The sequence below is a fragment of the Amblyraja radiata genome, chromosome 24 (genome assembly GCF_010909765.2).
Source record: "Amblyraja radiata isolate CabotCenter1 chromosome 24, sAmbRad1.1.pri, whole genome shotgun sequence".
Classification (NCBI taxonomy): domain Eukaryota; kingdom Metazoa; phylum Chordata; class Chondrichthyes; order Rajiformes; family Rajidae; genus Amblyraja; species Amblyraja radiata.
The window spans coordinates 37,202,673-37,324,568 of NC_045979.1; the positions used below are offsets into that span (position 1 = coordinate 37,202,673).

General features: G+C 44.9%; 3 protein-coding genes across 7 annotated transcripts; 1 reads left to right on the plus strand and 2 right to left on the minus strand.

Moving 5' to 3' along the window:
- Positions 1-52,202: 52,202 nt before the first annotated feature.
- LOC116987050 (acidic mammalian chitinase-like) lies at positions 52,203-68,228 on the minus strand. 2 transcript variants are annotated; one of them, XM_033042945.1, is made up of 14 exons: positions 67,929-68,228; positions 66,630-66,753; positions 62,360-62,509; positions 61,436-61,465; positions 61,140-61,341; positions 60,223-60,279; positions 59,097-59,262; positions 58,631-58,755; positions 57,610-57,736; positions 56,739-56,921; positions 55,908-56,024; positions 54,597-54,735; positions 53,767-54,038; positions 52,203-52,305 (listed from the first exon to the last, which is right to left on the minus strand). In XM_033042945.1, exons 3-13 carry the CDS (start codon positions 62,382-62,384, stop codon positions 53,776-53,778), a joined length of 1,434 nt encoding a protein of 477 aa, XP_032898836.1. In that variant the 5' UTR covers positions 62,385-62,509; positions 66,630-66,753; positions 67,929-68,228; the 3' UTR covers positions 52,203-52,305; positions 53,767-53,775. The 2 variants fall into 2 exon arrangements, with proteins under 2 accessions (XP_032898836.1, XP_032898835.1); XM_033042944.1 differs by lacking the exon at positions 66,630-66,753 and having other exon boundaries at positions 67,929-68,225.
- A 9,126-nt stretch (positions 68,229-77,354) lies between these two features.
- Positions 77,355-93,370, plus strand: LOC116987051 (acidic mammalian chitinase-like). Of its 2 annotated transcripts, none has more exons than XM_033042946.1 (11): positions 77,355-77,502; positions 78,038-78,070; positions 78,765-78,972; positions 80,700-80,756; positions 82,976-83,141; positions 85,152-85,276; positions 86,281-86,404; positions 87,773-87,955; positions 89,433-89,549; positions 91,541-91,700; positions 92,788-93,370. In XM_033042946.1, exons 1-11 carry the CDS (start codon positions 77,478-77,480, stop codon positions 93,333-93,335), a joined length of 1,746 nt encoding a protein of 581 aa, XP_032898837.1. In that variant the 5' UTR covers positions 77,355-77,477; the 3' UTR covers positions 93,336-93,370. The 2 variants fall into 2 exon arrangements, with proteins under 2 accessions (XP_032898837.1, XP_032898838.1); XM_033042947.1 differs by having other exon boundaries at positions 92,818-93,370.
- Positions 93,371-93,822: 452 nt separating this feature from the next.
- LOC116987052 (cleavage and polyadenylation specificity factor subunit 6-like) lies at positions 93,823-119,036 on the minus strand. Of its 3 annotated transcripts, none has more exons than XM_033042950.1 (10): positions 118,899-119,020; positions 115,749-115,988; positions 112,253-112,356; positions 111,839-111,984; positions 107,267-107,371; positions 106,175-106,490; positions 104,960-105,054; positions 102,220-102,373; positions 101,283-101,660; positions 93,823-95,033 (listed from the first exon to the last, which is right to left on the minus strand). In XM_033042950.1, the coding sequence occupies exons 1-9, from the start codon at positions 118,995-118,997 to the stop codon at positions 101,285-101,287; spliced, it is 1,635 nt and encodes a 544-aa protein (XP_032898841.1). In that variant the 5' UTR covers positions 118,998-119,020; the 3' UTR covers positions 93,823-95,033; positions 101,283-101,284. The 3 variants fall into 3 exon arrangements, with proteins under 3 accessions (XP_032898841.1, XP_032898840.1, XP_032898839.1); XM_033042949.1 differs by having other exon boundaries at positions 93,823-95,036; XM_033042948.1 differs by lacking the exon at positions 93,823-95,033 and having other exon boundaries at positions 99,194-101,660; positions 118,899-119,036.
- Positions 119,037-121,896: the final 2,860 nt, after the last annotated feature.

A 121,896-nucleotide genomic window follows, 5' to 3' on the forward strand; every position in this document is an offset into this window, starting at 1 on the left:
GAGAGCAGTGTTACGGGGTATGGATGAGACCCTGGTGTGAGCCCCATCTATGGTGGCGGAGGGGAATCCCCGTTCCCTGAAGAACGAGGACATTTCCGATGCCCTGGTATGAAATGTCTCGTCCTGGGAACAGATGCGGCGTAGGCGGAGGAATTGGGAGTAGGGGATGGAGTCTTTACAGGGGGCAGGGTGGGAAGACGTGTAGTCCAGATAGCCATGTGAGTCAGTGGGTTTGTAATGTATGTCGGTCAGGAGTCTGTCCCCTGCGATGGAGATGGTGAGGTCAAGGAATGGTAGGGAAGTGTCGGAAATCGTCCAGGTGTATTGGAGTGCCGGATGGAAGTTGGTGGTGAAGTAGATGAAGTCAGTCAGTTGTGTGTGGGTGCAGGAGGTGGCACCAAAGCAGTCGTCAATGTAGCGGAGGTAGAGGTCGGGGATGGGGCCCTGGTACGCCTCGAACAAGGATTGTTCAACGTACCCGACAAAGAGGCAGGCGTAGCTGGGGCCCATGCGTGTGCCCATAGCTACGCCTTGTGTTTGGAGGAAATGGGAGGAGTCAAATGTAAAGTTATTGAGGGTGAGGACCAACTCCGCTAAGCGGAGGAGAGTGTCAGTGGCTGGGTATAGGTTGCTCCTCTGGTCGAGGAAGAACCGGAGGGCTCTGAGGCCATCCTGGTGGGGGATGGAGGTGTAGAGTGACCGGACATCCATGGTGAAGATGAGGGGGTGAGGGCCCAGAGAGTGGAATGCGTGGAGGCGGCGGAGAGTGTCTGAGGTGTCTAGAACATAGGTGGGGAGGGATTTGACCAAGGGGGATAGGATGGAATCAAGGTATGTGGAGATGAGTTCGGTGGGGCACGAACACGCAGAGACAATGGGTCTGCCGGGAGAGCCGGGTTTGTGGATTTTTGGGAGAAGGTAAAAACGGGCCGTGCGGGGCTGGGGAACGATGAGTTTGGAGGCTTGGTCAGGTAGGGCGTGGGAATTGATGAAGTCGGTGATGGTGCTAGAAATGGTGGCCTGGTGCTCGTCAGTGGCGTCATGGTCCAAGGGTAAGTAGGAGGAGGTGTCCGAGAGTTGGCGCGTGGCCTCAGCTTTGTAGAGGTCGGCGCGCCAGACTACCACGGCACCTCCCTTGTCGGCTGGTTTGATGACCCAGTCTGGGTTTTTGCGGAGTGATTCGATGGCAGTGCGTTCAGAGGGGGAAAGATTTGAGTGAGACAGGGGAGTGGAGAAGTTGAGGCGGTTGACGTCGCGGCGGCAGTTCTGAATGAAGAGTTCCAGAGCCGGGACTTTATGAGGGGGGTTCCACGAGGAGGGGGTGCGTTGGAGACGGGAAAAGGGGTCATCATTAGGGGGCGAGGAATCCTTCCCATGGAAGTGCGCTGTGAGGCGGAGACGACGGTAGAAGCGCTCCAAGTCATGGTGGGCGCGGAACTCATTGAGATGGGGACGGAGGGGGACAAAGGTGAGACCTCTGCTGAGGACAGACCGTTGGGTGGGGGAGAGGGGGAGGTCGGGGGGGATGGTGAACACCCGGCAGGGGTGGGAGTTGGGGCCAGAGGAAGGCAGGTGGGTAGACTGGGGACGGGGCGATGTGTGGGGGGGGGGGTTGTGGGTGGTCAGGGGGTGGGGGGGAGAGAGGGCGGTAAGGTGGGTGGGGAAGAGCGGGTGTGACATGGTTGGGGGGGGAATGGGGGAGGGTCAGTGGAGCAGCCACTGAGGTTAGCACGGCTGGGCAGACGGGCGCTAGGACCCAGTGGAGTTAAGTCCAGGAGAGTGGGAGTGAGCAGCGTGGAGGCTGCAGGCCCAGTGCAGAGTCCAGGCTCCAGGTAAGGCGACGGCTGTGGGTTGCTGGAGGGGGGTGGAGTGGCGCGGGTCAACGGACCCGATGGTCGGAGTCCAGTGGTGGTTGAGTCGGGGTCCGCGGGCGATGCGTGGGTGGTCCCGGTGGGCGGATGGTCGGCGGGTCGGTGGCGAGATGAATCGGGTGCGTAGCGGCGGCCATGTTGAGAGTGCCCCGGTCCGGCGGCGTTTAGGGGGATATGGGGCAAGTGTAGTGCAATGGGACAGATCGTGCTTGCATCGGTAAATGTATCATTAATGGAAATAAACTCTCTTGAAGACAGCCTGTGTGAGTGAAACTTGCCCTTCGAGGGATTGAGTTTGAGCTGAATGTCTTTGGCATTGTCTAGTTCTTTCTTCAGATTGGCGTCATGTTCAGTCCAATCACGTCTGTGGGCGAGAATGTCATCAACACTGATGATGCATGGGTACTCAACAAACAATTGTTCCATCGTGCGCTGGACAACTTCGCTGGTAGTGTTGATGCCAAAGGGCATTCTCAGAAATTTGTATCAGCCAAAGGGGGTGCCGAATGAAATGAGATTGGACGAGTCTGGGTCCAGTGGAATCTTCCAAATCGAGCTCTTGGCATCCAGAATGGAGAATACTGATGTGTTGCCTACCTGAGCAGCAACTTCCTCTAATAATCGCTTTGGGTAGTGTGGCCGTTTGATGGCAGTTAAGGTCTCTGGGGTTTATGCAGATATGGATCTCCTCTTTGTTTTTCTTTGTTGCGACCACCATTGTGGAAACCCAATCAGATGGGTCTGTAACCTCGGCAATAACACCCATGGAGACCATCCGCTTAAGTTCATTGTGTACTCTGTCACGCATGGCACGCGGAACATGATGCAGTTCTCGGACCACAGGAGCAACGCAGAACTGCTGACACCTAGCATGAAAATAGTTGCAATTTTGACATGGAACAGACCTTGTATAGGTGTTACAAGAGGAGTAGTCTGCAAGATTAACACTATGCTGCGAACAGGAGCACAGACTCAGACAGAACCGGAGGGCACAGACTCAGTGTGGGAAGATGTTATCTCAGCAATCCAACAGGCATGCTCTGCTTGATTAAGGGTTAGGTCAGTATTACAAAGAAGTTCACCCCGTAACTTGCTATCAAGCATTCCTCCAACAAGTTTGTCACGGATGAGTTCATCGCACAGATCTCGAAATTAGCAGCGTGCAGCCATTTGTTTTAAGTCACTGATAAAACCTTTGGTTCACCAACCTGTTGCATACGAGCATAAAACTTGGTCCGTTCAATAATATAGTTTGAGGGCAGGTCACACAACCATCTGAACTTTGCTAGTAAGACAGCAGGGTCGTCAGTCGTCTCAGCAGGCACCAGGACCTGACCATTAGCATCCAGAACAGCAGGCTCAAATGTGAAATTGTCAGCACGATTCATAGCTTCAGGTCCCGCTAAGTTGAGCAACACAAAAGCACGCACATTGGGGGGGTTGTTGCGATGAACAATGCCAGCATAATGAGTGTAGTCATGCTCGAAAAGACGCCAGCGTTCAGCAATGTCAGAGTCAAAGATCAGAGGACTAGGAAGGCGACAAGAATTTGCCATGATGGATATAGTAGACACATAAACTAATTAAAAAAACATGACATGGTGGACATCATGTAATGAGCTGAGTCGGACACATATCAAGATACAACACATGTTTATTAAATCTACTTACAGCATAGATCTGCAGGACATTACATTTCCCAGCAGCTACTCGTACAAACTAGCGGAGGCAAGCTCTTGATAATATAAAGCGCATAATAGGTGTAGTCACTACTAACAAGCACTATAATTGGCTAGTAGGAAATAGCCATTTTACCTCGCCCATGCAGACCCATATACCCCATCTAAGCTAGTCCTATTTCATTACATTTGGCCTATATCCCCATAAAACCATTCTTATCCATGGACCCATCCAAGTGCCCATGTTGGTACACAAAATTGCTGGGGAAACTCAGCGGGTGCAGCAGCATCTATGGAGCGAAGGAAATAGGCGACGTTTCGGGCCGAAACCCTTCTTCAGACATGAACACAAGTGCCCATGTTGTTGTAGTACCTGCCTCAACTACCTCCTCTGGCAGCTCGTTTCATACACCCCCCCCCCCCCCCCCCCCTGAGTGAAAAAGTTGCCCCTCAGGTTCCTTTCAAAATTTGCCCCTCTCACGTTAAACTTGTGTCCCCTGGTTCTTGATTCTCGCACTCCGGGTAAAATACTCTGTGCATTCACCCTCTCTATTCCCCGGGTGCTGTCTGTATGGAGTTTGTACGTTCTCACTGTGACCGTGTGGGTTTCCGACGGGCGCTCCGGTTTCCTCCCACATCCCAGAGACGTGCGTGTTTGTAGGCTAATTGGTCTGTGTAAATTGTATCCAGTGTATGGGATAGAACTAGTGTATATGGGGTGATCACTGGTCCCCGTTGGCTCTGTGGGCCGAAGGGCCTGTTTCCCTGATCTAAACAAAACTAAACTAAGCTAGACTTTGCTACTGACCCTAGGTCGGGCCCTGCTAAATCACTGGGAGGATTGTCAGCTGGGCCAATTCTTCACATACCGCATGAGCATCAATGAACCAAACACAGGAATATATCCCTTCATCTTTCTCTTTTATGCCTGTCAGGAGCAACGAGCCGTCCCACTCCCAAAGGGCTTCTGGATCCACAAATTTCCAGCGGACATCAGATCCCGTATATTCATCATACGTTTTATCATTATAATTGGCAATTTCAACACCGTTTTTTCTCCACTGAACTAACGAGAGTTGTTTTTGATCTTTGGATATTTTACAGGGCAGCGTCAAAGAATCACCCAGAGATGCAAAGAGCATAATCTGGTTATTCGATGCACGGTGATCACTGTCAGAATCTGAGTCGTTCGTGCATCTTGGAAGCGGTTCATTGTTGACTTGTCGAGGGGCCCGTGCGTTCCGCCCGGCCAAGTTTGCTTCCTCTTCCCATTCTCTGGAGATCGGACCTGTTCCAGTTGCGGAGACTTGCCACACCATCTCCACAAGGACCATGAATCCTATCCATCTCTGCAGTCCCATGTTCCTGTGGGTGAAACAATGGGTCACCTTATTGCAACTCAGTAGGATTCATGATGACATTCCCTGAACCCGCCCAGAGTTGGAGAATCGAGAACCAGAGGACATCGATTTAAGGCGAGGGGGGGAAAGATTTAATGGGAAACTGAGGGGTGACTTTTTTACACAAAGGGTAGAGGGTGTTTGGAACGAGCTGCCAGAAGAGGTAGTTGAGGCAGGTACTATCACAATGATTAAGAAACAGTTAGACAGGTACATTGATAGGACAGGATTAGAGGGGTAAGGGTCAAACGCAGGCAGGTGGGTCTAGTTTTGATGGGACACGTTGGTGGGCGCGGGCAAGTTGTGAGTGATGGAGTGGGATTGGTCATTCACCCCGGTCATTCCTCCTTCTCCCTGGTCCTGTCTAGCAGAAGGTACAGAAGCTTGAAAGCGCGCACCACCAGACTCAGGAACAGCTTCTTCCCCTCTGCTATCAGGCTTCTGAACTGGGGGAACAGTGAACAGAGACAATCCCACCCCCATCACTCACAGACACTTGAAGGATCCACAGGGTTGGTTACCAGCTCCGGAGTCTCCACACAGGGTGACGGGGTCGGTCTTGTTCACATCTCCTGCCATCGCTCGCTCCTTTTATACCGACTCCCGGCTTCTCCTGACCCTCATTGTCTGCCCTCACGTACATTCAACCAATCACTGCCTCCCACGGAGCATTGGCCGGAGTCAGCCGCGACCTCTCCACCCTCTGCCAAACGTGTCGTTGCATCAGCCGTTAACGTTTAACAAGAACAACGTCATCCCAGCTGCCAGCGGCCAACCAGGCGCCCCACACATCCTGCTTGTGTCTCCACCACGTCTCGTTCTGGTCAACCCATCGCAGTTGAGGCAGAAACTATCCCGACGTTTAAGAAACAGTTAGACAGGAACATGGATAGGTCAGATTTAGAGTGATATGGACCAAACGTGGACAGGTGGGACTAGTGTAGCTGGGACATGTTGGCCAGTGTGGGCAAGTTGGGCCGCAGAGCCTGTTTCCATGCTGTATCACTCTATGACTGTAATCAATCAATCAATCAATCAATCAATCAATCAATCAACCTTTATTGTCATCTTGCAAGCAACAGTGCAAAATGAAAAGACGTTTCCCAGGGAATAGCGGAGCATCGAACATGAAATTTAAAACATTTCACACATAATAACACTAAAAACATCCAGTCCCTGATGGAACAGTATAAATAGTTAAATAGTAAAAACACAACGTTAAAATACAATAAAACCAATCATAAAAAATGTCCGGGGCAGCTGATTTGAGTGGCCAGTGCCAGTTATTAAAGTGGCCAGTGCCAGCCGCAGAATCAAGTGACTGTGAGTACAGAGTGACTGTTTAGCAGCCTCACAGCCTGTGGTAGGAAGCTGTTTAGCAGTCTTGTAGTCCAGGCTTTGATGCTTCGATATCTCTTGCCTGATGGCAGGAGATCCAGGTGTATGTGTCCATATTACACTATGACGTTAAATAAATAATGATTACAAAATGAAACTCCACATAAATCCCATCTTCTCCTCTGGCTGTCTACACAACACACTCATTGACTGCAGCAGATACAATGAATGTCACACTGGTGGTACCAGGGCACCTCTGGAAAATGTTCTTCTCAAGATGTGATTGAGAAGACTATGTAACATAGAACATGGAACAGTACAGCACAGGACCAGGCCCTTCGGCCCACAAGGTCCGTGCTGAACATGATGCCAAGTTAAACGAATCTCCTTTGCCTGCACCTGATCCATAATCTCAATTCCCTGCATGTCCATGAGATTTTTTAGATAAAGACTCTTAACTATTGTATCTGCCTCCGCTTGTATCTTTAAATGTTTCCTATCTCAATAGACAATAGACAATGGACAATAGACAATAGGTGCAGGAGTTGGCCATTCGGCCCTTCGAGCCAGCACCGCCATTCACTGTGATCACCGCCATCCACAATCGTTACCCCATTCTTGCCTTCTCCCCATATCCCTTGACTCTGCTATATTTAAGAGCTCTATCTAACCTTCTCTTGAAAGCCTCCTACCCTAAAACGATGCCCTCTAGTCTTTGGCATTTCCACCCTGCGCAAATTGGTTCTGACTGTCTACCCTATCTGGCTCTCATAGAAACATAGAAATTAGGTGCAGGAGTAGGCCATTCGGCCCTTCGAGCCTGCACCGCCATTCAATATGATCATGGCTGATCATCCAACTCAGTATCCTGTACCTGCCTTCTCTCCATACCCCCTGATCCCTTTAGCCACAAGGGCCACATCTAACTCCTTCTTAAATAAAGCCAATGAACAGGCCTCAAATATCTTCTGTGGCAGAGAATTCCACAGATTCACCACTCTCTGTGTGAAAAATGTTTTTCTCATCTCAGTCCTAAAAGATTTCCCCCTTATCCTTAAACTGTGACCCCTTGTTCTGGACTTCCCCAACATCGGGAACAACGTTCCTGCATCTAGCCTGTCCAAACCCTTAAGAATTTTATTACCTTCTGTCAGGTCTCCGCTCAACATCTGAAGTTCTAGAGAAACCAATCCAAGATTATCCAACCTGTCCATATAACTAACAGCCTCCGATCCAGACATCATTCTGGGGAACCGCTTCCGCACCCTCTCCAAAGCCTTTGGGAAATGGCTTCTGGTTATCTTTTATATCATTCTATCAGGTCTATTTGATGTCTCTGTAGTGGCAGCCTTCCACTGTCATTTTGAGGAAGGGCATTCTTGCTATTGAGGGATTGCAACGTAGGTTCACCAGGTTAATACCCGGGATGGCGGGACTGACATGTGAACTTCTTCTTTCGTATGGCGTGCACAGACTAAAGTTGTAGGACAACTTGTTCTATTTGATGTTGAAGAAGAAACTGCAGATGCTGGAAAATCAAAGGTACACAAAAATGCTGGAGAAACTCAGCAGGTGCAGCAGCATCTATGGAGCGAAGGAAATAAGCAACTCTTCGTCCCGAAGGTTCCCAACGGTTGCAGGTGGTTGCCGGAGGTTGCAGGTAGTGGAGGCAGGTAGGGAGACAGACAAAAACCTCCGGGAACCTCTGGGAACCGCACGGAAACCTTGGGTGGGGCGCAAAGTCTCCAGAGGTTTCCGTTCAGGTTTCCTAAGTGGGACAGGGGCATTAGTGCAAACTTGGACATTCCATAGACGTTCATCGTTGACCTCAGTGTCGTGTCGTGTTCAACAGCCTGATAGTTGTTGGGAAGGAAGATATGATCCAACGCCATCCCAGCTGCCGGCTCAGATTAAGTATAAACTGTGGAACCAGCGCAGGTGCCAAGGGCTGTGGTGGTGACGTGGCGTGGCTGGGACATCCGGACCAATGGGTGGCCAAAGCGAGACGTGGTGGAGACACAAGCAGGATGTGTGGGGCGCCTGGTTGGCCGCTGGCAGCTGGGATGGCGTTGTTCTTGTTAAACGTTAACGGCTGATGCAACGACACGTTTGGCAGAGGGTGGAGAGGTCGCGGCTGACTCCGGCCAATGCTCCGTGGGAGGCAGTGATTGGTTGAATGTACGTGAGGGCAGACAATGAGGGTCAGGAGAAGCCGGGAGTCGGTATAAAAGGAGCGAGCGATGGCAGGAGATGAGAATAAGACTGACCCCGTCACCCTGTGTGGAGACTCCGGAGCTGGTAACCAACCCTGTGGATCCTTCAAGTGTCTGTGAGTGATGGGGGTGGGATTGTCTCTGTTCACTGTTCCCCCAGTTCAGAAGCCTGATAGCAGAGGGGAAGAAACTGTTCCTGAGTCTGGTGGTGCGCGCTTTCAAGCTTCTGTACCTTCTGCTAGACAGGACCAGGGAGAAGGAGGAATGACCGGGGTGGGACAAGTCTTTGATTTTTTTGGTTGTAGGTGGAGTCACTGGTGGGGAGTGTGGTCTGTGTGATGGACTGGGCTCCATCCACAACTCTGCAATTTCTTGTGGTCTTGGGCTCAGAGCTGTTCCCAAACCAAACTGGGATGCAACCCCACAGTCTGCTCTCTGTGGTGCATCTGTAGAAGGTTCTAAGAGACATTGGAGACTTGTCGTATTTCCTCTGTCTCTGAGGAAGTAGATGCATTGGTGTGCCTCCTTGGCTGCCACTTCAATGTTGTTGGTCCACGACAGGTCAAAGCAACTTAAACTAAACCAGGCGGGAGCTGTAGAAGCTGCACACCCTCCACCCTTTGTGTAAAAATGTCACCCCTCAGTTTCCCATTAAATCTTTCCCCCCCTCACCTTAAACCGATGTCCTCTGGTTCTCGATTCCCCAACTCTGGGCGGGTTCAGGTAATGTCATCATGAATCCTACTGTGTTGCAATAAGGTGACCCATTGTTTCACCCACAGGAACATGGGACTGCAGAGATGGATAGGATTCATGGTCCTTGTGGAGATGGTGTGGCAAGTCTCCGGAACTGGAACAGGTCCGATCTCCAGAGAATGGGAAGAGGAAGCAAACTTGCCCGGGTGGAACGCACGGGAGCCTCGGCAAGTCAAAAAACAAAGTACTCCACAATGCGGTGCTATGCCAGCTGCGAACAAGATGAAATTCACGGATGTGATGGCAAGCAAGGGTGGTTCTGCTACGTTACCCTGTATAGTACCCACAGGGAAGGCTGGACCCAAGAAATTTGAGGTCACCTGGAGTCTAGGGAAGAAGCCATTGGCCTTGTTTAATGAAGGGATAGGTATCACCTATCCAGCGCTTCCCGGCCGCTGGAGGTTCAAGGAAAGAAACGTGGATGAGACACGGGATGCCACGTTGGTCATCACGCGTTTACAAGAGAAGGATATTGGGATGTATTCCTGCACTTGGCACACTGGCAAAAAGGAATGTAGACTAAATATCAAGCTGACAGTGAAGTGAAACCTCCCACTGTTTCAGCACAGGCCCCCCCAAGTGACAGGAGACACAGACAGTGGCAGGACAGCACAAACACACAATAACATCCATCATTATAAACTTCACACACTTAGGCCAACAACAGCATTCTATATTGTAGTCACATAATTCATCATGAGGGGAATAGAGGGGTGAACACAAAACATATTTTACCTGGGGTACGGGAATCAAGAACCAGGGGGACATAAGTTTAAGGTGAGAGGGGAAAAATTTAATAGGAACTTGAGGGGCAACATTTTCGCTCAGGGGGCGGTGGGTTTATAGAACTGTTCGGTGGGGTGGGAATTGTAACAATATTTAATACACACTTGGGACAGGGAAAGGTTTAGGGGGCTATGGGGCGAATGTAGTGCAATGGGACAGATCGTGCTTGCATCGGTAAATGTACCATTAATGGAAATAAACTCTCTTGAAGACAGCCGGTGTGAGTGATTCTTTGTACGCCAGCATTGAGCTGGGTGTGAACTTTGTGCAACTCTTGCTCACTACGGGCAACATCGCCGGCTTCTATGAGCTGTGTCCAACATTGTCCATGACCACACGGGGACGGAACAACATGTGGAAAATCAGGAGTCTGCAGATGTTGAGAACAGGAACAAAAATAACGGGGAATGTTGTCAGGAACAAAACAGGAACAAAAGTAAAGGCAGATGACTATATTTAAGAGGGAGTTAGATGTGGCCCTTGTGGCTAAAGGGATCAGGGGGTATGGAGAGAAGGCAGGTACAGGATACTGAGTTGGATGATCATCTATGATCATATTGAATGGCGGTGCAGGCTCGAAGGGCCGAATGGCCTACTCCTGCACCTATTTTCTATGTTTCTTTGTTTCTATGATTCAATGACACGAAAGTAGGCGGTTTTGCAGATAGTGGAGATTGTTGTGAAAAATTGCAGCAGGATCCTGAAATATTGGCCAGTTGGGCTGAGGAACGGTTGATGGAATTTACTGCAGTAATGTGAGGTGTTGTGTTTTGGGGAGTCTAACATGTGCAGGACCTACACAGTGAATAGTCCAGCTCTGGGGAATGTTGTAGAGCAGAGGGATCTATGGGTGAAGGTACATGGTTCCTTGAAGATGCAGTTGCAGGTAGATACGGTGGTCAAAAAGGCTTTTGGCACTTTGGTCTTCATCAGTCAGAGTATGGAGTATAGAGGTTGGGAGGTCATCTTGCGTTGGTGAGGCAACATTTAGATCCCAATGTTTAAGTCACAGTGAGTCAGGTACATGGAGAGGACAGGTTTGGAAGGATATGGACCAAACACAGGCAGGTGAGACTAGTGTAGCTAGGACATGTTGGCCAGTATGGGCAAGTTGGGCCGAAGGGCCTGTTTCCACGCTGTATCACTCTATGACTCTATTACACTATGACGTTAAATAAATAATGATTACAAAATGAAACTCCACATAAATCCCATCTTCTCCTCTGGCTGTCTACACAACACACTCATTGACTGCAGCAGATACAATGAATGTCACACTGGTGGTACCAGGGCACCTCTGGAAAATGTTCTTCTCAAGATGTGATTGAGAAGACTATGTAACATAGAACATGGAACAGTACAGCACAGGACCAGGCCCTTCGGCCCACAAGGTCCGTGCTGAACATGATGCCAAGTTCAGCTAATCTCCTCTGCCTGCACGTGATCCATAATCTCTATTCCCTGCATGTCCATGAGATTTTTTAGATAAAGACTCTGAACTATTGTATCTGCCTCCACCACCCACAGCATCGTGTTCCAGGCACCCACCACCCTCTGTGCCCCGCACATCTTTAAATGTTTCCTATCTCAATAGACAATAGACAATGGACAATAGACAATAGGGGCAGGAGTTGGCCATTCGGCCATTCGAGCCAGCACCGCCATTCACTGTGATCACCGCCATCCACAATCGGTACCCCATTCTTGCCTTCTCCCCATATCCCTTGACTCCGCTATCTTTAAGAGCTCTATCTAACTCTATCTTGAAAGCCTCCTACCCTAAAGCAATGCCCTCTAGTCTTTGGCATTTCCACCCTGCGCAAATTGGTTCTGACTGTCTACCCTATCTGGCTCTCATAGAAACATAGAAACATAGAAATTAGGTGCAGGAGTAGGCCATTCGGCCCTTCGAGCCTGCACTGCCATTCAATATGATCATGGCTGATCATCCAACTCAATATCCTGTACCTGCCTTCTCTCCATACCCCCTGATCCCTTTAGCCACAAGGGCCACATCTAACTCCCTCTTAAAAAAAGCCAATGAACTGGCCTCAAATATCTTTTTTTTATTTTATTTTTTTTATTTATTTATTAGAAGTAGACATATTATAAAATGTAGTTACATATTATAGTAAAAAAACTTTTCATATACATCAGTCATACATTATTAAAATTTTTCATTATCAATTACTTCTGCTTCTAGTGTTTTTATTTTTTATAGAAAGAGGGAAAAAGAGAGGGTAGAAAGTTACAAATAAAAAAGAAAGCAAAAAAAAAACAAAAAAAAACACAACAGAAAAACAAGGGAGGTGGAATGGGTTACCTGTAATACATCAATGGAGATAGGTTCGTAGGTTATAATGTACAGCTTTTCATCTATTCCTGAGTTCAAGTTTCAGTTGGGTCCTCGTGCTGTGCCAATCTATCCCTTCACATAGTTAATGAATGGAGCCCAAATTTTATGGAAAAGATCTTGTTTGTCCATTAAGACAAGTCTAATTCTTTCTAAGTATAGGGTCTCCGACATTTCCGTAATCCACATTTTAATTGTGGGGGTTGTAGGGCCTTTCCAAAATGTTAATATTAATTTTTTTCCGGTTATTATACTGTAGTTGAGGAAATTTCTTTGGTTTGTTGTGAGTGTTAAGCTTTGTTCTGATATTCCAAGTATTATTAATTTTGTGTCTGGGTCCAGTTTTGTATTAATAACTTCTGAAGTTATTTAAAAAATATCAGTCCAGAAATGTTTAAGTTTTATACAGTTTGCAAACGTATGTGTTAAATTAGCCTCTAAATGTAGACATTTATCACAAATAGGAGAGATTTGTGGGAAGATTCTATTTAGTTTTATTTTAGAGAAGTGTAGTCTATGTAAGACCTTGAATTGTATTAAAGTATGTCTGGAATTTAATGAACATTGATGTATTTGTTGTAAACTTTCGTCCCACATATCTTTCGTGATAGGATGACCTATTTCATTTTCCCATTTGTATCTATATGGTTCGGTCGGTGGTACCTCGTTGTTTAGTAGGGTGTTATAAATATAAGCTATTAGTTTTTCAGTATTAGGATGCTTGTTCAGACATTCATCAAGAATTTCTGATTCCCTATTCCTGTAGACTTGTGTATTAGATTTAACATAATCTCTAATTTGTAGATATCTGAAGAAATTATTTGAGTGCAGTCCATAATTCTGTTGTAACTCTTGAAATGAAAGAAAAGTACCTTTCCCATAAAGATGTCCTATATTTTTGATTCCATAATTTTTCCATTGTGTGAAACCTTTGTCCATAAAGGATGATTTGAATAAAGGATTATTTACAATGGGAAGGCAGAGTGGTATATTATTCAATTTTAAATCTTTTTTTATTTGTTTCCAAATTCGTATTCCACTATGTATTATGGGGTTTTCTTTATAGGTTTTTTTGTGCAGTTTTGTGGGGGCAAATATGATCGGTCCAATTTCAAAAGGTAGACAGTCTTCCTTTTCCATCATTAGCCAATCTGGTTGTTGATCCATTTCTTCCAGCCAGAAATTCATGTTTTTAATATGGACTGCCCAAAAATAAAATAAGAAATTTGGCAAAGCCAGACCTCCATTTATCTTTGAGTTACATAAATGTTTTTTACTTATTCTATGATTCTTATAATCCCAGACAAAACTTGTAACAATGGAATCGACTTTTTTGAAAAAAGTTTTTGGGATATATATCGGAATTAATTGAAGTAGGCACAGCAGTTGCGGTAAAAAAATCATTTTTATAGCATTAATTCTCCCAAGCATAGAAATGGGGAGTGTTTTCCAGTATTGAATATTCTTATGTAGTTTATTCAGTAAGGGTGGGAAATTTAGTTTAAATAAAGAGGTATATGTCTTAGTTACATAGATTCCTAAGTATTTAAATTTATCTTTAACTATTTTAAAAGGGGATTGTTGTATTGTATGTGAATTGAATTTTGTTATTGGCATGATTTCGCTTTTATTCCAATTAATTCTATATCCCGAAAACTGACCAAATTAAGTTATTAGATTTAATAGATTTGGAATACTAGTTTCTAATTTTGTAATATATATTAGTATATCATCTGCATATTAGGAGATTTTATTCCTTGTGTCTCTAGTATTGTATCCAAATATTCCTGGATGGTTTCTAACGCTTTCTGCTAGGGGTTCGATTGCAAGAGCAAATAATAGTGGGGATAGTGAGCATCCTTGTCTACAGCCTCTAGAGAGATTAAATTTAGTTGATAACATTTTGTTTGTTAATATTCTAGCTGTTGGGAAAAGTATTTGATGAATACACATAACTGTTCTATTAATACAAGACATAATTTAATTCAATTCAAATTATTACATAGACTATATTATTCAAAAACGAGGTTGAATACATTTTATCCAAACGTCTCTCCCAGATGCGATAAATGTTTGTTTCAAAACGCTAATTTAACACATTCATTTGTAGGATGTACAAAGTTGAATAAATTTTGGAGTGATATATTTGATATATTTACAAAGCTCTTCAAGTCAAGAATAGAACCCAAAACGGAATGGATTATATTTGGAATAATAGGAGAAGATACCAATTTAAATAAAGACCAAAATGTTTTTTTTAATTATGGGTTAATAATTGGAAAGAAATTGATACTTAAATTTTGGAAAAATACAACCATACCAACTGTTAAAATGTGGATTAGGAATATGATGGACATAGCACGCCTTGAAGAAATGAGACTCCGACTAATAGATAAATATGACCAATTCTTAAGGAGTTGGTCTCCTTTCATCGACTTTTTGGAATCATGTGATGCAGCGGTACCATAAGGATTGCTGATTTCAGTTCATGACGTGGATAGATCTACATCTCCGAATATAGATTTGAAAAATTCTCTTTTAAGGGGCCTTCTCTTCTATTTCTACTTTCCACCTTTTCTTTTTTATTTTATTTTTTTATTTTTATTTTTTATATCCACACTTCACATTTTTCTACTCTCTACCATCTATTTTCCACTCTTTCCCCTTTATATTGTTTTCTTTTTCTTGTCTTGCCTACTCATAACATAAAACTAGAGGTTGTACATAGAATGGATTACGGTATAACATAGTTGGCACCTAAAATTAGGTGCCACTGTATTGTTTTGTATTGTATTAACTTCTAATAAAATAAACAAAAAAAAAAAAAAACAAAAAAAAAAAATATTCTAGCTGTTGGATTAGAATATAACAATTTAACCCATGTACAGTACTTCTCTCCTAGTTGAAATTTTTCCATCACCGAAAATAAATATGGCCATTCTACCTGGTCAAATGCTTTTTCAGCATCTAACGAGATAATTGCTAGCTCTGCGTTAGGGATTCTATTGGAGTATATAATATTAAATAATCTTCTCAGATTATAAAATGAATACCGTTTGGGGATAAACCCTGTTTGGTCGGGATGTATTAATTTGCTGATCACTAAGCTCAATCTATTAGATAGAATCTTAGTTAATATTTTCTGATCAGTATTTAAGAGGGCTATAGCTCTGTATGAACCTGGGTCTTCAAGATCCTTGTCCGTTTTTGGTATAAGTATGATTGTAGATTCATTTAGAGTTTCTGCGAGTTTCTGTTGAGTATAAGCGTATTTGTACATTGTCTGTAGGCGTGGGGAAAGCAAATCATAAATTTGTTTATAAAATTTGGAATTTAGACCATCGGGTCCTGCTGACTTTCCGTTTTTTAAGGACTTTATTGATTCTTCAATGTCTTTTATCGTAATTTCAGCCCCTAACAATTCTCTCTCTTTCTGATCTAGACCCGCAAACTTACAATTCTGTAAAAATGTTTCCACTCCTGTTGATTGTTCTGTTATTTTAGATGAATACAATTTTTGGTAGTATTGTAGAAATCTATCATTAATATCTTTAGGCAGTGTTAATGTTTCTCCCTTGTCTGTTCTAATTTTGTATATTGTTTTTTCCCCATCCAATTTGCGAAGTTGACGCGCTAATAGTTTTTGTGGTTTGTCACCAAATTCAAAATTTAATTGTTTTGTATGTTGATAAAGTTTTATAACTTGGTCTGAATATATCTTGTTTAATTTATATTTCAATACTGCAATTTTATTGTGTTTTATCGTGGATGGTGCTGCTGCATTTTCTGTGTCTAATTGCTTTATTTCCATTTCCAGTTTCTGTTGTTTGGCCCTATTCTCTTTATTAAAAAATGATTGGGAAGAAATTAATGCTCCTCGTACAAATGCTTTAAATGTTTCCCAAAGAAGGGAGGCAGAGATTTCAGGGCTATCGTTAGCCTCAAAAAACATTTTAATCTGTTTTACTAGGTATTCATTACATGACTTATCTTTTAAGATTTGGGGATTAAATCTCCATTGTGACTGTGTCTCTGCCATTCCGTTTACTTTGATCATAAATGTTAATGGAGCGTGGTCTGAGATTATGATGTTATGATATTGTGAGTTATAGGTAAATGGGATAAGTTTTGAATCTACTAAAAAATAGTCTATCCTTGAGTAAGTTTTATGTACTGGTGAGTAAAATGAATATTCTCGGCCCGATGGATTTTCAATTCTCCAAACGTCCTTAATATTAGTAGTATTAATGTATGAATTTAAAAATTCACTTGATCGAGATTTTAGTTTTCTTTGAGTTGATGATCTATCCAAACAAGCATCCAAAGTGCAATTTAAATCTCCACCGATTATTAAGTTTTGTTGTGTACCTTCCGGGATATTGTTAAGAATTCTCTTAAAAAACAGAGGGCTATCAAAATTTGGTCCATACACATTGAGGAGAGTCACCTTTTTTAAGTATAACTCCCCTATTATTACAATATATCTGCCTTCAATGTCTTCTATCATTGATATATGTTTAAAGGGTATACCTTTACGAATTAATATTGCAACACCTCTTGATTTATGTGAGAATGAAGAGTGGTCCGCTTTATAGCAATCCATTTTGCTTTCAATCTGTGTTGTGCTTCCTTTTTAAGATGTGTCTCCTGGAGAAATATTATATCTGTTTTCAATGATTTTAAATGAGCTAACACTTTGCCTCTCTTGATAGGTTCATTAATTCCCTTAACATTCCAACTACAGAATTTAATTCCCTCACCCCCAATTTTTATATTCATGTCTTGCATCTTGTGATTAAGTGGTAGAGCAGATGATTCAGCACACTCAACCCTACCTTATACTTGAACATCAGGTAGATGAATTTTAGGTCACGTCTGTTTTCCATCCGAACATATCTCCTTAAATAAAATATGCAATGCCATTCCAAATACAAAATATAATATGATATAAGATAAAAAAAGGTGATAGCAAATGGGGTTAGTAAAGTGTGGAAAGTAAAAAAGAAAAGCAACTACAACTACAATTAGTGCAGTTAGTGATAGCCACCCTAATGTGGCTAAGCATCTATGGACTTCCGTAGCTTTTGGTTTATAAAAATACTAGCTCCGTACTTTCCTTGAAAGGAAAGTTTCCAATTCGATGCATACAATTTGTGGGGGGGAAAGAAATATTTATTATATTCCATTAATGGTATAATTAGTACTCAAATTGAAATGTTAATTTTGTATAATATAAACATTTATCAAAGAATAATCAAAAACGAAAACATCAGAGAGAGGGCCATCAAACATTTCTCATTATAAAATACCTGAATCACACTTTACTTATATTTCATACTTTTAGTTAATTCTTAAATAATCTAAATAATCTTATTATCATTAGTTAGTGTTAGTTAATATTCTTGATTATTAATAGTTGTTAGAGGTTAGTACTAGAATGTTAGTATTATATACCGTTGCAGGAAATATACCCAATTCTTATTGCGAATTTTAGGCAACTCTTAAATATAATAGTTTAAAGTTTAGAGTTCCATATCTTCTCTGCGAGATAGCAGTATCCGGGTAGGTGTTAAGAGTTGAATATTTTTCAATCTTCGATCTTGTCCTCGATGTTCTTGGCAAATTCAAATGCTTCCGTGTACTTGATGAAGAAGTATTCCTTCTTCTCGTAACTGACTCTTAGTGTTGCGGGGTATAACAGTCCATATCTCAGATTCTTTATGTTCTTCAGTATTCTTCTTGTTTCTGTGAACAACGCTCTTTTCTTAGCAACTTCCACGGGGTAATCTCTGAATACGCTAATCTTGTCTCCTTCATATACAAGATTTCTGCTTTTGCCAATTTTCCTCATCATGTCATCCAATACATGGTCATATTGGACCTTTACTATCATTATTCTTGGTCGGTCGCCCACCTTTGGGGGGCGTCTCGGCACTCTGTGCGCTCGGGCAAGTAATAGCGCCTGGTCCAGGTTCAAAATTGTTTTCAGTACTTCTGCAGCAAATTCACGGGGGTCACGAGTCCCCTCTCTGCCTTCCTGGATGCCCACGATTCTTAAGTTCTGACGCCTCTGTCGTCCCTCCAAGTCTGTACATTTTTCAGTTATTTGATGCAATAACTTTGATAGGCGTTGGTTCTCAGTGATGAGTTGTTTTGTAGTTGCGGTGCTTGTCTCAGCAAGTTCCTCAAGTTCTTTTACAATCTTGTAGTGTTGGTTTAATGTCAGGAGAATAGGTTCAAGTTTAGAATCAAATCTGGATTCCATCTTATTCAGTTTTTCATTTACTTCTTCAACATTTTGAGTCATATTTCTTTCCATATCTAATTTCCAGTCTTCAAGGACTTCGTGTACAATCTCTGTAACATCTTCTTTAATTTGTTCTTTAATTTCTTTTTAAAAAGATGCCAGCTCCTCTTTAACCTCTTGAAAGTTCTGTCTAAGATTTTTAAGTTCCTCCTTAAGGAACGTTTTTAATTCTTCCATCTCAGTCTTTTTCTTCTTCTTTGAGATGTCTTCTCGGGATGCTGTTAAACCTGAGGCCGAGGCTTCAGTTGGGACTACATCTTTAGTCTTGCCGGTTTTTGCCTTGCGGGGGGGGAGTATGTTGAGTCGACATACAGCCGGTGTCGCGCGCCTGATGACGTCACGGGCTTAGTGCAAAACAATCGGTGCCGTTTTCTGCAGGTAGGATCTGTCTTTCCCCCCCGTTTTTTCGTTTTTTTCACGGAGCTAGTTGGCGCGAGTCCCTCCTACTCCATAGCGCCACCGGAGTTCCAGAGATTCACCACTCTCTGTGTGAAAAATGTTTTTCTCTTCTCGGTCCTAAAAGATTTCCCCCTTATCCTTAAACTGTGACCCCTTGTTCTGGACTTCCCCAACATCGGGAACAACGTTCCTGCATCTAGCCTGTCCAACCCCTTAAGAATTTTATTACCTTCTGTCAGGTTTCCACTCAACATCTGAAGTTCAAGAGAAACCAATCCAAAATTATCCAACCTGTCCATATAACTAACAACCTCCAATCCAGGCATCATTCTGGGGAACCGCTTCTGCACCCTCTCCAAAGCCTTTGGGAAATTGCTTCTGGTTATCTCAGCTATCTACGTCTCTCATAATTGTATATCATTCTATCAGGTCTATTGGGTGTCTCTGTAGTGGCAGCCTTCCACTGTCATTTTGAGGAAGGGCATTCTTGCTATTGATGGAGTGCAACGTAGGTTCACCAGGTTAATACCTGGGATGGCGGGACTGACATGTGAACTTCTTCTTCTTTCGTGTGGCGTGCACAGCCTAAAGTTGTAGGACAACTTGTTCTATTTGATGTTGAAGAAGAAACTACAGATGCTGGAAAATCAAAGGTGCACAAAAATGCTGGAGAAACTCAGCGGGTGCAGCAGCATCTATAGAGCGAAGGAAATAGGCAACATTTCGGCCCAAAACCCTTCTGGAAATAGGCAACGTTTCGGGCCAAAACCTGGAAGGGTTTCGTCCTGAAACGTTGCCTATTTCCTTCGCTCCATAGATGCTGATGCACCCGCTGAGTTTCTCCAGCACTTTTGTCTACCTTCGATTTTCCAGCATCTGCAATTCCTTCTTAAACACAAATAAGGGCAGTTCAGTTTGACTTGGGATGCAAATAATAATGGTTCCGAACTGTTAATGTTGAGGAGAGATTTCAATGCATTGATCGAGGGATAAACACCTTCTTTACATCTTGTTCCACTGAAGTCATCAAAATTTAGAGACCACAACATGGCTCCTCCACAGTTGTTGGTCATCAGTCACTAAGCCTGGGGAAAATGAAGGAAAACCATGACGGGAAAGTGTCCTTTGTTGAGGAGCCTTTTAAACAATAAACCACACGGATATAATATGTAACGAGCAAGAAACATGGAAACATAGAAACTAAGTGCAGGAGTAGGCCCTTCAAGCCTGCACCGTCATTCAATATGATCATGGCTGATCATCCAACTCAATATCCTGTACCTGCCTTCTCTCCGTACCCCCTGATCCCTTTAGTCACAAGGGCCACATCTAACTCCCTCTTAAATATAGCCAATGAACTGGCCTCAACTACCTTCTGTGGCAGAGAGTTCCAGAGATCCACCACTCTCTGTGTGAAAAATGTTTTTCTCATCTCGGTCCTAAAGGATTTCCCCTTTATCCATAAACTGTGACCCCTTGTTCTGGACTTCCCCAACATCGGGAACAATCTTCCTGCATCAAGCCTGTCCAACCCCTTAAGAATTTTGTAAGTTTCTATAAGATCCCCCCTCAATCTTCAAAAAGAATTAAATAAATGAGAGAGCACAATACTAGTGTGAAAAGCCAACATCCGTAGTGCAACCAAAGACGTTCCATAGATGTTCATCATTGACCTCAGTGTCGTGTCGTGTTCAACAGCCTGATGGTTGTTGGGAAGGAAGAATTGATCCAATCACTGCCTCCCACGGGGCATTGGCTGGTGTCAGCTGTGACCAATCCCACCGCACAGCCGGCTCAGATTGAGTATAAAATGTGGAACCAGCGCAGGTGCCAAGGGCTGTGGTGGTGACGTGGCGTGGCTGGGACATCTGGTCCAATGGTTGGCCAGAACGAGACGTGGTGGAGACACAAGCAGGATGTGTGGGGCGCCTGGTTGGCCGCTGGCAGCTGAGATGGCGTTGTTCTTGTTAAACGTTAACGGCTGATGCAACGACACGTTTGGCAGAGGGTGGAGAGGTCGCGGCTGACTCCGGCCAATGCTCCGTGGGAGGCAGTGATTGGTTGAATGTACGTGAGGGCTGACAATGAGGGTCAGGAGAAGCCGGGAGTCGGTATAAAAGGAGCGAGCGATGGCAGGAGATGAGAACAAGACTGACCCCGTCACCCTGTGTGGAGACTCCGGAGCTGGTAACCAACACTGTGGATCCTTCAAGTGTCTGTGAGTGATGGGGGTGGGATTGTCTCTGTTCACTGTTCCCCCAGTTCAGAAGCCTGATAGCAGAGGGGAAGAAACTGTTCCTGAGTCTGGTGGTGCGCGCTTTCAAGCTTCTGTACCTTCTGCTAGACAGGACCAGGGAGAAGGAGGAATGACCGGGGTGGGACATGTCTTTGATTTATTTGGTTGTAGATGGAGTCACTGGTGGGGAGTGTGGTCTGTGTGATGGACTGGGCTCCATCCACAACTCTGCAATTTCTTGTGATCTTGGGCTCAGAGCTGTTCCCAAACCAAACTGTGATGCAACCCCACAGTCTGCTCTCTGTGGTGCATCTGTAGAAGTTTCTAAGAGACATTGGAGACGTGCATTATTTCCTCTGTCTCTGAGGAAGTAGATGCATTGGTGTGCCTCCTTGGCTGCCACTTCAATGTTGTTGGTCCACGACAGGTCAAAGCAACTTAAACTAAACCAGGCGGGAGCTGTAGAAGCTGCACACCCTCCACCCTTTGTGTAAAAAAGTCACCCCTCAGTTTCGCATTAAATCTTTCCCCCCCCTCACCTTAAACCGATGTCCTCTGGTTCTCGATTCCCCAACTCTGGGCGGGTTCAGGGAATGTCATCATGAATCCCACTGAGTTGCAATAAGGTGACCCATTGTTTCACCCACAGGAACATGGGACTGCAGAGATGGATAGGATTCATGGTCCTTGTGGAGATGGTGTGGCAAGTCTCCGGAACTGGAACAGGTCCGATCTCCAGAGAATGGGAAGAGGAAGCAAACTTGCCCGGGAGGAACGCACGGGAGCCTCGACAAGTCAACAAACAAGATACTCCAGAATGCGGTGCTAAGCCAGCTTCGACCAAGATGAAATTCACGGATATAACGACACGCAAGGGTGGTTCTGCTACGTTACCCTGTAAAGTACCCACAGGGAAGGATGACCCCAAGCATTTTACGGTCTCCTGGAGTAAAGGGAGTGGGACACTGGCCGCGTTTACTGAAGGGAAAGGTGCCAATTATCCAGGGGGGACCGGGCGCTGGACGTTCATGGAAACAAACGTGGATGAGACACGGGATGCCTCATTGGTCATCACAGGTTTCCGCGAGACTGATATTGGGATATATTCCTGCGCTTGGTTCACTGGCCAAGAGGAATGTAGACTAAATATCAAGCTGACATGAAGTGAAACCTCACACAGATTCAGCACAGGCCCCCCCCAAGTGACAGGAGCAACAGACAGTGGCAGGACAGCACAAACACACAATAACATCCATCATTATAAACTTCACACACTTAGGCCAACAACAGCATTCTATATTGTAGTCACTTAATTCATCATGTGGGGAATAGAGGGGTGAACACAAAACATATTTTACCTGGGGTACGGGAATCAAGAACCAGGGGGACATAAGTTTAAGGTGAGAGGGGCAAGATTTAATAGGAGCCTGAGGGGCAACATTTTCACTCAGGGGGCGGTGGGTTTATAGAACTGTTCGGTGGGGTGGGAATTGTAACAATATTTAATACACACTTGGGACAGGGAAAGGTTTAGGGGGCTATGGGGCAAATGTAGTGCAATGGGACAGATCGTGCTTGCATCGGTAAATGTATCATTAATGGAAATAAACTCTCTTGAAGACAGCCGGTGTGAGTGATTCTTTGTACGCCAGCATTGAGCTGGGTGTGAACTTTGTGCAACTCTTGCTCACTACAGGCAACATCGCCGGCTTCTATGAGCTGTGTCCAACATTGTCCATGACCACACGGGGACGGAACAACATGTGGAAAATCAGGAGTCTGCAGATGTTGAGAACAGGAACAGAAGTAAAAGTGAATGTTGTCAGGAACAAAACAGGAACAGAAGTAAAGGCAGATGACACAAAAGTAGGCGGTTTTGCAGATAGTGGAGATGGTTGTGAAAAATTGCAGCAGCATCCTGAAATAATGGCCAGGTGGGCTGAGGAACGGTTGATGGAAAGCTCTTTGGTGCTGTGGATACCAGGACCATGCAGAGTCCTTGTGTGTCAGTTCCCACAGGGGGGCAGATATGTCGCTAAGGTTGCGAATAAATTTTCCCAGGTAGTTGACCATTCCAAGGAACCTTTGTAGGCTCACAACGTCAGCAGGAACAGGCATTTTGTTGATAGGTGCAGTTTTTGATAGGTCTGGTCTGAGACCATCACTTGTGAAGACATGTCCGACGTCAGTAACTTCTGGAACTCGAAACTTGCCCTTCAAGGGATTGAGTTTGAGCTGAATGTCTTTGGCATTGTCTTGATCTTTCTTCAGATTGGCGTCATGTTCAGTCCAATCATGTCAGTAGACGAGAATGTCATCAACAATGATGATGCATGGGTACTCAACAAACAATTGTTCCATCGTGCGCTGGACAACTTCGCTGGCAGAGTTGATGCCAAAGGGCATTCTCAGAAATTTGTATCAGCCAAAGGGGGTGCCGAATGAAATGAGATTGGACGAGTCTGGGTCCAGTGGAATCTTCCAAATCGAGCTCTTGGCATCCAGAATGGAGAATACTGATGTGTTGCCTACCTGAGCAGCAACTTCCTCTAATAATCGCTTTGGGTAGTGTGGCCGTTTGATGGCAGTTAAGGTCCCTGGGGTTTATGCAGATATGGATCTCCTCTTTGTTTTTCTTTGTTGCGACCACCATTGTGGAAACCCAGTCAGATGGGTCTGTAACCTCGGCAATAACACCCATGGAGACCATCCGCTTAAGTTCATTGTGTACTCTGTCACGCATGGCACGCGGAACATGATGCAGTTCTTGGACCACAGGAGTTAAGTTGGGATCGACAACAATGTGGTATTTGATAGGCAACTTGCTAAGCTTGTCGTTAAACAGATCTTTGTATTGAGAGAGTACCTGTTGAGTGTGTCCATCAGCGAGAAAGAGTTGATGGACGGCGTAGCCAAAGTATACCAGGCCTAGATCGTGGATTGCGTTGATACTGAGCAAAGTCTCTGAATCTCCCTTAACAATATAAACCTTTAAGGTATGAGTCTGCTCGTCTATGGTGCACTTTAAATCATCTTGTCCAAGTAGAACATCTTCCCCGTAAGTCCAAAGCGTGGCCGAGGCATTTTCAATACATTCAGCATAACGAATTTTTTAAACTCTGTTAACAAGATGACATTGCATTTTGTGCCAGTATCAACCTTAGCGATCAAAGGCCTGTTAATAGTAAGATTAAACGAGAACTTACCAGTTTGAAGTTTGATCTGTATTTTATGAGGAGTTACGATGAGGGTATTACGTGAAGAACCCGCTCAGTGCGCAGGCGCGGCATACTTCCAAGCAGCGGTGTGGAATCACAGATAGACACAGTTATTTTGAAGTAAACATAGTAAAGATAAGGAGACATTAATTTATTAGTTTGATCCATATAATGAGGGTGGGAGCGGAGGGCACGTAATACCCTCATCGTAACTCCTCATAAAATACAGATCAAACTTCAAACTGGTAAGTTCTCGTTTAATCTTACTATTTTACTTCGGAGTCACGTGAGTGACTACGTGAAGATTTCAAAGCTCTGTGATTTCAAACCGTGTAACAGTTTCATTTCACTCACTGCCGAAGTTCTTGAGGGAGGAAGTGTTATCGTAATGAACCAATGAGTCTATTTGTAGAAAAACACAATGGTATTTTTTAAACAATAACAACAAAGAATTAAGTTGCTCCCCTGGGCTTAAATTAAATATTTGCAGTTCGTAAAGCTTTACTGCAAATAAACCAGGTTTTGCCAACGGCTTATTATAAAATTTCTGAACGGTCTTTTCCCTTCCCACCATCCTGCTGTAGCCAGGATGTGGTCTATAGGCATGTCCATTCTTTAGCCGTCGACATGGATGCTGCCCTGGTGGAATAAAATTTGTACATGTTAGTGTTTATCCCAGCAGTTTCTAGCACCTGCTTGAGCCATCTCGCAATGGTTTGGCTCGTACCCCACCATAAGGTTTTTGTGACTGACCCACAAGGCTTTTCATCTCCCTCGAATATTCTGGTTGTGTCTATGTAGGATGGTAGGTGGGTCATGGCACATAACCGTGGTTCTGGTGGGTAAGCCACGACTGGATTAGATGTTCCTGGTCTGCTCTGTTTGAGCAGTCGCTGGATAACGACAGATCTGGTCTGGAGCTGTGATCATGTTGTCCAGTCGCAATAGGTGTAGTGACTGGACCCTCTGAGCGGATACAAGTGCCATCAACATGAGCGTCCTTAGTGTAGCTTGCTCGAGGCCGGGGGATCTGGCTGGTGGCCATTCCCTGAGATATGTCAGGACCACACTGATATCCCAAATATGGGTATACCTGGGCTTAGGGCTTGATATTGTAAATGCCCTTCATCAGTTTTACCACCAGTGGATGGGATCCCATCGCCTGTTGTCCTGGCGCTGGTTTGAGATAAGCAGAAAGAGCACTGCGCTGTGTTGATGGCACTGTAGCTGATCCCTACATCGTGGTGTAGATGGCCAGGAACTCCAGTATGTTGGTGGCTGTAGCTGTTGCGTATGTTGTCCCTGTTTCCTGGCAGTACTTCTCCCTTTTTTGATGCTGGTTAAGTACTGCCTCTTGGTGGATGTTCGAAGGGATGCCGACATGGTGGTGATGGTTTGTTTGGACAATCCCAGTTCCAGGTAAGGTCTGTTCAAACTTGCAACCCAGGCGTTTAATTTTCTCATGGCATGGGTGTTTAGCTTACTTGGTAGGTAAGTAGCTGATAGCCAAATATGTCTTTTGACACACCATTGCCAAATCATGTTGACCAATTTGTCGCATGATAATGATTTTATGCCACCCATATGGTTAATATGCCATCACCGTAGTATTTATCAATTTGTAACCGAACATGCAAGTGCTGCATATTAGATACATATGCTTTTAAACCATAAAAGGCGCCCAACATCTCTAGATAGTTAATGCCCAGTGTAAGTAGTAATGATGACTCTAGGTTAGTCCATCTACCACTTGTGCTGGATATGGAGTTAGACGCTCCCCAGCCTTGAGCACTGGCATCTGTTTGAATAACTAAAGTAGGGTTAGTGATAAAGATAGGGCTGAAACTATGCCAAACGTTTTCTGCCCACCACTGTAGCTCTGATATTGCTTCAGTGGGTAAGTTCATGACACGATCATAGTGACCTGTATGTCGTTTTATTGCCCGTACCTTTGCTCTCTGTAAATTTTTTGATAGTGCAAAGGTCCGAATTGTGTAGCCGGAAATGCTGCTACCATTTCCCCAATTACTCTTGCTACTTGTCGAATAGTTGGCCGCTCGTTGACCATTAATTTGTTGCATGATTGTGCTAATTCAACCATTTCTGCCTTTGGCAAGGTAACAGTCATATGGACTGAGTTAATTGTGAAGCCCAGGTAGTCCATGATAGTGGATGGCTTCAACTTAGATTTATCTGGATGTAGGACGAACCCCAGAGTTTCGAGGAGCTGTTTTGTAGCTGATACTGCTGCCACAGCCAATTCCATAGTTTTCCCTACTATCAGAATATCCTCCAGATATGCCATGACAATATGTTTTTGTTTTCTTAGTATTGCCATGGCTGGGTTCAATATTTTGGTGAATAATCTTGGGCTGATGTTCGCCCATAGGGCAATGCTTTGTACCATCCAGATAAATTTTAGGTATCTGCGATGATCCTTGTATATGGGTACTAGATAGTAAGCATCTTTAAGATAAATGCTTGCCATGAAGTGTCCTTTGGAATTCAGTTGTTTGGCAGTAACATATGTCTCCATTTTGAAATGTATATACTTAACAAATTTGTTTAGTGATGTTAAGTCAATGATGATGCGACAGCCACCATCTTTTTTGGTTTTAGTGAATATATTCGATACAAATTTCAAAGGTTCATGTTTGGTCTTTTCGATGACCCCCTTTGTGATAAGTCTCACCAGTTCAGCTTGTCCCTCACGTTTCTCTTTGACGGAGGGAGAAATACCCTTTGAGGCCATTGTTGAACTGGCGGCGTTTTTTCTGACATGAATTGTATTTTATATCCTCTAATGCTGTTGAGTATATACTTGTCACTCGTGACCATACCCCATGCTTCTTTAAACAAGTGTAATCTCCCCCCTGTTAATAAAGCACCCTTATTCTCTATATGCTGGTAGGGACCAGACCCACCTACCTCCATGGTTATTGGCGATTCTGTTTCTTCATTTTCCTGAAGATTTTGTTCTGACGTGCTGGCGATGTTGGGGGGAGGCGCATTTTCCAGAGGGTCCGCTGCGGGCCCTGATCTAAAAAGATCTTTGGGGATAATGTGCGGACCCCAAGCGTTCACCAGTCCCATATTGCGGACGTCGACTGGTGGATGCCGTGGGGTGCTGCCGCTTGGGTATCGGAGGTCTTGGTTTGCTCGTCCTGGGGCCTGCCCTCATTAGGCCGAAGGTTTTTGATGCTTCCTGCATCTCCTTCAGTTTTTTATTGAAATCTTTCCCAAATAGCAGCGCTTCCGTCTCCGCAGCTGGGGCTTTACACAAGCCAGCAAATTTGGGATTGAGGGCAGGTCTTATGTTTCCCTCCAGAGATTGTTGATCTCAAATTGTGTGGTACACATTAATGCCAGCACATCCTGCTGGCAGGTATCCATCTCCGTGGTCTCCACGGAACGAGCAAAGGCTGTGATGGCCGACGTCAGGAGCCTTAGGATCCGCTGTAGCTTGAGTTCTTGGGTCTGGATGTGTGACCCACATGCCCCCAGATTTGGCTGTTGACACTTTTTACTTTGAGGGCCTCACCGTTTTCTGGTGCTGTGTTGTTTCAGCACCTCAGCGAGCACCTTTTCCAGTAATGGTTGATGCTGGCCGCCATTCTTGGTTCCAGCGGTGCTCCAGCCCGTGGGGTTGCTACAAGCGGTCCATCACACCCAACAGCTCTTCATGTTCCTGCACCCCTGGCATACTCCCGAATTCGTCCGCCTGCCCCTGTTCCAGACCAGCCCAGCCCTGGTCACCAATGCTAGCCTCCAGTAATGAGGGAGCAGAGGGCAGTGCATGAAACACTGTGGAGGGAGTGCCTGACCTCCCTCCACGAGAGCGCTCTTTCTGCGCATCTCGCTGGAGCTGCTCCAATTGCTATTGGATGCAGCTAAGGCGGCTGTCTCTCCTCCATTTAGGTGGAGACATGTCCCCGTCCGACGAATCGGACGCCACCGGCCGGATGCCTGTTCGGATGGCTAGACATCCAGCCCGCAGTTCAGGCACTAGCGGGACTGGGCTCGGCGCGGTGATGGGGATAGCGGAGCGCCCAGTAATTGTTCCTACCGCCTTCTTCTGGAGCTTTTGTGCCTTGTAGTAGCGAGAGCGCCCCTCAAGCAGCGCGTCTCGCAGGCACCTGCTCCGTGAGCCGCTCCAGCGGCTCAGGCGGCTCTCTCTCCCCCCGTGCGGGTGGAGAGACGTCCCGTCCGACATCGGGAACACCTGCCGGATGCCTCTCGAGTGGCTATGCATCCAGCCCGCTGCTCAGGTACTAGCGGGCTGGCCTCGGCACGGTGTCGGTGAATTACGGAACACCGGGTAACGCTCCTACCGCCTGTTGCTGCCCCCCTCCCCGACGGGAATACGTTCCTCCTTGAACGGGGGACAGTTTTGTTCCAGAGCCTTTTTCTCTGCCTGTAAAAAACACAAGCAGAAAAAGGCTCACCTGTAAAAGAAAACCCAACCTCAGGGTACTCACCTGACGGTCCGGTTCATTCTGTAGCGGGAGAGCCTAGCTCCCGTTGCAGCCGCTGTTGCACTGCTGGCGTAATGCCGCGCCTGCGCACTGAGCGGGTTCTTCACGTAGTCACTCACGTGACTCCGAAGTAAAATCACAAACATGGTTACCACAGGGTCAAGTTGCTCGTTAGACGAAGGGAGGGGAGAATCGATTGCAGAACTGGTATCTGTACTTTCTGAGAGTGGAGCAGGGGATGGCAAATCAAGCTCTTGGAAGTCATTATCAGCAAGCTCATGTTGCAGCAGGTGCAGGCTCATCATTGACGCTGCTTGAGTCACACGGGAACGGCAGCATTGAGAAAAGTGGTTTAACTTCTTGCAGAAATTACAGGCTTTACCATAAGCAACGCAGAACTGCCGACACCTAGCATGAAAATAGTTGCAATTTTGACATGGAATAGACCTTGTATAGGTGTTACAAGAGGAGTAGTCTGCAAGATTAACACTATGCTGCGAACAGTGACCGGAGGGCACAGACTCAGTGTGGGAAGATGTTATCTCAGCAATCCAACAGGCATGCTCTGCTTGATTAAGGGTTAGGTCAGTATTACAAAGAAGTTCACCCCGTAACTTGCTATCAAGCATTCCTCCGACAAGTTTGTCACGGATGAGTTCATCGCACAGATCTCGAAATTAGCAGCGTGCAGCCATTTGTTTTAAGTCACTGATAAAACCTTTGGTTCACCAACCTGTTGCATACGAGCATAAAACTTGGTCCGTTCAATAATATAGTTTGAGGGCAGGTCACACAACCATCTGAACTTTGCAAGTAAGACAGCAGGGTCGTCAGTCGTCTCAGCAGGCACCAGGACCTGACCATTAGCATCCAGAACAGCAGGCTCAAATGTGAAATTGTCAGCACGATTCATAGCTTCAGGTCCCGCTAAGTTAAGCAACACAAAAGCACGCACATTGGGGGGGTTGTTGCGATGAACAATGCCAGCATAATGAGTGTAGTCATGCTCGAAAAGACGCCAGCGTTCAGCAATGTCAGAGTCAAAGATCAGAGGACTAGGAAGGCGACAAGAATTTGCCATGATGGATATAGTAGACACATAAACTAATTAAAAAAACATGACATGGTGGACATCATGTAATGAGCTGAGTCGGACACATATCAAGATACAACACATGTTTATTAAATCTACTTACAGCATAGATCTGCAGGACATTACATTTCCCAGCAGCTACTCGTACAAACTAGCGGAGGCAAGCTCTTGATAATATAAAGCGCATAATAGGTGTAGTCACTACTAACAAGCACTATAATTGGCTAGCAGGAAATAGCCATTTTACCTCGCCCATGCAGACCCATATACCCCATCTAAGCTAGTCCTATTTCATTACATTTGGCCCATATCCCCATAAAACCATTCTTATCCATGGACCCATCCAAGTGCCCATGTTGGTACACAAAATTGCTGGGGAAACACAGCGGGTGCAGCAGCATCTATGGAGCGAAGGAAATAGGCGACGTTTCGGGCCGAAACCCTTCTTCAGACATGAACACAAGTGCCCATGTTGTTGTAGTACCTGCCTCAACTACCTCCTCTGGCAGCTCGTTCCATACACCCCCCCCCCCCCCCCTGAGTGAAAAAGTTGCCCCTCAGGTTCCTTTCAAAATTTGCCCCTCTCACGTTAAACTTGTGTCCCCTGGTTCTTGTTTCTCGCACTCTGGGTAAAATACTCTGTGCATTCACCCTCTCTATTCCCCGGGTGCTGTCTGTACGGAGTTTGTACGTTCTCACTGTGACCGTGTGGGTTTCCGACGGGCGCTCTGGTTTCCTCCCACATCCCAGAGACGTGCGTGTTTGTGGGCTAATTGGTCTGTGTAAATTGTATCCAGTGTGTGGGATAGAACTAGTGTATATGGGGTGATCACTGGTCCCCGTTGGCTCTGTGGGCCGAAGGGCCTGTTTCCCTGATCTAAACAAAACTAAACTAAGCTAGACTTTGCTACTGACCCTAGGTCGGGCCCTGCTGAATCACTGGGAGGATTGTCAGCTGGGCCAATTCTTCACATACCGCATGAGCATCAATGAACCAAACACAGGAATATATCCCTTCATCTTTCTCTTTTATGCCTGTCAGGAGCAGCGAGCCGTCCCACTCCCAGTTCCGGAGACTTGCCACACCATCTCCACAAGGACCATGAATCCTATCCATCTCTGCAGTCCCATGTTCCTGTGGGTGAAACAATGGGTCACCTTATTGCAACCCAGTAGGATTCATGATGACATTCCCTGAACCTGCCCAGAGTTGGAGAATCGAGAACCAGAGGACATCGATTTAAGGCGAGGGGGGGAAAGATTTAATAGGGAAACTGAGGGGTGACTTTTTTACACAAAGGGTAGAGGGTGTTTGGAACGAGCTGCCAGAAGAGGTAGTTGAGGCAGGTACTATCACAATGATTAAGAAACAGTTAGACAGGTACATTGATAGGACAGGATTAGAGGGGTAAGGGTCAAACGCAGGCAGGTGGGTCTAGTTTTGATGGGACACGTTGGTGGGCGCGGGCAAGTTGTGAGTGATGGGGTGGGATTGGTCATTCACCCCGGTCATTCCTCCTTCTCCCTGGTCCTGTCTAGCAGAAGGTACAGAAGCTTGAAAGCGCGCACCACCAGACTCAGGAACAGCTTCTTCCCCTCTGCTATCAGGCTTCTGAACTGGGGGAACAGTGAACAGAGACAATCCCACCCCCATCACTCACAGACACTTGAAGGATCCACAGTGTTGGTTACCAGCTCCGGAGTCTCCACACAGGGTGACGGGGTCAGTCTTGTTCACATCTCCTGCCATCGCTCGCTCCTTTTATACCGACTCCCGGCTTCTCCTGACCCTCATTGTCTGCCCTCACGTACATTCAACCAATCACTGCCTCCCACGGAGCATTGGCCGGAGTCAGCCGCGACCTCTCCACCCTCTGCCAAATGTGTCGTTGCATCAGCCGTTAACGTTTAACAAGAACAACGTCATCCCAGCTGCCAGCGGCCAACCAGGCGCCCCACACATCCTGCTTGTGTCTCCACCACGTCTCGTTCTGGTCAACCCATCGCAGTTGAGGCAGAAACTATCCCGACGTTTAAGAAACAGTTAGACAGGAACATGGATAGGTCAGATTTAGAGTGATATGGACCAAACGTGGACAGGTGGGACTAGTGTAGCTGGGACATGTTGGCCAGTGTGGGCAAGTTGGGCCGAAGGGCCTGTTTCCATGCTGTGTCACTCTATGACTGTATTCAATCAATCAATCAATCAATCAATTGTCATCTTGCAAGCAACAGTTATACAGTGCAAAATGAAAAGACGTTTCCCATGGAATAGCGGAGCATCGAACATGAAATTTAAAACATTTCACACATAATAACACTAAAAACATCCAGTCCCTGATGGAACAGTATAAATAGTTAAATAGTAAAAACACAACGTTAAAATACAATAAAACCAATCATAAAAAATGTCCAGGGCAGCTGATTTGAGTGGCCAGTGCCAGTTATTAAAGTGGCCAGTGCCAGCCGCAGAATCAAGTGACTGTGAGTACAGAGTGACTGTTTAGCAGCCTCACAGCCTGTGGTAGGAAGCTGTTTATCAGTCTTGTAGTCCAGGCTTTGATGCTTCGATATCTCTTGCCTGATGGCAGGAGATCCAGGTGTATGTGTCCATATTACACTATGACATTAAATAAATAATGATTACAAAATGAAACTCCACATAAATCCCATCTTCTCCTCTGGCTGTCTACACAACACACTCATTGACTGCAGCAGATACAATGAATGTCACACTGGTGGAACCAGGGCACCTCTGGAAAATGTTCTTCTCAAGATGTGATTGAGAAGACTATGTAACATAGAACATGGAACAGTACAGCACAGGACCAGGCCCTTCGGCCCACAAGGTCCGTGCTGAACATGATGCCAAGTTAAACGAATCTCCTCTGCCTGCACCTGATCCTTAATCTCAATTCCCTGCATGTCCATGAGATTTTTTAGATAAAGACTCTTAACTATTGTATCTGCCTCCACTTGTATCTTTAAATGTTTCCTATCTCAATACACAATAGACAATGGACAATAGACAATAGGGGCAGGAGTTGGCCAAAAGGCCCTTCGAGCCAGCACCGCCATTCACTGTGATCACCGCCATCCACAATCGGTACCCCATTCTTGCCTTCTCCCCATATCCCTTGACTCTGCTATATTTAAGAGCTCTATCTAACCTTCTCTTGAAAGCCTCCTACCCTAAAGCGATGCCCTCTAGTCTTTGGCATTTCCACCCTGCGCAAATTGGTTCTGACTGTCTACCCTATCTGGCTCTCATAGAAACATAGAAACATAGAAATTAGGTGCAGGAGTAGGCCATTCGGCCCTTCGAGCCTGCACTGCCATTCAATATGATCATGGCTGATCATCCAACTCAATATCCTGTACCTGCCTTCTCTCCATACCCCCTGATCTCTTTAGCCACAAGGGCCACATCTAAATCCTTCTTAAATAAAGCCAATGAACTGGCCTCAAATATCTTCTGTGGCAGAGAATTCCACAGATTCACCACTCTCTTTGTGAAAAATGTTTTTCTCATCTCAGTCCTAAAAGATTTCCCCCTTATCCTTAAACTGTGACCCCTTGTTCTGGACTTCCCCAACATCAGGAACAACGTTCCTGCATCTAGCCTGTCCAAACCGTTAAGAATTTTATTACCTTCTGTCAGGTCTCCACTCAACATCTGAAGTTCAAGAGAAACCAATCCAAGATTATCCAACCTGTCCATATAACTAACAACCTCCGATCCAGGCATCATTCTGGGGAACCACTTCTGCACCCTCTCCAAAGCCTTTGGGAAATGGCTTCTGGTTATCTCTGCTAACTACGCTTCTCATAATTTTATATTCTATCAGGTCTATTTGATGTCTCTGTAGTGGCAGCCTTCCACTGTCATTTTGAGGAAGGGCATTCTTGCTATTGAGGGATTGCAACGTAGGTTCACCAGGTTAATACCCGGGATGGCGGGACTGACATGTGAACTTCTTCTTCTTTCGTGTGGCGTGCACAGCCTAAAGTTGTAGGACAACTTGTTCTATTTGATGTTGAAGAAGAAACTACAGATGCTGGAAAATCAAAGGTACACAAAAATGCTGGAGAAACTCAGCGGGTGCAGCAGCATCTATGGAGCGAAGGAAATAAGCAACTCTTCATCCCGAAGGTTCCCAGAGGTTGCAGGTGGTTGCCGGAGGTTGCAGGTAGTGGAGGCAGGTAGGGAGACAGACAAAAACCTCCGGGAACCTCCGGTAACTGCACGGAAACCTTGGGTGGGGCGCAAAGTCTCCAGAGGTTTCCGTTCAGGTTTCCTAAGTGGGACAGGGGCATTAGTGCAACTTTGGACATTCCATAGACGTTCATCGTTGATCTCAGTGTCGTGTCATGTTCAACAGCTTGATGGTTGTTGGGAAGGAAGAATTGATCCAACGCCATCCCAGCTGCCGGCTCAGATTGAGTATAAACTGTAGAACCAGCGCAGGTGCCAAGGGCTGTGGTGGTGACGTGGCGTGGCTGGGACATCCGGACCAATGGGTGGCCAAAGCGAGACGTGGTGGAGACACAAGCAGGATGTGTGGGGCGCCTGGTTGGCCGCTGGCAGCTGGGATGGCGTTGTTCTTGTTAAACGTTAACGGCTGATGCAACGACACGTTTGGCAGAGGGTGGAGAGGTCGCGGCTGACTCCGGCCAATGCTCCGTGGGAGGCAGTGATTGGTTGAAAGTACGTGAGGGCTGACAATGAGGGTCAGGAGAAGCCGGGAGTCGGTATAAAAGGAGCGAGCGATGGCAGGAGATGAGAATAAGACTGACCCCGTCACCCTGTGTGGAGACTCCGGAGCTGGTAACCAACCCTGTGGATCCTTCAAGTGTCTGTGAGTGATGGGGGTGGGATTGTCTCTGTTCACTGTTCCCCCAGTTCAGAAGCCTGATAGCAGAGGGGAAGAAGCTGTTCCTGAGTCTGGTGGTGCGCGCTTTCAAGCTTCTGTACCTTCTGCTAGACAGGACCAGGGAGAAGGAGGAATGACCGGGGTGGGACAAGTCTTTGATTTTTTTGGTTGTAGGTGGAGTCACTGGTGGGGAGTGTGGTCTGTGTGATGGACTGGGCTCCATCCACAACTCTGCAATTTCTTGTGGTCTTGGGCTCAGAGCTGTTCCCAAACCAAACTGGGATGCAACCCCACAGTCTGCTCTCTGTGGTGCATCTGTAGAAGGTTCTAAGAGACATTGGAGACTTGTCGTATTTCCTCTGTCTTTGAGGAAGTAGATGCATAGGTGTGCCTCCTTGGCTGCCACTTCAATGTTGTTGGTCCACGACAGGTCAAAGCAACTTAAACTAAACCAGGCGGGAGCTGTAGAAGCTGCACACCCTCCACCCTTTGTGTAAAAAAGTCACCCCTCAGTTTCGCATTAAATCTTTCCCCCCCTCACCTTAAACCGATGTCCTCTGGTTCTCGATTCCCCAACTCTGGGCGGGTTCAGGGAATGTCATCATGAATCCTACTGTGTTGCAATAAGGTGACCCATTGTTTCACCCACAGGAACATGGGACTGCAGAGATGGATAGGATTCATGGTCCTTGTGGAGATGGTGTGCCAAGTCTCCGCAACTGGAACAGGTCCGATCTCCAGAGAATGGGAAGAGGAAGCAAACTTGGCCGGGTGGAACGCACGGGAGCCTCGGCAAGTCAAAAAACAAAGTACTCTAGAATGCGGTGTTAGGCCAGCTGCGACCAAGATGAAATTCACAGATGTGACGGCAAGCAAGGGTGATTCTGCTACGTTACCCTGTATAGTACCCACAGGGAAGGCTGAACCCATGATATTTGAGGTCACCTGGAGTAAAGGGAAGAGGACATTGGCCGTGTTTTCTGCAGGGATAGGTACGACCTATCCAGGGGTTCCCGGCCGCTGGAGGTTGAAGGAAAGAAACGTGCGTCGGACACGGGATGCCTCGTTGGTCATCACGGGTTTACAAGAGAGTGATATTGGGATGTATTCCTGCACTTGGCACACTGGCAAAAAGGAATGTAGACTAAATACCAAGCTGACAGTGAAGTGAAACCTCACACAGATTCAGCACAGGCCCCCCCCCAAGTGACAGAAGCAACAGGCAGTGGCAGGACAGCACAAACACACAATAACATCCATCATTATAAACTTCACACACTTAGGCCAACAACAGCATTCTATATTGTAGTCACATAATTCATCATGTGGGGAATAGAGGGGTGAACACAATTCATATTTTACCTGGGGTACGGGAATCAAGAACCAGGGGGACATAAATTTAAGGTGAGAGGGGCAAGATTTAATAGGAACCTGAGGGGCAACATTTTCGCTCAGGGGGCGGTGGGTTTATAGAACTGTCTGGTGGGGTGGGAATTGTAACAATATTTAATACACACGGGACAGGGAAAGGCTTAGGGGGCTATGGGGCAAATGTAGTGCAATGGGACAGATCGTGCTTGCATCGGTAAATGTATCATTAATGGAAATAAACTCTCTTGAAGACAGCCGGTGTGAGTGATTCTTTGTACGCCAGCATTGAGCTGGGTGTGAACTTTGTGCAACTCTTGCTCACTACAGGCAACATCGCCGGCTTCTATGAGCTGTGTCCAACATTGTCCATGACCACACGGGGACGGAACAACATGTGGAAAATCAGGAGTCTGCAGATGTTGAGAACAGGAACAAAAATAAAGGGGAATGTGGGAGACACACAGTGGGTCAGGCTGCATCTGAGAGGGAGCAACAGAGGCAACGTTTCAGAATGAAGAACCTTCAACAGAACCGGGCAAGAGAGGATTTTTGTCGGTGAAGTTAGGTGGATCACATGGTCTCAGGTGTCAAGAGTTTAGAGTCAAGAGTGTTTAATTGTCGTATGTACCAACAATGGAACTATGAAATCCTTACCTGCAGCAGCAGAACAGGCTTGGAAACACCATACTCATAGATAACATTTAATAAACTGGTGGTCACGGTGGCGCAGCGGTATAGTTGCTCCCTTACAGCGCCGGAGACCTGAGTTCGATCCCCACTACGGGTCCTGTCTGTATGGAGTTTGTACGTTCTCCCAGTGACCTGCGTGGGTTTTCTCCGAGATCTTCTGTTTCCTCCCACACTCCAAAGACGCTGAGGTTTGTAGGTTAATTGGCTTGGTAAATGCTTTTTAAAAAATTGTCCCTAGTGGGTGTAGGATAGTGTTAATGTGCGGGGCTAGCTGGTCGGCACGGACCCGGTGGGCCGAAGGGCCTGTTTCCGCGCTGTATCTCTAAAACTAAAACTAACAAAACTAAACAGAAATCCAATTAATTTATAACCCCAATACTAGTGCAAAAAAGTCTAAAGTCCTTTGTGCATCCAAAAACAATCCATGGTTCATAGTTTAGTTACTGTTGTAGAACATAGAACAGTGCAGCACAGGAACAGGCCCTTCGGCCCACAACGTGTGTTATCTTCATAATCCCTCCATTCCCTGACATCCATGTGCCCATCCAAATGTCACTTGAATGCCATTATAGTATCTGGCAACCCTGGCAGCGCGTTCCATACACCCACCACCCTTCCTGTGAAAACGTTACCCATCAGATTCCTATTGAATCCGATTGGAAAGACTGGGCTTGTATTCACAGGAATTTAGAAGGATGAGAGTGGATCTTATGGAGAGATATCAAATTATAAAAGGACTAGACAAGCTAGATGCAGGAAAAATATTCCCAATGTGGCAAATTGGGGGAGTCCAGAACCAGGGGCCACAGTCTAAGAATAAAGGAAAGGCCATTTAAAACTGAGATGAGAAAAAAAGTTTTCATCCAGAGAGTTGTGAATTTGTGGAATTCTTTGCCACAGAAGGCAGTAGAGGCCAATTTACTGGATGAATGTTAAAATTATAGTTAGATAGAGCTCTAGGGGTGAGCGGGATCAAGGGATATGGGGAGAAGGCAGACACAGGTTACTGATTGTGGATGATCAGCCATGATCACAATGAATGGCGATGCAGGTTTGAAGGGCCAAATGACCTCCTCCTGCACCTATTCATTGGCTCCATGAAGCGCTAACTGCCCCCCCCCCTCCCCCACCAAGTGGGATTGATTGATTGCGTTGGGGGAACGGGTTGCATTGGGGAAATGGGTGAGTGGTGGAATATTGTGTTGGGGAAACAAGGCCCAATGGGTCAGGAGGGTAGGGAGGGGAGAGGGGTTATGGAGGGTGGGAGAGACTGACTGAGGGTAGGGTAAAGGAGAGGGAGGGAGCGGTGAAGGAGGAATGGAGGAGCGGAGGAGGTGAGGGGAGAGAAGAGGAAGGGTGAAGAGGAGGGGGAGGAAGTGTTGGGGATGAGGGGCAAAGAGCAGCGCCAGCGCAGTTGGGGGCTATGGGTGAGTGGTGGAATATTGTGTTGGTCGAATGGGCTACGTTTGGGGAACGGGTGATGGGAATGATTGGCTCTGGGGGGCACCTGTCTCCGGGGTGAACGCTGATGCTGCGTTCGGGGACCAGCCACGCCCCCCGTGTTTGGGGACGGGGCCCATTGGGTCCCTCGTAGTCTTGTATACTTATAAACGTCTCGTCTTTGTTCTATGAGTGTGTATGTGTGATTGTATTTTCACCAAAACGGTACACAGTAGCCACAAAAATGTTTTCAGAACCTTACTCAGCTTTTTCCCGTCATCAATGTAATGTTGCTATATTTCACAAGTTATTGATATTTAAAGTTTAAAAAAAGCCAACTTTGAGAATAATAACTGCCTTTGAGAGGGAGACTCTTCCAGCCATGTTCACAATGGCATCCCACAGTTGTCCAATCACAATGGGATCTCAATTAAATAAGCTGCAGTGAACATAGAAACATAGAAAATAGGTGCAGGAGTAGGCCATTCGGCCCTTCGAGCCTGCACCGCCATTCAATATGATCATGGCTGATCATCCAACTCAGTATCCTGTATCTGCCTTCTCTACATACCCCCTGATCCCTTTAGCCACAAGGGCGACATCTAACTCCCTCTTAAATATAGCCAATGAACTGTGGCCTCAACTACCTTCTGCGGGAGAGAATTCCCCAGATTCACCACTCTCTGTGTGAAAAATGTTTTTCTCATCTCGGTCCTAAAAGATTTCCCCCTTATCCTTAAACTGTGACCCCTTGTTCTGGACTTCCCCAACATCGGGAACAATCTTCCTGCATCTAGCCTGTCCAACCCCTTAAGAATTTTGTAAGTTTCTATAAGATCCCCCCTCAATCTTCTAAATTCTAGCGAGTACAAACCGAGTCTATCCAGTCTTTCTTCATATGAAAGTCCTGACATCCCAGGAATCAGTCTGGTGAACCTTCTCTGCACTCCCTCTATGGCAAGAATGTATTTCCTCAGATTAGGAGACCAAAACTGTACGCAATACTCCAGGTGTGGTCTCACCAAGACCCTGTACAACTGCAGTAGAACCTCCCTGCTCCTATACTCAAATCCTTTTGCTATGAATGCTAACATACCATTCTAACATTCTAAAAACTGAAAATGACTCAACAATGTGATCTCTGCTGTCAATACACAAGCTATGAGAGTGTTTTTACATTGTTGTAAGGAGAGGGATATTTAAAAGTTGGATTTCTGCAAATCTACACTGGCAGTTAGGCAGTTATTACATCACAATGCCCTACCGGCTACAAATTTTCTATCCCAGAACACTGAGTCCTTCACAGCAAATGTCCTTCATGGAATGTCGAGCTTCTGCTGTTGGAATAACTTAGATCACACACAGTGATTAGGATCCAAATACTTTATTAGCATGACAGCATAGGTAACTTCACCTTAATACATAACTCAAGACTGAGGGAGAAAGGGCTGTGAAGCTTTCTGTTAAACTAGTGGGCGTAGCTACAAAGTATGACTCATAACACGAGTGACACTGATCCTGTTTCTTTAAAAAAATTCAATGCCAGTACAAAACCATTGACTAAATAAGGCATGCATAGCAATTGATAATAAACTGGAGGAAAGTCAAACATAGCCCGGGTACTTCACGGTGGGCTTGCAAACACGACCCGCAAGTGTGCGATAAAGACCATCTCCGTTTTTCCCAAGCACGGACAGAGCCGGTGGCTTCACGGTTGACGGAGACTGAACCAGCATTCCCGGTGATGAAACAGGGGACTTCAGCACAGGCGGAGGGGGCGGAGGCACTGGCAAAGCAGCCGCTCCCGAAGTGGATTGTTGTGCCGGTGTAGGCGGATCGATGCCGCTGGGCATGAACGGCAGTACACTTGTACGGTCTGGATAATACGGAGGTGGCGTCGGCTCATTCACAGGCAGGATATGTTGTCTGTTACGTCTGTAGGTGCCGCCATCGGCACTGACCAGATATGAGTGTGGCTCAGAAGCAGTTCCAGAAATTACACCGATACCACCTTTGTTAGTTTGCAAACGAACCACCTGCCCTTTTTTAAATAAATAATTAAACAAATAAATGATTTTCTTTATTTATATAGCACATTTTTAGTCAACTTGCATTGAGCCCAAAGTGCTTCACATAATTACATCCACACACACAGGCAAAGGTGGGTGAAGTGTTTTGCCCAAGGACACACACAGGCAAAGGTGGGTGAAGTGTCTTGCCCAAGGACACAACGACAGTATGCACTCCAAGCGGGAGAACCCAAAATGGGGTCGCGGGAGATGTTGTGTAGGTTGAGCAGATCCAGGTTAACATTGGAATTAGCTCTGTACGATCGTTCCATGAGCTGTTTGGCACTCTTGACGGCCCGCACAGCTAGTCCATTCAACTGTGGATATTCAGGGCTGCTGGTGATGTGGCGAAAACCCCAACGTGCAGCAAACTCCTTGAAGTGTTGGCTGGCAAATTGAATGCCGTTATCAGATAACAGTATACCTGGAGATCCGTGGTGTGCAAAATGGCGAGCAAGCTTCAAAACTACCCCGCGAGAAGTGGGGCTGCTAAGAAAATCAATTTCAAACCATCCAGAATACGAATCGACAAGTGCCATGCCATTCAAATATGTCAGTTGCCACTGTAGACCACGGGAGAGCAGGAGCCGGATGTGAAAGAAGTGGTTGCTTTTGTTGATGAGTTGCCAAGCTGTTACACACTGCACAGGACGCCACATTCTCGGTGATGTATTTGGTCATGCTAAGCCAATAAAACATGCTTCTTGCCCGTAGGATGGTAGCTTCAGCGCCTGGGTGCCCTGCTTGGACATCGTTAAAATACTTGCTGTGCAGCGAAGCAGGGACTACAGCCTTGTGTCCTTTTCCAACAATGTCATCCTGCAGCACTAGCTCATCGCGCACGGCAAAGAAAGGCCGAACTGGCAGCAGAACGTTGTAGTGTTTGTCCGGCCACCCGCGCTTAATGGCAGAGGCGAGGTACTGTCAGCAGCAGTGTGGGCAACCACGTCCTCCACACAGGACGAGGGAATAAAGGACATAGTCATTACGATAAAGTCAACATCCGGCAAGGACGGACCTTCACAGGTCTTCCGGGGTGCATGCAAGAGATTGTCAGCCAGGTGCATATCCTTACCATGTTTGTAGGAGAGGCATGAATCGGTTTGTTAAAGATGCTGATCAGAGGTTGGTGGTCGGTTTCAATAGTGACCGTATGTCCAAAGATTAAAGTCTTGAAATTTCTTGCAGGCGAAAACAACCGCCAACAGCTCTTTCTCAATTTGGGCGTATTGTTGTTCTGTGTGAGTCATAGTGCGCGAGGCATAGGCAACGGGCTTATTGCCGCTACTGTCATTTTGAAGACATGCTGCGCCCAGTCCGTGTTGTGAGGAGTCACAAGTCAATGTGACCGGTCGTTTAGGATCAAAGTAAGCGAGAGTTAGGATCAAAGTAAGCGAGACACAAGACATCTGCTGCTTAAGAGTGTGGAATGCTCTCTGCTGTTGCTCGTGCCAGGACCAAGCAGTGTCTTTGTGTTTAAGCTGTCGCAAACAGGCTGATATTTCGCTGAAGTCCGGAATAAATTTGCTCAAGTAGTTCACGATGCCAAGACTGAGCACGTGTGTGGGTGCTGGGAGCTTGTTGATGGCACTGCTTTTCGCCGGATCAGTTTTTAGGCCGTCCTTAGTGAACACATGACCTATGCATTTCGCCTCACTTACCCTCCATTTGCATTTTTTAGGGTTTAGCTTGAGGTTAATGGCCTTGGCGCGATCCAGGACCTTTGTCAGCTTAGCATTGTGATCTTCGACAGTTCGTCCAGCAACGAGGATGTCATCCACTACAATGGAGCATGGGTAACCCGCAAACAACTGCTCCATAGCTTGTTGAAATACTTCACTGGCCGAGCTTATGCCAAAAGGCATGCGAAGAAATCTGTAACGCCCGAACGGAATGCTGAAGGTGGCTAACTTAGAGGAGTTGTGTTCCAGCGAAATCTGCCAGAATGAACTCTTGGCATCTAGTACAATGAATACAGTTGCCTCAGCCATCTGCACTGCAATCTTGTCCACAGTGTGCATGGGATAGTGAGGTCATTTAATGGCTGTGTTTAAGTCCTTATGGTTGATACAAATCCGTATTTCGTCTTTATTCTCCTTTGTTGCCACAACCATGGTGGAGATCCAATCCGAGGGGTCAGCGACGGGAGCAATCACACCTAGAGATACCATTCCGTTGAGTTCACTTTGAGCATGGTCCCGCAATAGCATGGGGAATCTTGTGAGCTGGACGGACAACTGGGATTATCTCAGGGTTAATGGTAATTGTGTACTTAGCAGGCAACCTGCCCAGCTTGTCGTCAAAAAAAGTTTTGTATTGTGTCAGGATTTGTCGGCTAAAGTCACAGGTTGTAGTCAGATGACAAACAGAAAGGCTGAAAGAGACAAGTCCCAGGTCGTGACAAGCGTTGGCACCCAGCAGAGACGGCACATGCTCACGAACAACATAGAAACTCAGGTTGTGGACACGTGAGTTAAGACAGCAGCGTAACTCGACTTGACTGATAGGGTGCACTGGAGCTCCTGCAAATGGGAGAAGGGAGGCAGCCGTAGGAGTGACAGTCTCTGTTTTTCGTAACTTTTTCAACACAGCTAGACAGATCACATTACATCTGGCCCCTGTGTCAACTTTCAGATGAAAGTTCTTGCCATTAATGAGCAAAGTGACCTTGGGGTCTAGTTGTTTGTGTATTGAGTCAGATGGGAATGCATATCACAGTCAAAACCTTCGCTAGCAGCCTGCAAATCCGTGGGAGCTGGTTGAGAGCATTCCAAGAGCAAGTTCTCATGGCCAAGTGAGTTAACAGATTGCCTTGTTTGAACTCTGTTGCTACGTGAGCGGCAGCATTTGACGAGATTATTCCATTTGTTACAAAATCGACATCATTTTCCATACGCAGGGCAGCCGTCACGAGCAGCAGCACGCGAACCCCCACAGTTAAAACAATTGTCTATTAGTCTCACGATAGAGTTGTCAGGCACTTGAGGAGAACGGCGAGAGATTTGTTAAGACAAGCCGGCAACATTAATTTCACGACCAGCAGAGTGCCCTAAAACTTTTGTATTGGCGTCAGCCATTTCGGCAATGCGACAGCGGTATTCAGCAGTCTCTAGAGTAAGCTCAGCATCCCGCAGTAACTCGTCGCGTAATTTAGCATTGCGGACACTATAGACCAAACGGTCACGGACTAGGCTATCACATATATCCCAGAAATCGCATCGACTGTCTAACGTCTCAGCAAAATCAATAACCCCACTCTCACCATCGACGGCACCACTGTCTCCCCATCTCCCCAGGCCCGCAACCTTGGCGTGATCTTTGATTCCACCCTCTCCCTTGAGCCTCATATCCGCCATGTCATTAAAACCTCCTTCTTTCATCTCCGCAACATCGCCAAAATCAGACCCTCTCTCACACCTCCAGCTGCTGAAAGACTCATCCATGCCTTCATCTCCTCCCGACTGGACTACTGCAACTCACTTCTCCTTGGCATCAGCTCCACCTACATCAACCGACTCCAACTGGTCCAGAACGCAGCCGCCCGACTCATCACCCACACCAAATCCTGGCATCACATCACTCCAGTCCTCAAACAACTTCATTGGCTTCCCATCTCCCACCGGATCACCTACAAAATCCTGGTCCTCACCTACAAAGCCCTCCACCATCTGGCCCCCCCATATCTCACTGACCTCCTCTCCCCCTACCAACCCTCACGGTCCCTCAGATCCACATCAGCCGGTCTCCTCTCCATCCACAAATCCAACCTCCGCAGTTTTGGGGACAGAGCCTTCTCCAGGGCAGCTCCCAGGCTCTGGAACTCCCTCCCCCAACTGATCCGCAATTCCGTGTCCCTCACCATCTTCCAGTCCCGCCTCAAGACCCATCTCTTCACCTCTGCCTATCCTTAGCCTCACGTCCCCCTCCCTTTTCATCTGTGCTTGAATTGCCTCATATTGTGTTTTGAATTGAATTCTGTCTTTAATTTGTGTACTAGTCATGTCTCTACTATTTATTTCATTCCGCTTACATGTTTTTCCTCTACTTGCTAATTATTTGTAAGGTGTCCTTGAGACTCTTGAAAGGCACCCATAAATAAAATTTATTATTATTATTATTATAACGTCGGTAGTGGGGAAACTGCTAGAGTCAGTTATTAAAGATGGGATAGCAACACATTTGGAAAGTGGTGAAATCATTGGACAAAGTCAGCATGGATTTATGAAAGGTAAATCATGTCTGATGAATCTTATAGAATTTTTCGAGGATGTAACTAGTAGAGTGGATAAGGGAGAACCAGTGGATGTATTATATCTGGACTTTCAGAAGGCTTTCGACAAGGTCCAACATAAGAGATTAGTATATAAACTTAAAGCACACGGTATTGGGGGTTCAGTATTGATGTGGATAGAGAACTGGCTGGCAGACAGGAAGCAAAGAGTAGGAGTAAACGGGTCCTTTTCACAATGGCAGTGACTAATGGGGTACCACAAGGCTCAGTGCTGGGACCCCAGCTATTTACGATATATATTAATGATTTGGACGAGGGAATTGAATGCAACATCTCCAAATTTGCGGATGACACGAAGCTGGGGGGCAGTGTTAGCTGTGTGGAGGATGCTAGGAGGCTGCAAGGTGACTTGGATAGGCTGGGTGAGTGGGCAAATGCATGGCAGATGCAGTATAATGTGGATAAATGTGAGGTTATCCACTTTGGTGGCAAAAACAGGAAAGTAGACTATTATCTGAATGGAGGCCGATTAGGAAAGGGGGAGATGCAACGAGACCTGGGTGTCAAGGTACACCAGTCATTAAAAGTAGGCATGCAGGTGCAGCAGGCAGTGAAGCCAATGAACTGGCTGCATTGAACGTAAGGTCTGAATGACAATAAAGGTATTCAATTCAATTCAAGAAGGCGAATGGTATGTTAGCATTCATAGCAAAAGGATTTGAGTATAGGAGCAGGGAGGTTCTACTGCAGTTGTACAGGGTCTTGGTGAGACCACACCTGGAGTATTGCCTACAGTTTTGGTCTCCTAATCTGAGGAAGGACATTCTTGCCATAGAGGGAGTACAGAGAAGGTTCACCAGACTGATTCCTGGGATGTCAGGACTTTCATATGAAGAAAGATTGGATAGACTCGGTTTGTACTCGCTAGAATTTAGAAGCTTGAGGGGGGATCTTATAGAAACTTACAAAATTCTTAAGGGGTTGGACAGGCTAGATGCAGGAAGATTGTTCCCGATGTTGGGGAAGTCCAGGACAAGGGGTCACAGTTTAAGTATAAGGGGGAAATCTTTTAGGACCGAGATGAGAAAAACATTTTTCACACAGAGAGTGGTGAATCTCTGGAATTCTCTGCCACAGAAGGTAGTTGAGGCCAGTTCATTGGCTATATTTAAGAGGGAGTTAGATGTGGCCCTTGTGGCTAAAGGGATCAGGGGGTATGGAGAGGGCAGGTACAGGATACTGAGTTGGATGATCAGCCATGATCATATTGAATGGCGGTGCAGGCTCGAAGGGCCGAATGGCCTACTCCTGCACCTATTTTCTATGTTTCTATGTTTGTATGACTGGCAATGTGCTTCAAGGCACTGACATACATCTCCACAGGCTCACCCTGTCTCTGGCTTCGGGAAAAGAACAAATGCCTCTCCATGACCAAGATAGTGCATAACTCAAATAACTGTCGGAACTTGCGTAGTAGGCAATCAGGGTCACGGATAGACTCAGCGGGAACAATCTGGACACCAGCCGGGTCAAACCTAGCCAGTGCATAATGAAATCTTCTGGCACATCGAGCAGCTTCTGTGCCTGCGAGATTAAGAAGAATTAACACTCGAACACCGGGAGCAGCAGTAGGGTCAGCTGCTTCAATGTAAATTGAGAAATCTTCTTCAAATATGCGCCATCATTCTGCGAGGTCTTCGTGGTGTTACACAGGATCTCTGGTTTTCTGAGAGCAGAAGCCACCGTAATATATACCGGAGAAAACAACAAACTAAAATGAAAGTAATATAATTAAGCTAGGAGTGAGTCCGTGCACTCTGACACCATGTCGAGCTTCTGCTGTTGGAATAACTTAGATCACACACAGTGATTAAGATCCAAAGACTTTATAAGCGTTACAGCATGTGTAACTTCATCTTAATACGTAACTCAAGACTGAGAGAGAAAGGGCTGAGAAGCTTTCTGTTAAACTAGTGGGCGTAGCTACAAAGTATGACTCACAACATGAGTGACACAGGGAAAGAATACGCCAGCCTAACCCAGCACAAAGTTTAATGATTAGATTTGGATAACAAAAGATGGCCTTGTCGGTGGCATCTTAGTGCAATTGCATTTTTTAAAAAAGTTTTAAATTACCTGCACAGTTGGGCACTATGGGTGAGTGGTGGAATCTTACATTGGGGAACGTGTTGCATTGGGGGAATGGGTGAGTGGTGGAATCTTACATTGGGGAACGTGTTGCGTTGGGGGACTAGGCCTCCCGTGGGGGCTATGGGTGAGTGGTGGATTATTGCGTTGGGGTGCGGGTTACATTGGGGGAATGGGTTACATTGGGGGAAGGGGTGGGTGGTGGAATCAGGTTGTGTTGGGGGAATGGATGAGTGGTGGATTATTTTGTTGGGGGATGGGGTCCAACGGGTGCCACTTGATCTAGACAACTATAAAATTCTTAAGGGATTGGACAGGCTATATGTTAGAAAAATGTTCCCAATGTTCGGGGAGCCCAGAACCAGGGGTCACAGTATAAGAATAAGAGGTAGCCCATTTAGGACTGGGATGAGGAAACAAAATTCACCCATAGAGTTGTGAATCTGTGGAATTCTCTGCCACAGAAGGCAGTGGAGGCCAATTGACTGGAAGTTTTCAAGATTTAGCTCAATAATCAAAGGATATGGGGAGAAATCAGGAACAGGGTACTGATTTAGGATGATCAGCCATGATCATATTGAATGGCGGTGCTAACTCGAAGAGCCGAATGGCCTACTCCTGTACCTATTTTCTATGTTTCTATCTCCCTTTGGATCCCATGCGATCTAATATTTCAGAGCAGCCTGCCATGCAGTACCTTGTCTCATCTCTTGCTGAAACTCACATATACATCATATGCAGCTATGCCATCATCAACCTTTTTGGTCACATCTTTATAAAACTCATTCATATCTGTGAGACACTACCTCCTGTATACAAAACCATCTCTAATCAGCCCTTGTCCATCTAATACATGTATAGATATCCCTCAGAAAACTCTAGTAACTTTCTCACCACAAATGTTCTGCTCATGGGGTCTACATTTGTTATCTTACACCATGCTCACTGGCCCAAGTGCTGAGGTGCAGCTGCTGTAGTGACTTAGATCTGACCAGATGCCCTGGAGCTTGCTTCATCATTGGCTGAGATCACACCAGTCACAGCAACTCCACTTTTGTTCAGCTTCTAAACATTGCCCGGTGTGGGCAAGTGGGGCCGAAGGGCCTGTTTCCACACTGTATCACTCTATGACTCTAAAGATGGAAATGCCAATGACTAGAGAGCACAGTTTTAAGGTGAAAGGGCAAAGCTTAAAGCAGATGTGCAGGGCAATTATTTTACACAGTGGGTGGTGGGTGCCTGGCATGCGCTGCCAGGGGTGGTGGTGGTGGAGGCAGATACGATATGGCATTTAAGAGACATTTGGATAGGCACATAGATATGCAGGGATTGGAGGGATGTAGATATGTGCAGGAAGATTAGAGTAGGTCTTGGCATCATGTCCAGCACACACGTTGTGGGCCGAAGGGCCTGTTCCTGTGCTGATCTGTTCTATGTTCTACAACAGTAACTAAACTATGAAGGACGCACGAAGGATTTTAGACTTTTTTGCACTAGTATTGGGGTTATAAATTAATTGATTTTTTGTTTATTAAATGTTATCTATGAGTATGGTGTTTCCAAGCCTGTTCTGCTGCTTCAGGTAATGGCCCTGTCCCACGGTACGAGTTCATTCCAAGAGTTCTCCCGAGTTTGCCCTGATCTGAACTCGGGAGATTTACGGTAATGGCCGCTCGTCGGGACTCGGGGCTCTCGTGGACATTTTTCAACATGTTGAAAAATCTTCACGAGTCTTCCCGTGCTTACCTGCCGTTAGCGAGTCTTCCTGAGTACCTGCCGTTAGCGTTACAAGCCGCTAAGAGACGTCACCGTTACGTTCATTCTCCGTGCTTATCACGAGTTTGATTTTTTTTTAACTCGGGAGAGCTCTTGGGATGAACTTGTACCGTGGGACAGGGCCATAAGGATTTCATAGTTCCATTGTTGGTACATACGACAATTAAACACTCTTGACTCTAGACTCTTGACACCTGAGACCATATGATTCACCTAACTTCACCGACAAACATCCTCTCTTGCCCGGTTCTGTTGAAGGATCTTCATTCTGAAACGTTGCCTCTGTTGCTCCCCCTCAGATGCTGCCTGACCCACTGTGTGTCTCCCACATTCCCCTTTATTTTTGTTCCTGTTCTCAACATCTGCAGACTCCTGATTTTCCACATGTTGTTCCGTCCCCGTGTGGTCATGGACAATGTTGGACACAGCTCATAGAAGCCGGCAATGTTGCCCGTAGTGAGCAAGAGTTGCGCAAAGTTCACACCCAGCTCAATGCTGCCGTACAAAGAATCACTCACACCGGCTGTCTTCAGGGCAGGCAGAAGAGAGTTTATTTCCATTAAACGTACATTTACCGGAGCAAGCAGGGTCAGTTCTCCTCACTGCATTCGATCCACGCTCACACCTTCCACGCCGCTCATCTTTATACCTTTACTATTCCCTACTTAGCTTCATAGTCAAACAGCACGAAAACAGGCCCTTCAGCCCAGCTCGCCCATGCAGACCCATATACCCCATCTAAGCCAGTCCTAAGCCACCCCATAAAATAATTCCTATCCATGGATCCATCCAAGTGTCTATTAAATGTTGTTTTAGTGCCTGCCTCAACTACCTCCTCTGGCAGCTCGTTCCATACACCCACCACCCTCTAGAGTAAATGTTGCCCCTATTTATATGGAGTTTGCACGTTCTCATTGTGAATGGTTTCCTCCCACATCCCAGAGACGTGTATGTTTGCAGGTTAATTGGTCAGTGTAAATTGTCTGCAGTGTGTGGGACAGAACTCATGTATGGGGTGATCACTGGTCCCCATTGACTCTGTGGGCCAAAGGGCCTGTTTCCCTGCTGTACCTCTGAACTAAACTACACTAAAGTAGACTGACCCTGGGACGGGCCCTGCTGAATGAGTGGAAGCATTCACTCCATTAACAGCCAGATCTCTTCTTCACAATTCCCTTGATTATAAGTGGTCCAAACGCAGGAATATATCGCTTCATCGTCCTCTTGTGCCCGTGTCAGGACCAACGAGGCGTCCCGTTGCGTGATGACGTTTTGATACACGAACCACCGATGGACATCAGACCTTTGATAATTCGCAAAGGTCCTATATGTGGCAATGGGAACACCATCTTTACTCCACGAAACAGAGCTCAGTACACCGTAATCTTCGGATATTTTACAGTACAGCGTTACAGAACCACCCGGAGATGCAATGATCACATTATATCTAGTTATGACAGGATGACCAATGTCAGAACCTGGCCTGCCCTTGCAGTTTGAAAACCGATCTTCATTGACCTGCCGAGGCGCCCGTGCGTTCCACCCGGACAAGTTTGCTTCCTCTTCCCATTCTCTGGAGATCGGACCTGTTCCAGTTCCGGAGACTTGCCACACCATCTCCACAAGGACCATGAATCCTATCCATCTCTGCAGTCCCATGTCCCTGTGGGTGAAACAATGGGGCACCTTATTGCAACTCAGTAGGATTCATGATGACATTTCCTGAAGCTGCTGCCACCACACTGGGCAATGTCGCTGTGCAGCTTCTACAGCTCCCGCCTGGTTTAGTTTAAGTTGCTTTGACCTGTCGTGGACCAACAACATTGAAGTGGCAGCCAAGGAGGCACACCAATGCATCTACTTCCTCAGAGACAGAGGAAATACGGCAATTCTCCAATGTCTCTTAGAACCTTCTACAGATGCACCACAGAGAGCAGACTGTGGGGTTGCATCACAGTTTGGTTTGGGAACAGCTCTGAGCCCAAGATCACAAGAAATTGCAGAGTTGTGGATGGAGCCTAGTCCATCACACAGACCACACTCCCCACCAGTAACTCCATCTACAACCAAAAAAATCAAAGTCTTGTCCCACCCCAGTCATTCCTCCTTCTCCCTGGTCCTGTCTAGCAGAAGGTACAGAAGCTTGAAAGCGCGCACCACCAGACTCAGGAACAGCTTCTTTCCCTCTGCTATCAGGCTTCTGAACTGGGGGAACAGTGAACAGAGACAATCCCACCCCCATCACTCACAGACACTTGAAGGATCCACAGGGTTGGTTACCAGCTCCAGAGTCTCCACACAGGGTGACGGGGTCGGTCTTGTTCACATCTCCTGCCATCGCTCGCTCCTTTTATACCGACTCCCGGCTTCTCCTGACCCTCATTGTCAGCCCTCACGTACATTCAACCAATCACTGCCTCCCACGGAGCATTGGCCGGAGCCAGCCGCGACCTCTCCACCCTCTGCCAAACGTGTCGTTGCATCAGCCGTTAACGTTTAACAAGAACAATGCCATCCCAGCGGACAACCAAGCGCCCCATGATGCAATGACACGTTTAGCAGAGGGTGGAGAGGTCGCGGCTGACTCCAGCCAATATGTGGGACACGTTGTCAACTGTTGGGACATCTTTGATGACCACACTCTCGTTAGTAATTAACGGCGGCTGACTAGCAACCACACAGAGACAAGTCTGGGCACCACCCTGTGGATGACAATGTTTGCTTGACACCAGTTTGTATTGGCGTGGCACAGTGGTAGCAGAGCAGTAGAGTTGCTGCCTCACAGTGCCAGTGACCCGGGTTCGATTCTGACTACGGGTGCTGACTACCTGTGACAATGGCCAGACAACGGCCAGACAACGGTCATTCTTCACCTGGTTAAATTGTAACGTTTCATTCTTAATTGTTAACTGTATATCGTGTTGTAACTTGTGAGCAAAGCAACAAGGCAAATTCTTGTATGTATACATACTTGGCTAATAACATTTATTCAAGTCAATTCATAGCAACTGAAATTGCTGACTTTAATTGATAAACTGTTTATCAGGATGAGGGGAATTTTGAAGGATGAGAGGAGGGCTTCATTGAAACTTACCGAATAGTGAAAGGCCTGGACAGAGTGGATATGGAGAGGATGTTTCCATTATTTACGGAGTCCAGGACCAGAGGGCAGAATAAAAGGAAGTACCGTTAGGAAGGAGATGAGGAGGAATTTCCTTAGTCAGACGGTGGTGAATCTTTGGAATTCATTGCCACAGACGGCCGTGGAGGCCAAGTCATTGGGTATTTTTAAAGTGGAGATTGACAGATTCTTGATTAGTACGGGTGTCAGAGGTTATGGGGAGAAGGCAGGAGAATGGGGTTGAGAGGGAGAGACAGATCAGCCATGATTGAACGGCGGAGTAGACTTGATGGGGCAAATGGTCTAATTCTGCTCCTGGAACTGATGCACATAAACAGACACAAAGTACGCTGTTATATGCTTGAAATTATGACTTTATTTATTGTTTTAACAGCAACAATTATCTTTGTGATGGACAATCGATCGGTGGTGGAAGTTCCCAGTTGTTTGTCGAGCGCAATCTGCAACAGAAAGATCATCTTAGATTTCTCACAACTAGGAAGGATGTCTACACATCACATCAAAAACTATATCTAAAGTACGTCTTTATTTTTAAAGTTTCTAGTTTAGTTTAGTTTATTATTGTCACGTGTACCGAGGTGCAGTGAAAAGTTTTTTTTGTGTGCGTGCTATCCTGTCAGCGGAAAGACTACACATGATTACAGTCGAGCCGCCTACAGTGTACAGATACAGGATGGAGGGGTTAACGTTCAGTGCGAGGTAATGTCCAGTAAAGTCCGATCAGAGATAGTCCAAAGTGTGATGGGGCTACACAGCAGGGAGACACCCCGTTCAGTGCAGACCTGACCCTCACTCATTTTCCCCAACATTCCCATCAGTTCTCCCCAGATTCCAACCCTCACCTACACACGAGGAGCAATTTACAGAGGGCCTGTCAACCTACAAACCCTGCGCGACTTTGGGATGTGGGAGGAAACCGGAGCTCCTGGAGAAAAACCCACGTGGTCATGGGGAGAATGTGCAAACTCCGTCACCCAGAGAGTTGTGAATCTGTGGAATTCCCTGCCACAGAAGGCAGTGGAGGCCAGTTCACTGGATGTTTTCGAGAGAGAGTTGGATATAACTCTTAGAGCTAATGGAATCAAGGGATGTGGGAGAAAGCAGGAATGCGGTGCTGATTTTGGATGATCAGTCATGATCATATAGAATGGCGGTGCTGGCTCGAAGGGTTCTAACTCCACACACAGACAGCTCCGGTAGTCAGGATTGAACCCTTGTCTCTGGGGCTGTGAGGCAGCGGCTCTACCCGCTGCACGGCTACATTTTCTGAAGTGGTCGCCTGTTTTCTGGCCTGTTGGTTCCCTTGCCCATCCCCACCACCGCACTCTTCACTCCAGGCTGCCCATTATCAGGGGACAACTCCATGAAGCCGGGGACCCAGAGAGGAGGTGACATGGTGGCGTAGTGGAAGACACACCGCTTACATATCTTACAGCGCCAAAGACCTGGGTTCCATCCTGACCTTGGGTGCTGTCTGTACAGAGTTTGTACCTTCTCCCCGTGACCACGTGGGTTTTCTCCGGGTGCTCCGGTTTCCTCCCACATTCCAAAAACATACAGGTTTGTCGGTTAAATGGCTTCTGTAAATTGTAAATTGTCCCTAGTGTGTAGGATAGTGCTAGTGTACAGGGTGATAGCTGGTTGGCATGGTCTTGGTGGGCTGAAGGGCCTGTTTTTGCGCTGTTTCTCTAAAGACTAGAGGTGACTCTGCTGGGTGAAAATACTATGACCAATGAATGTTTAGGATGGCCAGTCACATACTACTCTTGTGTTTCTTACCCCATGAGCATTTCAGTGTGGAAGGACAAGTAGGGTCAGTATAGACTTGTTGGGCTGAAGGGCTGGTTCTGAGCTGTATGACTCGATGCCCAGTATAGAGTGTGAGGTCGGCAAGCACTCACCTTCTGCCATTAAGGCCAGTTGCAACATTTACAGGATAAATCGAAGACTAATCCAGTGGCACAGCTCTGCAGGTAGGTCCGACCATTGGCGCACTGGTAGAACTTGTTCTTGTCCTTGGGATCGGGGAAGGTACCGTTCGCTTTGCCCTTACAGAAGCCACTGCCTCCACCGCCACTGCCTCCACCACCGCTGCTGCCACCGCCTCCACCACCACTAGGAGCATCAGTAGGTGGGACCGCCGGCTTCAATGTGGTCTTGGATGGGACGCAAGCTGCAAAGAAACACAGTTCATTATAAGTTCATAAGCTCTCCTCAATTCATAGGAGAATTAGGCCATTTAGCCCATTGGGTTTACTCCACTATTCAATCATGGCTGATCTATCCCTCCCTCTCAACCCCATTCTCCTGCCTTCTCCCCATAAACCCTGATACCAGAACTAATCAAGAATCTGTCAATCTCTGCCTTAGAAATACCCGTTGACTTGGCCTCCACATACATCTTAGTTCATGTAGAAACAAGGAACTGTGGATGCAGGTCTACAAAGTGTGAATATCCCAGTCAATGGGATTATGCCACTGAACCCCCCCTCTCACCAACTCCTGAGCGGTCCTGACCTCCCATCTACCCCAGATGCTGGTCTATAAAAAGAGACACAATGTGCTGGAGTAACTCAGTTGCTTGTTCCCTATACCCACCACCCTCTGTGTGGGAAAACGTAGCTATCATACCTAGTCCCACCACTATCTGCCTCCACCACCACCCCTGGTAGCGTGTTCCAGGCACCCACCACCCTCTGTGTGAAGGACTTGTCCCGCACATCTCCATTACCTCCAGAGATACCAAGGCCAGAGTGCAGACTGTTGATGAGGGGGTAGGGTCCCTGGTGACAGAAGGCACCAGAGAAGTCATCCAGAGCCAGATCCCAGACCATAGCTCCTCCAAAGTTGTTCTTCTTCAGCCACTCAACCTGGAAGACACACAGTTCACAACTTTACACCAGCACCCCTCAGTCAATAATGGCGTCTACAATGCGCTGTAGAAAGCTTTCTATCGGGATTCATCACAGCACGGTTTGGGAATGGCTCCATCCAAAACCAGCAAGAAATCGCAGCAAGTTGCTGACGCAGCCCAGACCATCAGGTAAACCAATCTCCCTTCCATTGACTCCATCTACACCTCACGCTGCCTCAGCAAGGCCACCCGCATAATCGAGGACCAGTCTTGCCCAAGCACCAGAGAAATAAAAACAGAAATTCCACGTTTCCTCGATGTGAATCATTTCATGAGGGCAGCACGGTGGTGCAGCGGGTAGAGCTGCTTTGCTGCCTCACAGCGCCAGTGACCCGGTTTCGATCCTGACTACAGGTGCTGTCTGTATGGAGTTTAGACGTTCTCCATGCGACCTGCGTGGGTTTTCTCCGGGTGCTCAGGTTTCCTCCCACACTCCAAAGACATACAGGTTTGTAGATTAATTGTCTTCGGTAAAATTCCTGGTGTGTGCAGTATAGTGCCAGTATGTGGGGATCGCTGGTCGGCGCGGACTCGGTGGGCCGAAGAGCCTGTTTCCAGCTGTACCTCTAAACTATACTAAACTAAAGGTTACTTCCTGCCTTGCTCACACCAATGGAAACATATAAAATCCCTAGAGAACAAATGTCAGACCCAAATCAAAAATGTCCATGTTTAAAGCACATTCTAAAGAGCATATCATCAATTTTAACGGCGACTTAAACTTGTTTGAACTGCATAACGAAGCATCACTTAACATCCAAGGGAAGGCACAGATCTAAGGCAAACGTGACTTCTTTTATAAAATTGAAATAATAATTTTGTTCATAAGTGATAGGAGCAGAATTAGGCCATTCGGCCCATCAAGTCTACTCCGCCATTCAATCATGGCTAATCTATCTCTCCCTCCTAACCCCATTCTCCTGCCTTCTCCCCATAACCCCTGACAACCGAACACCATGAATTTATGGTGAGCTGGAAATTTTATGCAGAATGTTAACGACAAAAGATTCTAAGGATTTTGAAGGATTATTCTGGAGCTCACTGTTGGAAACTCTGCAGTAGATATTGAGATAAACGAGACCACGATGGTTCACGCGGAAAGGGTGGAACTTCGATGGTCAGATGTACCTTGTCTCCGAAGCTCTTGACGTTGTCATAGCCGACCCATATTCCCTTCTTGAAGGCGTACGGGGTGTCTTGTGGGGCGTTCCATTCGCTGGTGGCACCGTTCAGGAACCCGCAGATCTGTCCAGAGACGGAGATGTTAGGGACCAATCTTGTCGAGGTGGAAAAAAATCATGAGAGGAACAGATCAGGTAAAGACAAACGCAGAGTCGGCGAATCGAGAACCAGAGGACATAAGATGAGGGAGAAAGATTTAATAGGAATGGTGCTGGCTTGAAGGGCCGAATGGCCTACTCCTGCACCTATTGTCTATTGAACCTGAGGGGTAACCATTTGACACCGAGGGTGGTGGGTGGAGATAGTGACAAAGGCTGGAGGGGAACAGGAGACAAAATAGTGTCAGATACTGAGAGGAGAGGGAACAGAAAGATGTAGAGAGATGTGCAAAGAGAGGAGGAAAGAGGTGAGAGAGATATATGTTAAGAGAAGGGAGAAAGACATGAAAGTGAAAGATAGAAAGAGGAGAGGAGAGAAAGATATATAAAGAGCGATATGTCCAGAAAGTGGAGGAGAGAGATATAAAGCCGGAGGGAGGGATGTGGAGAGAAGGAGATAGTGGGGAGGGCAAAGAGGAAGGGGAGGATAGAAGGGAAATGGGGATCTCTTGAGAGGAGGGGAACGGAGAACGTGGGTGTGCGATGTTTCGGGTGGAGATCCTTCCTCAGGTTCCAGCACCTTGTGTCCATCTATGTTGTGTGTGGTTATTCAGTATTGGATTGGAAGATAACATTGAGTAAAGAGCCATGCGGTTGGATTGGTCGGTAGGTACAGTACCTCATAGTAGGCCAGGAAGCCGGCTGTGCGGGTGTATGTGCCGGCTGGACCAGCGCCTCCTGCTGGGGCACCCACGGCCGTGCTGGACGAGGTCAGTCTGAATGTGTGTCCGTAGGTGGGGAAGCCCACATTCAACTTCTCCACTGGAGCCCCTTTGCCCTTCCAGTAGTTCATGGCGTATTCCTGCAGGGCCACAGTTGGCATCAAAGGACTTTAGGCTCATGTTTACGTTTAGGTTTATTATTGTCACGTGTACCGAGGCACAGTGAAAAGTCTCCAAACAAATCAGATAATACCGTACATAAATACAATCAAATCAAACTCGGGTACAATAGGTAGAACAAAGGGGAAGATACAGAGTGAAGAATATAGTTCTCAGCATCGTAGCGCATCAGTTCCAGAGACAAAGTCCAATGTCCGCAATGGGGTAGAGGTGAATCGGACAGTACCCTAGCGTATGGAAGGACCATTCAGAAGCCTGATAGCAGAGGGGAAGAAGCTGTTCCTGAGTCTGGTGGTGCGCGCTTTCAAGCTTCTGTACCTTCTGTTAGACAGGACCAGGGTGAAGGAGAAATGACTGGGGTGGGACAAGTCTTTGTTCTGTTGGCTGCTTTTCTGAGGAAGCGTGAAATGTAGATGGAGTTAATGGTGGGGAGTGTGGTCTGTGTGATGCACTGGGCTCCATCCACAACTCTCTGCAATTTCTTGTGGTCTTGGGCTCAGAGCTGTTCCCAAACCTAGTTGTGATGCAACTCCACAGTCTGCTCTCCATGGTGTATGGAACACTTATATGGACTTGACAATATGGGTTTATTAATTCGAGAGAGGAATTGAAAAGGTTGAGCAGGATTTATTTTTCTTGAGCACTTACCACATTGAAGTAGAGGTTGGTGGAATCCTGGTTATTAGGCAGGGGATAGAGGGGGCTGTTCTCTCCAGTAACGTGGCTCCAGGGACCATAGAAATCGTAGGTCATCACGTTGAAGAAGTCAATTACCCTGCAAGAGAGGAGACGGGTCACCCTGATACTCCATGCATCAAATTAACATCAGAATGCAGAACAGTACAACACAGGAACAGGCCCTTCTGCCCACAATGTCCGTGCCAAACATGACGGCAAGATAAACTCATCTCCTCTGTCTACACGTGATCCATATCCCTCCATTCCTTGTATATCTACAAGCCACTTAAACACCACTATCGCATCTGCCTCCACCACCACCCCTGGCAGCACGTTCCAGGCACCCACCACTATCTCTGTAAAAAAAAACCATGCACATCTCCTTTAAACTTGAACATGATGCCAAGTCCATCACTTATCTACCTGCACATCACCAACATCCCTCCATGCCTGGCATGATCATGTGCCTAACTAAAGGTCTTTTAAATGCCACTAAGATATCTGTTTCAACCACCACCTCAGCAGGTTCTGACTGTCTACCCTATCTATGCCTCTAATGATTTTATAAATTTCTATCAAGTCTCTCCTCAACCTCTGACGTTCCAGAGGAAACAATGCAAGTTTGTCGAACCTCTCCCTGTAGCTAATCCCCTCTAATCCAGGCAGCGCTCTGGTAACTCTCCTCTGAACCGTCTCTAAAGCCTCCACATGCTTCCTGTAATGGAGACGACCAGACCTGCACGCAATGCTCTAAATGCCTCCTGGCTAAAGACCTACAGAGCTGCAAGTTGGCTTCCTGACTCTCACACTCAATGCCCCGACTGATGAAGGCATTGAATGCTGTAGGGTTGTGGATGGATCTCAATCACCGTGCTGGAAGCTCCCACCATTGAAATTGTGGAGCCATGAAAAACTAGTTCAAATACGACGTCAAACTCGCTAAACGCCCACAGGAAAAGTTGGGTTTCTTTGCATGTGGAAGGACACTCACTTGCTGAGCTGAGGAACCTCGTAGCCAGTATCGATGTTGTTCTTCCCACCAGCAACGGAAGCCGAGAGCAGCAGTCGTGGCTTTCCTGTGCTTTTCCCTTCGGCCTCAAAGGCAGCCATCAGCTCCTGTGGGTCAGAGAGATCGAGGGCTCCTTTAGCAAGAGGTCAAGTCTAGTCTTAGGAAGGGTCCTGACCAGAAACATCGCCTATCCTTTTTCCTCAGAGATGCTGCCTGACCCGCTGAGTCACTCCAACACTTTGTGTCAATTTCAATTTTAGTTTAGTTTAGTCTAGAGTAACTCAGCGGGTCAGGCAGCATCTGTGGAGAACATGGATAGGTGACGTTTCACAGAGTGCTGGAGTAACTCAGCGGGTTAGGGAGCATCTCTGGAGATAAAGGATAGGTTTGGCCTGCGTTTGGCCCATTTATTTTAACGAAACTCATAGTGAGATGTACTTGACCGAACCTGAACCAGGATAGTGTAGAGATGCTTGTCAACGGGAGGACTTCCTCGAGATCCAGGATATTCCCAGTCGATGTCCAGACCGTCAAAGCCGTATCCTCTCAGGAAGGCGATGACTGACTTGATGAAGATTTGCCGAGTTCCTGATGAGGCGACCATCGCGGTGAATCTGCAGGAGGGGTGGATGTGGGGAGAGGAGTAGAAATGAAATGTGCCGGAGACACAAGGAACGGCCGCTGTACTCAGTGACGCAGTGAATCTGCTGTTATATCCTATCATGTACAGATTCACCCTCGCCTTCATTAAATGTTCAAGTGGTTAAAAAATTACTCCTTTCTCCTGCTATTCATCCGACGTTTCATGTGAAATTATTATATCTGAAAATGACGTTCAGTTTAGTTTAGTTTAGAGATACAGCGCAGAAACATGCCCTTCGGCCCCCCCAGTCTTCACCGACCAGTGATCCCTGCACACTAACACTATCCTACACACACAAGGGACAATTTACATCAATAACAAGCCAATTAACCTACAAATTTGTACGTCTATGGAGTGAAGAGAAAAACAAAGATCTCTGAGAAAATCCAGGTCACAGGGACAACGTACAAACTCCGTACAGACAGCGCCCGTAGTCAGGATCGAACCTGGGTCTCTGGTGCTGTAAGCGCAGTAAGGCAGCAACTCTACCGCTGTGCCACACACTATTGAAAGGATTCTTTCTGGAAATTATGTTCTTTTACTGTTTGGCAAGCAATATCCTGCATTGTTCAAATTGCAAACTGCTCTGTTTAATAATACTCCTGAAACAGTTCACTGTAAAATAATCCCCTCAATATTTATCTCTGTGTATATCATTACGAGACACACCCACTGTTCACGTCAGACACATCGAACTGCAGGTGCTGGTTTACTAAAAGAAATCACACAAAGCGCTGGAGTAAATCAGCGGGTCAGGCAGCATCTCTGGAGAACATGGATAGGTGACGATTCTGGTCAAGCCCCTTCTTCAGGCTGAGTTACTGAGGAGTTACTCCAGCACTTTGTGTCTTTCAATATTCATTCCATATCACAGTCAATTTAAAAATAACTTTTTTTAATCTAATGCTAACGTAAAAAGTTTCCATCTTACTTCTGGGTGCCAAAGTTCCAGCCTCCAACGGACAGCAGAGTCTTGAGGTTTGCATTCCTTAAAAAATGGACAAAATGTGGTTTTAGAATGATGTTTAGAACAACAAAACATTTTTCAGAACCTCTCATAAACTTCTGGATCTTCTGTTTTTTTCGTCCCTTTGGTGTTACATTTAGTTGAGGGGATTTGCCTCAGTCTGGATCTCAAGGGGGTCACAGAAAATGAGGTGCAAGTTCATGCAACAAGGCTTCATAAGCAATGGGCCAGTCTCACTATGTGGGCTGAAGGGCCTATTTCCTCAATGATTCTGGTGGCCTGTCCAATAGCTTTCTCCTGAATATCCCCCTAAACCAAGTCACCTTTCAGACAGGGGAGGTGGATGAGATGAGAAAACCTTCAACAAATGGATGTGTAACAGGGTCATGTCAAAGACCCCGCTGACCATCGATCACCCATTCACACCAGTACTATTTCATCCCACTTTCTCATCCACTCCCTATGCACTTGGGGCAAATTGTAGAGGCCAATTAACCTGGAAACCCTTTGGAATGTGGGTGAAAACCGGTAATCCAGAGAAAACCCTCACGGTCATATGGCGAACGTGCAAACTCCACACAAACAGTGCCTGTGGCGTCACGAGGCAGTGGCTCTACCCGCTGCGCCACTGTGCCGCCCGGTACTTACAACAGATGGAATCTTGCCACATACTCTTCCAAACGATAATAAACTAAACTAAACTAAATTAACTGTGGAATATGGATTTGGAGAATATCCAATATAGTGACTGGTTAGCACACAACAAAAACTTTTCACTGTACCTCAGTACAGGTGACAATGAACTAAACTGGACAATGTAAACATCGCATACAATGCCCGGCATTTGAGAAACAAGATTAGTATTTATTCAGCGACTGTACTTGTTCTTCAGGCTGTTGACCTCCCCGTAGAGTTTTGGGTCGTTCCATTCGTAGGTGGCGATCTCATTGCTCTTCATTCCAGCGAAGGCGTAGATGATGTGCGTGCAGAGGCAAGGGTCCACGCTCTGGACATTGTATTTACCCTCTCCTGGTCTGTACTGCGCCCAGTTGGTGAAGTAACACACCAGCCTGTAGGCAGAGCCTGGGCAAGGGAGAGACAGGGTGGTCAGGACAATGCCTCTGTGGCACTCACACAAAGCAAAGAAAAGCAAGGCTGCAATTGCACAAAGACTCACCCAGTTGCAGGCAGGCCAGTAAGACCACCGCTGGAACAGAAAACAGAGAGCAGCGTGTTAGGATTATGACAAACCGTAATAAGTCAGGGGTTACGGCTGAACAATGGTCTGCGTGGACTCCGTTGGCCGAATGGCCTTGTTTCCATACTGTATCTCTAAACTAAACTTTTCCTATCCCATGTACCTGTCCAAATTTCTTTTAAATGTTATTATACTTGCCTCATCTACCTCCTCTGGCAGATCGTTCCATATACTCACCTCCCTCTGGGCAACAGATTAGAGTCATAGTCATAGTCACACAGCGCAGAAACAGGCCCTTTGGCCCAATTTGTCCATGCTGACCATCTAAGCTTGTGCCAGTTGTCCCTGGATTCACCTTTAATTCTTTGCCCTCTCACCTTCAGTGTCAATGCCCTGTAGTTTTAGACTCCCCTTCCCTGGAGAAAGGCAGAGACCATCCTTCATATCTCTGCCCCTCGTGACCTTCTAAACGTCTTAAGAAGTCAAACCTCAACCTCCATCACTCAGGGGGCTCCACTCCATTGCTAGTGTTGGGACTGAGGACTTGGCAAACCAGCACACACTGGGAGCAGAAGGTGGGGACACAGGAAAGTAGGAACATCATCTCGACAGAGTTCCAGCAACCTTCAACTGAAGATGGACACAGAGTGCTGGAGTAACTCAGCGGGTCAGGCAGCATCTGTGGAGAACATGGATAGGAGACGTTTCACAGAGTGCTGGAGTAACTCAGCGGGTCAGGCAGCATCTCCGGAGATAAAGGTTGGATAGAGTCGAGATCTTCAGACACCTTTATAATAAAACTTGAGAAACAATTTAACCTGTTCTCATCATTTAATGTCTAAACCTGATTCTTTCAAAAAATATTCCAATATCAAAAGGAATGAAACAGCAAAAGGTTCTTACCTGTTCCAAGAAGTAGCTTTGCCATCTTGTTACTGTTGCTGACTAGACCTGAGCTGCCTCTTTTATACAATGAGTTTATCACGAACAATAATCCAATCTGCTTGTCGTTCCCTTTATCGGAAAGAAAGGGCAATCACGATGATCCTCCTGCTATTTACAAAGGGAAAATAATAGTTCTTATCTTGACTTCAATATTTTCTCTTCAATAATACCTCGTCCCCTGTTCAATGTCATTCAGATTGTTCACCTTCATTTTCACCTCAATTTTGTTCCTGAGCCTGGTATGGAAAAAACATAGGAAATAGGTGCAGGAGTAGGCCATTCAGTGAATTGGCCTCCACTGCCTTCTGTGGCAGAGAATTCCACAGATTCACAACTCTCTGGGTGAAAAAGATTCTCCTCATCACTGTCCTAAATGGCCTACCCCTTATTCTACTCTCTCCTTCACCTATTTAGTTTTGAGATACAGCATGGAAACAGGCCCCATCGGCCTGCCAGGACCACGGCAACCAGCGATCATCCATTCACAGTAGATCGATGTTTTCCCATTTTCTCATCCACTCCCTACTCAGTAGGGGGCAATTTACAGAGGGTCATTTGGCCTACAAACCCGCACGTCTTTAGGATATGGGAGGAAAATGGAGTACCTGGAGAAAACCCATGCAGTTACAGAAAAAATGTGCAAACTCCATACAGACAGCTCCCGAGGTCAGGATTGAACCCAGGTCTCTGGCGCTGTTAGGCAGCGGTTCTACCAGTTCACCACCGAGTTGCTATTCTCTTACAGCTTTCCTTCTCCACCTGCCCCCCTTACAATCAGTCTGACCCGACCCGAAACGACACCTATCCCTTTGCTCCAGAGATGCTGCCTGACCCACTGAGTTACTCTAGTACTCTGTGAAACGTCACCTATCCATGTCCTCCAGAGATGCTGCCTAACCCGCTGAGTTACTCCAGCACTCTGAAATATCACCTATCCATGTTCTCCACAGATGCTGCCTGACCTGCTGAGTTACTCCAGCACTTTGTGACTTTTAAAATAATTAAATCCAGCATTAGTTTTCCATTTCCATGTTGCCCATTGAACATATTTGAGTCAGTGTCCCTACACTGAGTTGATATCACCGTCTATCTGCTCCTCTCTCTCCTCCCCATCACCAGCACGTGAGACCAATCTCTCTCCCACCAATTCCCCTCTCTCTGTTCATAAGTTCTAGGAGCAGAATTAGGCCATTCGGCCCATCAAGTCTACTCCACCATTCAATCATGGCTGATCTATCTCTCTCTCCCAACCCCATTCTCCTGCCTTCTCCCCATAACCCCTGACACCCGGACTAATCAAGAACCTGTCAAACTGCACTTTAAAAATACCCAATGACTGCCTCCACAGCTGTCTGTGGCAAAGAATTCCACAGATTCACCACCCTCTGACCAAAGAAATTCCTCCTCATCTTCTTTCTAAAGCTACGTCCTTTTATTCTATGGCTGTGCCCTCTGGTCCTAGACTCTCCCACTAGTGGAAACATACTCCCCACATCCATTCCATATCCAAGCCTTTTACTATTCGGTAAGTTTCAATGAGGTCTCCCCTCATCCTTCTAAACTCAAGCGAGAACAGACCCAGTGCCTTCAAATGCTCATCATACATTAACCATGATCCATATCCCTCCACTCCATGTGCCTGTCTAATCGCCACTATTGTATGTGCCTCCACCACCACCCCTGGCAGCATTCTTCAGGCACCCACCACCCTCTGTGGAAAAGAAATCTACCCCACACATCTCCTTTAAACTTGCCCCCCTCATTTTAAAGCTATGCACTTAATATAAAATTCTTAAGGGATTGGACAGGCTAGGTGCTGAAAAAAAATTCCCAATGTTGGGGGGAGTCCAGAACCAGGGGTCACAGTTTATGAATAAGGGGTTGGCCATTTAGGACTGAGATGAGTTTGCACATTTTCCCTGTGACTGCATGAGCTTTCTCCAGGTGCTCTGGTTTCCTCCCACATCCCAAAGACGTGCTGGTTTGTAGGCCAATTGGCCCTCTGTAAATTGCCCCTAGTGCGTAGGGAGTGGATGAGAAACTGGAAAAACCGATCCACTGTGAACGGGTGATCGCTGGTCGGCGTGGACACGATGGCCCGAAGGGCCTGTTTCCATGCTGTATCTCTAAACCAAGTTAGTGAAGGAGAGGGTAGAATAAGGGGTCGGCCATTTAGCACTGAGATGAGGAAAACGTTTTTCACCCAGAGAGTTGTGAATCTGTGGAATTCTCTGCCACAGAAGGCAGTGGAGGCCAGTTCACTGGATGTTTTCAAGAAAGAGTTAGATAGACCTCTTAGGGCTAATGGAATCAAGGGATAATGGGGAGAAAGCAGGAACGGGGTACTGATTTTAGATGATCAGCCATGATCATATTGAATGGCGGTGCTGGCTCGAAGGGCTGAATGGCCTACTGTACCTATTTTCTGTGGAGGGTTTTTCTCTGGTACGTGCAGAAAAGTTGTTTTGTTCTTATCGTTTCAGCAAACGAGTAAATGGAATAAATTGGCACATGTTTGTCAAGAATAAAGGAAAGACCTTGGGGCTGAGTTGATAGAAGCGAGTAATCTGGTGAAAGAATCACATGCCCACTTTTGCGTAAGCTGCAAGATATCCTTTGCAAATAATGACATGACGACACAAACCCAACTTCTCACTGTATCTTGGTACATGTAACAATAATAACGTGCACCACCAATAACAACTTAAGGTTGAGGCTACAGCAAGATAGCACACCAACGACTCTACTTCCTTAGAAGGCTTAGGAAGTTTGGCATCTCCCCTACAACTACAGATGCATCACAAAAAGCATTTTATCGCGATGCATCACAGCAAGGTTTGGGAACAGTTCCATCTAAGACCGCGAGAAATTGCAGCAAATTGTGGACGCAGCCCAGACCGTCACACAAACCAACCTCCCTTCCATTGACTCCATTTATACCTCACGCTGCCTCAGCAAGGCCAGCAGCATCATCAAGGACCAGTCTCACTCTGGCCACTCCCTCGTCTCCCCTCTCTCATCAGGCAAAAGGTACAGGTGTGAAAACGCACACCTCCAGATTCAGGGACAGTTTCTTCCCAGCTGTTATCAGGCAACTGAATCATCCTATCACAACTAGAGAGCAGTGCTGTACTAGTATCGACCTCATTGGTGACCCTCGGACTATCCTTGATCGGACTTGGCTGGCTTTACCTTGCACTAAACGTTATTCCCTTATCATGTATCTGTACACTGTAAACGGCCCAATTGTAATCATGTATTGTCTTTCCACTTTCTGGTTAGCACGCAACAAAAGCTTTTCACTGTACCTCGGTACACGTGACAATAAACTAAACTGAACTTAACTCCTTTGACTGTTGACCATAATGGGTGAACCATGGAGATAACTAAACATCACCAACTTCCTTGGTTTTAAGCTTTAATGCTCATTTGGCCTCATCCAAGAGATATCTTTGGCAGAAACAAGGAAGTGAAGATACTGGTTAATACACAAAAGGACACAAACTGCTAGAGTAACTCAGCAGATCAGGCAGCATCTGTGGAGAACATGGATAGGTGACGTTTCACAGAGTGCTGGAGTAACTCAGCGGGTGCAGCAGCATCTATGGAGCTAAGGAAATAGGCAAAGTTTCCTATTTCCAGAAGGGTTTCGGCCCGAAACGTTGCCTATTTCCTTCGCTCCATAGATGCTGCTGCACCATAACTCAGCGGGTCAGGCAGCATCTGTGGAGAACATGGATAGGTGACGTTTCACAGAGTGCTGGAGTAACTCAGTGGGTCAGGCAGCATCTGTGGAGAACATGGATAGGTGACGTTTCACAGAGTGCTGGAGTAACTCAGCGGGTCAGGCAGCATCTGTGGAGAACATGGATAGTGACGTTTCGGGTCGGGATCTTTCTTCAGACTGACTGTAGGGGGAGGAGAAAGCTAGAAGAGGGGAGAGGCAGAACAAAGAGTGGCAGGTAATAGATGGACACAGGCAAGGAAGGTTTTTGATAGGCAGATGTTTGGAACAAAGGCCAGAGATAAAAGCAGAAGGTGTGCTACAGGACGAGGAGTTGCAATTGTGAAGCTAGAGGGGGGAAAGTGACAGGAGGGGAGGGGAGGGAATGGAGTGGAGAATTAGGTGGGAGTCCTGGTGGGGCACAAGGAGGAGGGGGACAGGGGGGTAGAAAAGGGAGGGTATGGGGGAGAAGGGAGGGCGGGTTTGGAATTGTGGCCTACTTACCTGGGAAAAGATGGATCAGCTTTGGAGTGGTACACAGCAACGGTTCACCAGACACAACACGGGAGATGCTGGAATCCTGAGCAAAATGCAAAGTGTTGGAGGAACTCAGTGGGTCAGGCAGCATCTGTGGAGGGAAATGGACAGGCGACCATTTGGATGGGGACCCTTCTTCAAACTGATGAAGAAGGGTCCTGACCATTCCCTCCACAGATGCTGCCTGACCCGCTGAGTTCTCCCAGCACTTTGTTTCACGTTCAACAAACTGAGATACTTGATACCGTGAGGAATATAGTGTTACAATAGGACGGTAGGGTTCAGCGGTAGAGTTGCTGCCTCGCAGTGCTTGCAGCGCCGGAGACCTGGGTTCGATCCCGACTACGGGCGCTGTCTTTACGGAGTTTGTACATTCTCCTCGTGACTGGCGTGGGATTTCTCCAAGATCTTCGGTTTCCTCCCACACTCCAAGGACGTGCAGGTTTGTAAGTTATTTGGCTTGGTAAATGTAAAAATTGTCCCTAGTGTGTGTAGGATAGCGTTAATATGCGGGGATTGCTGGTTGGTGTGGACTCAGTGGGTCTGTTTCCGCGCTGTACCTCTAAACTAAACTAAACTAAACTGCAGAGAAACTGCAGGTAAAAAAATGTTCAAGGGTTACAATGAGGTAGATAGGAAGATCGGGAATTCATCCCTAATATATGAGAGGTATGTTCCAGTGCCTGGTTCAGAGGGAAAGAGCTGTTCTTGGACCTGGTAGTACATGCTTGCCTTTGTGTCTTCTGCAGATCTCACGATCTTTTGTAATCACCAACCAGCGATCGCGCCGTATACTAACACTATCCCACACACTAGGGACAATTTTACCAAAAACAATTACCATGCAAAGCAACAATCACCCATATACTTGTTCTATCCCACACACTAGGGACAATTTACAGAAGCTAATTAACCTACAAACCTGCACGTCTTTGGAGTGTGGGTGGAAACCGGAGCACCCAGAGAAACCCCATGTGGTCATGGGGAGAATGTACCAACTCCGTATGGACAGCACCTGTAGTCAGGATCGAACCCTTGTCTCTGGCGCTGTGAGGCAGCAACTCTACCACTGCGCCACTGTGCCACCCACTGTGTGTTGGTACATGCTCTTTTTTGTATCTTCTGCAGATCAAGTCTCACAACGACAACTGGGGGATTTAAATCCTGTTAAATAAGTCAATCTACAATTATAAGAGAAGTCCACTTCAGTCAGCACGATCATGAAAATCGAGATCATTCGGCGGAGGTGCCTTGTACCCCCCTTACCTGGTCTACAGGTGTCTCCAGTTGCACCAACGTCGGTCTCTTGTCCAGTCGGGACAACTATGGGTGGACGGCTGTTGTTGGCGATGTCCGCCGTCTCCACAAAGACTCCACCGATGTCCAGCTGGAGATCAGGAGGAAGCAGAGGGAGCCTGGAGGGAGGTGCCCAATGTCGGGTGAACAGAGAGCGAGAGTCTGAGCCTTGGTCAGATGGACGAGGGTTTTGTAAAGATTGGGGATGCGGCAATGACCAAGCGTGAGGAACAAGCCTCAGCTGACTGTGTGTGTCACCCTAACCACATCCTGCAGCAACATCCAGATGTTCAACCAGAACAGTCACATCGCAACCACATTGCAACACAGTTGGTTTGGTTTGGGTTAGTTTAGTTTATTGTCACGTGTACCGAGGTACAGTGAAAAGCTTTTGTTGCGTGCTATCCTTCAGCGGAAGGACTATACAGGATTACAATCCAGCCATCCAGTGTACAAATACAGGATAAAGGGAAAAACAGGCGCTTCAGCCCATCGAGTCCGCGCCTACCAACAATCACCCGGACACTGCTCAGGACAATTTATCAAAGCCAATTAATCTACAAATCTGTACGTCTTTGGAGTGTGGGAGGAAACCGGAGCACCCGGAGAAAACCCACCCGGGTTACACAGAGAGAACGTACAAACTCCATGCAGACAGCACCCGTGGTCAGGGTCAAACCCGGGCCTTTGGTGCTATGAGGCAGCAATTCTACTGCTGCTCCACCGTGACTCTCATTACTCATTTTAGACATTTTCCTTCAGATTTCAGCAATTGCTTCCATGGGAGCGCAGCCAGGAAACCTCAGTTCTGGAGTAACTTAGTGGGTCAGGCAGCATCTCTGGAGAGAAAGGATGGGTGACGTTTGCGGTTAGAACCCTTTTTCAGACCCAGTCTGAAGAAAGGTCGTGACCCGAAATGTCTGAAGAAGGGTTCCGACCAGAAACGTCACCCATCCTTTTCCTCCAGAGATGCTGCCTGTCCCGCTGAGTTACTCCAGCACCTTGTGTCTATCTTTGGTATAAACCAGCATCTGCAGTTCTTTGTTTCTACAGCCTCAAGGTCATGTGCTAGGTAGAACAAGTTGTCTGAAAATAGTGAAAGGCCTGGATAGAGTGGATGTGGAGAGGATGTTTCCACTAGTGGGAGAGTCTAAGACTAGAGGTCTTAGCCTCAGAATTAAAGGACTTTCCTTTAAGAAGATGAGGAGGAATTTCTTTAGACAGAGGTTGGAGAATCTGTGGAATTCTTTGTCACAGAAGGCTGTGGAGCACAAGCCCAAGTCAATGGATATTTTAAAGCAGAGATAGATAGATTTTTGACTAGTACGGGTGTCGGGTTACAGGGAGAAAGCAGGAGAATGGGGTGAGGAGGGAGAGATAGATCAGCCATGATTGAATGGCGGAGTAGACTTGATGGGCCGAATGGCCTAATTCTGCTCCGATTACTTATGACCTTAAGACTGCTTGATGGTTTCAGAGATTTCACTTTATCAAGGCCTTCTCTCTTCCTATTTCTCTTCCCAACATCACCCTGTAACATGCACTCTTTTATTTATGAGGATGGACAGATGCAAAGTGGAAGAAGATAAGTCATCCAGACCTGAAATCAAGTCTAGAGTCAAGGGTGTTTCATTGTCATTTGTACTGACAACACCACAATGAAATTCGTACTTGTGGCAACGTAACAGGTCTGTAAATACAGTGCACATAGATAAAGTATAATAAGCAAAATATTCACAGAGAGCGGTGAATCTCTGGAACTCTCTGCCACAGAACGTAGTTGAGGCCAGTTCATTGGCTATATTTAAGAGGGAGTTAGATGTGGCCCTTGTGGCTAATGGGATCAGAGGGTATGGAGAGAAAGCAGGTACAGGATACTGAGTTGGATGATCAGCCATGATCATATTGAATGGCGGTGCAGGCTTGAAGGGCCGAATGGCCTACTCCTGCAACTATTTTCTATGTTTCTATGTAACCCTAATAGTGCAAAAAGCCCAAAGTCCTTAGTGCAACCAAAGACAGTACCATAGTTCATCGATTAGTGACACAAGGAACTGTAGATGCTGGAATTGCGAGCAAAAGGCACAAATTGCTGGAGTAACTCAGCAGGTCAGGCAGCGTCTCTGGAGAACATGGAAGGTCACAGTTCGGGTTGGGACCCTTCTTCAGACTGATTGGAGTAGGGGGGGGGAGAAGGCCGGAAGAGAGGTGGGAGTGTGATAAAGGCTGGTGAGTGAAAGGTGGATCCAGCATTTTGTGTTTTCTTTTCATTTCTTTATTGCTTGACTTCCCTTGAAGGTCGACGACAAATCAGTCCCACCTTCACCAACCCTCAGCATGAACCGGCCTCCCACACACTATTTGTGAAACGCTATTTATGACAGTGACAATCACATGGTGGGTCCGGAGGTAGAGGACAGGTGCACAGAGTCAAGTGTGGATCGTGGAAAAACAAGGTCAAGTTACCTACGTCCACACACAGCTTAACCCAACGTGAAAACAACCTGAGGATAGACGCAAAATGCTGGAGTAACTCAGCGGGTCAGGCAGCATCTGTGGAGAACATGGATAGGTGACGTTTCACAGAGTGCTGGAGAAACTCAGCGGGTCAGGCAGCATCTGTGGAGAACATGGATAGGTGACGTTTCACAGAGTGCTGGAGTAACTCAGCGGGCGCAGCAGCATCTATGGAGCTAAGGAAATAAGTAAAGTTTCGGGCCGAAACCCAGAAGGGTTTCGGCCCGAAGCGTTGCCTATTTCCAGAAGGGTTTCGGCCCGAAACGCTGCCTATTTCCTTAGCTCCATAGATGCTGCTGCACCATAACTCAGTGGGTCAGGCAGCATCTGTGGAAAACATGGATAGGTGACGTTTCACAGAGTGCTGGAGTAACTCAGCGAATCAGGCAGCATCTCTGGAGGAAAGGAATAGGTGATGTTTCGGGTCGAGACCCTTCTTCAGACCAACCCGTTGCCTGGTGGCCAAAGCTGAAAGACATGCAATAGATCCTTCTGCTCATGAGCTGCCACAGATACAGAATAATGGGAATAATGTTTAGTGCAAGATAAAGTCCAGTAAAGTCTGATTAAAGAGAGTCCTAGGGTCTCCATCAAGGTGGGTGGTCAGTTTTGGTTACCCTGCTAGAGGAAGGTTTATCTGCAGGTTTATAAGACGTTGGTTAGGCAGCATCTGGAGTATTGTGTGCAGTTCATTTCACTCCATTATTGGAAGCATGTCTAGTTTATTTTGTTTTAGTTTAGAGATACAGCGCAGAAACAGACCCTTTGGCCCATCGAGTCGGCGCCGACCATCGATCCCCGCACACTAACACAATGGTCGATGGACGATGACACGTTGGCCTGGCTCGCCTCAACGGAGCTGCAGGTCTAAAAGACATACGACAGATGAAGAAGAACACAATCCTACAAACACTAGGGACAATTTACACTTATACCAAGTATTCAAACCCAAACCAATGAACCTACAAGGAAGGGAGTGCGGGAGAACGTACAGACTCTGTAGAGACAGCACTCGTAGTCGGGATCGAACCCGGGTCTATGGCGCTGTAAGGCAGCAACTCTACCACTGTGCCACCCATCAATGAGTCATAATGCATGGAAAGAGACCAAGATGTCCCATCTGCCTGTGTTCGGCCAAATATTTTTTAAACATTGCCATAGCACCTTACCTCCTCTAGTAGCTCGTTCCAAACACCCACCACCCATTGTGTAAAAATATATGGAGGCTTTGGAGAGGCTGCAGAGGTATACTAGAATCATGCCTCGATTACAAGGAATTATCTACATGGAGAGGTGTAAGATCTGCCATAAATTGGATATTTTCCCCTTATGTTTGACCTCTCATAGTGTAACACCTCACACTAGCTCGGATTAAACTCCATCTGCCATTTCTCTGCCCATTTCTGTAGCTGATCTATATCCCGCTGATTATGATATATTTATCTGTATGTTTAGTTTAGTTTGGTTTGGAGATACAGTGCGGAAACAGGCCCTTCGGCCCATTGAGTCTGCGCCAACCAGCGATCACCCTGTACACTAACACTATCCTGCACACACTAGGGACAGCATTTTTACAGTTACACCAAGCCAATACACCTGTACACACCTACACACCTGTACGTCTTTGGAGTGTGGGAGGAAACCAAAGAAACCGGAGGAAATCCAAGCAGGTCACAGGGAGAACGTACAAACTCCGTATAGACAGCACCCATAGTCGGGATGGAACCCGGGTCTCCGCCGCTGTGAGGCAGCAACTCTACCGCTGCGCCACTGTAGCGCCCATGTGTTATTGCATTAGTTAAGCTGCAGCAAGTCAAAATGTCATTGTCCATTGTTGATACATATGGCAATTAAGCACTCTTGATTCTCTGCGTAGGAAGGAACTGCAGATGCTGGTTTACACCGAAGATGGACACAACGTTCTGGAGTAACTCTGTGGGTCAGGTAGCATCTCTGCAGAGAGGGAATGGGTGACGTGTCAGGTCGAGACCCTTCTTCAGACAGTCAGGGGAGAGGGAAACTTGAGGTATGAAAAGGTACAAAGAACAAACGAATGAAAGATATGAAAATAACAAATCAAAGCCAGCAATGAAGATCAAGGAAAGGTGGAGCCCACAATGGTCTATTGTTGACCGTGGAAAAGGTGATAACGAGTAGATACAAACAGTGAAACTGGTAGTTTAAGAAGGAACTGCAGATGCTGGAAAAATCAAAGGTAGACAAAAATGCTGGAGAAACTCAGCGGGTGAGGCAGCATCTATGGAGTGAAGGAATAGGTGACGTTTCGGGTCGAAACCCTTCTTCAGACAGGTAGGAAGACTAGGGTGGGGGAATGAAGGAGAGAGAGGAAATGCAAGAATTACATGAAATTAGTGAAATCAATATTCATACCGCTGGGTTGTAAGTTTTCTAGTTGCCTACCATGGGTATAGAATAACTAGATGAATGGAATGTGGAAATGAGGAACTGAAGATGGGTCCTGACCCAAAACGTCACCTATCCATGTTCTCCACAGATGCTGCCTGACCCGCTGAGTTACTCTAGCACTCTGTGTCCTTTCCGGAATTATCAGATTGAGTGTGCTTTATTTGAGTATTGAGTATTTGCTTTAATATAAAGAATGTTGCTGTACCTTAGTACATGTGATAATAAAGGACCCATTGTCCCAGTGCCTCTTGTGCTAAACCTGGTAGGCACTGCCATCTTGTGGCCATAGGAAACCTGCAGTGTCAATTACAGAATCAAAGTTAAGGGCCTGTCCCACTTGGCCGACATTTACGTGACCTCGTCGTCGCGTTGTGACACACGGGTAGCGTGTGGGCGGCACGGGACAGTCACATGGAGAAGCGCGGAGGGGTATGGAGTTGCACGCGGTATCGCGCGGCGCTCCAGGATTTTGTAGTGCACAAATCTTCACGTGCCTCCGGCGTGACGTATCGCGTACGCACGCGGACGTATTGCGGTCGCACGCTGACGTCCTGACCTCGTACGTACAGTACTGTCGTATACGAATCAACTATCACGAATATCTTGATTGTACATGCTTTTGATGGAGGAATGTAGGTGCATTTTGCGATGGAGTTTGAAATCAGAAAGTCCCCAGAGAATAAGTCATCTCTATTGAGTCATTTGTACCTGTATACATGTAGGTGACATATTGCCGTCGGCAGGTCTGCCACGTTTGATGCTGATGATGATTCATTAAAAATTGCAGATATTCGGACACTTGACACTCTTATAGAGTTTAAAACATTTTGTTCAACGGGAAGCTGCACCGATAATTGAGTTTGCGGCTCAAGGTTCAATGTTAATGCAAGGTCAGGGAGTCAAAGAACAATATTCGGTATTTTGCTTATACGCTGAGTCGGCTCTGATTATTTTTATTTATTTATTTTTTGCTCCAGCTTCACTCACAACGTGTCAAGTTCTCGTCATGTCGAACCCCCAGCTCACGCCCCCAAGGGAACGCGCAAAAGTCACTTAATTAATGGGTGTTTAGCCATTCTCTCAGTGCAGGATACCATCCAACCGCAATACAGCACGGAGCAAACGTATATTCCGTGGGGGAGGGGGAGGGGAGGATGGAAACAACCCAAAGCAACCAATTTTCTGAATTACACCATAATTCGAAAGTAAAGACAGTATTATGCACGAATCAACTTTCCACTGGGTATTTAAATGACGCCACGCGCTCCAGACGGCTGTGCTGACGCAGGAAGATGTGCGCGACTGTCGCGCTTCAGTCCCTACTGGCCTGTCGTGTAAATGACGGCCAAGTGGGACAGGCCCTTTACAGTAGGGATCATAGCCCATAGTTAAACCAGAATCAGAGGTGCCACATTGACATGTGGAACTAAACCGGCATTATTCTACTATTAATACTACTATCACTTATGACCAAACCTGAACACAATACTGGGGAGAAAGCAGGAACAGGGTACTGATCAGCCATGATCAAGTTGAATGGCGATGCTGGCTCGAAGGGCCTCTTGGACTACTCCTGCACCTATTTTCTATGTTTCTACTGTCAAACAGTTTATACAAGGTGCTATTACTGATTGAACAGGGTTTTTTCAATAGTATTTAGGTTATTAATTTAGTGAAGTCTTTTGTTTATTATATGTTATCTATGAGTATTGTGTTGACATCCTGTTCTGCGGCTGCAGGTAAGAATGTAATTGTTTCATTATTGGTACATATGACAATTAAACACTCTTTAAAGTTTAGTTTAGTGATACAGTGTGGAAACAGGCCCTTCGGCCCACCGAGTCCGCACCGACCAGCGATCCCAACACATTAACACTATCTTACACAACAGGAACAATTTTTACATTTATACCAAGCCAATTAACCTGTACGTCTTTGGAGTGTGGAAGGAAACCCACACAGGTCACGGGGAGAACGTACAAACTCCAGACTTGATGGGCTGAATGGCCTAATTCTACTATTCCTTATGACCTTATGATCAACAATCAACCATATATTAATTCTATTCTACACACCAGGACATTTCTTGCACCTGCAGATCTTTGGAATGTGAGAGGAAACCAGAGCACCAGGAGGAAACCCAGGTGGTCACAGGGAGAACATTTATTGTGGAGCCTATTTGGAGGTTGTTGTGTCTAATAGCCTGACGTTGTCGGCCTGGGCTATTGTAAGTATCTATGAAAGGAGATCTGTTGCAGAAGCTTTGCACTGACTGAAATATCTCTCCTGCAGGTGTCTGCGCTCCATCAGAAATGTAAATGGCTCCTCTCCCTGCAGCAGAAGAGGAGGGGGCAAGAGAAGACTTTGTGCTAACCACATTGATGATATGTACGGTGATCTGAGGGACCCAGCCAACGTCTATCGATGCTTTAGAGGAGAAGCAATTGCACAATATTGTGCCCGTGGATTAGTGTTTGCCAAAGAATGTAAATGTTGCAACAAGCTTGCCCTCTGAAATACTGCACATGCTCAAATATCAAACTCTAACGAATCAAACATTAGATTCCACGTGTTGCAAATAAAAATGACACAAATTAATTGACTGACAAATTATTTATTAAAATGATTTGTTAATTTGAAAGTTTGAGTGTAGGAGGAAACCGGAGAAAACCCACACAGGTCACGGGGAGAACGTACAAACTCTGTACAGACAGCACCCGTAGTCAGGATCGAACCTGGGTCTCTGGCGCTGTGAGGCAGCAACTCTACCCGCTGTGCAACGTGTCTGCATTCCTTTCTATACAACCAACATTCGCATTCACTCCAGGACGCTCAGTGTTCTCGGCTGTAAAACTGCATGAGCCTGGATAAGTGGCTGCCGACAACGTTTGAAGGTCCTGCTTTTTTTGCTGACGGTGTTTGCTCGCTGATCATGACCTGCTGATATTCTGGCCGTCTTCTTTCGGTTGCAGAAAAAAACCCAATCAATAACATTTCAGCAGTGTCAATAGCATTCGGGAACACTCACTGAATGATGTCCTTTCAGAAATTAAAACGATCAACGTGTCCTTATTGGGTTTTTACTGTTTAGTCCAATACGCGGAGGCTACCAGTCCCATCCAGTCATGGGAAACATATCGCAATACATCAGAGTCAACACCACTTGCTGGGTGACCTGACATTTCAGAGAGAGATGTGATCGACGGTCATGGCAAGGTGACCTTGTTTACAGTGGAGCAGACACAAAGACTTGTAGAGTTCGACAGCACAGAAACAGGCCCTTCAGCCCACTGAATCATCCTACCACAAATAGAGAGCAGTCCTGCACTACCATCTACCTCATTGGTGACCCTCGGACTATCTTTGATCGGACTTTACTGGCTTTACCTTGCACTAAATGTTATTCCCTTATCATATCTATACACAGCAAATGGCTCGATTGTAATCATGTATTGTCTTTCCGCTGACTGGTTAGCACGCAACAAAAGCTTTTCACTGTACCTCGGTACACGTGACAATAAACTAAACTAAATTCCGTCCACACTTTTATACCAAGAAAGACAAGCCTGGAACTTTTTGCCACTTGGATAATTCCACAGACTCACAAGACAGATAATTCCACAGACTCATAACTCTCTGTGAGGAAAAAGTGTTTCCTCTTCTCCGTTCTAACTGGCTTACCCCTTATTCTTAAACTGTGGCCCCTGGTTCTGGACTCCCCCAACATCGGGAACATGTTTCCTGCTTCTAGCATGTCGAAACCCTTAAAAATCTTTGTTTCGATGAGATAACCTCTCATCCTTCTAAACTCCAGAGTGTACAAGCCCAGCCGCTCCATCCTCCCAGCATATGACAGTCCCGCCATCCCGGGAATTAACCTTGTAAACCTACGCTGCACTCCCTCAATAGCAAGAATGTCCTTCCCCAAATTAGGGGACCAAAACTGCACACAATACTCCAGGTGTGGTCTCACTAGGGCCCTGTGCAACTGCAGAAGGACCTCTTTGCTCCTATACTTAACTCTTGTTATAAAGGAGGGTCTCAACTTGAAATGTCATCCATTCCTTCTCCCCAGAGATGCTGCTTGTCCCGCTGAGTTACTCCAGCACTTTGTGTCGCACGGGTCAAGGTAGATTGGAAAGAAGGATGACAGACACAAAAAGCTGGAGTAACTTAGCGAATCAGGCAGCATCTCTGGAGGAAAGGAACAGGTGCCGTTTCGGGTGGAGATGTTTGGAGAGTCCACCACAGTCCACGTATGAGGTTCCAAGCTCCCCGGTAGCGGGGGGTGGTCAGACCTCTGGGAGAAGATGCTCCCATGTTGACTCTGCACGCTGGGTTATCTAGTACCTTTGAACTTCAAACATTTCCTGCATTTCGACCCACATTTACCTTGTTCACTATCACTGCTTAGTTGATGATTTATTGGAGTTGCGGCTGCATTTCTCCCATTGCCCAGGTGACATTCTGACACTCTCCTGTTGTCGTGGGATATCCATAGGCAGGTCAGACAGAGACCAGTGCACAGTGCTAACTGGCATCAGTGGAAGAACCTTCCCTGCACAAGAGGACAAGATGGTAAAGCTCATCTTCTGCGCTGGTAAGAATGACATTCAACTATATATCTGGACAATCAGAAGCTCGGTTAATGGCCTTAAACCTTGCAAAGATGATGGATTTTTTAATCAATTTCTTGAACCATCCTGCACAACTCTAATCCTACCCAACCGATCACTACGAACCACACCTTGCGCTACTGTGGACTTGTTTTCTCATTGTGTATTCTTGCCCCAATGTCTTCAGATTTATTTTTCCAGTCTTTTTATTTTTCACCATGTTGTAGAGTTCTCCAGTTTTCTCCCACATGCCAAAGATGTGCGGGTTTGTAGGTTAATCAGCCTTGGTATATTGTCCCTAGTGTGTGGGGAGCCGATGCAAAAGTGGGAAAACATAGAACTATTGCGAACCGTTGATCGATGGTCGGCGTGGACTCGGTGGGCCACAGAGTTTCCATGATATATCTTTCAATCAATTCAATTTATACCTTATTTATGTGCAATTCATCTAATGTTTATATATGTTTTCGTCTGTTGTCTGAGTCCAAGATTTTCTATATTTTGTTTCTATTATTTCAGTGGGATTCCTGCTGTTGTTACAAGCATACAATGGTAAGCAGCATGCACTGAATTTATCCTATATCAACACCGTGAATATTTATGCCGTCATCGGTCAAAGTTAATCTAATAGCTGTAGTTTGTGGCAGAGTGAAAATCTCGAATACAGGTGTTGATAGCAATTTACTGTAGATCACAGTGAATGGCGGTGCTAGCTCGAAGGGCCGAATGGCCTCCTCCTGCACCTATTTTCTATGTTTCTACGTTAATCATTGTACGAAAATACTTTCATTTATTGAGCTCAATACTGGGGGTGGGAGATTGCAACCTTCACGTGGTCCGCCCTGTTTCGATGAATGCAATCAACCCAGCGTGCACAATCAAATAAGATCAAATAGAACAAGTTGTCCTACAACTTTAGGCTGTGCACGCCATATGCAAGGGGAAGAAGAAGAAGCACAATACTGGAGAACACGATAGGTGATGATTTGGTGTAAGATTATTCTTCGGAATGAGCTTTGAAGCTGGGTCTCGACCTATCCATGTTCTCCAGAAATGATGCCTGACCCGCTGGGTTACTCCAACACTTTGTCTCTTTTTGTGTAAACCAGCATCTGCAGTTCTTTGTTTCTGCTTTCATTTACACAAAGGCTATCTGCCAGTAGAAAATGCTTCCATTTCGAAGCTTCAAATGGGTTTTCTAATTGCATTTAATAAAAAAATCAACTGACAACTTTTTTTAAACCAGTTTTAAGCCAGGACTACAAGATAGTTTGTTACTACACAAACTGGGCACATAAACGAGGAAACTGCAAGTTCCTACCAGAAGATATCAACCCCAAGTTATGTACACATCTGATCTATGCCTTTGCTGTTATTGGCAAGAACCATGAAATGGTCCCACAGCAGACAGAGGATGAAAACCTCTACGAGTCATTTAATAATCTGAAAAAACGGTACGTGAATTTACGAGACCTTGCAATGATTGTTAACTTAAATGTTTAATTCCACTGCAAATCTCTTCACAAGAAACTATCACAATCAGTTGAGTGCAGGAGGATGAGGGGTGATCTCATTGAGGTGTATAAGATTATGTGAGGAATAGAGATGCACAGAGTCTCTTGCCGAGAGTAGTGGAATCGAGGACCAGAGGACAAATGTTTAAAGTGAAGGGGGAAAGATTTAATAGGAATCTGAGGGGTAACTTCCTCACACAAAGGGTGGTGGGTGTATGGAACAAGCTGCCAGAGGAGGTAGTTGAGGCAGGCACTATCCCAACATTTAAGAAGCAGTTGGACAGGTGCATGGATAGGACAGGTTTAGAGGGATGTGGACAAAGTGCGGGCAGGTGGGACTAGTGTGGCTGGGACATGTTGGCTGGTGTGGGCAGTTTGGGCAGAAGGGTCTGTTTCCGCACTGTATCACCCTATGCCTATCTCACTTTTTGTTTAAATGAGGAATTGGTTTTCAAAATCTATGCAGGAAATTACCATCAGCTTAATATTAAATATATGTATGAACATATTGTACTGTGCAGAAATGAGTCTAAAATAATGAGAGGAAATCTCTCACGAGAAAGGTTTCGGTGGTAACCATTAAGTGTCCTGTTAAAACAGTTAAGAGTTCAATACTGAAACTAATTAATTAGTGTTGACAAATAGAACTTTTTTTTTTCACAATTCACAATTGCATTAAACCACTGTGGATTTATCCATCTTTAGTCATTTCCAATTCCCAAGCCTTTAGTTTAGTTTAGTTTGGTTTAGAGATATAGCGTGGAAACAGGCCCTTCGGCCCACCGAGTCCGCACCGACCAGCAATCCCCGCGCAATAAGACTATCTTACCTATACACACACTAGGGACAGTTTACACTTAAACCAAGCCAATTAACCTACAAACCTGTAAATCTTTGGAGTGCGGGAGGAAAGCGAAGATCTCGAAGAAAACCCACGCAGGTCACGGGGAGAACATACAAACACCATGCAGACAGCACCCATAGTCAGGATCGAACCCGTGTCTCTGGAGCTGCAAAAAGCTGTAAGACAGTGCCGCCCAAAATTCTGATTTATTCAATTACTTAAATTTAAATTTTGTACTGGCTCCAGTGGGACTTGAACTCATATCCCTAGATCAATAATCCAGCTCCCAGTCCACTCATTTAACTGTTCTCCCCGTGACCATGTGGGTTTCCTCCCACTCCAAAGACACGCAGGCTTGTAGATTAATTGGCTTGTCCCCAGTGTGTGGGATAGAACAAGTGTACGGGGTGATCGTTGGTCTGAGCAGACTCGGTGGGCCGAAGGGTCTGTTCCCACGCTATATCTCTAAAACTAAATAGATATGACGAATGTACAAATATGTAGTCTGTATGGACTCCATGTAGATGGGGTTTACATGTGTGCCTGTGTTATCCGTCATAAATGGAATCTAAAAGAGTAACTTTACTCATCAGCGTGTTATTTATTGGGTAAAGGTTATGGGAACTGTAGCTTCAGACGGAGGCTCATCCAGCTACCTTGTGTTGTTACTTCACAGCACTTCAACGTGGGCTGTGCCATAGCAAGCGCTTCAGAGAATTGATGTACTGACCTCCAAAAATGAAAAGTTGTTGATGGAGTCAGATTTATTTTTCTTGCCTTTGTGCTCTTTTAAAAAAATAATAACTTCCTCTGATTTCCACAGAAACCCAAACTTACGAACACTCTTATCCATTGGAGGCTGGAATTTCGGAACTGAAAAGTAAGGCTCTTTCTTGAATGAAATTTGAGAGAGAGCGCTGCCTTACAGCACTGGAGACAAGGGTTCGATCCCGACCAAAGGTGTTGCCCATGTGGAGTTTGCACGTTCTCCATGTAGATTTCCTCTGGGTACTCCGGTTTCCTCCCACATCTCAAATACGGGTTGGATTAAAGGTTAATCGGCCCTCTGTAAATTGCTCCTGGCGTGTAGGGAGTGGATGAGAAAGTGGGATCACATAGAGCTCGTGTGAGCGGGTGATCGATAATCGGCCTTGACTCGGTGGGCCGAGGGGACTCTTTCCATTTTAGTATCTCTAAATTAAACTGATGACTGGGTCACTGACCACAAGAAAATACAGCACTATCCCAGATTGTGTGCCAGTAGAAATGTATGCAATCAAACTTGTCTGCTTAACTGAGTAAAAGAGTTTAATAGATCACACTGAACTTCCGAAGACAGATAAACTGGATGTTTATTTTTTATCACATGTGATAAAATCCTATCATATCAGATAACAAATGAACGCATCTATCCATGTACATATTGGTTTACAAAATTAATCCTTCAAAATGCCTGACTTTCATGGATTTGAAGTTTATTACATGGGTTTCTGTAATAAATGATCTGGAGTGAAACACAAAGCACTGGAGGAACTCAGCAGGTCAGGCAGCATCTGTGGAGGAAATGGTCAAACAATTCACACAAATTCATTCATGTCATACACAAGTACTGCAAGAACATAAGACATAGGAGTAGGATTAGGCCATTCAGCCCATTGGGTGTGCAATAGTGATGGAAGGAACTGCAGATGCTGGTTTACAACGAAGATACACACAAAATGCTGGAGTAACTCAGCAGAACAGGCAGCATCTCTGGAGAGAAGGAATGGATGAGGTTTCAGGTCGAAACATCGCCCATTCCTTCTCTCCAGAGATGCCGCCTGTGTTACTCCAGCTTTGTGTCTATCCATAGTTCGACAGGTTGAGCAAAGAGAAAAATACCAGGGTGCAGAATATAGTTTTTCAGCATTGTAGCGTAACAGTTCCAGAGAAAAAGTCAACTGTAGCAATGAGGTAGGTTGGAAAATGGGGACAGTGCCCCAGCTTATGGAAGAAAATAAGATCAGAGTCTGGTAGTGCACCCTTTCAAGCTTCCGTATCATCTGCCAGACATTCAAACTCGTACAATAGGTGGAGCAAAGGGGGAGATACAGAGTTCAGAATAGTTCTCAACATTGTAGCGCATCAGTTCCAGAGACAAAATCCAATGTCCGCAATGGGGTTGAGATGAATCGGACAGTACTCTAGTTTATGAATGGACCATTCAGAAGCGTAATAACAGAGGGGAAGAAGCCGTTCCTTAGTTTGGGAGTGGTGATATGAGGGTTATATCACTGGTATATTTGGGTCACCTCAGTGGATAACCGGTGAATGGAAAATAACAACCACTAAACCTCACTCCAGGGTCCCGACTCGAAACGTGGTCTGTCCATTCCCTCCATGGATGCTGCCAGACCCGCTGAGTTACTCCAGCACTTTGTGTTTCTCTCCAGATCGTTTATTACAGAAATAAGAAACTTCAAATACTCAAAGTCTGGCATTTTGAAGGATTAGTTTTGTGGAATGGCAGCGTACCGAGCAGCCATCAGGGGCCGTGTGTGTTGTCAGGTGGAATATTTCACTATTATCCATCTGCTGAGTTTGGAAAACTCAATTCTGAAAGGACTTGTAAAATTTAAAAAAGACACAAAGCTGCGAAGAAACTTAGCGAGTCTCTCAACAACATGGAATGGTGATGTTTCGGGTTGGGATCCTTCTTCAGACGTTACAGTGGTGGGGGGGGAGCTGGATGAGTGTAGGGGGCATGACAAAGCCTGGCAAGTGCTAGGCAGGAAATTTCTGGAGTAATTCAGCGAGTCAGGAAGCATCTGTGGAGAATATGGATAAGTGACATCTTGGTTTGGACACTTCTACAGAGGGATTGTAGTGAGGGGGGAGTTGGAGGCGAGTGATAGGTGGATACAGGTGAAGGCTTCCAGGACAGAAAGGTCAGTAGGGGATGAGAAGGTGAGTTAAAATGGTTAGCAACCAGGAACTCCAGCAGAGCCAAGAGTTCTAGTAAAAAATAAAACATCCTTCTCAGCCATTTATCACAAGGCCAGAAACTTTATGCATGAAGATTATGCTGACTACCTCCTTTCCAAACATATTTCATGTCAGGTTCACCGCCATGGTTTCCAGTAAAGAAACTCGCTTAATATTCATTACGTCTGCGATCGAGCTTCTGAGGAAAGCGGAGTTTGATGGTTTAGACCTGCACTGGGAGTTCCCCGGCTTTAACCGTAGCCCACACGAAGACAAGCAACGCTACACTGACTTGGTCCAGGTGAGCTGAATGCATCACAAATCTCGAGACACAAGGAACTTGTCTGGACAAAGTTTTTACACAGAAGGTGGTGGGTGCCTGCAACGTACTGCCAGGTGGTGGTGGTGGAGGCAGACACGGCAGTAACGTTCAATAAAGAATCTGGAGTGAAACACAAAGTGCTGGAGTAACTCAGAGGGTCAGGCAGCGTCTGTGGAGGGAATGGACAGCCGACATTTCGGGTCGCCACCCAGAAGTGAGGTTTAGAGGTTGTAAAACGTTCAATTCATGACAGGCACATGGATATGCTGGGAATGGTGGGATATGGATCACGTTCAGGCAGAGATTAGTTTAACTTGGTGTAGTGTCGACACTGAAATACTGATAGATTTCCAAATGGAATCGGGATGCTAAAGAGTGGAGCAGTTTCCAAATGGGACAGAGAGTTTCCATATACCCTTCACTCAGAGGGTGGTGGGCAAAGATTCTATAGCGAGCAAGATAGACCACTCGACGAAAAAAACGTAGTACCGTCATGGGCAGATTCGTGGGTAATTTTCGGCCCAATTTCCGTAACCGGCTTCCGTCTCCGCACCAAAGATCCCGTAGCGGAGCAAAGATACTAGTGCGGAGACGGAAGCCAGTTACGGAAGCATCCTCGTAAAAATAAAAGTTCTTTGGTAAAAATCTTCTCCTCATTTTCAGAATTTTAATTTATTAATACAAACTGTTCCTCCGCAAAGTTGATTACACTGCGAGTCGGGTCGGGTTACTGGAATGGATGAAAAAAAGGCCCATGTTCTGCTCCGTTGCATACTACATGTCAGCCCATTGCATTTAGCAGGAGTGGTCTATCTTGCTCCGCTATAGGATCATTGGTGGTGGGTATATGGAATGAGCTGCCAAAGGAGGTAGTTGAGGCAGGGACTATAACATTATTTAAAAGATATTGGGAGAGGTACATGGCTAAATAAGGTTTAGAGGGATGTGGGCGGAATGTGGGACCAGCGTAGATGGGGCATCTTAGTCGGCATGGGCAAGTTGGACTGAAGGGCCTGTTTCCACAATGTCTGACTCTCCGACAGAGTGGAACGATTGTATATTCACTTCAGGGACAAACAGCAAAGAGTCACCATGCTCCGGCCCCATCTAGCCTTCTGGTCAGCTGAAACAAAGCATCTTTCCCAAGACCTTCGGCCCTCTCCTTCACCCTGGGGCTGGCGTATTCCACAGGAAATAATGCAACCTAGTCATAATCATTAATGATGAGAAACATTCCTATATATTCGCTCCTGTCACCAGGCAACTGAGCCGTCCTCTCACCAGCTAGAGAGTGGTCCTGACCTCCCAACCTCCTCATTAGAGACCTTTGAACGATCTTTAATCGGACTTTACCTTGCAGTAGATGTTATGCCCTTTATCCTGTATCTGTACGCTGTGGACGGCTTGATTTTAATCACCTATAGTCTAATCAATGATTGGATAGCACAGAAAAACCACTTCACTGTACCTCAGTAAACATGACAATAATAAACTAAACTAAACCGTTTGAAATCTCAATTCCATTTGGAAATCCATCCTTATTTCCATCTGTATTTGTTCTTGTGTATGGCTTGATTGGATTCAGGTATAGTGTTATGTAACTCAATGGAATAGTAATGACCATGTTCTTGGTTCTTGGTTTCTTGGTCCTCCAAAATATTCCAAATGGAATTTAAACTGGAGGTGGTGAAGGGAGGGCTTAAGCCAGAAAGGGTTATTGGGAAGAAAGAGCTACTTTAAATTTAGTTGCATCTGGTTGGGTAACTATAGTTGGGTGGAGATTATTCCATGCTTTAATTGTGCGGGGGAAGAACGAATTGCTGTATACATCTGTCTTTGTAGCTGGGATCACAAATTGGATCGAATGCCCTCGTCTGCTCCATGTTAATTATATATTCATTAAGTCCATGCCATTTGTAATCTGTCGTTCATCAGATATCATTGATGTAATCTGCCTGACAAACTCTTCACTATTTTATTAACTAATAGGAACTCCAGGAAGAGTTTATAAAGGAATCAAACGAGACCAACAAACCGCGATTGCTACTTTCTGCTGTTGTAGCATCTGGAATAAGAAACATTCAAGCAGGTTATGAAATAGAGAAGATTTCAGAGTACGTTGGGAATTTATTTTGTACCTGGTGCAGCTTTAAGCTTTGAAGATGTTCATCGTAAAACTGAAAACAATGAGGAAAGACACAAAGTGATGGAGTAAATCATCGGGTCAGGCAGCATCTCAAGAGAGCATGGATATGTTATGATTTGATCGAGACCCTTCCTCAGACTGATGAAGGATCCCATCCTGAAATGTCACCTATCCATGTTCACCACAGATGCTGCCTGACCTGCTGAGCGGCTCCAACACTGTCCTTGGTAAACCAGCATCTTCAGTTCCTTGTTTCTACTGAAAATAATAACCACGGCTTTGAATAAGGGCCAAGGTGTTACAAAACTATCCAACGAACACTTCAAACTGGGCAGGAGACACAAAGACATTTGCAACCAAGGAAAAATAATTGAGAACAAACTTATAAACCACTATGGTGGTAATATTAGTAATGCAAGAGGAGAGGGAGTGATGTGGTGAAAGGACCAGTGAAATGGAGACACAAGGAACTGAAGATGCTGCGATCTTGATTAAAACACAAAGTGCTGGAGGAAGTCAGCACATCAGGCAGCATCTGCGGAGGGAATAGATGTTTTGGGTCGAGACCCTTCTTCAAACCAGTGAACTGGTTGGGTTGGCAATAACTGGCTAGATGGATCTATACGGATCAATTACATTCTAATTTCCTATCACGTAAGATTGACCAGGAGAGCCAAGGAACTGCAGAAGCTGGAATCTTGAGCAAAACTGGAGGAACTCAGTTGGACAGACAGCATCTGTGGAGGGAATGGGCAAGCAATGTTTTGGGTTGGGACAGTCTGAAGAACATCATCTGTCTATTCCCTCTACAGACGCTGCCTGGCCCGCTGAGTGACTCCAGCACTTATGTTTTGATGAAGATTGAAAGATAACCGTGGTAAATGCTATTGTTAGTCTTTGCAGCTGTGATATCAATGCCTGCAATAGCAACCTCCTTTAGTGCCATTCTCAACTAGCTGTTGTTTTTTGCAGACACATGGACTTCATCGGTGTGATGACCTACGAGTTCCATGGTCCATGGGATCTAAAAACTGGACCTAACAGTCCACTGTACAAGAGCTCTGATGACTATAATGATGACAGATACTTCAATGTAGTATGTAGTGACATCTTTCATGATTTCAATTTACATCCTTTCTCCAGTTCTCTAAAGTTTAGTTTAGTTTAGATATACAGTGTGGGAGGTACAGTGAGGCCCTACAGATCGCTACGTCCATGCTTGCAGGTGATACGCTAGTTGTAGCCTACACACGAAGGACAATTAACCTACAAACTCCATCATTGGCATATCCTTATTTATAAGACTATCCTCGGTGTTCTTCCTTCATACCTGCAGAAGTATGTAATTCGAAAAAGCACAGGAACTTATCAGCTCCGCTCTGAGGACTTGTTCTTACTAACTGTACCTAAAGTCCGTACTGAACTGGGGAAAAGGGCATTTAGTTATGCTGCTCCCTTCGCATGGAACCAGCTGCAGAATGAACTGAAACTTAAGGAGCTGGTTTCTATAAACAGATTTAAAACCCTTCTTAATGATGTTGAAGCGGGCTCTTCTGTCTGTACATGCTTTGTTTGATGATGTTCTGACTGTGACTTTATTTATATGTTCTCTGTTGTTTTTTTTAAATTATTGTCTGTAACTGTGGAACTGTGCTGCTGCCTGTCTTGGCCAGGACTCTCTTGTAAAAGAGATTTTTAATCTCAATGAGACTTCTCCTGGTTAAATAAAGGTAATTTTAAAAAAATAAATAAATAAAACAAACCTGCACGTCTTTGGAATGTGGGCGAAAAACCATGCGGATAACATACGAACTCCATACAGACAGCACCCATAGTCAGGATCGAAACCGGGTCTCTGGTGCTGTCAGGCAGCAACTCTACCGTTGCGCTACTTTGCCAATGTACATTTGGGAACACAGAGAATGAATGAATGAACGAATACTTTATTGCCACGTGATAAGTCACAGTGAGTTATTTGTTTCTGCATACGCTAGGTATGCAAAGAGTGGCCACATAAAGTGCAGCAACAAAGTTACAAAGTATCCTGCCCCACGTCCTCCTTTGCTCTCTCCAAGATGCTGCAGCTGGAATGTGTTGTGGGATCGGGACAAAGCCTGGCAAGTGATGGATACAGTTGAGTGGATACAGTTGAGGGGAGGCTTATTGGTTACCACATGGTTGGACAAAAGCCCAGAGATGAACAGACAAAAAGTGTGAGATAAGGAGATAAGCATAGAAGAGTCGCGAATTGTGAAGCCAGAGGAAGAAATATATTTGAAAGGGGAGAAGGAAGAGGAGGAATGGGTGTGTATCCAGGCGGGGCACAGGGAAGAGAGATGGGGTGGTGAAAAAAAGGGAAGGGGTTGTTAGTAGACTAGTTACCTGAAATTGGAAGTCAATATTCATTGCATAGGGTTGGAAGATACCCAGGCAAAGTCAGTTCCAATGTAATCCTTTCTCGTAGGAGTTTGCAACAAATTATTGGAAGCAAAATGGAGCTCCGGCAGAAAAACTCTTGGTGGGATTCCCAACTTACGGACGGACATTTACTCTCTGCTCTGCCGACAACAAGCCTGGTTCTGCAGCGTGTGGACCTGGCACTCCGGGGAACTGCAGCAAAGCCGCTGGCATTTTAACATACTCTGAGGTACGGTGTGACTGCAGTTTGACCATACTATGAAAGGTAATGCACTTCAATTATCACTACTAATTGCCACCATCACTAGCAATCGACACATTAGGCCCCTCTTGGAAATATGTAGACTTATCATCGCAACATCTGCATGAAAAGACATTTGGGCAGGTACATGGATAGGAAAGCTGGGAGGGATATGGGCCAAACGTGGGCAGGTGGGACTAGTGTAGTTGGGACATGTTGGTCGGCAGGGCAAGTTGGGCCAAAAGGGCCTGTTTCCACTCTTTATGACTCTATGATTTACTTATCACAGTGACACAGTTCTCATAGAATCATAATTACACAGCACAGATACAGCCCTTTCGGCCCAACCTGCCTATGCCAACCAGAAGCCCCATCTACGCCAATCCTGCCTGCCCGCGTTTGGCCCATAACCCAGTAAACATTTCCTATCCATGTACCTGTCCAAATGTCTTTGAAATCTTGTTATTGTGTCTGCCTCATCTACTTCCTCTGGCAATTCGTTTAATATACCCACCACCCTGTGTGTGAACAATTCCAAAGCCTCTATCTTCTTCCATAAACCAATTGTGTATCCAGGGAGCAAGCTCACTCTGGCTTCCATGCGATCTAACCTTATAAAATGGAAATTTTATCATTATAAATTTACCAAAACAATTATCACAACAGTACCTCTCCACCATCGAAGGGATTGACAGGAGGCTTTGTCTCAAAAACGCAGTCAGCATCATCTGAGACTCTCATTTCACCCCTGCCGTCGGGAAGAAGGTACAGGAATCTGAAAAACCATGACCTCCAGGTTCAGGAACAGCTTCATCCCAACAAACATCAGGCTCTTGAACACTGCAACCACCGACTAAACTAAGAATAACATGTTGTCTTGGTTACAGGAAATGTTTGCTTTTGTTTTTACACAAATATTGCCATTTTTTAGTTTATTATGTTATCTATGAGTACTGTGTTTACAGACCTGATATGTTTCTGCAAGTAAGAAGGGTCTCGACCCGAAAACATCACCTATTCATGTTCTATAGAGATGCTGCCTGACCTGCTGAGTTCCTCCAGTACTCTGTGAAACGTCACCTATCCATGTTCTCCACAGATGCTGCCTGACCTGCTGAGTTCCTCCAGCACTCTATGAAACGTCACCTATCCATGTTCTCCACATATGCTGCCTGACCCGCTGAGTTACTCCAGCACTCTGTGTCCTTTTTAGATTTTCATTGTTCCATTGTTGGTAATTATGAAAATTAAACACTCTTGAATGTCCAGTGAGGTGGAGATAAAATAACAACTATCAATAAAATAACCAGGAACATTTACATCCTCCCTGTGGAATTCTAGTGATATTAAAGAGGTCACCCCTCGTAATACATTTCCAAGGGGACACAGGCTGCATTTATGTAGCATCCTTCACTCACCGTGAAGCACTTTGAAGCAATGATAAAGGTCTTTGCTATTATTACAGGTGTGTGACTTTTTGAAAGGAGCCCATAAAGAATGGATTGAGGAACAGGAGGTTCCATACGCATACAAAGATGATGAGTGGGTTTCTTATGACAATTTGAGGAGCTTTGAGAAGAAGGTATGTATTTTATTGGAACATTTATTGCATGTTCCTGATATATCTTGTATAATGGATTGCACATGTGCAGTTTACATGGTCTCCTTTTAACTGTAGGGAATTCTTCCAAGTGCTCCAGTTACATAGAACAGCACAGCACCAGACCCTTCAGCCCACAATCTCCGTGCTGGACATACCAAGTTAAACTCTCTCTGCCTGCACATTATTTTCCTCCGGTATCTGAAAAATTGCTGCATGAGGTGGATTGGCCATTGTAGTTAGCTCCCATATAGGTAGCAGGCAGGTGGTGATCAGTATGCATGTGAGAGAATAGGTGACTCAATGGGCCAAATGGCCTTTTTTTTTTGTATGTCATGAGAAAACCCAAAGGAAATGAGTCCACCTGGGCTATATAATGTGCACGGCAGGTGGTTTCAGAGTTGGCCAAGATATTTATTTCTTGAGAATGTGAAACCAAAACTAGTTTCAATGTTGATAACATTAAGTAATTCTCAAGAAATATATCCATCATTCGTGAACTTATGTTAAAATTTATAATTTATCCAAATGTTTATCTTTGCAAGGATTGAAAAAATGTGGCCATTTATTTATTTATTGCTATACAGCAACGGGTGAACAGGTGAAACCCCTCACCTGTGTTCACCTATCACCGTGTTCTGTCCTGCCCCTCATCTTTTCCCACTTTTGTTCCTGCCCCCCCCCCCCGTGCAATATGCCCGATAAAGGGTGCCGAACCGAAACGTCACCAGAGATGCTGCCTGACCCGCTGAGTCACTTCAGCACTTTGTGTCTTTCTTTAGTACAAAACAAGCATTTGTAGTTCCTCGTTATTGCCCTTTAAGAGGATGTTCCCACTGTAGCGGGAAGTTTTGTCTCAGGCAGGGTTAAACATAATTGCAGAAGCAAGGTCAGAAGATGGAATGAAGATTGAAATCAACCATCCACTCGCTGAACATGTGGACTGGACATGTTTGTTACAGAGCCTCGTGAATTCATGCTTAATTTATGTAGTTTATGTATAAATTATGTTTTGTGCATTGCCTGAATCTATGTAACTGTGATGCTGCTGCAAGCAAGATTTTCATTGTACCTCTACCTCACTGTATTTGTATCAGTATTGGTTAAATCTACCTGATCTCCTGGCTACTGCCTAAACCAGTCTGATTTCTCGGCTACTAAACATTTTAACCTCCCCTCCTCCCATTCCCACACTGACATTTCTGTCCTGGGCCTCCTCCATTGTCAGAGTAAGGCCCAGCACAAATTGGAGGAACACCACCTCATATTTCGCTTGGACAGCTTTCACCCCAGCGGTACGAACATTGACTTCTCTAACTTCAAGTAACCTTGCTTTCCCTATTTCTCCATCCCTCCCTCTTCCCAGTTCTGACAGTCTTACCGTCACCCATTCCTTCTCTCCAGAGATGCTGCCTGTCCCGCTGAATTACCGCAGCATTTTGTGTGTATCATTGGTTTATTATTAGATAGATACAAAATGTAGGAGTAACTCAGCAGGACAGACAGTATCTCTGGAGAGAAGGAATGGGTGACAATTTTACAATTTACAGAAGGCAATTAACCTACGTCCTTGGAGTGAGGAAACCGGAGCACCCAGAGAAATACCACACGGTCTCAGGGACAAGGTACAAACTCCTAACAAACAGCACCCGTGGTCAGGCTCGATCCCGGCTCTCTGGTGCTGTAAAGCAGCAACTCTACCATTGCACCATTTTGCAGCCGTATTGCTTAGGTAATCGGACAGCAATCAAGAACAACGTTTCTCTGGCAGTTTGTTTTGTGGCTTTTGGGGCTAATGTAAGTATCTAGAAACAAAGAACTGCAGGAACTCAAGGAACTGAGCCTTGGTCTCCATGTGACCTTGCATGGGGTCGGACTTGTAAATCTGCAGCTAAATATTAATTATTAAATAATCAGGATTAGCGAGATGATTTGCAATCTAGGATACCTATTAAATGTTAAATTATTTTCAGGTGGAATGGTTGAAAAATAACAGCTTTGGGGGTGCAATGGTGTGGACAATCGATATGGATGATTATGAAGGTACTTCCTGTAACCAAGGACAATTCCCCCTTATTAATAAACTCAAGGTTATGCTTTCGTCAGGTTCTGGACCCATGGATGAATCGTCAGGTAACTAAATTACATTTGCATTTGCATTTCAAATCAAGATATTTACATTTTCTATCAAATATTTAAGCATTAATTATGCCATTATAATCATGCTGTCTACAAAACCTTTCTGGGTATGCAATTTTTAAAATAATGGACATTTAATAAAATTAAAGAGTTTATTATAAGTTAATTCAGGAGGGAGACATGAGATGGAAGATCACAGCACTACAGGTGCTTGGAGTTCTGAAACAATAACAGAAAACGTGGAAAGTCGTCGCAGATCAGCTAGCATTTCAGATCTTGCTCCATTTATCAGAATCAGGAAAGAGACAAAACAAGAGAGGAGACAAAATAAACTGCAGATGCTGGATTCTTGAGTAAGACAGAAAGTGCTGAAGGAACTCAGTGGGTCAGACAGCATCTGTGGGTCTGTCCATTCCCTCAACAGATGCTGCCTGTCCCACTGAGTTACTCCCCAAAAAGGGAGAACACGTTAGTTTTCGGCAGAAGACAAGCTCAGAGAGAGATGGAAATATCTTGGCAACCAAATGAGTTAATACAGCAGTTTGAAGCACATTTTGCTTCCTTGTCAATATGGGCAATATTGTTAATAGGCAGGCTCTGGGGTATGCACAACAAGCCCGGGAGAAGTGGGAGGTTCACTCGCTGTTCACGTTTAGAGATACAGCGTGGAAACAGACCCTTTGGCAAACCGAGTCCGAGCTGACCAGCGATCATCCTGTACACTAGTTCTATGTCCTACACAATTAACCGACAAACCTGCATGTGGGAGGAAACTGGAGAGCCCAGAGGAACCTTAGTGTGAATGGGTGATCAGTGGTCGACATGGACTTGATGGGCCGAAGGGTCTGCTTCCATGATGTATCCTTCAATCAACAGTGGAAATCCCAAATCTTTTTTCCTCCACCTACATGTGGTAGTGTGGGAATTTCCTGCAGCTCCCGGAACACAGATTCAGACCAGGAGAGGCATCTTGAAACATTATCATCAGCGAGCTTTGCAACATCATCATGCCGATAACGGATTAAGGTTACGCGTGAAGATATTGGTGTAGAGTTAATCATGTTGCTGTTCGTCCTTTCAGAGACAACACCACTGCCCACTTCTTCATCAGATTCACAGCTATCCGACCCCTGCCCCAATCTGGAATTTTGCGGAGGTAAAAAGGATGGTAACTATGCAGTGGAGTGTTCTGCGGACAGTTTCTATCAGTGTACCAACAACGACACCGAGATTCTAATGTGCTCCAGAGGTACTTCATACAACGCGGGCAGAGACAAATGTGTCTGGCCACCCAGGTTATTTCCAGCCATTTATTTGGCAGACAGTAACTTTTGCAAAACCAAGCCCGACGGTGCATATGCAATCCCGGTTCCCTCGTACTACAAATGCAAAGTTGGGCAGATGCGCGTGAAGAAGTGCTCCTCTGATCTACTCTACGATGCAGTCAGCAAGAAATGCATCAGTGCAAACACATTTAGCGACTACGATGTGTCCTTCTGCAGTAATAATGAAGATGGGACCTATCCCATCCTTGGCAGATCAAACAAATACTATCACTGCCTGAATAAGGATACCAATGTAGGGAGCTGTCCCAAGGGGAGCGTCTACAATAATTTCTGTAAATGCTGAATCTAGCGTTACGTAAAAAGAGCAATAAAACTAATTTTGACAGTTGAACTCATTTAATTGGCTAGATCTTTGTGCACTAACACAAAATAACGTGAGTATTTCTTGGTGTAATAAGGAACTGCAGATTCTGGATTAGACCAAGGTGCTGGAGTAACACAGCGGGTCAGGCTGGAGAAAATAGATAGGCGACATTTCAGGTCGGGACCCTTCTTCAGTCTGAATTGAGTCATAGTCACACAGCGTGGAAATAGGCCCTTTGGCCCAACTTTCCCACACCATCTATACTAGTCCCACTTGCCTGGCCCATATCCCTCTAAACCTGTCCTATCCATGTACCTGTCTAAATGTTTCTTAAATATTGCGATAGTACCTGCCTCAACTACATTCTTGGCAGCCAGCCAGTTCCAAACACCCACCACCCTTAGTGTGAAAAAGTTATCCTTCAGATTCCTATTAAATCCCCCCCCCCCCCCCCCCCCCACCTTAAACCAAAGGCCTCTAGTTCTCAGTTCCCCTGCTTTGGGCAAGAGACTCCGTGCGCCTACCCGATCTATTCCTCTCATGATTTTGTACACCCTCATCCTCCTGCGCTCCAAGGAATAGAGTCCTAGCCTGCTCAACCTCTCCCACTCACCGAACCAAAAAGCTAAAAAGCTATATAAAAACGACAAAATCATCGTAGCTTTGTACAAAGAAACAATAAATATAACAAATTCGTAGTTTGAAAACAGTATTTGCTTACCCAGAAGAATCAAAGCTGGTAAATACGGATGAAACGAAGCATCAGCTGCTCAGCTACCAACAATGTTTATGGCGAGTGACCTATGACCTGGGCATGCGCAGTCGGAATACCGAACTTGCTTATTAAACTCCATCAACCATTTCTCAGCCCACCTGGCCAACCGATCAATGTTATGGGGGGGGGGGGGGGAAGAGGACAAAGGGACTGCCTCTGATAGGGTGTTCTCTCCACTCTTGGCCCGCTCTGCAATTTAAAACACTTATTTTCTCCATTTATAGTTTTGTTGAGGGATTCCTGATGGTAATGTCAAGAATTAAACAAGCTTTCATTCTTCTAAAAGTTCACATTTATTGTTAAGATTTCCTATAATCTGGAGGTAGGATAAATAACTTTTCCAAATGGGAACAACATGAGAGGTGGTGACTGCCCAAGAATTCAGTTATTGAATGTTAAGCAAGTAAATATTTCACACACCACAACTTAAAATTGTAGCAAACCAGCTAAAACCATCTTACAGCTGCAGCACAGTGATGGGGGAATGCGGGGGGGGGGGGGGGGATAAATTACCAACCTCATTGCTCCAATTACAGTAAACATTTGCCCTGCAGGTCGCAACGCTCAAAAAACCATCATCTTAATTCATTAAACATATCACTCAGTTCACCAGGCTTTTCTCGCTGTATACAAAATCAACTCCACTTTTTTGGATACTCATGAAAGTTAATTCATCTGATCATCGGCATATTAATGTATCAAATTGGATCCTGACTATTTCATCATACACCTGACACTGAATAATCGACGTGAAAAAAAAAGTTAGAGTATAATTACTCTCCAAACTCAATGTATTTCTTCTTGGTGGATTAATATTTTTGAGAATTAGAATTCATACTTACTGAATCGATTCAAGTTAAACAGAAATGCACGTCATTTCTCATACAAAGGTGACTGTTATTCTACTGAGATACAAGGGAAAGTATAACAGAAATAAACAAAATATAGAAATATTGTGAGAACAAAGAACACATTTACACTGTTAACAAAATATACCAGGCATATACCAAGATGGATTGAAGAAAGACACAAAATGCTGGAGTAACTCAGCGGGACAGGAGAAGGAATGGGTGACATTTCAGGTCAAGACCTGTCTTCAGACTAATCTGAAGCAGGGTTTAGACCCGAAACATCACCCATTCCTTCTCTCCTGAGATGTTGCCTATCCCGCTGAGTTTCGACAGCATTTTGTGTCAATCCTCAGTTTAAACCAGCATCTGCAGTTCCTTCCTACACGCACCGGATTATTCTATGAAGTCCTTCCAAGTTTTTAAAAATGTATAAACCATGAGATAACTTAAAATTATGATGGAAATCAAAACCAATACAATGTTATTTTGCAACCGGCACAGTCAATGAATGAGATCTGTATAGGAAGGCAAACTTTTCAATGAAAACCTATTATTGCCAGCACTCTCCCCAAAGTGACTATATTCTCTCCAAGTAGAGAGCCCGAACATTTTTCTCAGGATGGAAATGTCCAAGGCTAAAGGGCATAGCTATAAGGTGAGAGGAGGAAGTTTAATGGAGATGTACAGGGCAAGTTTTTTGTTTACACAGAGAATGGTGGCCCTGGAATGCATTGAAAGGGTGGTGGTGATGGTGGAAGCAGAAATGAAATTGGCATATTAGAAGCTTTTAGATACGCTCATGGAAGTGCAAGGAATATGTGAGGCAACAATTATGTGAGGTAAGGGAAACAAGTAGAGTAGCTATGGAAACTATGAGATTCAAAGAAGAGGAAGTACTGACACTTTTGAGAAATATAAAAGTGGATAAGTCTCCAGGTCCGGACAGGATATTCCCTAGGACATTGAGGGAAGTTAGTGTAGAAATAGCAGGGGCTATGACAGAAATATTTCAAATGTCATTAGAAATGGGAATAGTGCCGGAGGATTGGCGTACTGCGCATGTTGTTCCATTGTTTAAAAAGGGGTCTAAGAGTAAACCTAGCAATTATAGACCTGTTAGTTTGACGTCAGTGGTGGGCAAATTAATGGAAAGGATACTTAGAGATAATATATATAAGCATCTGGATAAACAGGGTCTGATTAGGAACAGTCAACATGGATTTGTGCCTGGAAGGTCATGTTTGACTAATCTTCTTGAATTTTTTGAAGAGGTTACTCGGGAAATTGATGAGGGTAAAGCAGTGGATGTTGTATATATGGACTTCAGTAAGGCCTTTGACAAGGTTCCTCATGGAAGGTTGGTTAAGAAGGTTCAATGGTTGGGTATTAATGGTGGAGTAGCAAGATGGATTCAACAGTGGCTGAATGGGAGATGCCAGAGAGTAATGGTGGATGGTTGTTTGTCAGGTTGGAGGCCAGTGACTAGTGGGGTGCCACAGGGATCTGTGTTGGGTCCACTGTTGTTTGTCATGTACATCAATGATCTGGATGATGGTGTGGTAAATTGGATTAGTAAGTATGCAGATGATACTAAGATAGGTGGGGTTGTGGATAATGAAGTAGATTTTCAAAGTCTACAGAGAGATTTATGCCAGTTGGAAGAGTGGTCTGAAAGATGGCAGATGGAGTTTAATGCTGATAAGTGTGAGGTGCTACATCTTGGCAGGACAATTCAAAATAGGACGTACATGGTAAATGGTAGGGAATTGAAGAATGCAGGTGAACAGAGGGATCTGGGAATAACTGTGCACAGTTCCCTGAAAGTGGAATCTCATGTAGATAGGGTGGTAAAGAAAGCTTTTGGTGTGCTGACCTTTATAAATCAGAGCATTGAATATAGAAGTTGGGATGTAATGTTAAAATTGTACAAGGCATTGGTGAGGCCAATTCTGGAGTATGGGGTACAATTTTGGTCGCCTAATTATAGGAAGGATGTCAACAAAATAGAGAGTACAGAGGAGATTTACTAGAATGTTGCCTGGGTTTCAGCAACTAAGTTACAGAGAAAGGTTGAACAAGTTAGGGCTTTATTCTTTGGAGCGCAGAAGGTTAAGGGGGGGGACTTGATAGAGGTCTTTAAAATGATGAGAGGGATAGACAGAGTTGACGTGGATAAGCTTTTCCCACTGAGAGTAGGGAAGATTCAAACAAGGGGACATGACTTGAGAATTAAGGGACAGACGTTTAGGGGTAACATGAGGGGGAACTTCTTTACTCAGAGAGTGGAGGCTGTGTGGAATGAGCTTCCAGGGAAGGTGGTGGAGGCAGGTTCGTTTTTATCATTTAAAAATAAATTGGATAGTTACATGGACGGGAAAGGAATGGAGGGTTATGGTCTGAGCGCAGGTATATGGGACTAGGGGAGAATACGTGTTCGGCACGGACTAGGAGGGTCGAGATGGCCTGTTTCCGTGCTGTAATTGTTATATGGTTATAATAGAGGGTTTTGTATCATGGACAGGCAGATGAGATTAGTTTAACTTGGCATCATGTTCAGCACAAACGATGTGAGCAGATGGGCCCGTTCCTGTACTCTATGTTCTAAGTGTGATTTATCTGGAGTTAAAATCTAACACTCGCAATATCTGAATTTTTGGAAGCATAATGCATTTTCCTGAAATTGTATTTAAAACAAACCCCATTAAACATAAATAATCTCAGAGAATATAGTTAGTCACTGACGAGTTGACACTTGCACTTGGTTCAGTCCGAAACACCTTCTGCATTGCAATGAACATTACACAGTAGACTGGCAAACATTTCAATAATATGATTTTACAGGACAGCATCTGTGTAACAAAGTTATGACTGCAATCCTTCAAAAGCCAATGCAAAGCAGATGGTCTTCAATTCTGCTCAGAGTATTCTGTGCAGTTTAGAGATGTGTTTATTGAAAAATGATGGGTTTAGCCCACTGGAATCAATATTGATAAAGAAGAAACAAATAAATGAACTACGAGTGATTCGCCTAAAGTAGTTGGGATTGGGTGGTTATGGTCCATAAGAATGATGACAAGAGAGCAGACACTGGAAAGTGGAACAAAACAGCAGAAGAACTCAGTGGGTCAAGCAGCACGAAGCAGAATCTCAACCCGAAATGTCCACTTACACCCGTTGCCTCCACAAATGCTGCTTGACCTGCTCATTTCTTTCAACATAAGATGGAGGTACTTTGTGAATTCATAATTTGGACATGAGCATAAAGGGATTAACAATGCAGTTTGTAGAGAGTAGTGATACGAATAGTATAAACGAGGAACTGCAAAAGACAAAGTGCTGGAGTAACTCAGCTGGTCTGGTAGCATCTCTGGAGAACTTGGATAGGTGATGTTTCAGGTTGGGACCCTTCTTCAGACCGAATGTAAGGGGCGAGGGGAAATAGTCCTAATTTGCCCAGGGGCCAAGTGCATTTTCAAGAGATATGGATAAGAATGGGGGGGGGGGGGGGAATTTACTTAAAAGTACCTGAAATTAATGCAGTATAACCGTTAAGATTTTTTTTTAAAGAAATGTAATTTTTGCGATTTGACTTAAATCTCACATTAGCAGCGAGGCTGTCCACCAGATACAAGGCAAGTGTGAAGTAGCAATTCTACTAGCAACACAATGGCACAGCTGGAAGAGCCACTGCCTCATAGGACCAGTGGCCCTGGTTCAATCCTGACCTGTGAATATGACGATTTCCTCTCCAGGTGCACCGGTCTCCTCACACTTGTCAAAGACATGTGGGTTCTATAAATTGCCCCATGTATAGGTGGCTAATGCAATTTGTGGTCGGTTGAGGGAAGTGTGGGGAAAATAAAATAGGTTTGAGGCTGGATGCATAATGGTCAGCACAAACTCAGTGGGCCGAAGGGCCTGCTACTGTGCTGCATCGCGACAAACCCCAGTTAAACCAATTGAATTTGGCTAGATGCTGCAGAAAATGAGGCTTTAGATTGACAGATTTAAAATCTCTAAAAGAGTAACTCAAGGATGATTAGGATCTTTAGGATTGTAAAGCTCTTTTTACAAGACCCAGACACTGATGCACCTAATCGAAAGATTAATTCTTAATTTCAGTAGTCTGCAGGTTGCAGTTGCAATCACAGCAAGGCATAGCCAGGCTTTGGAGAGTGGACAGAGGAAATACAAATACAAAGAGGCCCAAATAGCTTTCATCACAAAAATTCATATTAAAAAAGTATTTAACATTACAGTAGGATGAAACAGCAGATAGACAGAACAGTTTCTGACAGAATGCCACCAATACAAAATTAAATACAAGACATGCAGTGGTGAGAACAAACAACTTTCATTTCTTCATCATACTGCTAAGGAATCACTCAAGAACAGTAATGCAGGCAAAACTAAATCAAAATTTAAAACTTTAGAGATGGTGGAACAGGGCAGCGAATGTGATTATTTATTTACTAAGAGATAAATGCCAACATGAACCATTGAGCCAAATGACCATATTTTCTTGTAACTTCCATGTATTTACTACATTTCTACCACTATTTACTCCAGCTCAAAGCTTTCTCATCCGCTCCAGATGTCCCAGGTCTATCTCCCTATCGCTTCCCACTACTCCTGGGCAACTTTGAACATACTAAATATTTCACACTGAGGGATTTGCATTATTAATCGAAATCAATACCCGAACTTGAGTCCATTACCTCAACCTGACAGAGGAGGGAAAATAAGGATTTCCTGCCACAGTGAAGAGAAGAACATCCAGAAATTAGAGCTATTGCAGTGAAATTCAACAAGTACTTCAAAAGGATTTTTTTTTTACAATTTGAGGTAACAGAGAATGTAGACAATGGCAATAAAGAAGATACACTTTACCGCAAAATTCAAAAAATCTTCGATGAGCTACAGCATAATGAATCAGTGAACAAAGTCAGAGATTGAGAAATCGAGGACAGGCAGCGCGATGGATTGCTAGCTAACTTCAGGACAGAGAGAAAGAGTAATTGCATGATGTAGAAACAAGGAACTGCAGATGCTGGTTTACACAACAGAAGACAAAGTGCTGGAGCAACTCAGCCGGTCAGGCAGCATTGCAAAGGTTAGTTATTCAGTGGAAGGTGGAATACTTGGACCCTGCTGTTGACGATTTACATCGAGAATTTAGACTCTGGATTCAAAGACACTGTTTCTAAATCTGATTGATATCAAGTTGATTATATATCCAATGCTGAGAAAGACTGCAAGAGTGCACGAGTAAACTTGGAAAATAAGTTCCAACGATATAAACGTAAGTATCTATAGGCAGGTCACTTACTACCCCAAAGATACTAGTCTCTAAGTGGGGTATAGTTTTGGTATTCAATAAGAATAGCACCGCAGCTTAGCAACACCCTAAAGTAAAAAAGCAAACAAGTGAAAAGGGTTTTGTTTGACAGACGGAGGATTTAAGAGTAGTGAGGTTTTGCCGAACCTGCGTGAAACCTTGGTTAGACTACATTTAAAGTACTATGTACAGTTCTTGTCATATTATTAAAAAGGGTTTGAGGCACTGGAAGATTACAGAGAACATTTACAAGACTACCAGAAAGGTGAGGGAATATATATCAGCAAAGGAAGTGTAAACTGGACCGCATTTCTCACGAAAAAAGGTTGAGAGGTGACCAAATGAAAAGGTTTTTTGTTTAATTCTGAAATACTTTGGATAGAGAATATGATTTTGCCACTAAGAAGAACTAATGGTCAACGCTACAATAACACCAACAGGGAATTAAAAAAAGTCTTCTGTACCAAAAGAGTGGTGGGAATGCAGAACTCGCTACTGTCGGGAGAATCAGAAGTGTACAGTATAGATGCTGAGAGATTTAATAAGACAAGAAAAGATTTAAGTGAAACATAGACACAAGCATGGTCTGATCAGGCTGAATGGCCCGTTTTCTGTGCAGTTGTAAATAAACTGTTGGTAGAGACCTAGCACTCGACATTCCCAGCCTATATTTAAGGACCTGGACAGCAGGTGCCGACTTAGACGTAAAATAATTATGGAGCATGTTCATGAAAATCATCAACATTAAACAATTGATCTTATAACAGAGGCATTATTGGCTGCGTGCCTTTAAAGATGATTTGAAAATCTATTCAGCTGGAATTCTGTGTAGAAGATGCTAGACTGAGTCATCACTGTAGACATATTTACAAGATATTCAGTGTGTATATTCATTTACAAGATATTCAATGGTTTTACTATATATAACGTATTGTCCAAAATGACAAAATCAACACACATACCATCAAAACTGGTACTTTCTATCCTTTTCTTGTTTTCTGCCAAAATATTTTTCTGGACTGTAATCTTGTCCTTTTCCACTCTTTTCACAATAACCACTCCAAGAGTCTTTATTTCTAGAAGGGTATCTGGTAGAGTCACAAGCACTTTCTTGGCCAAAGCTGTCTCTGTGATCTCGGCTTCTGTCTGAGTGGTGATCTTCCTGAGGAGAATATTCACAACGAAGCCTTTGATGGGGTTTTTGCCTATCTTGATTATAATCCATTTTATTCTCTTGATAATGGTCATCACTGGAACACGGACTCCTGGAACGTTCTCTCACCGATCCACTTCTCTCCCCAGATCTGCGATTTTCTCTGTGCGTTGAATATTCATGCTCCCTTATGGAGACATAAGATGCAATCTCATTTGTACAAACCATTTACTATATTTATATGCCTGAACATTTTAGTTTAGTTTACTTTACAGATACAGCTTAGAAACAGGCCCTTCGGCCCACCCAGTCCGCGCCGACCAGCGATCCCCGCACATAAACACTATCCTACACACACTAGGGACAATTTTACACTAATACCACGTCAATTTACCTACATGCCTGCACGTCTTTGTAGCGTGGGTGGTAATCGAAGATCTCAGTGAAAACCTACGTGGTCACAGGGAGAATGTACAAACCCCGTATAGACAGCACCGGTAGTCGGGATCGAACCCGGGTCTCCGGTGTTGCAAGTACTGTAAGGCAGCAACTCTACCGCTGCGACAACGTGCCACCCTTTCTTTCTTTTCTTTCATACTTTTTCATGACTTTCATATACTTGGCAAATTACCAGGATGCACATCTTTAATCACTGATTTTTACCAAGCTATGGACAATAACATTCAGTTCAAATATAAAAAGAAAATTTAATAAACAATGTATATTCTACAAGAAATATAAATTACCGTAATCCTGAAGAAACCTTTTTAGTTTCTCCCTCCTGCCGCTGATTTGCAGGACAATTTAACGTTTCCTTGTCCTCATCGTTTGCAACTGATTTTGACTTTTTAACGAAAGAAACAAGCCGAAGGAGACTCCCAAAATCTTCCGATGAGTCATCTGAAATAGAGTGGCAAAAAAGTTCTCAGAAACTATTTATTGATTCATGTTTGAACAAAAAAAATTATGGATATGAAAACGTGAGGCAGAGGTTCGCCTGCACCTCCTCCAACCTCATCTATTGCTCTATTAAAGGCCATTTTTATACATTTTGGTTTCACCATGTAGAAATTACAGCTGTGTTTATACAGAGTTCCCCCATTTCTTGGCGATCGCTTCGTTCGCATTAACCTACCTGATCTCCCGGTGGCCCTTCAACTCCCCCTCCCATTCCAAATCCGAACTTTCTGTCCTGGGCCTCCTCCATGGCCAGAGTGAGCACCACCAGAAATTGGAGGAGCAACACCTCATATTTCGCTTGGGTAGTTTATACCCCAGCGGTATGAACATTGACTTCTCCAATTTCAGGTAGTCCTTGCTTTCTCCACTTCCCCTCTCTCCCACAGCCCACTGTCTCCGCCTCTTCCTTTCCTTTTTCCCACCCCCCCCCCCAAAAAAATCAGTCTGAAGAAGGGTCTCAACCCGAAATGTCGCCTATTCCTTCGCTCCGTAGATGCTGCTCACCCGCTGAGTTTCTCCAGCATTTTTGTCTACCTTCGATATGAAAACTTATGAAAGCATATAATGCTTTCATTACAAAACTTCAAGATGGACATATCTAACAAATGTATTGTATTGAACCATGGTTTTTGCTCATTACCAAAGAAGTCAGCGTTTTATTGGTTAACCAAACTAACCGTAAGGTGCTGTGATATCATGAATATGCTATACATGTTTTCTCTGTGCAAGTTTGTTCTTATTTAACTTGGGTCACATGCAAGTTCAGGAGAATCTTCCTTCCACTGCATTTAACTTAGCACATGCATTATTATAGTGTTGGTACTCCACAAATCATAGGTTTATTACTGCAATTCTCTCTGACCTACTACAGTGCCCTCCATAATGTTTGGGACAGAGACCTATAATTTGTTTATTTGCCTCTGTACTCCACAATTTCAGATTTGTAATAGAAAAAAAATCACATGTGGTTAAAGTGCACATTGTCAGATTTTATTAAAGGCCATTTTTATACATTTTGGTTTCACCATGTAGAAATTACAGCTGAGTTTATACATAGTCCCCCCATTTCAGGGCACCATAATGTTTGGGACACATGGCTTCACAGGCATTTGTAATTGCTCAGGTGTGTTTAATTGCCTCCTTAATGCACGTATAAGAGAGCTCTCAGCACCTAGTCTTTCCTCCAGTCTTTCCATCATCTTTACAATCTTTTATTGCTGTTTACCAACATGAGGACCAAAGTTGTGCCAATGAAAGTCAAATAAGCCATTATGAGACTGAGAAACAAGAATAAACTGTTAGAGACATCAGCCAGACCTCAGGCTTACCAAAATCAACTGTTTGGAACATAATTAAGAAGAAAGAGAGCATTGGTGAGCTTACTAATCGCAAAGGGACTGGCAAGCCAAGGAGACCTCCACAGCTGATAAGTCAGGTGTGGGTTTGTCAATGACCACTGTCCACAGAAGACTTCATGAACAAAAATACAAAAGCTACATTGCAAGATGCAAACCACTGGTTAGCCACAAAAATAGGATGGCCAGGTTACAGTTTGCCAAGAAGTACTTAAAAGAGCAACCACAGTTCTGGAAAAAGGTCTTATGGACAGATGAGATGAAGCTTAACATATCAGAGTGATGGCAAGAACAACGTGTGGAGGAGAGAAGGAACAGCCCAAGATCCAAAGCATACCGCCTCATCTGTGAAACACGGTGGTAGGGATGTTATGGCCTAGGCATGTATGGCTGCTGAAGATACTGGCTCATTTATCTTCATTGATGATATAACTGCTGATGGTAGTAGCATGATAAATTCTGAAGTGTATAGACACACCCTATCTGCTCAAGTTCAAACAAATGCCTCAAAACTCATTGGCCGGCAGCTCATTCCTCAGCAAGACAATGATCCCAAGACATACTGCTAAAGCAACAAAGGAGTTTTTCAAAGCTAAAAAATGGTCAATTCTTGAGTGGCCAAGTCAATCACCCAATCTGAACCCAATTGAGCATGCCTTTTATATGCTGAAGAGAAAACTGAAGGGGACTAGCCCCCAAAACAAGCATCAGCTAAAGGTGCCTGCAATACAGGCCTGGCAGAGCATCGCCAGAGAAGACACCCAGCAACTGGTGATGTCCATGAATCGCAGACTTCAAGCAGTCATTGCATTCAATGAATATGCAACAAATTACTAAACATGACTACTTTCATTTACATGGCATTGCTGTGTCCCAACCATTTTGGTGCCCTGAAATGGGGGAACTATGTATAAACACTGCTGTAATTTCTACACGGTGAAACCAAAATGTATAAAAATAAAAATCTGACAATGTGCACTTTAACCACATGTGATTTTTTTTCTATTACAAATCTCAAATTGTGGAGTACAGAGGCAAATAAACAAATGACGGGTCTTTGTCCCAAACATTATGGAGGGCACTGTATATACCTAGCATTATCCTTGTTTTCAGATCTGCAGCATCTGTAGTTTTTTGTTTTAGGTTAGTATTTAGTTGATTGAGAACTTACCTTTGCTCTCGTTATTACTGGTTAAAATAAGCTCTTTTGTCTCGAGTTCTTTCGTGATCGGCCTGCTTTGCAGTGTTACCTGAAGATCTGCTTCCCTGTGAAATAAACGGCCTTAAATTAGCAAGATTTGAGAGTTCAATTTGCAGCAGGGTAAGTGGTGCAGGATCCGCAATGCTGGACTGAGGGTGCAAGGTGTATTTTGAAAATCTGCCTCCCTATGATATCTCAAGATATCAATAGAAATACTTACAAGTTATGAAAAAGAACTTGATCTGGATAATTAACAAGGTCGTAAAAATGTACAGGTCACAGGATAAATGTTGATGTGCACTGAATCACCAGGTTACAGGGCATGCAGAATTTATTGAGATCTCCATGGCCAGACAAGATTGTAGTCTAGTTGTAAAATCGTGCCACCTCACATTTACGGTGGAACAGCAAAATGGTAATTTCTCCCATGTTTTCCGTCAAAACATGCACGCATAATTGGCAACAGGTAACAGAAATAAATCCACGAGTGGGTTCAAACTGGAACCATCATCAGGTTTTCATTCAAATTTAGATTTTCATCCATTTTCTCAAGCTCTTTTAACACTTCATCATTAAAATCTTCCATAACTTGTGCAATGATTGAACTTTGGTTTAGCGAGTTTCCCACAGGTGCTCTATCCGGTTTCCTCCTATATCCCAGGACGTACAAGTTTGTATGTTGATTGGCATTTGTAAATTGCCTCATGTGTAAGGAGTGAATGTGAAAGTGGGATAACATAGAACCAGTGTAAATGGGTGATCGATGGAAGTCGTGGACTCAATGGGCTGAAGGGCATTTCCATGCTGTATCCTTCAATCAAATCTGCAAAATACTGAATCAACTATTGAAAACATGCTCCAGGTACACTTTGTGATTTACAAAATATATTCATCTTGACAAAAGGAAAATTATAGATGAACAATTAAATGCTGCCTCAGTTGTGAAGCCCACATCCTCGAATAAACAAGAGAAATATGCAAGAATAAAAGTCATTTTTACAATGTCACAACCTGTAAAGCCAATGTTTATGCAAAAATAACCATGTTACCTGAACAGGGAGTGGCTTTGTAATTGCTTAACAATCTTTAAAAGTACCACAGTTCTCTATTAAATGAAATTAATTCAATTAAACCAATTGTGCAAAAATATTTTGAACTTAAATAGATAAATTTGCAAATTCTCACCTTCCTGGTATTCTGTAATCTTCATAGCATGGATTAAACATAGGTGGGGGTTTCTGGTGCTCCGTAGCAGAGAGGCTGGTGATGAATGGTGGATAGAAGGTTGCAGGAACTCCACAAACCGTTTGCAATGTCTGAATGCGTCTGTATTCACCAATACCTAGAGCTGGGTTCCCAGGAGTAGAAACGCCCAGCGAAATGAAATCTTGCATCACAAAGTTTGGAGAAATAGTAGAACCAGGTTGGAGTCTGTGGTCAATGGGTGAACCCATCGGCTGCACGAAAGGTGAAAGGATTTGGTCTTCAACCGTAGGATCGTCTGTCATTGAAAAGAAATGTTAAAGTGACACCATATAATTATGCTAGATCTGCGGTGAAATCCATTCTTTCTCAAAGAAAATGTTTTGCAGGATCTATATAAAAAGTGAACTAAATATAACCTCAAATAGTGAATCATTTTGCACCCAGACTTTGGATAAAGAAATTTGCGAGATCTTTCTAGTGTATGGAAATGTTCCAGGTTTCAGATGAATATGGATATCGTACCTAAATCCCCAAATCATCAAATAAACATCTCAGTTGATCAAAACAGCCAACATCCACCAATTAATCCAGCACAATGACAAACATACCCAATGCCGTCACTTCTTTAGTTTACAAATAAATTAATTCATTTTTCCTCAGGTACAAGCTGGGCCCATTAGTGGAACCATTAAAAACACTTCATTGAAATTAAAGCCACCAAAACCTAAGCCTTTGTTAAACAAATGGTTAAAATTTAAAATATAATATTATTCCATTTATGGTTATAGACGAAATAGCCAGGAATATGGCTAATGACGTAAAGGTGGTAGGGAAAAGGATTGTTTGCACTTTATAGCATGTGTATTAACAGCATGCCAATAAAACCCATAGTAAATGCTGATAATCAAAATAATGACCTGCAGGTAATGTGATGGAGGAAACCCACAACTTGTTGAACCCAAACCCAACAATATCTTCGAGAGAAGAGCAAAATGTAATCAAAACAGATTAAAATGTTAAGCTTGGTCATGCAAGGTAGCACACATCAGTTGCAGGTAGGGTTAAACACACCTTGAACCATCTCTTTTGAAGAATCAAATGCAGATTCGTTGTCATTTCCGTCATAACCTTCAAAAATGTCATTCTCTGCTGAATGCAACTTGGATTTTTCCATTGCTGCAAGACAAAGAATATTGTGCTGATTTAACATTTGCAGTGGACAGATGCAATGCAATAATTTACTAATTTCCAAGTATTAAAACTTGCAATCCAAAATGAACTCCACTTTCTCGTTGTAAAAACAAAGAACTGCAAATGCCGATTAATACATAAAAGGACACAATGCTGGACTAATGTTTTGATATGTGTCTGCTTACGATATAGGTAAAACTTGCACATATTAGACGGTGAAAGATGGCTCATGTCACACTCGTATTGGAATCAAAGTCAGGAACGATTTATTTCCAAGTCAAAGGTCACTGACCTGATTTACATAATTATATGTGTGAGTGCGAGTACAGCTCATATGCATAAATTACATGGATATTGACACAGCTAACTCAACAGGTCAGTCTGAAGAAGGATCTCGACCTGAAGCATCACCTATCCATGTTCTTCAGAGATGCTGACTGACCTGCTGAGATTCTCCAGCACTCCATGTCCTTCTGTCCATTTTCTCATTCTCTCTTTAGGTTAGTTTTCACTTAAAATACTCTGTCTAAATTATGCTGAGAAAAAATTCAATGTTTACTCCAAAAATAACCCATCAATTAAGCATTTCAATCAGATCTCAATTTCATCTTTGGGCAATGATAGACACAAAATGCTGGAGTAGTAACTCAGCGGGACAGGCAGCATCTCTGGAGAGAAGGAATGGGTGGCGTTTCAGGTCGAGAACTTTCTTCATCTTGGGGCATATCTATAATATTTTGCAAAATGTGTTTTTTTCTTCAAAACTACTCATTCTACTTAAACAAATGGTACAAATGAAATTGAAGGCAAGAGGCAGTTCCAGATATTCAATGGGCCCAACCTCACAGGGCTTTGATTAGACATGGAGATAGTTATTGGGTGGGTTAGAGAGTCGAGATTTGCCAGCTCTGAAAGCCGTTCTGTGCCTCCAGCGACCAGCTGAGCTCAGATAGCCTCTACGCTGCTCACAAGGTAGGAGTTTGCACACAACTCTGCCAGGTTCCTCGCTGAAACAAACAAGGTGGTACAGAAGCACTTGGCCAGCAATTTAGTGCCAATACTCTCACCACTAACATTTACTCATTTTTCCTGGGTAATGCGTCCTCATGCCTCACTGATTCATTATTTTTCCAACCTAGCACCCCTTACCTTTGACCTCATTATCCAGTCATATTTACAGCACAGATGCGTTGTGGTAATTGTTTATCAACTGGTCTCCTACTCCCCTAGGCGATGCTTGTTTTCAAGACCAAAACCAAACAGATTCGATAAAAGCACGTTCCCATTCTGGTTATGTTTACTACCTTTATACAAATCCACCTTAATGTAACTTGACTGCTCCAATTTATTACCCTGAACTTGCTCCAATCCGTCATTAATTGTTTAAATAGTCTGTTAAGGAGAGAATATTGACTTTTCACTTTTACTCCTTAACAGGACTCTATTTAAATCTAATCCTTACCCTCGGTGTTATTACTGAATAATGTCACTCCTTGCTCTTGTTCTTTCACTCAATCACACAATATTCCCAGTTGTTAAGCTTCGCAGGAATAAAATTCACCATCCTATTTGAATTTAGGTCAGGTCATAGGGCAGCTCAGTGGGGTAGCTGCTGGAGCTGCTGCCTCACAGTGCCAGAGAGACTAAGTTTGATCCTGACCTCAGGTGCTGCCTGTCTGGAGTCTCCCTGTAAATGCGGGGTTTCCTCCGGATACTCCCGTTTCCTCCCACATTCCAAAGACTGGCGCATTTGTTGATTAATCCGCCTCTGTAAATTACCCCTAATAAGCAGGGTGTGAATGAGAATAGAATGGCATAGAACTAGTGTGAACGGGTGATTGATGGTCAGCGTGGACTCTGTGGGCCGAAGGGCCTGTTTCCATGCTGTATCTCTAAACGCATCCCTTTATAATTACTACCACTTTCAGATAGACCACCAGGGGGCGGCGCACAATGGCAGCCTCGCCAACCGTCTGTCTGTCTTTTCGTCTTTTTTATGTGTTTTAAAAGTTTGTGTTAATGTTCTCTGGTTTGTTTTATGTGGGGGGTGGGGGAGGGGGTCGGGGGGAAACTTTTTTCAATCTCTTACCTTGCCGGAGTTGCGATTGTTTTCCGGATCGTATCTCCGGTCGTTCTGCAGCCTAACATCATGGAAACATAGAAAAATAGAAAATAGGTGCAGGAGGAGGCCATTCAGCCCTTCGAGCCAGCACCGCCATTCATTGTTATCATGGCTGATCGTGGGCCATGATCAGCCATGGAGCTGGAGGCCTTGTTCGGGACTGACATTGAGCCCCACAGCGGCAATGTGGACCTACCATCGGAGTCGATCCCTTGCCTGGGATCGATGCTCCAACCACGGCCTGCGGATGTCACCATCGAGGAGCTCACAGTCTTGGGTAGATACTGAGTCTGGAAGCTCCAAAGTCGCAGAAGGTTCGACCAACCCCGACCCGGGGTCGATTGCCCGGCGCGGGGAGCTGACATTCACCCAATGCAGGAGCTGATCGCCCCAACGCGGAGGCCCGCTGCCGGCTGCGGGAGCCAAGATCGTCCTGTCAACAGAAGGCTCGAGGCTTTCGACCGCAACCGCAGGAGAACAAAGAAGGGAAGGGATTTAACTTTTTTTCACCTTCCACCACAGTGAGGAATGTGGAGGAGTCACTGTGGTGGATGTTCATGTTAAAATGTTTTTTGTGTGTTTTGTTGCTTTTTCATGGTATGGCAAGTCAAATTCCTCGTATGTTGCAAAATATACTTGACTAATAAAAGTATGATTATTATGATCATGATTATTATGTTTTGCAAGTTAAACACATACAGATATAGTGCTCACGTTAATGGACAGATATCCTGAGAGCTGGATCAGAGAGTGAGAATTCTACCACAGCATTTCACAAGCTATAGGAGTATTAGGCCATTCAGCCCATCGAGTCTACTCCGCCATTTACCCATGGCTGATCTCAGCCACCTAATCCCATTTACCTGCCTTCTCCCCATAACCCTTGACACATGTTCTAATCAAGAACTTGTTTAGCCCTCTGAATAAAGAAGTTCCTCCTCACCTTTTTTAAAAGAGCGCCATTTAATTCTGTCACCTCTGATCATAGACTCTCCCACCAGTGGAAACATCCTTTCCACATCCACTCTATCTATGCCTTTCATTATTCTAACCTGGAATTTGGGGAGCTAAAAGGAATACATTTGGAATAAAAACTAATAGTCATAGTTTCATGTAGTCCATCATATCACAATGGTTCTTGTTCCGACCTGTGATAAAGTATTACATAGAAAGGCACCTCAGTGCTTTGTCCATTAGGTTCTGATGGAGCAGTATCTGATATAGGCAAACATAGCAAGCATTCTACAACTATATTCCAAACAAATATCCCAAACCTCTGCAAAAGTTTAGTTTAGTTTAGAGATACAGTGTGGAAATAGGCTTTTTGGCCCACTAGTTCTATCCTACACACTAGGGACAATATACAGATGCCAATTAATCTGCACATCTTCGGAATGTGGGAGCAAACTGGAGCACCTGGAGAAAGTTCACAGTCACAAGGAGAACTTCTGGTACTGTAAGGCAGGAACACTACTGCTGCGCCACTGTGAAGACTAAAGAAGTTTGGTACATCTCAACCGACTCTTATCAACTTCTACAATTGCACCGTAGAGAGAATCCTATGAGAATGCATCTTGATTTGGCAACAGCTCTGACCAAGAATGAAATAAATTTCAGAATTGTGGCTGTAACCCAGTCCAACACACAAACCAGTCTGCCTCCCCACCTGCACATTACATTGCATTGGAAATGACCATTTACAGCCCAGTCATTTCCACTTCTCATTCTCCCGTGTGTCAGAAGATACAAAAGCTTGAAAGCACATACCACCAAATTCAGGAAAAGCTTCTTCCCCGTTGTTATTAGAGTACAAAAGCATTCTCACATAAACCAAGGGTGTAGTGCCGATATTCCAACCTATCTCACGTTGGCCCTAGCATCTTTTAAAAGATCTGTACTTTTGTCGTAGCCCTAACACTATGACGGTGTAACATTAAATTCTGAGCTGTGGTATTTTTTGCTTTGTACTACCTGTGTACTTGCGTGGGACTTGGTAGTACTTAATTTTTTTAACTACTCTTGTGCGTTCCCTCAACCTCTGATGCACTAGAGGAAACATTCAAGTCTCCCTACAGCCAACATTCGGTGGTGCAGGCAATATCCTGGCAAACCTCATCCGCAACCACTCCAAATCCTCCACTTCCCCTCTGCCATGCGAAGACCAGAACCTCACACAACACTCCAAGTTTGCTAAGAACGGAGTTCTGTAGCCATTAAGACATTCTGGTAAAGCTGCCTCCCCAGTTAACATAAAAGATCTATAAAATATGGAATGGAATCCTCTTTAATCCAGTCTTCCTCAAACAACCAAAAGTAATTTCTCAACTCACCATTTATGAACTGTGTTTCAAAATACTGCCGATTTGATATGTTAAGGTACCGAACATCAGGAACCCTCCCGTGAACCTTTTTCTTTGGAAGCATTTCCAACAATCTGTTGACATCCCAATCCGAGGTCAAATCCACTCTGGCAAATCTAAAAAGAAAATTATTACTTTTAATTGAGAAACAAAGAAATGCAGATGCAAGCTAATACACAAAAGGACACAAAGTGCTGGAGTAACTCAGCAGGTCAGACTGCATCTCTGGAGAACCTGTACAGGTGACGTTTCAGGTCGAGACCCTTCTTATTTTTTTTAAATTCCAAAGTGACCCTATTACAAATCTTTTAGATGCAGACCAATGTTTTATTTAATTTGGGTACAAGGTTAATGCTAGGCACTTTTGTACAAGTTCTCACTTACCCTTTCGATTGACCACCTTTTGGAACTTCATAAAATCTGATTTTATCAACATTACATATTCCAGCCGAGCGAATGCAGCTTGCCAGGTCCTCCTCGGTTGTCCACTGTAAGAAATCATCATACAAATTTAACAAGTTTAAGAATAAGGAGTAAGCCATTCAGAATGGAGACGAAGAAACATTTTTTCTCACAGAGAGTGGTGAGTCTGTGGAATTCTCTGCCTCAGAGGGCGTTGGAGGCAGGTTCTCTGGATGCTAGATAGGGCTCTTAAAAATAGCAGAGTCAGGGGATATGGGGATAAGGCAGGAACGGGGTACTGATTGGGGATGATCAGCACTGCAGAGGGTGGTGAAAATTGCCCAACGCATCACCGGTTCCTCACTCCCCTCCATTTAGTCTGTCCAAAGCAAGCGTTGTCTGCGGAGGGCGCTCAGCATCGTCAAGGACTGCTCTCACCCCAACCACAGCTTGTTTACCCTCCTACCATCCGGGAGGCGCTACAGGTCTCTCCGTTGCCGGACCAGCAGGTCCAGGAACAGCTTCTTCCCTGCGGCTGTTACATTACTCAACACTGTACCTCGGTGATTGCCAATCACCACCCCCCCCCCGGACACTCCTTCCACCAAGAAAAAAAGAATTGCACCACTATGACTGAATGCACGTAAATATATTTATTTATTGCTCATATTCTTTGTCGCTCTTCTAGGGAGATGCTAACTGCTTTTTGTTGTCTCTGTACTGTACACTGCACAATGACAATAAAGTTTGAATCTGAATCTGATCACATTGAATGGCGGTGCTGGCTCGAAGGGTCGAATGGCCTACTCCTGCACCTATTGTCTAAACACAATCAGAAAATAACACAGCCTTTTCGTCGTTAAACTAACAAGCTCTTCATTCTCCCTGCACATGCACAGCTTTCTGAAATTATTAGCTGCTCATCTTGCCTGTCAAAGTTACTATTTTTAATTACTATTGCAAGCAGTTCAAATCTGCTACCACAAAAAAAAACTAACAAAAATCAAAAATAAGCACAAAGAAATGTCAAAACACTCATAATCTGTCAATCATCATTATTACAAGAGACTTCTCAGAACTGATCTTTATAAATTTATATTATGGGCGCTAATTTTATAAGCACCCTTTATGCTCAAAGAATTTCACTGTGGCTTGTCACGTGACAATAAAGTCCTCAATTCAATTATTAGGCCCAACCCTACTGGCACAGCTGTTAGAAGTAAAACAAGGAAGTGTGGCAGCCTGGATGGTGAAAGCGAGGAGCTCTAGATGCAACAGAAATGTCGGGGATACTGCACCCCCACACTCCCCAGCAAACTTTCAATCGAGGATAAGGTTGCTGTTGCAAAGAGAAATGCTGTGTCCTTTGTTTCACATAAGTGTGGCTCACCCGACTCAACCGACCATGCTATACAACCCGAGGGTTTCTCCAAAGATACAAAAAGCTGGAGTAACTCAGTGCGACAGATAGCATATCTGGAGAGAAGGAATGGGTGACGTTTCAGGTAGAGACATTTTTCTCCATTGTCCACAATCTGTACAGAATCCTCAGGCAAAAGGGAAGGTGGCAAGTTTTAATATTTGGTCAATGCTTCGTGGCTCACTGATGTGATGGTCATAGGTAATTCTGCTTCCCTATACCTTTATACGAAACGTTGCCCCTTTTATCCATGTTGCACAACATCCCAAGCCAACGCCAAGGTGGCACTGGACAAATTATACTTGGTTGTCAATTCTCTTAAGCAAACCCGATGCCCTGTTCATCATGGTCGTCAACTTCAATCTAGCTAACCTCAGGAAGCCCATTGCTTTATTCCAGAGATGCTGCCTGTCCGGCTGAGTTACTCCAACATTTTATGTCCAACTTCAGGAAGGTGCTCTCCAACCACCATCAACGCATCTCCTGTCCCACACAGGGTGTTAGCATTCTGAACCACCACCACACCACCAACTACGCCCCTCTCTTCATCCCTGGCCCTCACTTCTGACCATCTGTCGGCTCTGCTCCTACCAACTTACAGCAAGAGAATGAAGTGCAAGATGCGAACAAAGAGAGCAATGCATCATCGGTCGAAGAGGATGAATGGTTACTACTAAAACTGCCTCGAGCTGGTGAGCTGGAACACATTCAAAACCACTTCATCCAGCCTGAATGAGTATTGACACAAAGTGCTAGAGTACCTCCACAGGTCAGGTAGCAATCCCGGAGAACATGGAGCCCGAGTATGTCTCGATTGTCACCAGTTTCATCAAGAAATGTGCTGGACTGCGTTCAATTCGCAGTTCAACTCCAAATCATGGTGAATTCACACAGATGTTAGCAGGCTGAAACATTTGCACAAACCATTACTGAAATATCGCTAAAAATGTTGTCCGCTACAAAACACCTCATTAGCACACTTCCCATGGCATCAAAGAAAAATTAGGATTTTTTAAAAACAAAATCACTGTTGTAACTGCTGAGCTTTCCATTGACTAACTAGTGAGACGATTATCAGCAAAATGCTTGAAATAGTTTCTCTGTCTCAACTGGTCCCATCCACAGGATCTGCCTCAAGCATATGCAAGCTTACTCCCACTGAAATGTTGACCATTGAACCATTCCTGGGCAAAGCTAGCCAGTGCTGCAAATGATTCAGGTGCTGTCTTACCACCTAGCACAAATCCCATTGCGATCATCCCTACCCCATCCTACTAAACATATCTTCCCTCTCTCCGACCCCAAGAAAGAGCCTTAAAAACAATTTAGTCCTTTCAAACAAATATCAAATTGACAACTTTCTTCATAGAGCAGCTTATTTTACTCCCAATTAAAGTGGCTACTTGTTGTGTAAATCACACATACTCACAGATCTGGTATAACAATATTTATTGGGCAACGCATACAACATGCTACAGCATATTACTCCTACCATGTAGCACTACTGACTGGCAGCATATGTCGGTTTGCGACAATATGAATGGTGTGGTAGTAGGCGGAGCATATAATAATAAAGCACTACATTCCTCTGCAGTCCACTGTTGCCCCAACTCACCAGAAACACATTTCTGATTTGCCCGACTTGCTGAGTTACTCCAGCATGTAGTGACTTTTTTGGAAACCAGCATCAGCAGTTCTTTGTGAAAATATTAATGAGCCCTGAACGCTTAAGTCTTAACTGTTTAGGTCTCCCAAATGCTGTACTGGATACAGACCACAACAACAAGGCAGGTACCCATGCTAAAGTTTTCACAGCTATTCTTGAATGTAAATTAAGTTTTCAAAGTAGCTATTTCTTTAGTTTCCATCTACCCACAGCACTAAGCATCGAGTCAGAATTGTTTCCACTGAGTTTCCTCATGCTAAGCATAGCTGGCCAGGGAGCAAGCAGAAATATACCAATGCCACACTATCAGTTCACCAAGCAAGTTGCGTTTAATGATACGTCATCATATTACGTCACCACACAGACATCAGTATCATAGTGAATATGCTCACCCATGTCAGATTACCAATCAGCAAAGTCTTCTTCTCAGGAAGTACAACTTTACTCTGGCCTGTACGTTTGGGTGGAGTTGCCTTCCATCGATGAGCAGTAGTTAGAGTAATATTATTTGATGAGCACTGTGGCCGGATATTACAAATGTTAGGTTTGATCCCATTATTTAAAGGCACTCCTATTATATCATTGATTAAATCATCATACAAATCCATCTGGCTCTGATTTTCATTTTGTGGCTGTGGAAAAAAAAATACAATGGTGAACACTTCACATTTAATGTCACAAGTTGCAGCAAAGAACTCCATAATACATATGCCCGTGATTAGAATGTTGTATCATAAAAGGACCCTGATTGTTTCACTGTCATCACTGTTTTTATACAACATTTTGCTCCATTGCACTGCTTCATATCATCTAATGATGGAACGATGAGGAAAATACCTTTACGGCATGCATTTTGTTTTAGTAGTTCAGTTATGCGGTGAATATTATATAGACCTACATCAATACACTCAAATATCACTGTGAGGTGCCCTAGTACATGCCTGAAAAAAAATCTATACCATCTCATAAGTATCAGTGTAAGGGGTAATGACTTTCTTGTGCCCCTCGATTAACAATCATCCTGCAATCAATTTTTTTTAACATTCCAACTCAAAGTGTAGGAAGGAATGGGGAGAAAGCAGCAATGGTGTACTGATTTTGTATGATTAGCCAAGGTCATATTGAATGGCAGGACTGGCTCGGGGCCGAATGGCCGACTCCTGCACCTATGTTCTATGTTTCTATGTAACTGAAGATAGACACAAATCGAAGATAGACACAAAATTCCAGGTGGACAAAAATGCTGGAGAAACTCAGCGGGTGAGGCAGCATCTATGGAGCGAAGGAAATACATAGAAACATAGAAACATAGAAAGTAGGTGCGAGAGTAGACCACCAGGTCCGTCGAGCCCGCACCGCCATTCGCTCATGGCTGAACACTAAACAGACACACTTACCCACAAACAGTAGACACAAGACACAGAACACAAGACACTACCCTCCCCTTTATACCGCTATTCTCCACCATTTATTTAGACTAAGCGACTAAATAGGCGACGTTTCAGGTCGAGACCCCTCTTCAGACTGATGTGAGGGTTGGGGGGGGGGGGGGTGTGGCAGGAAGAAGAAAGGAAAAGGCGGAGACAGTGGACTGAGGGAGAGCTGAGAAGGGGAGGAGAAAGCAGGGACCACCTGAAATTGGAGAAGTCAATGTTCATACCGCTGGGGTGTAAACTGCCCAAGCGAAGTATAGAAACATAGAAAATAGGTGCAGGAGCAGGCCATTCGGCCCTTCGAGCCTGCACCGCCATTCAATATGATCATGGCTGATCATCCAACTCAGTATCCTGTACCTGCCTTCTCTCCATACCCCCTGATCCCTTTAGCCACAAGGGCCACATCTAACTCCCTCTTAAATATAGTATGAGAAATATGCTCCTCCAATTTACTGGGGGCCTCACTCTGGCCATGGAGGAGGACCAGGACAGAAAGGTCGAATTCGGAATGGGAGGGGGAGTTGAAGTGCTGAGCCACCAGGAGATCAGATTGGTTATTGCGAACCGAGCGGAGGTGTTGGGCGAAGTGATCAGTAGGCAATCACAATGAAGAATTCATAAAGCTTACAAATTGGGGGAGGAGCACTATTTTTAAAACTTGAAGCTTTTACAGAATGCCAATTTCAAAGCTGAAGCAAACACACAACTGCAGAAAATACAAAGTGCCAGAGTATCTCAGCATGGAGGGAGTATGAAAGGCAATATTTTGGATCAGGACCTTTCTTCAGACTGATTGTAGGAGGGGGAAGAAAGCTGGAAAGATACAGGTGAGGGGGGTTTATTAGCAGATGGGTAGAATAAATGACAACGGCTAGAGGGTACTTATGATTAAGTTAGCATCCACTTGAAATAGCCCCATTCTATACGTCCTTCCCACGTGTTAAAAAGTCAACTATCTTCTGACATATTTAGTTGTGGACAATGAAGTTGAGACTGTTTGGGTAATAGGATGAGAGTTTTCCAGTAGTAATCACATGCTACTACATTAAAAGCTCACCTACACAATAACCAGCTGGTATTTATTTTGATTTTTTAAACGATTGCCTTGAAATAGAGCAGTTCTGAATCATTAACTGTTTTGCATTACACCTGCCCAGCGCAGTGTTTCCAGCATTTGTTTTAATTTGAGTAGCATTACACTCCAGGGTTCCAATTGATCACATCTCCCCCTTACATTAATTTCTGGATCGGGATGTGATACGATGAAACGCTCTACGTAGAGCATCACTCAGCACTATGATCGTTTAATAATTGCAGAATTACTTCCTATTCAGTTATTAAAGAAAGAAGTCAGTATAAGCAGTGATAAAAATCAGAAACACTAAGAACAACATTTAAAGCCCATTAAAAAGTTATCAAGCAAAAGAGAACTGCTGGAGGAACTCAGCAGGTTGAACATACGGGGCAGGGGAAGAGGGAGACACAATCGACATTGCGAGTCGCGATGTTCTAGCACCTTCAGTCTCTTGATCAAAACACAAAGTGATGGAGGAACTCAGCGGGTCAGGCAGCATCTGTGGAGGGAATAGACAGACTACACTTCGTTTTTTTATCTTCTAAAATAAAAACATTCTGAAGAAGGGTCCCGACCCAAGACAAGGTCTGCCCGTTCCATCCACAAATGCTGCCTGACCCGCTGAGTTCCTCCAACACTTTCTTTTGATCAAGACTCCAGCATCCGCATTTTTTTTTGTATCTTTAAAAGCACCGAATGGTTAATTATTTGTTTACAGCCCAACCTTTAGATTGTGCAGGATGTTTGGCCACAGAATGTTATGTGTAAAAAGGGAAATCTTGAGGGGGGGGGGGAGCGGCGGCAGCTCAGACCAAAGAAACTAGAAAGCCTGTTTTCTAAGATCTTTGGGTCGGACAGCTCCTCACCGAGTAGCTGTGTCCCGGGTTCCCACCCTCGGGCCCGGCCCAGCCCAGCCCAGCCCAGCCCGGCCGGGCCCCACAGCAACGGCGCCCCCAGTTACAACCCAGCGCCGGATTTCTCCACCACGCATCTCAGGCATCTCCCCGGGTGGCCCGCCGGCACCGAGGTACCTGCTCAGAGCTGGCGGCCTCCGCGCTCTCCGCATCCAGCAAGTCGCGTAGCGCCTGGCCGGCCATGTTCGTGCGCACCGCCATTTTACCACAGCCCATGGTGCCGCGCGGGCGCCGCGCTCCGCCCCCGGCTGCGCCCTCTGTGGCGCCCAGCGGCACTGCAGCCGCACAACAGCCCTGCCCCGACAAACTAGTCTAGTACTTAAAGGTACACAAAAAAGCTGGAGAAACTCAGCGGGTGCAGCAGCCATTCAATATGATCATGGCTGATCATCCAACTCAGTATCCTGTACCTGCCTTCTCTCCATACCCCCTGATCCCTTTAGCCACAAGGGCCACATCTAACTCCCTCTTAAATATAGTATGAGAAATATGCTCCTCCAATTTACGGTGGGCCTCACTCTGGCCATGGAGGACGACCAGGACAGAAAGGTCGAATTCGGAATGGGAGGGGGAGTTGAAGTGCTGAGCCACCAGGAGATCAGATTGGTTATTGCGATCGGCTGATCAGATTGGTTATTGCGATAGGCTGATCAGTCTGAAGAAGGGTTTCGGCTCGAAACGTCACCTATTTCCTTCGCTCCATAGATGCTGCTGCACCCGCTGAGTTTCTACAGCATTTTTGTGTCCCTTCTTCAGACTGATAGGGGGTGGCGGGGAGAAGGAAGGAAAAAGGAGGAGAAGGATCCCGAGGGCTGGGGGATGGGAGGAGACAGCCCGAGGGCTAAGGAAGGGGAGGAGACAGCAAGGGCTAACAAAATTGGGAGAATTCAATGTTCAAGCCCGCAAACTACAGACTCCCCAAGCGGAATATAAGGTGCTGTTCCTCCAATTTAATCTTTGGTCTTGTTTAAGTCAGCATCTCTGGATTGAAGGAGTGGTGACGTTTCAGGTTAAGACCCTTCTTCAGATACTCCTCCGCCCCAAGATGCTAATTTCTATGTTTCTATGTTTACTCTTAACAACTTCTCCATCGACTCCTTCCATAGATTCATAGAAAATAGGCGCAGGAGTAGGCCATTCGGCCCTTCGAGCCTGCACCGCCATTCAATATGATCATGGCTGATCATCCAACTCAGTATCCCATCCCTGCCTTCTCTCCATACCCCCTGATCCCTTTAGTCACAAGGGCCACATCTAACTCCCTCTTAAATATAGCCAATGAACTGGCCTTAACTACCTTCTGTGGCAGAGAATTCCACAGATTCACCACTCTCTGTGTAAAAAATGGTTTCCCACTTCCTCCAAATCCAAGGCGTATGCCATGGGCACTCGTATTAGCAATGTTACCAACATTTGAGATTTTAAAAATCAAGTCTGCAATTTATCCCATCAGATAAAGCATAAAAATAAGTTTAATTTGACACCTAATTCACTATCATATCTTCAGTATTAAAAAAGTTATGGCCATTTTCATACTCTGAAATTAGCATCTTGTTCCCTATTGCTTTTCCATTGACTTAACTCAAAAGCTGTGATCGAGGACAGTCAAAAGCCCTCAGAATGTGCAACTTTTGGCAATGACGAGTTATGACATCCTTCTCAATTATATTTCATCTAAATCTGTGGAAATGTTACTGTAGTTCCGTGACGTGGGTCACGAAAATCGATTTCTCGACACATTTTTGATGCTCGGTTCACAGCCTAAATGGAAAAGCAATAGGGAACAAGATGCTAATTTCCGAGTATGAAAATGGCCATAACTTTTTTAATACTGAAGATATGAGAGAATTATGTGTCAAATATAACTTCTTTTTATGCTTTATCTGATGAGATAAATTGCAGACTTGATTTTTTAAATCTCAAAATTTTGTAACATTGCTACAGAAGGCAGTGGAGACCAATAGGGAAGTTTCACGGCAGTCGGGTCACGACCCATGACCCGTACTGTTGCTACGCTACTCCAAATGGATTACACGCGATGAACTGCAGGTAGGCACTTACCATTGTTTCCAGCGTAGCGGGCCCGTTAAAACCCGCTGAAATTGTCAAATTTTGCGCTGTAAATAATTATGGAAATCGGGATAAGCGTGTGAGACATTTAGCCTACTTCAGAATTCCAAAAGTGAGGAGAAATTACGGTAGATAGAAGCGGGAGCTGAAGAGACAACAACAGCCAAAGTGCTTGGCGAATATTGGCCGTTTGCTCACTGCATTTCATCAACTAAGGCATTATTTGTGTTTTTTCTTGATTCCTTTGGCATCTAAAAAGTTTCAGAAGTGATAAATCTGGCTGTAATTTTTTTTTAATCGCCCATGGTTCCGAAGTGGGGTTTTACATACAAAATGAAAACGCATCTGAAGAAAAATTTACAGCCAGATTTATCACTTCTGAGAAATTTTAGATATCAAAGGAATCAAGAAAAAACACAAATAACGCCTTACTTGATGAAATGCAGTGAGCAAACGCGATAATTCCCAATATTTTCAATGTTTACCAAGCACTTTAGCTGCTGTAGTCCCTTCAGTTCTCGCTTCTCTATACCTTCATTTCACTTCACGTTTGGAATTCTAAAGTTGGCTACATGTCTCTCGCACTTACCCCGACTCACACAATTTTTTTCAGTGCAAATTCAACATTTTGGCGGATTTTAACAGGTAGGAATGTACGCGTTTCTTGTATTAATAACATATACCGGAAGTGACGGATGTCCTCCAGATGGATTTAGCGGCTCTGTGCGTCGAGCCCTATGACCCAGTGACCTTACATGCAACCCCCCTATTCACTGGATGTTTTCAAGAGTTAAATTTAGCTCTTAGGGCTAAGGGAATGAAGGGATATGGGGAAAATGCCGGAACGGGGCACTGATTTTCGATGATCAGCTGGAGGGGAGCTTCGACCACCGGCCCTGCGGTCTGCGGTGCTTCTGGCTGTGGCGCGGCGTGGTGGGAACCTTAAATCTTCGACCGCCGGCCTGCGGCCTACACCAACCTGAAGCCGCGGTCTCCGGTGGGGAAGAACCGATCCTGGACTGACCTTGCCTTTGACTTTGTCCTT

Bases quoted from the DNA above. Each gene is read 5' to 3' on its own strand.
- LOC116987050 (XM_033042945.1), bottom strand. From the start codon at position 62,384: ATGGCAAAGCTACTTCTTGGAACAG. The intron at 61,466-62,359 runs GTAAGAACCTTT...TTTCTGTTCCAG, and splicing joins AAAGCTACTTCTTGGAACAG to CGGTGGTCTTACTGGCCTGC. The intron at 61,342-61,435 runs GTGAGTCTTTGT...TCCCTTGCCCAG, and splicing joins ACTGGCCTGCCTGCAACTGG to GCTCTGCCTACAGGCTGGTG.
- LOC116987051 (XM_033042946.1), top strand. From the start codon at position 77,478: ATGGTAAAGCTCATCTTCTGCGCTG. The intron at 85,277-86,280 runs GTACGTTGGGAA...TGTTTTTTGCAG, and splicing joins GAAATAGAGAAGATTTCAGA to ACACATGGACTTCATCGGTG. The intron at 87,956-89,432 runs GTACGGTGTGAC...CTATTATTACAG, and splicing joins GCATTTTAACATACTCTGAG to GTGTGTGACTTTTTGAAAGG.
- LOC116987052 (XM_033042950.1), bottom strand. From the start codon at position 118,997: ATGGGCTGTGGTAAAATGGCGGTGCGCACGAACATGGCCGGCCAGGCG. The intron at 111,985-112,252 runs GTAAGTGAGAAC...TTTTCTTTTTAG, and splicing joins AAAGGTGGTCAATCGAAAGG to ATTTGCCAGAGTGGATTTGA. The intron at 102,374-104,959 runs GTAAGTTCTCAA...ACTCTATTTCAG, and splicing joins CAGTAATAACGAGAGCAAAG to ATGACTCATCGGAAGATTTT.